Below are 144,179 nucleotides of genomic sequence, written 5' to 3' on the forward strand. Positions count from 1 at the left end.
CCCACACCTTTGAAAAATTCGCCGTTTTTGCTGTCTCCAAACCAATACACACTCCCCATAGCTCAGCTATGAAGGCTGTGCAGAAGCCAATATTTTTAGAAAAACCTATTATCCATTGGCCGTCACTATTTCTAATCACTCCACCACATCCTGCCTTACCTGGGTTGTTTTTTGCTGCTCCATCCGTATTCAATTTTACCCAACCATCAGGGGTCTGTCCCACTTAATACTCATGAGAGTATATTGCTTAGGGTTGGATCTATTTCGCCTAAAAATTTTCTGAATTTTCAAAACATTCTTCTTGAATAATCAAGTGTGTCATTGGAGATTTTTCTATAAGGATATTGGAAGATTTTCATGTTCCTCCAACTCCAGAGTTTGAAACAGGCCACCATGAAAGTGTTAACCCACTCCACTTGAACCGAGTTACCCCAATTGAAGTTTAAACTCCGCTGAATCCATTCCTTCCCATGGACGTTGAAGAAAAAAGGCAGGGCATCTGGTTTGACCAATCTCTTCCATACCTTCTTGGTTTCAATGCAATCTCTGAGAATATGAATTGTATCTTCGATCTGATTGTTGCAATTATGGCAATTAGGGGAACTTCCATGCCACTTTTGCCTCCTAGATTTCATTGGTAGCTTCCCATGAGCAGCTAACCACATAAAATTTTTTATCCTCTGAGGTCCTTTCCAATGCCAAATCTGATTTCACATACTGTTCTGACAAGTTGGTAGATTAGCCAAAGCTTTATAAGCTGACTTGACTGAAAATTTGCCATCCTCCGAATGTCTCCATGCTATATTGTCATGAGGGTCAGTTTCCTTTGGGGCAGGGATCGCGTTGATTCGAAGGATGAATTCTTCGAGCAAGTACTTTTTGAGCTCCTCTATATTCCATTTGCCATCTTGAGTAACTAAATCTGTTACCCATGCCTCTTCTTCAAAATTGGGGCCATTTGTATTTGCATGCTCAATCAAGCATCCATTCATGTTAAGCCAGTCCTCCTTCCAAAATCAAGTGTGTTTGCCATCTCCAACTCTGTGGATGGTACTTTTGGCTATAAAGGGCCAAATCTGTTGGAGAGCTTTCCATAGTCTCGAATAATTTGCTTTGGCATATGGATTGAGCATTTGATCTCCTGAATTGTATTTATGACATAACACTTTGGTCCACAATGAAGACGACTCTGTTATCATTCTCCAACACAACTTTGCTAGAAAAGTCGTATTCATAACATCTAATTTCCTCAAGCCTAACTCACCAGCCTCCTTGGGAAAACACAAAGTATTCCAATTTATGAGGTGTGCCTTTCTTCTCTTTTGATCGTCGCCCCAGATAAAGTGTCACTGTTCTTTCTCCACCTGATTGCAGATAGACTTTGGGATCTTGCTATGTTGCATCGAAAAAAAGGCTATAGGTGTGATGGCTGATTGAGCTAGAACCACTCTCCCTGCCATCGATAAGCTATCTCATTTCCATCCCTGCAAACGACCCTTCACCTTGTCAATAATATGACTGTAGCTTTGTTTGGTGCCTCTTCTTTCCAAGATGTATGCCCCCAAATATCTACCAACTTCCCTCGTCTCTTTGAAACCTGCAAGATCAACAATCTCCTGTCTCTTAGCCGGATTAACCTTCTTGGAGAAGAAAACTTGTGTTTTTTGGCCATTCACTATTTGTCCCGATATTTCACAAAATTTATCCAAACAGGATTTAATAACCTCCATTTGGATGCACGAAGCTTTTTCAAAGAGTACCAGGTCATCTGCAAACATTAAATATGAGATAGGCAGACCATGCTTATCAATTCTGAAAGGCCTCCATTCGCCCTCGACAACCTTACCCTCAATCAAATGTGCTAATATGTCCATGCAAATAACAAAATTATAGAGAGACAAAGGGTCCCCTTGCCTAATATCACAGGATAGTGCAAATTTCTCTGAAAGCTCCCCATTCCATAAAACCTGGAAACTAGTTGTTCGAATACATTGCATAATAATGTGAATCATTTCTGGAGGCAGGCTGAATTCTATAAGGCATCTTTCAATAAAATTCCAATTAAGATGGTCATGAGCCTTCTCTAGATCTATCTTTATAGCCATGGACCCTTTTCTTGCATTGGATCTTCTCATACTGTGAATAATCTCTTGGGCAATCACTATATTATCTTGTATTCTTCTACCTGGAATGAAGCTCGATTGAGTGAGACAAATTCTTTTATCAAGGGCATATTTAAGCCTATTAGCAATTACCTTTGTAATCATTCTGTAAGAAACGTTACATAAGAAAATAGGCCTGAACTGAGTAACAAATTCTGGTTGATCATTCTTGGGGATCAAAGCAAGGAAAGTGTTATTGACCTCCTTAATATTATTAGGGTTGGACCAGCAATTCATGACGAAACTCTTTAAACTGCTACCCACCAGTTCCCAATTAGCTTTATAGAATCCCGCTGGTAATCCATCTTCACCAGGGGCCTTGAGAGACCCCATGACAAATATGGCTTGTTCTATTTCATCTGCCTCTACAACTTTTTTCATCTTGAGCATGTAACCTGGTTCCATCTTTGGATAGATAGTCTGTGTGTGAAGATTACAATCTCTATTGGGATTGGTTTCCTGGAACAGATGCTTGAAATAGGAACAGACATGAACTTTAAGATTGTCCAGGTTATCTATCCAGCTACCACTAGAATCTCTTAGCTTGAAAATCTTGTTTCTTCTTCGGCAAATAATGGCTTTAGTGTGGTAATATCTTGTATTACGATCTCCTTTAACCATCCAAGTCTCTCTAGATTTTTGTATCCAGAACATTTGTTCTCTATCCAAGATCACCTATAGTTCTTTGTTAAGATCTTCCTCCAGATTGTCCAGGAACTCGCTTCTCCCATATCTAGGAGAATTCTGAATCCCCTTCATCCTGCTGAGTAATATCCTCTTCTGATTGAAGATATTTCCAAAAGTTTTGTGGTTCCACTGCTTTACTTTCTCCACAAACCCTTTATAGATTGATCAAGGGCCAAATCTCTGTTCCAGTTATCTTGAGAAAGGGTTGAAACTCTTTGTGCTGCATCCACATATATTCGAACCGAAATGGTTTGTTTTTCAGAACATGACTGTTACCTGTACACTTAATCAAAATAGAATGGTGATCGGATTTTATCCGCGGTAGAGTCTCTACACAGGCCTCATGAAAACATATCCTCCAATCAGGATTGGATATGACCCTATCCAAACGCTTGAAGACTCTTTCTCTGCCCTGCCAAATTAGACCTCTCCAGATAAAGCGCGTACCTTGGAAACCCAAATCCAGGAATCCGCACGAGTCCATCTAGTCCCTAAAACGTCTTATCTGAGCTAAGTTGGGAGGTATTCCTCCTTTCTTTTCACTTATGTCACTGATATCGTTGAAGTCCCTACAGAGCACCCAAAGACAGTTCATCGTAGGGACCAGATTAGCAATATAATTTCTCAACTCCCTTTTTCTTTCTTCATTTGGATTAGCATAGACAATTGTTAATAATGATAATTATGGTGATGGATTTTTTTGTTGTCCATACATGTTTTGCTCTTTGACATACATATTTTTGACTTGGGTTATTATTTTTGTGGATGTTAGTTATGGATATAACTCTCATTTTTTGTTTTGTGAAAATAACAAAAAAAATTCATATTCTTTATTACCATAAAGAAAAATATTTTTTTATTATTTTGTAGAATTTGACATAGCAATGTCCAATTTATAAAAGAGATTTTAATTCTAAATTTAATTTTTGAAGAATGAAGATGTTTAAAAGATCTAATAGTATTAAACTCTATCATCATGTTATGTTTAAATAATAACAATAAATGCAGTTCATGATAAATATAATAATATTAATAATTTAACCTATGATGAAAGCTTAGGTTGATTTAGATGTGATTTAGTAAAATTTTTATTTTTTGAAATTAACTTATAAAAGTTAATTATTAAAAAATATCTTTTTAAAAATAATAGTATCTATATTTGATCATTCAAATTAAAAATAAGTTTTATTAAATACAAGTAATAATAATTGTTTTTAGTAAAATAATTTTTAAAATTTAAAATTATTATAATAAATATAAATGTGAGTTAAATTTGAAAATTAATTAGTGTATGAGATTATACTAAATTTTTTATTTCGATCTGATAAGTAAAAGCTAGTTTTAAAAAATTGAATAAATTGAGAAAGTTGTAAAAAATAATTTGTGAATGTTTTAGATTTATTAAAACACAAGAATAAAAATGTAATAATCTAAAAATCTTTAATTGAATAAATGAGCTATTTTTTATAGTAAAGAAAGAAAAAAATCAGTGTGCTAGAGTTTACATTGTAGGCTTTAGATTTTAGAATTTACAATTTAGGGTATACGACGCCAAAACTCATATAAATAAAGATTTTTCGCCAAAATGAGGGTTAAATTATCATTCATCAAGTGTTCTTTATTTTATTGAAATTATATTTAGTCCCAAAATCTACGTAGGTCATTATTGACTAAAACAAGATGTTATAAGTCTCGAAACACACTCATCTTTTTCTGGAGATTGTATCATACACTAAAACTTATGTAAATATAATTTTTTTGTCAAAACAAAAATTAAAATATCGTTCATCACGTGCTCCTCGCTCGATTGAAATTATATTTAGCTTCGAATTTTTGTAGCTGTATGTGTTGAATTTGATTTTTAGTGATTTTCTAAAAGAAGACATGGAAAACTATTTTATTGTCAGAAATTTTTGTGGTTGGATGTGTTGAATTGTTTTAATAGTAAAGAGTTTATAATAGGAAAAAAAAATCCTGGCACCAATATTTTTATTATTTAACTGCATTTATTATTTTAATAATGAACAATACAATATACTCTTCACAATTTCTTCTCTATTATTTTTTTTCTCTTCAACATCAACTTCTTCTTAAGATCTTAATTAATTAATTTTAAAACCCTAAACATCCATAAGAACTTCTTTCCTATTATTTTAATGGCATAAAACTATAAATTTAGAAACTTAAAAATTGTATCATAAAATTTAAAATTTTAACAGATAATAACATTAACTATATTATTTTGACTTTAAGAATGAATATACCAATAAATAAAATCGTTAGAATAAATTTTAACAAAGACAAGTTTTCATAAGTATTGCTATCAATACAAAATTATTCTATTTTAAAGATAAATACTATTTTTTTCATAGTATTTTTTATCTCGGTAGACTGAATATTAATCCATTGATTGAAGCTCCATTTATTAAGAGTATCTTATTAGCCAATGAGATACTACATACACAATATGAAATTCAAATTCTTAATATTCACTTAAGTGAATAAACTCAACCAATTCAAATTAGTTAAGATAAATACTAATTATTTTTAATTTAATATCTTTAATATTAAAACTTATTAAACTTAATTTTAATTATAATTTTGTAAAATATTTATAATCATAATTATTATATATATTTTTGTTTAATTTAAAAAAAATATATTTTTATATATATTGCACAGAAACACACATTAATCTATTCTATTATATAAAAATCGGATGTTTGCACTTAATGATGGAGCTGACGTGGCATGCTCTGGAGAGTATTTCTCGATTTAATTATTTTAACTCATTCAATACAATTTATTACTATGACTTAATTATATCAGCTAATTGATTTGATTAGATATTTAAATATTAATATAATTTATTATAATATATATTACTTAATTAATTTTACTACATTAATTATAATTTGTTATATTAGTTAATTAATTTATTCATTTATAAAATCTGAAATAAAATAAATAATTTATTGTTTATTCTAATTGAATTCATTAAATTTAATTATACATTATATACTAATTAATAATAATTTATAAATCACTTTATATTATATATGTATTAACAAAATATTATATATGTCTTAATGTGTTAATTAAATATTATATACGCACAGAAAAATAAATACAAAGATGATTTATATAATATTAATAATATTATATTAGCACGGTAATTTTTTTTTGTTTTGATATCATATAGTATTAATAATGATAATATTATTATATAGTATTATATAAACTTTCTAATATTAGTATAGAAAATTGAAAAATGATTTCTTATGGCAATCATTCTTAGTAGAATAGTGTGTCCTTTATATAGTAGTGATAATTGTTGCTTAATTTAAAGTGATTGTATGTTAGTATCTTAAATTTATTTTCAATAATGACCTAAATAGATAAATCTAATTAAATTAAATGATTATATAAAATATTTTATATTATTAATATACTAAAATTAAATTTATTTTTTTGTACAGAATTTTTTAGGTAAATTTTATACAAGATTAAGTAATTTTTTATTTTTTTATTTGTTTTATCTATGTTACTTTATTTAATTTAAAGTAGCGTCATATTTATAATTACCGCTAGTATGATATTTTATAAAATATAAAAATTATTTTTTTTATAATTTAAATATCAATGTTTGAATAGAAGAACTTAACAGACTCACAATGAGAGAGAGAGAGAGAAATTTACCTAGAGAAAAGAAACTCGGCATGAGAATGGTGGCGACGGGCTCAACAACGACGGTAACGGGATGAGCAGCGATGATGACATAAGCTTGAACAGTGACGGACCCAGAAAAATTTAGTAATAGAAACAAAATATAATAAAATTTAGGTATAGATATTTTTTTTTGCTTCCCACGATATTCAACAAGTTAAGGACTAATCCGTCATGAATTTGAATTCCATTTAAGAATCTACAATTGGCCAGCAACGAGTTGCTATACATACGAGACAGAATTCGAATCCTCAATACTTATTTAAGCGGACGACTAAGTTGATCACTTGATCAATCTAAATTGGTTTAGATATATTCAAAATTTAAAATTAGAACTATCTAATACATATTGATAAGAACTATAAATATACACACAATCATTATTATAATATTTAAAATAATAAAAATATAATTTCATACACATAGTATAATATTTAAAACAAAAAAATATTTATAAGGACTTTTTTTATTTTTAACATGATTAAATATTATTTTATATATATATTTTTAAACAATTATTTTACTTAATTGTCAGATCTACTTATTATAATTTTTATAGTATAAATAAAATTTTTAACTAAAATAATTACAGTATATTAATACATAGATAATATATTTTTTTTATCTTAAACAATTTTTAAAAAATCACTAATAATTTAAGTTGTATTTAATTAGAAAACTAAATTTTAATTTAATTATTAATTAATTAACTAATATAATATAATTAATTATCACTAATTTTGGAGTGTATTTATTTATTTTTCATATTAAATCAAATTTAACAATATAATTATTATTATGTGTTAAGTTTAACAAAATAGTTTTTAATATAAAATACAAAAGAACTATTTATATTTTATTTTGAGACAAATATAATATAATAAGTAGTATATATGTATATAAGTATTAATTTTTTTTCAAAAAAATTTGTGGGGGCAAATGCTCCCTCTATATTAAACGTGGGTTTGTCTCTGGCTGTGAAAGAAGATGGGAGTTGTGAATAGGTAAGCGGCGATGGACTCAGCAACAACATGACAGGAGCTATGCGATTTTTTTGTGAAGAAGTTGAGAAGAAGAAGATTTTATGTGAGGATGATTGAGTTTATCTTGCATGGCTATAGAATATAGACTGAAGCTATGAATCATGTGTGATGTGAGGCAAATCCTAATTACTAAAAAGTGTTTATATGTATATATTCGGGGCGGGTACACCCTAAACCCTACAATACCTGTCTTAAACAAAATCTGTCCCGACTCGAGTCAAGTTTTTACCTTTTTCATCCGGGTATAGATGGGTCGGGTACCTATATATTCGAAAACTCCTGCCAAGTCTAACCACGTATTGATACTTCTTTTATTAAGGGTTTATCGCTAGCTAATGGATTGCTATATACACAAGGCGAGATTCTAACTCCTAATAGTTGTTTAAGCGGACGAGTAAGATGATCACTTAACAAATTCAAATTAATTAAAATAAATACTAGTTATTTTAATATTTTAATATTAAAAATTTTAAGAGTTTGATTTTAATTATAATTTTATAAAATATTTATAATAATAATTATTATATATATTATTTAATTTTTTAATAAAATTTTTAATATAATTTTATGTATTATCCCATACAAGGTACGAGAACATACACTAGTACATCATAAAAATAAAACTTATTTGCATAAAACAAAAAAATAAAAAACGCCAGGGGGATCACACTTTTTTTTCAAAAATAAATAATTATGTTATTTATGCAAAAAAAAAACAAAAACAAAACACTATATCTCAAAAATAAGGATGTCCATTATCCTAATTAAGAGTTAAGTTATACTCTGATTTTTGAGATTGACAAGTTACATTGATTTCATCTCTGACTTTCTAATCGTTACAATTTGGTCTCTTAAATTTAAAAAATGTACCAATTTAATCTTTTGTATATTTTTTGTTGTCATAACTCAACGCCGTTAGTAACGTAACTCAAGCCTTTTTACGCTGGACATATTAAAACGATATCGTAAGTATTTTGGCACTAAAAAATGTACTAAACGGCGTCATTTGAGGATTTGAACAATTAGTATTGGGAGAAGTGTAATGTAAGATCCGGTTAATTAACGGCTAATTAACCCATAAATGAGAATTTATTCTAGAAAGTAAAAAATGTGATTTTTATGGCTTAATATGATAGAGGAGATTGAGACGAGAATTTCGGTACCAATTTTATAAAAATCGAACCAAAATTGGATCGAACGGGCTAAACCGGGCCAACCGGACCCAAAGTGAGCCCTTGGCCCAACTAAACTAAACCAAAACCCTAGTTTTCAGCACTCTCTCTCCTCACAAAACTTTCTTTTGCCGGAGACTTCTGGATTAGCGAAGATCCTTTGTTCTTGAGACTCTGTTTTGTTTTTATGATTTCTCTTAGATACTTTATCTACATCTAATAATACAAACTGTGATGACTCCTCTTATAGGAGATTTTGGAGAATAGGTTCTCAGTTTTGTGTCCCTTTGGATTTTTCTTGGGGTTTCCTATTTTATTTACTTGTATATATATATATATATATATGTTGCTATGCTCGGACCGGTTATTTTCGCAACCGGCTTTTGAGTTTTGATATTCCTATTTTTGACACTCTTTTGTATACATATAATCTCGCGTTGGTTTATCCTTGTTCGTTACGTTATCGATCGGAGTGTCGCGCTTTTGAGTTACGATTTTTGTTTATCCATTTTTCTTAAAAAGGCTCCTAGTTATAATCATTTTTCACAATACTATTCGTACTAAATTTTAATTTTAGAGGTCCTAATACATTGCCATCTCTGAATTATGACTTAAGCATAAGATTCTGTATGATAGGGTGTTACATATAACGTTTTAGTATTATTTACACCCTAAAACGATATCGTTTTAATATATTCAGCATAGCAAATCTTGAGCCACGTCACTAACAGAATTAAATTCCTTGACGATAAAAAATACACAAAAATTACATTGGTCTACTTTTTGAATATGAGGAACCAAATTATATCAATTAAAAAATTAATTACTAAATTAATATAATTTGCCAATCTTAATAACTAAATAACTAAAGTAAGACTTAACTCTCCTAATTAATCGGACAGCATGAAGTATAAATTTTTTATGAAAACGAAAGATAATCTACATATACTCTAAAAAAATCCAACAACTTAATCAATATCATTAATCATATGTTAATCTAACATGTTTAATTTAAAGTTGTGTCGACACAACCTGCATCTTCTTCTACGCCCACAAACTTTAAATTTGGAATAGTGTTTACGTGTGTACTGACAAAATAAACACGTGTCGCAAAAAGACTACTCCATATCTCTTCATCGTATGCGAAAAAAAAAGTCTTCAACATTGTAACATTGACTTTAATTAAGTTAAACTCTGAGTTGTTATGTATACAAATATAAATATATGTACGATTTATTTTTGCTGTCGTAAATTAAATATATATCCGTCACCAAAAAAAAAATTAAATATATATCCATAGTTCGTATATTTTAAATTATATATGAATTATGAAAAATGGTTATTCTTGTATTTAGAATATGCGGCCTAAAAATGCTGATGAATATTTTGATCCCGTAAGAGAGATAATTGAGAAATAACGGTTTAAGTTTAAAAGAGATAAATATTTAACTAAGATGTGTGGTATCAATACATATTAAAATTATTATTAGTAGTTAATTTTTTTAAATAATTTACTTTAATAAATACATAATAAATATATTAAAAACTTAAATACAAAAAATAAATTTTAAAAATGTGTGTATTCACAAGGATAAGAATATTACATTAACTCATACCTCATTTATTAAATTATTAATTATTGGATAGGATGCATGGCTAGTAATAAGTGAGCTGCTCATCCAATTGCCAATTCGCCACACAACACCTAAGTGAAATAGAAATACTTATACCATGCTGCCAGCTGCCAAAGTGCCAAGTGCCAAGTAATTATAAATGGTGCTTATTTAGATCTAGTTGATTAGCATAGCACAGGTGCATGTGATCCATTGTGCTCGGTCAAAGATAGTCAAACATCATTGTTGGAGAGCCCTATTGAATGAGACAAACCCAAAAAATTTCCAACTTAATTTATTTAGGTTTAACTAAAAACACATATTAATATTATTGTTAGTGAATGTTTTTTAATTTTTAAATAAATGTATACTAAATATATTAAAATTTAAACTTTATACATTTTTTATAATTGTTTTTTCAATTAATAATCTTAACAAATAATTATTGACAACTATATATGTATTTATCATTTTGGGATAAAATTTGAATTATCTTAATATTCCATATAGCAAAACGTTGACATTTTCAGATGATTAAAGACGTGCCTTATGCCTTAACTCCAAGAGTTTCTAATTTAGGATTTAAAATGGGAAAAAAAAAAGAAAGAAAAAAACTGCATATTCTGCTGGCCATATCTATGCTTATGATATTATGCTGCTGTATATATATATGGACCCTCATTTACAGTAACTTATGTCTTTACTCTTGACTACTGTTTTGCAACAGTCTAAGCATATATTATATGAAAAATGTGAGAAGAGTGGTGCGATGCATAGCATGTTGATGTTATTAGTTATTAGGAAGTAGCAAGCTATGTTCCCCGTCTGGATATAGTAATAATTTTCTATAGGTTCCTCAATGTCATGGAATATAATATATATGTAATTAAAGTGGGACCAATAAAATAGCATAAGTTCAGCCTTTTGGATCACTAGTTGTTTGTTCAGCAAAGGCTATGGAGTATGGACCCACACCCACCGGTCCCATAAGAATGCACCTTCTAGCCCCGGCAACGCGTGCTTCCATTCCATGTCCTTCTCTGTCTCTCTCTCTTTTCTTTTCCTCTCACTTTAATTTCTATTATCTAATCTCTATTTCTTCTCTTTGGGTAGATCTCAAATGTATCTAACCTTCACTACATGTTCTCGTATCGTATAGTATATGGTAAGAATATGAAAGTCCTTTTTATATAATGGACATTCAGTAGTGTATTGATTAGCACATTCACGTTAACTTAATCCCACACATGGCCAATTAATGTCGACAATCATTGCGCAAGTCTCTTTAGACATAATAATTTGAATGGGTTTTGTTAGGGGTAATTATTAATTTAAATGTAATAAAATTTTTATTGGAAAAGATTCTAAGATTGTAGTACAACAATTATTGTATAAATAAGAATAAATAACATTTAGCCAAACTCATTTGATAATATACAAGAAATCATGTTATGATTTTGTTGGTTTAAATAATTTGGCAAGAATGTTAGAAGATTATTAGAATTTATTATTTTTAATTAATAATTAATTATTAATATTTAAAAATATGAGTTAAAATATGTTATAAAATTATTATACTAAAATAATTAAGTTGATGACTGAAAATTATAGTTAAAAATAATAAATTCTAATGACCCTCTACTATTTTTTTAATTTGACATATAACTAATTTACTCGTTAAATGATGAGTTTATTGGTCTGCTTAAATAAGTATTGGACTTTCGAATTCGTCTTGTATATCTAGCAATCTATTGATCAATAAAGCTTAGATTCACGATTAGTTAGTCTTTATCCTACCAAATTAAGGAATACTATCGAAAAAAATTGACATGTTAAATTTTGTTTAGAGATTATTAATTCTTTTTTTTATAAGTATCAACTTGTAAAAAGCAAGTACAAAAGCATCGATATCATTGATGATTCTGTATTTTGCCATGAATGTGATGTTGGTAAAACAGAGAAAAGAATGGATTAATGATGCGATAACCTATGACTTTCTGTCCCTTCAAAAATGTATATATTTAAGATCATGCGCCAGTTCCTAGTTTGGACAGTTATGCTATGGGTACCAACTTATCGTACGGTCAGGATCTACTTCTTGGAGGCAAAGATGCCACTTCATCAAGCTTAGCTTAGCTTCAGTTACAACTTACAACTATTTATTATATTACAGAGGTGATACATATACACAACACAGAAACTTTGGTGCATGTGATTCAATTCACCTAGCTAGCTAGCTAATTAAATAAAAGCATGCTATGCTGTGTTGTTCTGTTGATGATTTGTCTTGAGCAGACCAATGCCTTGCATTGTGATCCTCAACAACTATATAATATATTAACTATAGTGTAATGAATTATTTATTTCTTTCTTTATTATCAGTGTGAATTTAATATATGTGCATTGCTGGTGAAACAATGCTGTCTCATGAGGCATCTCCTCCACAAAACTTGAATCACATTGGTCAAAGCACTGGGATTTCAGATTTGTTTGGCATGCCTAAAACCTCATGCAATAGCACTCTTGGTTCCCGTGTGAGATGAGAGAATAATCTCAAAACTCTTCAAATAATAGTTTCATTGCATCATTCTATCTATATGCACTGAGGATCTAGCAGTCTACTAGCAAGTAGTGTGTTTAATTTTCTCAAATAAAACAAGGTTGTTGCTGAACTTTATGTGGCCATATATATATAGTTGAAGGAGCTTGTTTTCTTTCCTTGAGAGAGTTACGTTCCTTTTCTTGGATTGTCTTCTTCAATGAAATCTCACAGGTCAGAACCTGCACTTTTTATTTGATTATTCACAACCTTTTGAGCTTGGAATTCAGGTAATTGGTTTCTGTTAATAGCTTTGCTTTGTTCTGAGAAGCTTATCATGAACTTAATCCACTGTTTCATAACAATGTTTTAGAATTTTACTATATAGTTTGGTTTTGGGCCACTTTTTCACCTTCCCATCAGGTTTTACTTTGATTTTAGAATTTTGCTATATAGCATAGGTTCCATATAAAGCATTGAAAATGATCTATCATCATATATCTATGTTTAGAAATCATTACTTGCAAAGTGGTGCACTAATAAGCACTATTAATGGTTCTCTGTATGGCCCTAATATTAATGACATTATACCAAGAATATATGTATTCTTTTTGGTTTAAATATCTAAGAGAGATAGTATATGAAAAGAAGAGAAAGTACATACTTGGTTGGTTATGTATTATTCTCTCTCTATCTGTACGTTTATATATCTGTGGTAAAAGAAATTATTTATGGTGAGAAAATTTCAGCAAATAACTTTAGGGAATGGAAGATATTTTTTTGTTATTCAAGTTTGTGGTCCAAATTTTTGGAATGAGGGAAGCATGGGACTAAGAAACAGACAACTTATGCATAAAGGGAAGTTGATGTCATCATTTTGTAGTATTAGGGCTCAATGCCATTATTATAGTTTAGCAGTACATATATACACACATTCTCCCACACCAACATAGCTATTTTCAGCATAAACAATATGATGTTTCCATTGATCATTTCAGGTAACATCAAATTGATAACTGATATATGAAGGTTGAATGATAAACATACATGAACATCTGAACACAAGTTTCCACCAAAGTATAGTTATTAGTTAATACTGCAGAAGCTTAATTAGCAGTTAGATATCCAATAATGGAGAAGAAGCTCATTAGGCCATGTGACAGAGAATACATGAGGATGGCCATGCTAAAACATGAACAAACTTTCAAACAACAGGTACTTCTTCTTCTTCCTTTTCTGTTTATATAAAAATAATAATTTGTCCTAATAATAACTAGATTGGAATGTTGAATTTCAACAGGTGTATGAACTTCACCGTTTGTATAGGATTCAGCAGGCACTGATGAAAAACATGGAAGGCAGCAGCAGCAGAATCAGTGAAATTGAAGAGTCAGAGATTGAGTTGACTCTAGGGCCTTCAAGTCACTACAACCGTAAGAAAGTTGTTGAGGCATCACCTCTAACTTCAGATTCAGGTCAAAGCTTTTCTTCTTCTTCTGGTTCTGGTTCTGGATCCTGTTTCATACACAACAACACAAGTTTCAAGACCCATCAATATCATAGCAGCCATAGAGAAGAATTAGGTGGAGGCATTATAGGCCTTGTCCAAGTGCCACATTCAAGTAGTGGTGTTAGAAACGGTTACCATATTATTGAAGAACAATCAAGACTAGAGAGATCAAAACAGCCACCTTCACTTCTTCAAGTATTGAGCCTTAGCATTACATGAGAATTTCTATGGTCAATGTGATACATATATATATCTGCTTAATTTACTACTGTTTTGACTATTATCAAGTGCAGTTTTATGATGTCTTGTGTATAAAGTACTAAGTTTTATGGTTTAACCGGTTATGGTGGCTAATATTTCTTTGATTTTGTGACTAAAAGTTACATGATATTCTTTTTCTGTCATCAACGTTTATCATGAAAACGTTCCTTTCATGCCAACCAACCATGTCTATTTTAGGCTTTGTGGAGGCCTGAAAATAGAACAAGAAATTCAATCCTTCAAAGAAAGCATCTTTTGAATATGACAAAATTCATATATATCTTTTGTCCTATCACCCAGCCATAGCAAACATTGAGACGTTTCTCCAAAGCAATCAACCCAGCCAGCTAATTGGTTGATTAAGTTAAATATTGAAATAATCTCAAATCATGTTAATTAGGAGACAAATATCTAATGATGAGTGCTGCTTCTGTCAATTTAGTGTTAGTGTTATTAGTGGTGTCACTGAAAAATGGGAGAGGAGGGTGAGTGATCACTGCTTTACTGCAAATGCAGACATGCATGATTTTATTTATTGCTCTAAAAAATAACAAGTATAGTTGCAATGTTCTAAGATCACCTTTTAGGATTATTGATTTTTTTTTTTATAGAAAACTTATAAAATTTAAGTTTTAATATATTTGTTATAAAATAAAAAATTTAAAACTTTTATTATTACTAATAATCTTTTTTGTTATGTCCTTCTTAATTAATTTATCTTTTGCTAGCTATACAGAATTTAGTTTCAATCAATAATTCATGAACTTACAAATCAACAAGAATTTGGCAATCTAGTTGTTGTCTAGCATCACATGGACAGAGGATTCTCTTGCGTGTACACTAAAAAACATTTGTAACTTACTACATTTAATGCCTTTGGAATATTCATACAATTGAGAAACCAAATCATAGTCTCTTACTTTTATTTGATGATTGGGTTTTAGACCATCAACACCGACACTGCAAGGCTGTCACTTCTAGTATTATTACCCTTTCTCAAAAGCTTTTTTCTATCGCAAAGGACTAATTATTTTGCAAATAAGACCCCACCAATCTCTCTTCTCAGATTTTATATTCTAGGGTGCGGTGATCTTTTGGTCCAGTTATTTTTGAGAAGACAAAATGTCACTGTGAAAACTGAGAAGTCAGAAGGAGCTTGATTCACCTCATTTTTACAATCGCCGTATGTAAATGGCTAAATGCTCTGTCCTTTCTATACCTTGATTCATGACTTTTTTTTTTTTTTTGGTTAATGATCACGATCCATTTTAAGATCGTTCAAATTTCAAAATGCATATTACTTTTGTTCTCAATAACATGACTTTTTAGATATGTTATAACTTATAAGAGAGATTTTTTGTTTGAGTTAGATTTTAGAGTTAAATTCTAATATCATATTCGAATATTTTCTATTTAATATTATTAGGATACTCATCTATAAATATCACATTACAAATACACTACAAACAATTATTCTTTATTGTAAGAAAAGGATATATTATAAGTTCTATATAATTTTTAAATAATTTATAAATGTGAGATATTACTTGAACTAATTTTTGAAGTAAAATTAGACCAAACTCAATTTTAATAATTTTTATATTTCTACTTATCACAGTAAACGAATTTTATATTGCTGTTATTACTATAATTATTAGTGGTTAAGATTTTGTTTCTATTAGTTTTTGGAAGAAAAAGAAAAAAAATATATTTATTAAAAATACTGAGAATATCTATCCAAATATTTCCTTTTTTTCTTTAAAATAAAAAACTACCTAAAAAAGATAAATAAAAGAGCACCTTTCAGCAAGATGTAATGACCCATGGCACCCCATCCATGTCCTTATTATGTCCAATCTATGGCTTCATTTGTTGTTAGAAATGATGCTGGTATCCTAGATTATTAATCAATCATGCTAGATAATTAATTAGGGTACTTGTCAATAACAGCTAATTATTAGTTGGGTTACAAACAAGTCTAAAAGAAATAATCTAAAACCTAATGAAAATTTTCTAAAATCTAAAAAAAAAATCCAAAATTAAATAAAAAGAAATCACCAAAATCTAATAAAAAAATATTTAAAACAAAATAAAAAAATCTAAAATTATTGTAAAAATAATATCCAAAACTTAACAAAAAAACAACTGAAATATAACAAAAAATATCTAAAATTATTATAAAAAAAAAACCTAAAACTTAAAAAAAATCTAAAATTTAAACAAAATAAAAACTCTTTTAATTATAATACAAAAATAACGCATCATTTTCAAATGTTTCTTATACTTGAATTTCGAATGTTTCTTATATATTCTTGGAATTCAAATATTTAAATTTTAGAAGTTTTAGTTATTTTTTTTTAAATGTATAATTAAAAGTAAATGAAAGCAAACCAATAAAATGGAGGCATTATTTCATCTGTTTTTTATACCTAAGTTTTATATGTTTACATTTTAGAGGTTTTAGATATTACTTTGAAAATAGATCGATACGCGCAACGCTTAGTATTCATCGTTTACGGCTAGGATTACTGGTTTATCTAATTCCATTCGCTTCTCTAGCTTTCGTTTCTTAGTGTCAGTGTCGGCCCAACAAAGTATTTTTGCTGTTTGTGTTCTTTCCGATCTCTACGCATTTCACTACTCCACCAGAAATTTCCTTTGCCCCTGCCATACTCCAGCTTGATAGTTTTCACTAGGGGTACACATGGACCGGGTGAAACCGGATTTGATGAGACCCAGACCTGATCCGAAATATACTCCGGATCTATTTATTAGACCCGAACCCGACCCTAGACCCGATGAAACCAATACACTTTCGGGCCACAATTAATTATACCGGGTGAAAACCGGGCCGTTAACATTACATTACGTTGATATCTTTTTGTAAGATAGCATATAAAAATATCCAAATTTCCAAGACTCTAACCATTATTTAACATGGTAAAATTCACTTAGAAAAATATAACAAGAACCAACCATTCTTTAAAATTAAAGCATAACCACAATCAATACTAAAGCAAAACCACAATCAATACTAATATTGTCTAATAATACCAAATATTTAAATCAATACAAATAACACAATATTATGCATTAGTCTAAAGTCTTATGCATTCTAAACATAAAACATTAACTTATAGTCTTATAATGACTAATAACACAAAATATTAAGGTTTACAATACTTAAATTCCACATAAGAATAGTCATGATCCATCACTAATAACACAAAATATTAATTGTGTATGATGATTGGGCCATCGGGCCAACTTCGGGTGACTCGAGCTATGGCCTGGACCCGACCCGAAATAATGACCGGGTCTATTTTTGAGACCCTTATCCGACCCTAAACACAATGAAATCACATCAAATTAGCCCCTAAAGTGTTTGAGACCGGGTCGGGCCTTCGGGCCGGGCCGGGTCTGTGCACCCCTAGTTTCCACCGCTTGTTCAGGGTTGAGCCCTAGAATTTGACAGCGAACTTGAAAAACCACGACCTGTTCAAGCTAAAGTTCCATTAAAGAGCGTTTCCACGTGGTAATCTTTAAAAAATAAATGAAAACAAATAATACCTCTAGATTTTGGGTGTTTAAATTTTAGATATTTTGGAATGTTTATTTTCTATGATTTTGGATATTTTATTTTATTAGGTTTTAGATATTCTATTTTAATGATTTTGAATGTTTTTTTTATTAGGTTTTGATTTTTTTTATATTTTAAATATTTTTCAATTAAGATTTAGAAATTCTTTTTTAATAATTTAAAATATATTTTTATATTTTATTATGAAATTGGTTAATTTATTAAAATATTGTCTAAAGATTAAAGAAGATGTTGGTTATCTAGAATTTTGCATTATTAATTAACTGGCTTAATCTGATTGGAAGAATGATTCTTCATTTCTTCCAATGAATAGCAATGTTGAATTCAGTTTGCATTGTTGCCAGTCACCAGCTAGCTAGACAGCAATTCAACCAAGGAATTATATATTTAATTTTTCAACACCCTTTACAATATATTTCTCACTTGATCATGATCAAAACATATAATCTACAACGGCATCACACAATTTAGTAGTAAACAAAAAAGAAAAGAAAAGAAAAACAAGGAAGGAAGAGTAGTCCTGTATTTTCAAGCCTCATGATATGGAGTGGCGGCGATTCTTATTTGGTTTTGTGCGACCTTTGGAGAAAGGTGCGATGCCATCAGCACGTAGAAAAGGAGAGAGTTTTCCAAGTTTCTTGGACACAGAACTTATGAACGATTTTCGAGGCAGAGGAGGCTTATCAGCGGCAGAAGAAGGCGAGGCACTTATCATAGGGCTGCTAATTCCTGATTTGATCAGTGTGGAATTCTCGATCTCTTTTAGCTTCATTTTCAGTTTCACAAGCTCTAATTTCAGGTCTTGATTTTCTCTGCGTAATGTGGAGAGTTCATTTGAAACCGGATGGTGAAATACACTGGTCTTGGATTGACCTGAAGAAGGAGATTCTCCACTCGCACTGCTTCCATTATTCATGGCGTCACGTAGTCTTTGCTGTTCGTAGTAGAGAACTTGAACCACGGTTTGGACCGGAAGACGGTCGTTTTGAGCCGCATGCGCGCACGCCTCTCGCGATAGCTTCTGGCAATCCATCACGCCACATACTTTCTTTCTCTCCATGTCACTCAGATTAGGATGAGCCTACGAGTTTATGCACAAGAATAAATATAAAATACATAATTAAACATAAATTATTTTTAAGGTGTTATAATGTTTTAGAGAAAGGGAATGCACCTTGAGATAGATGTCAATGGCTCTATACATGCCATCTTCTGTTGGCTTTGATTGTTCAGGAATCAATTCAGCCAGATTGGTGAACTTTGCGATCGTTAAATTTCGATCCGTGGCTATTTCAGATAGGTAGTTCTCCATCAGCTTTCCAACCCGTTCGACATCAGTTTGTGGAGGCGAAAAGTATTCAACATCTTGATTATAGACTAAATGGTTCCCAAGATGAGATTCAAGGTAATTGGTCATGATCCTCTGCACCGTATCCACATCAAACAATGTGTCTCCAGTAAATGAATAAGAAGGAATAAGAAGATCATCTAGGACAGCGTGTCCTAACTGCATGGCCATCCTCTTCTCCAAATCAAGCCTGCAAGCAACCGTCGTCTCCAGATATATCGCCGAGCGAAGCAGCATAGACAGAAAGCTTACAGACATTGCATTCTTCTCCCTTGGCAACAGGCTCACTATTGTCTCCAAAACAACCCTCTTTTCGTGCTCTTGTCGCGGCTCAATCTTCTTCCTTCCCTTTGCAAATATATCCTAAACAAGAAGGAGAAAAAAAAAAGATGTTCAAGACTGACTGAATCTATAAGACTGCATTTGGATACACTGTTAAAATCAGGTGAAGTCGACTTCATGCGAAATTGATAATTGAGAGTCGTTAGATAATTTGACTGATTTGACAAAATTTTCATCTGATGACTTTCAATTATTTTCACGTAAAGTCGAATGCACCTGAGTTTCCACCCTCTGAAAAAGAGCTACATAAATTCATTTGAGGTGCCAACACACTTGCAGTTGTGTAAAGTTGATAAACTGAAAATTGTTAGATAGTAATTTAGTTAAACATATTAGATTATCTAACGATTCTCAACTACAACTTTAAATGCAATCTAAAAAGCATATCCACTTTGAACAGTTACAATCATTTTAGCCTGGGGTCTCACCAAACCTCGTAGAGATTTCTGTGCATAGAGCATTAGAATGGGACCAATAGCATATTGTTTAAACCCTCTAGCCATCATTGCAGTTAGAACTCTCTGGAAGATGTCGATTCGGAGAACCGTTAAGTCTTCAGACCACCAATCAACCACCGGCCTCTGATGATGAGACACAACTCCATCAGAGCCACTGTCGCTTCTTGCAGAAGAAGTGCAAAACTGGCTTTCCTTGCAGGCTATGTATGCAATGGCATCGATGCATTTACTCACCAATTTCGCTTTCTCTGCCACTGGAAGGAGCTTCTCTGACATGTGCAATATAGACACAGCCCCTGATATTGTCTTGAGTGCCACTTCGTTCAAGTAAGCATCAGTTCTTCCAACTAAGTTTCCAACTGCATAATCCTCTGTCATCTCGAGATACTCCGCCATGCAGCGAAGCATGGCGATGTTTTCGACAGTTATCTCGAAGTTTATTCCGTAACAGAATTTGGCTGCCAGTTCGAATCCTTCTGCTCCTCCAGGAACATCAGAGAGTTCAATCAAGGACACATCAGCATCGTGGGATTCTGAGACCAGTTTCCTAATATATCCACACTTGGAGACTAATGGAAACTGCAATTACAGTATGTAATATATGTTAAAGAATGATTCAACCTTAATTGATGATCAAAATAACAATTCTATGCATAGTATTGCTTCCTAATTTAAGTTCTATAATTCTATTATTAGACATGAAGCACAAAAGTTGAATATGAAATTGTTATTATTCTAATATGTTTGAATCGGTTCACTACCTTATGTAAGGAAAATGAAGCTTCTCCAACTTGAACAATAACATCACTTGGAATCTCCTGAGAAAAAATCCTGTAATTTAAGTACTAAGTAATTAATCTCATTGGTTTTTGGTTCTTGTATCAAAGAAAGAAAACGTAAGCATATCGATATGAAAGAATACCATTCACTCGTTCTCTTCATGGCACTGGAAAGAAGCTCCTTCTTCTTCAGGGACAAGTCAGGAGTAGTAGCAGCAGTATTATTCTCTTGACCACGATCCACCATGGCAGTTACAGATTCCTAGCTCACAATAGTTTCATCAATCTTAAGAAGAAAAGAAAAGGATTGAATCAGTGGTTGTATTATAGGCTCAAAGCTCATCTTTATATTTATAGATTCCCTCTACATTTTCTTCATGGCAAGGGGAATAGAAGTACTTTTTATCCCTTCAAAATTGGAATTTGAAACTCTTTTTTTATATATACTAATTTTCTTTTTTCTTCTTGCTTTTGAAATAAGAAGCTGAAGCTGAAATGAACCAACATGCGGGAAAATAAAGACCAACGAGGATAGAGTTGGAACCTGAACCTCAAATGGGTTTCCGAGCAACGGTAATCAAACAAATCATCGGCCATGTGAATTTACCAAAACAAAGGTTTTAATGTCAAGAAGAAACACAGCTGAGTGCCTGAATTAGAGGGTATAAGAAGGAATATATGAGTGGCATTATCGAAATTTTAAGATGTGAGGAGGGGCAAAATGGAAGCAGAAATGGTGTGTGGTGTGTGGAAAGGATGAGATGGTTGCATGTTGATTGGCGTCTCTGGCGTTTGTATCAACGTGAGAAGTTTGAAATTCTTTTCTCATGTTCCCATCCACAACTATAGAAGAGAGTGTTCCTGGCCCATTTTTGGTAATTTGTTCCGCACCATACATACATTGAATAATAATTTGAATTTTTATTTTAATTTATTTTAACTTTTTTTCCCCGGGTTTAACTTAGTGACCATTAAATTCATATTTTGGAAATGAGAAATTAATAACGTTAAGTTAAACGATTGAAAACTGAAAAGTTGCCACTGGGTTCAGGTTGGTTAAAAATTATGCATTATTGATCTAACAGACTAACATGTGAATTGGACCACAGGAAAATTCATATATAGGGGGCAATAATGAATGGATTTGATGACTACTCAGGTAATTTTTATTTGAAGACGATAAATAAAAATTATTAAATAATTTAATATATTTAATTAAATTATTATTTAATAATTTTTAATTATTATTTTTACATAATAATTTCATGTAAGTAGTCACTATGGATATTATACTTAGCAAAGACTAGAAGCTCAAAATATGTTAATTGGATACCACTAGCTAGCTATAAGACTATAACATTTGTTATTGGACAAAGGTAGACGATACTATAGCATTCGTGATTGATTTAAATAGATCGTTATTTATATTCTTTAAGCAAAATTTCAAGTTGAAATTTTATTTCAGAATAAGAAAAAAATTATCCCTGACTTAGCTCGATTTAAACAATTCGCTATTAATATGTAATCATGGCAACCAAAAATAGATTCAGACAAGTGGTTTTAATCAAAATAATGGGATAAGTTTGCTGTTTTTACTATTATTTTCATGGGGAGCATAGTAGTAAGCATAACTCACTAATTTTATTGTAAGCTATGAAATACAGATATTTGCTGAATTATTGTCTCTGATATATTTTGGCTATTACATTTATCGATGTTTATTGAGATGTATATTTTGTTGTATTCAATAGTATTTTAATAAAAAATAAAAAAAATTTGTCGAACATATTTAAATACATTTAAATATTATCACTTGCCAATATATTTAACTTTATTTTTAATATATATTTTTAAAATAAATTTAAAAATAATATATATTAGTATTTATTAAAATAAAAAATTATTTTAAATACTTTATGTAATTAAAAAAAATTTAATTTTGATGCTATTTTACATGTGTATCCAATTATGTAACGTTACATCAGTAAATATAAATACTTTTTATATTAATCGCGTGAATTGTTATTCAAACAAATTTTTAAGCTGTTAAAAAAATATTAAATATAATTAAAAATTAATTTATATTTTAATATTAATAAAATATCATATATATATATATATACTCTGTTTTTGTGTCTTATAAAAATTTAAAGTTCGTACGTTCAAGTTATCCATGTATTATAGATTGTAAGAAATTATCTAAAATATTAAATGAATAAATGTACGACTTAGTTTGGTAAAACTTTTACTTTTTAAAAATAGCTTATAAAAGTTAATTTTTAAAATATAGCTTTTTAAAAGTTGTAACATTTATGTTTGGTAAATCAAATCAACAATTGCTTTTAATAAACATAAGCAGTATCAATTATATTTGATAAAATAACTTTTAAAATTTAAAAATACTATAATAGACATAAATGTAAGCATTAAATTTAAAAATTAATTAACATATGAGGTTATATTAGACTTTTAAATTTTGAAAAGTACAAGCTAATTTTGAAAAGTTCTATTTTAAGTGCTTTCAAAAGTATCCGATCTTTTAAAAACTGCAATGATCTTTTTGATTTACGAAACACAAAATGACCTCTTTAAAAAACTTTACCAAACCAAGTCGGACATATACTAAGCACAAGGGAAAAAAAATTATTACTCTACTTTATCTTGCGTTGTGTTCACGTAGGAAGTTTGTGAATTGGCATATAGGTCATAACGGCATCAGCAATGGAAGATTACTATTCAATCCCCCATAATCACTACTCTGCATGATAGAAGCAGGACAGCTTCTTTAATTGATGAGCTCATCACCGTGGTATGTATGTAGTACAGCAGCAGATAGTCTATGCAATAATTTGTGCACCCAGCAGTGTATTAATGATAGATTAGCACCCGTACAAATCAGATACAGTTTTTAGTTTGGTGTTTTCACATCATGCCACCCTATAAAGGGTCCCCTTCATATAATGCATATCGACTAATCATCATCAAAATAATGATTCAAATCAATTTGCATAAGATTGTTGGTTTCTCCAAGTGAGATATGTTACTCTGGATTATTGGATTTAGACCCCAAATAATGCAGAGCACATACATTAGTCTTATATGGGTCATGGCCACTTGGCCATTCATCAATATTTGAGGCTGATCTAGTATGTAGTTTTCATTTTCAATCAACTATTTCCCCAACATAATCAGAACCAAAGCATTTATGATCAAAATGCACGGCCTAAAGGTGATCATGTATATATGTTGAATTGCTTACATGTTATGAATAGATTCAAACTCACTTCTCATACACACATATCCAAATTAAAAAATTATGGTTTTGTTGCCGATCAGTCATTGCCTAAGAAACTGTAGCGATAATATGTAAAGAGAAATATTAGGGATAAATTTTTTTATCAATATTAGCTAACATTTTTAGCCAACATCTTACTTTTATATTATTATTAGGAGTTAGGATTAGTGTTGATGATTTTAAATTGGATACTTAGAGTGTAGAATATTAGTCAAGTATTTTCAAAAAATTATCAATTTTATTGGTCATGTAGCATTGTTTACATGTAAATATCGTTTAACCTTACTATTTAGAATATTAAAAAAATGTATACATTGATTCATCGGTAAAAACTTTTACTTTATTTATTTTTACTCCAAACTTAACATGCATATCTTTGGTGATATGAATAATTCTGCATATAATAAGGGAGAGAACTTTCATAGATAAGGACCCGTGAGCAGGAATAGTCTTGTGGAATTATATGCGTGCAATGCTTGAAGTTGGGATGCATGCTTACCCTAGCTAGCTAGCTGAGATTAGATAGATCACTTCCTTCAATAACGCTCTTTAATCTGTCCGAGTGTGAAGCTGGGGATATTACAAGACAAAAGAAAAAAAAAAGGTCAATGGGACAATGATGTAGCCTGTCACCTCCAATTTGCCTTTAATTTGTTAGTTATTAATCACTTTTTTCAGGGCAAATTGCTTGAAAATCTCTCCCCAAGGAATGTAAGAAAATGTTCACGGGGCCATGACAAGATGAAATAGCTCTAGGCACATGGTATATGTTGACTGTTGAGCAAATTGTTTAACTTGTACCGCTAAATCAGAATACAGATCACAGAAGAGAAATTGTATTCTTGAAATGACATATGTTATATCATTCAATAATTAGGTTTATTTGATTTTCTTTGTTGAAGATCATACATTCTTTAGACCAAGCGCAATAATGAAGTGCCTGCATAAAAACAAGGGAGGACATTTCACCCCAAAATGAAAATTAGGAATTTCCATTAGCCTATACAAGTTCTTCATGTATATGGTGAATTTATTATAAATATGAAAGAAACGACGTCGTGCAATTGGTGTAACCACTTTTATGTAATATAATATAAAAATAAGAGAAAATGATAGTACTCCTCTCTATAAGATGTCTAAACAATATTTCTTTCTATTTATAAAATGGAGTGTTACAATTTTTGGTTTGAGTTAAATTTTTTAGATCATGAATATATATTTTTTTATATTAATTTTTAGAGCACTACTACGATTTTTTCTGTAAGTAAATAGTGCAATTTAGCTTTGGATTACAGTTCAAAATAGTTGATTTTTAGAGTGAAGGTTAGTTAAGAGTTATAGTAGTTGTTAAAGAGGGGCTATAGGTCACCATGCAAGCGCCAAGCTAGCTTGAGAGTTGAGAGGCAGAGAGATCCATGCATTAGCATTGCCCTTTGGCGTGACCATCATCAACCATCAAGGCAAGCATTATTAGTTATGTGTATTATGGCTGCCATGCATGCATGGGCGAACATGATATACACATCGACGACAAAGATCTCATGTGAAAATGATAAGGATCGGGTTTGGCTTTGCTGGCCAATGTGTGATTCGTGAAGGAGATTAGATTACGCTGGAGCCTCTTCTAGATTGGTGTCTTGTGTTTGGCACTCTCCTCGTCCTGACTTATAGAAGATCACATCGTGTTTTTTTAATTATTCTAAATAGTTTAATTGATCTACACGAATTTCATCCTTCTTTTATACCACAAAGAAACTCATTCCACCCATTTGAGTATTAGTAAACTTTTAATTTAATAAACATATCTATCATATATTACATGTACAAAAAAAATTAGTTATTATTTATATAAAATATATAAATTAAAATAAAAAATACATATATATTAAAAATAATTTTAATAACATATGTATTTATTGAATACATAGTAATTAATTTAAAGATTAATTTTTTTTGTGCACATAATATTTTTATAAACAGAATTTTAAGTAAGTGAAATACCAATCAACTTATTAAAATTAGAATTTATTTAACATGTACTTGCACTCTAATAAGGACACGTATGAAAGTTATGATTAATATTTTTTTTACGAAGGACACGTATTTATTTAAGTATATTTTTTATTTTTAAAATTTATCAAAAATTTTAAAAATATCTATAAATTTTATTTTAATTTATTTTAATTTTATTCTTAAAATTTTTTATTTGCGTTAAATATGTACTTGAGAGCTAATTTTTATAGACTAATCTAATAATAAATGTAAGACAATTATATCTGATTTAGTTATATTGAAATTAAGATTGTTTCTATAAAATTGTTGCTAAATTATTGGTCTTAAATTTTTTAAAAGATTAATTTTTAGGAGTATATTTAATACAAATTAAAATTTTTTTATTCAAAATAAAATTTAATAATATTCTTAAAACTTTTAACAAATTTTAAAAATAAAAAATATTTTTTATCCTTTAATTAATAACATTAAGATTAAAGGTATTCAAGATTGGCATAACTCAATTCAAAACATATATATTTTTGTCAAATTTAAATTTGTCATTTTAACCCAGTATTATTTTCGGATCATCAAGTTTAGTAATGCTTCGAATAGGTCCGATCCAAAATTGTATTTTATAATTAAAAAATATATTTTAATTGATATTTTTTATATTATATATTATTATTTTTATTTAAAATAATTTGTTTTACTATCAATAAGATATAATCTTTATTAAATTTAATTTTTAAAATATTTTTTAAAAATTTATTATATAAAATTTACAAAATTATATATACTAATCTTATATCAAGTCAATTCAATTTGAATAAGTTAATTTTTCAAATTAATTTAAGATCAAATTAAAATTTTTAAAATAATTCTATTAAAATATTAGAGTATAGTCGATCCAATTCTATCCATATACAATCCTAATTAACACAGTAATATATATTAGCTAAACTCTTAATCTTAATATAAGTGTTTATATAAGAATACTCAACAAATTATTTACTAAATAGCGACTAAGTAAGTCATAACAACAAAGAAATTAAGCCAACGCATTTAGACTTATGGAATACATTACTATTTTCATGTGTGCTAAGCTTATGTTCATAGAGTTCAAAGTTCAAATTTCAAACTCAAGTCTCGACATCATTCCAAGAGTCTAAAAATCCAACGGATCATTGAATTAGTAAAATTATTACAGAGTTATAGATCCAATTAAAATTTAATTAGAGTTGAATCAAATATAACAAATAATATGTTTATATATAAAATAATTATTTTAACTAAAAAAATATTTTATTTTATTATTTTAAACTGATTAATTATTAAAAAATTAAATTAATTTAATCGATTTATTACTTTTCCTAACTCTTTTTTTTAACGGTTTCATTAACAATTAACTTTTATGTTAAATCAAATTGGTCTAATAATTAATTTTCACTTAATCTAATCGAATCGGCCAATTCAAACTTATTGTTGGAACTATAGTTCATTTCATGCAATGATACTCCTAATTCCTAAACACCATGGAGGAAGGGTATATCTATCATTCAGACCTCAGAAGGTCTAGAAGGGTGCTGCTTGACTGCGAACTGAAATATCCATTATTATTAATTTATTATTATTAAGTACTTTTTATCTCACGCAAATAAATAAAAGTAAGCAATCAAAATATAGTTCCTTAAATTTTGACAATTTACACAATTAAATAAATCACAATTTAATATTATTCAAATACAATAAATAAAAATAATTATATTCGAGTTCTATTTTTATTTTATATAAATCATTATAGAGTATAAAATTTTATACAAATCTCACCATTTATGTAAAAAATAAATCAAGTATAAACTATTATAGAGTGTAACGATTTATGAACAAAAATTAAATAAAAAAATTGTTATATATAACACCTTTATTATCAGAATGTCATGCTTTCGATTGCGTCATTCTGATAATAAAAAGTATTACGATTACTTCATATATTTAATAATAAAATAGGAGCCTTTGACTCGAAACGTATTGCTAATTTTTTTGAAAACTGAAAAACTACTTTATCTTAAAAACAAACAAACATATATTTATATACAAGACTTCTTATATAAGTAGCTTATAAATATACATACATGCATTTTATTACAAGGCATAATTCCTATCTCTCTTACAATAAGATAGTGTTAATAGCGAGAGAAAAATAAACATCTAAACTAATACATCGTATAAGCAAAACGCAATAAAACTCTTCGTAAGCTTCTTCTTCCGTTTTCTGAAAAGATAAAGTTGTAGGGAGTGAAAACCTAACCACACGGTCTCACCGTGGAGTTTTTAGAATTGTCATAAAAAGATATTTAATAAGAAAACTATTTTCAAGTCAGTGATTATTGTTGTCTTATGAATAGTTTGAAAACTAACGGTTTAATCACCCAAAAAGTCAAAACCCTTTTTAAAAAAATCTGTTAATTATCCAGGAGTCTAAAACTTTTCTTTAAAAGTTTCTTAAACTGTATGAATGACCAAACTGTTCCAAACATAGGTTCATTAAATCTATGCTGAACTAGTTTGATATTTCATACTTTACTAAATCTTAAATCAGGAACCAATCACGACCTCCGCCCCAAGCAATTCAATCAACACTATCATCAATTTAGCATTAAAACTCAATCTCAAAAGTGCCACACCAAAACAAACACAGGCAAAATAGACAAGAAAAATACAGGTATAGATAGCAATTACAGCAAGTAGCTCAAATAACGGTTAATAACAGTTAAGCAGTTAGGCAAACCAAAACAAATTTAAACCAAATCAAAGCATGCAAATGCATATGATGCATGTCTGCCCTATGACTAATGAGCTCATTTGTCGGTTATATAGCCAAACCCGACATGTCCGGTAGCTAATCTGGACACTGTCTCTCTGGTATGCATTAATATCATTAGAGGGAATACGTGCCCTGTCACCATTAGAGGGATTATGTGCCATGTCACTATTAGAGGGAATACGTGCCCTATCACCTTTACAACTAGAAAGAAAACAAAGACATACTTGCCATCAATCAACCACAATCATATATCGTTTATATTCATTCAATTTCATAATTCAAACTTAGTTTTTATCATTCTTCTTCCTCATCTCTTTCCCAGAGTAAGTGAACAACGCCATTGCCTCTTACCCGGAGTCGCATATCTCATTCACTTACAAATTTATTTTCAAACCCATTCTCATTCAATCATTATCATTTCTCTTATTCCGTTCATTAATAATTCAAATTTAAAACATAACTCATTCTTTTCTATATAAATCAAACTCAAACGTAATATTTTTTTTAATGACTCAAAATCAAGTCATATAATCCTTAAAATAAATCTTCTAAATAACCACTTTTCAAACGAAAGTTTCAATTTTGTTAAATATTTCGACAGCATTTTCTCTAAAATTCGGACTTTGCCAGTATTCACAGGTCCCAACCAAACCATTTTCAAATCTCAATTATCTTCCAAAATCCAACCAATTCTAGTACCAAATCATTTTTAAAATCGAACTAATTCCATTAATAAATATTTTTTAAAATTAAACCAGCTCTAATATTAAATCATTTATAAAATCAAATCACTTTCAAAATCAAATCATTTTCAATGCCGATCCTTTTTTATTATCAACTAAGAGAAACCACTTTTTATAATATTCAACCAAATAACTTTACAAATCAACTGCTTATCAATAACCGTACACCATTCAAGCAATCAGTAATTCAATTCGGCAAACAACCACATCCATAAGACAAACATAATCACAGAAATATATTTTTCACGTCAATATCTATTTATAACAATTCTATAATATAAAATTGATTTTTATGAAAAATCCCTATCTCAACTCGTCGAAACTTGAAAGCTATACAGCGCGTCAAAACCCCCTTCTTCTCAGCCTGTAGCCTCGGCAGCCGCAACCTCAATTCCAAACCACTTCCACAGCAACTCTAATCGCAACATATAATAACCGAAACTCAATCTTATAGCAATCAATGCAGCCAAAACCTCAGCTAAGATAATAGAACAGCGACAAAAGGACTTTTTGGAACGAAAAACTTACCGCAACTATTTAAGAAATTGAACCAAGTAGCGGCAAAGCGGCTCAACGGTGACAGAGCACAGCTCCTAGAACGGCAGGAGAAGAGGCTTACAGTGGCAGAGGACGACATCAGCGACGATGAAGGCAGTGGAGACGGTGACAGATCTGTGGCAGTGGAGGCACGACTGCACGAACAGAAACCCCACCGTCGATCTCTCTCTCTCCTTGAGCTTATCTCTCTTCGAAGCTTGCCGGCGGTGGCCATGGAGATCGGCGACGGCAACCCAGCGACGACGACTCTCTCTCTCTCTCTCTCTCTCTCTCTCTCTCTCTCTCTCTCTCTCTCTCTCTCTCTCTCTCTCTCTCTCTCTCTCTCTCTCTCTCTCTCTCTCTCTGTGTGTGTGTGTGTGTGTGTGTGTGTGTGTGTGTTTTTGACGGCGCTCAACAGCGATGACGAGTTTGACGGTGGTAAGTTGGATGCGACGCGGCACAGCGATGACGAGTTTGACGGTGGTAAGTTGGATGCGACGCGGCAGTGATGGCACGTAGTGGATGCACAATCTCCCCTCCTTTCTTCTCCATTCCCCGTCACAGCCTCACTCTCGGATCTCCCTTTCTCTCTTTCCTTTTCTTTCCTTTTGTTTTTTTGCCGATGTTGTTGTGTTAGTGTGTATATGGGGGGAAAGGAGATGGCGGTGGGTGAGTGGCGGTGGAGATTATAGTTTTGTATGTGTGTTTAAGGGATTTAGGATATTGATTTGGAAATTAGTGTTTATGCAGAGTATTAATTAAAAATTAAATTTAATCTAATAATAATATCTATAAAAATACTATTTAATTATTAACCTAAAATTTATTTCCAAATAAATATTCTAATTCCACAATTAAAGATAATAAAAATTAATTTTCTTTATAATCATAAAATAAAATTAAAAATCTAATTATTCAACTTAAAGCATATAAATTTCTTATTATTATTTAATTACTAAAGTTTTAAATTGTAAATAAAAATTGCTTAATTTATATATAAAATTTCTTAAAATATAATCTTAATTAAATATAATAAATTATAAATAAATTTATTATTAAATTGTTTTAAAAATCCAGAGTCTTACATTACAAATTATAAAAAAAAATCATAGACAAAATCTATTAGTATATATCGCGGTTTAGGAAAGAATGAGAATATGCAAAAATCGCAAAAAAAAAGAGATTTATCTGGGAGGTGCTATAAAAAATGCGATAATTGGCCACAGATTATTCATTTAGGTCATTTTCAAAGTTTGATTTGAAGAGTTTTTCAAGAATCACGCACGAGTGTGATCATAAAAGAAGAATATCGTATCTACTGACTAGATGATGTGCAGTGCACGAGTGTTATTGTTTGTTAAACATGCTACTTTTATTGTCTATTGGTTTAATTCATATAATTTAAAGCAGGATAGTGATGTTATTGATGTATTTATTAGTTGATTATATTATTGTTACTAGAATTTTTATTAAAGTATGACTAAGTTTAGTTTTTAATTTTGTGATGCAGTTAACTTGGTGTATATAAAGTATTACGAGGCAACAAAATATGCCTCTCCAAACTCTGGTCATCTCATACTTGAAAACCGTCAGGTTATACCACCTAACGAGATTGAATAAACCTTTTATCAGTGCATTCATTGAGCGGTGGCATCTTGAAACGTACACCTCCTTTTGGAAAATACAGATCACACTACAGGACGTTGTGTACCAATTGGTGTTTTCTATTGATGGCGAGGTGGTTAGCGGGTGTCTCACTAATTTCTCACAGTTTATTCCTGATGAGAAGCCAGCGTGAAAATGGTTTGACAAGCTATTGGGTGAGCTTCCGCCCCATAAGATGTATAGCAAATGATAGTCTACTTCATGTGGTTTCATGGCCGATTTAAAGTGCTCTCAGCCGATGCGAATAAGGAGACAATGCGTATCTATGTTTGAGCTTATATTAAGATGTTGTTCTCCACTCAATTATTCAGTGACAAGAATGAAAATTGAATTCACCTTTAGTAGTTATCGTTTGTGGCAAAGTTAGATGAATTGAGAAGTATAAATGAGGTTGAATTGCTCTGAAATAGTTGTATAGATGCACGTGTCGAATAGCCAATAAAAATATAACAAACCTGGCTCAGCTGCTTTAGCTACTACAGTTGTAAATTTCTAGTAACTCTTCACACTAAGACCATATAGCTTCATTACATTTTATATTTCGTTGACATCCAAAAATGATTCAGTATTTTTTATGTCGAAGATATTTATATAAATAACTTAGTGTATCTATATGTTGAATTATAGCAGTTTATGCTTTCATTCATTCTTCACATAAATTGTTAGACCTAATACTAATATTAATTTATTTTACATATACACATAGTTTAAGTTATAGTTCAAATGACACAATTTTTTATCTTTGTCTCGAGTTCGAACTCACTCCTAACTTTAGGAAAAAAAATTTAAACCCTCTCATAAATTCAAATAAAACCTAAGTGAAAACAACCGAGTTTGAGTAAAAAGTTGAATAGAGACGAATTTAATGAATGTTGAAAAATTTGAGAGAATAATTTAACGGCTAATTTTTTTTATATGGAAAAAATATTGGTGTTTTTGTTGAAAATGAAATTATTTTGTGTAATTACAGGTGGGTGAATTTTGTTGGTGGAAAGTCAACATCGTGAGGGGCGTGTTGCAACACGTGGAGGCGTGTTGAACACGTGACATTTGGTCAACACATGGGAGGCGTGTTGAATAATTTCACAATAATGTAATACACTTCAAATATCAATATTCAACTAAAATAATCTCAATTTTCATGAGTTAATACTCAAAATGACCCCCGAAATTTGATCACCAACTCAATTTGACTCTCTAATTTTCAATTCCGTCACTGGAGTGATGATGTGGCATCCAAACCTCACCACATGCCTCTCCTTTTTCCTCTTACCATTGCCATCACCACCTCCCTTCTACCAACACTCTCTCTCCCCCAACAAACAACAACATTCACAACCCACCAACACCCACACATTTTCATCGCTATAGTTTTGAAGAGCATAACACCTACACTCATCATTCTTTCATGACTGCAAGCAGACAGCAAACCAATAAATGTGACATCGTTAGGGGGCAACACCATGAACCACCATTTGTGAAAAGAGCTGCAATGCTTGCTTACTGTAACCATTCATCGCCATGCTGCAAATAACGACACCTTAAGAAATAACATCCTTATGCACAATTATGTTGAAAATCTTGAACCCCATTTTCATATAACCACACTTAGCATACATGTTGAACAATGCATTCCCAATGTTACCATCAATTACAAGGTCACATCACCCATTACCCCAAGTTTGAAGCACTCTCACCCATTGCGCCCATCTTTGTGTTCCTATTAAGAGGGATCTAAAGTGTGGTGTTGTGTTTCTTTTTTTTTTTCTATTTCTCTTTAATTTGTTAGGTAGCGTTTGGTGGAGAGACAAAGACGGAAAGACTGAGAGACAAAGACTAAGAGATATAGATTGAAATAAATTTCAGTATTCTGTTTGGTGCAAAGTGGGAGACAAAAATTGAAATAAGAATGAAACTCTAATTTAATTTGTACAAATGGTAAAATTAGAATTAATTAATTGAAATAAGGATATTTTAGGTATAAAATGTTATTAAAGTTTCAGTCTCCATTTCTAAAAATTTTAGTCTCCTGTGTCCCTATTTTTTAGAGGTACTGAAATACTGAAATTTTAGGGACAGAGACAGAAATTTTAGTACCAGTCTCTGAACCAACAAACATGATACTGAATCTGAGTCTCTCTGTCTCTGTCTCAATACCTCAAAACAAACGCTACTTTAATGTTAGTGATTGTTAATGTTGTTTGCTGGGGAGGGAAGACGTCGGTAGAGGAAAGATGGTGATGGTAATGGTGAGAAAGAGAATGATCAAATAATAGAAAGGCCCTTCATAAATGGCGGTAAAAATGTGTGGGTGTTGATGGGTTGTGAATGTTATTGTTTGTTGGGGGAGAGAGGGTATTGGTAGAGGGGAAGTGGTGATGGCGATGGTAAAAAGAAGGAGAGGCATGTGGTGAGGTTTGGGTGCCATGTCATCATTCCGGTGACGGAGTTAGATGGAAGGGCCAATTTGAACCACGTCTTAAAATTTTAGGATATAAATTGGGTCAATAAAAATTAGATAATCGGTAGTCAAATTTAGAGGGTTATTTTGAATATTAACTCCCATTTTCATATTAAAAATAATTTTCGTAATTTAACTACTATTTTGATTATTATTTATTAGAGTAATTACCAAATCAGTCCAAGGATTTTAAAATCGAACATTTTAGTTCAAAAAAAAATTAATACACAGATCAATCCCCAAGGTTTTACTCCGGCAGACTGACAAACCCCAATTTGACGGTTTATCTTGTATTGATTTTAGGGGATTTTATAACCTTTTACCCACATTTATTCAATGAAATAGCATGGTTTTATAACTTCTCCTTTAATTGTGCTTAAGAGTGAAAACATGCTTTTTAGGTCTTAAAATGAATAAATTTAATTCACCTTGATTCCATTAGATGCCTTGATATGTTTGCTAAGTGATTTCAGATTTAGGAGGCAAAGATTGGATCAAGGGAATGAAGAAAGAAGCATGAAAAGTTGGAGAACTCATAAAGAAATGAAAGAACCGGAAAGCTGTCAAGCCGACCTCTTCGCACTTAAACGACCATAACTTGAGCTACAGAGGTCCAAATGATGCGGTTCTAGTTGGGTTGGAAAGCTAACATCCGGGGCTTCAAAACGATATAAGATTTGCCATAGTTTCTACAAGTATGGTGGCGCGCACGCGCATAGTACGCGCACGCGCCGTTGCTGCCACCTAGTCCACTTGAAGCAAAACGTGGCCAGCGATTTTAGAAGCCTTGTGGGCCCAATCCAACTCATTTCTGATGCTATTTAACCCAAGGAGTGAAGAGGGAAACACATGTTAGTTACCATTAGTTTAGTTTAGTAGTTAGAATTAGTTTCTAGAGAGAGAAGCTCTCACTTCTCTCTAGAATTAGGATTAGGATTAGGATTAGTTCTTAGATCTAGGTTTTAATCTTTGCTTTCTTCTACTTCTACCTTTCAATTCTTTGTTGTTACATTCATCTTCTTCTATTCTTTTATTGTAATTTCCTTTATGGTTGTTCTTATACTTTGTTGTAGATCTACTATTGTTCCTTCCATTTTCTTTCAATTCAATAAGAGGTAATTCATAATAATTGTTCTTCTTTGCTTTTCTATTGTTGATCTCTTGCTTTTGTAGTTAGATCTCTCTTTAATTCTTGCATTTAATAATGTTTACTTCCATTGCACTTTATGTGTTTGTTGAAATGTCTCTTTTAGTTTTAGTGTAGATTTTGTCCCTCTTGGCCTAGGTAGAGTAATTAGTGACACTTGAGTTATCTAATTCCTTTATTGATTGATAATTGGAGAGATTGCTAATTGGTTTGGAGTGCACTAAAGCTAGTCTTTCCTTGGGAGTTGGCTAGGACTTGTGGCTCAAGTCAATTCATCCACTTGACTTTCCTTTATTAGCAAGGGTTAACTAAGTGGTAGCAATGAACAATTCTCATCACAATTGAGAAGGATAACTAGGATAGAACTTCTAGTTCTCATACCTTACCAAGAGCCTTTTATAGTTGTTAGTTTATTTTCATTGCCATTTACTTTCATGTCTCTTATCCAAAACCCCAAAATAACTCAACCCAATAACAAGACACTTTATTGCAATTCCTAGGGAGAACGACCCGAGGTTTGAATACTTCGGTTTATAAATTTAGGGGTTTGTTTTAGTGACAAACAACTTTTTGTATGAAAGGATTAATGATTGGTTTAGAAACTATACTTGCAACGAGAATTCATTTGTGAATTCTAAACCATCAAAAATCCAATCGTCAAAATGGCGCCGTTGCCGGGGAATTGCAATGGTGTTATGTTATTGGTTATTGTATATATGTGAATATTGTGAATAGCTTGATTTTTGTTTGGATTGCTTGCTAGTTAGGACTTTGTTTCATTATTTCTTAGTAGTTTTCGTTTTTATTTTCTCTTTTCACTATGAATTCTCACCTTGGCTATGAGTGTGATTACAACTATGTTGTAGGTGATGAGAGTTACAATGAAGAGATGTATCAAGGATGGAACAATCAAAGGTGGGAGGAGCCATATGCATATGATCAATCTTCATGGCAACAACCTCCTCCACCAATGCACTATGAAGAAGAGCCATTCTATGATGCATACCAATCCAATGGCTATGGTGAATCTACTTGTGATTTTCAAGAACCACCACCATATGCCTATGATCCATACCCTCAACATAATTCTCAACCATACTCACAAGCCTTTTCCTACCAACCACCTTCATATGACCCTAATCCATATCCATCACACCAACCAACTTTTGAGCCATATGAGCCATATATGGAACCACCACAATATCAACCCTTTCAAGAGCCACCCCCTCCATATTATTACCAAGATGAACCACCCTCAATAAATGAAAATTTTCAACCACAAGATGAATTCTACCTCCCACCACAACCCCACATGGAAGAATATTCATGTCCATCGATCCAAGACCCATATGATCCCTATCATGATATCCAAGTGGAACAAGAGTCAAGGGATCGTCTCAAGGAAGCATTGGATCAATTTCAAGCAACCATGGAGTGTGTTGTGCAACAAGTGGAAAGAGTAGAAAACATAGAACCACCACAACTCTACCAAGAAGAACCACCTTCCTACTATGAACCCTTCCCCCAAAATGAGGAATCCTTCCATCCACCCCAATCTCCAATGGATGAAACCCTTGGTGTTCTTGTTCAAGGGCAAGAAGAGATGACAAGGGATGTGCAAAATTTTATGGCCGCCTTGGATGCGGTAACAAATCAACTAGCCTCCCAATGCTTGAACACTCAAGGAACTCCCACGGCTACATGTGGAGAATCAAATGAAGAACATAGCATGAAGGAGAGATTGGAAACTCTGGTGGAAAATGAAAGAAGTTGCTTTGTATTGGAACAATTGGAGGAAGCTTTAATTGTTGAAGACAAGGAAGAAGTGGTAGAAGACTTAGGAGATGCGGAGCCTCCATGGGAACATAAAGTTGAAGAAAACCCCTACAAGATGATTGAAATTGATGCTAGGGAGGAAAGTGCACACCTTCCAAGGCATATTCCATATGAAGACTTGGATGGGATTAAGAAAGAATTGAGTTCCCTTGGAAATGAAGATCAAGCATCAAGTCTTAGTGATGAAGAATTCTTTGAGCATGAAGAACCTTCTCCGGTTGGATTTGAAAACGTTGAGGAGGTAAATCTTTCTCACCCTCCCTATTATGATTTGAGTAAAGGAAAAGGTTTAGATAAAATTGTTGAACAAGGGATTGAGATCAAGAGATCTTGTGAAGAGGTGGAAGTCCCTAGAAATAGAAGAACGAGGGTTGGCTATGCTTTGTCAAGATCTTTGGAAGCATCTTTGCCTAGGTTGCCATCTATACCTTCATTTAAGTGGGTGAAATTCATTTCTATTAGCTTTATTATCCCACTTGAATATGGTTTGCTTGAAACGGATGGCCAACTTAGGGAAGTTTGCGGGATGAAGCGCAAGCGAAAAAGGTTTTGTGGTGGGCGTTGCAAATCAAGGCTCATTATGGTTGATGCATCAAACGTGAGATATAAAGGTTGGAGTAGTGCTCAAATAGATGGGTCTAAGAGGATTGTTGGCCACTTCATAGAGAATTCACCTTACTCACCACCCGGTTGGACTAATAATGATGATCAACCTCAAGACGGGTGTGAAAACAAAGTGTGGGACCCCGGATCACAAGAAGAGGATCAACTTTGGGAGCCCAAAGCTTGTGAAGAACTCCATCAACACTTGGCTCTATCCATAAGAAATCTTGGGGCACAATGGAGAACCAAGCATTGGTGGGAGTTCCAAGATGAGTACAAGCACAAACCTTGATGAGGAGCTCCCCATACGTCCAACTTAAGGACAATAAACAAAAGTGCTAGGTGGGAGACACCCCACCATGGTAACATCTTTTCATTTTCTTTCTTTGTACATATTGGTAGAATTAGTTTAATTTCATGTTTTTATTGGTTTGTTAAGTTTAGTTAGAAGTATAATCTGATAAATAAGGTTTTAGGGTGTTTTGGTAGTTGTTTGGAGGATTGAAAGGCTTGGATTGGTGCAAGAACTTAGAAAAATTTTGAAAAACAGAACACCATCCACGCGTGCGCGCACCTAACGCGTACGCGCACCTGAGCATTTTTTGACCATCCACGCAGACGCGCACTGTACGCGTACGCGTGGATGCAAAATTTCACCTCTAGCCAAAAACCCGAGAGTTAGGCCTGCACTGTGCGAACATTGGGCCTAAGGCACAAGTCTATGCACGCGTGCGCGCACCTGGCGCGTACGCGCACATAGTCTTAAATTCGCAATGCGCTCGCACGCACACTGTGCGCGCGCGCGTCGATTGCACAATCTGCACCCCCGGTACTTTTACCCGAGAGTTGTGCCAGACTTGGGCCGACATTATGCCTCCGGCTTAACTCGATGCACGCGTGCGCGCACCTGGCGCGTACGCGTCCTTCAACCAATATGCACATCGACGCGTAAGCACGCATGACGCGCACGCGTCGGTAAAAAAAAAAAGAGTTTTTTTCTCCCCTTCCATTTTCTTTTGCTTATCACATTCGCATACTTCTACTCTTCCCATTTTCATTTAGTTTTTGTAGTATGTTTTCGTTTTTTTTTTTAGTCATTTCAATAATGGTGTTGGATTCTTACACTCAATTGTTGAGAAATTCTTGCATTATTTTGGTGCCTCTTGACTTGTTTGATATTGTTGGGTGATGAAACTTTTAAATCAGTGCTTCATCTTGTATAACTCTTATGTCTTTGTGCATTGATATGACCTCATATTGTCTTTCATGACCCACTTCTTCTTATGTGAACTTGATGTGCCATATGCTCTTCACGCTTTGCTTTTACTCTTGCATCAAGTATTAGTTAATATACCATTAGCTTATATTGTTTTCTCACTTACATGCGTAGCTAACATGTAGTGAGAACCTTACTCTTATTTGGCATTATCCCCGCCTATGTTCTATTTGCTTCGATATCTTTGTTATAGGCTTAACTTTCTTTCTTTTTCTTCCCTTTTTGGTTGGCCACCAAGAAGGGAGATATGAATAGCTTTAAATGGGGCAACAAACAAGTCATCCGCACAACCTTTTGAAGGAGCTCATCAATTGTAGCAACCCGTCCACCTAGCTCTCCTTTGCGTGCACCGAGGACGGTGCAAACTTTTAAGTGTGGGGAGGTCGTCCGACCGTTCGGCGATTTTGGGTGACAAGTTTCTAATCCCAACACTTTTGCATTTCATTCTAGGATTTTAGGATTCTTACTTGCATTTTCCTATTTTTGCATATATATACACAATAAGCTTAGTCAAAATAATGGAATTTTTCAAGATTTCTATATATAGGGCACCTCAATCGATTTGAGTAAAAACTTTTCATAGAACTTGCTTGAATTATATATATTGTGGATCATGTTTTTGAGCTAAGAACACAAGCAAGTGAGATTTGAGCCTAATGGTGTGGTTACATCTTATAACCACTTATTTTTCCTTCTTGTGTGCATTATTCTCTTTCTATGATTGTAATCTTTGATTTGTTTGATTCTTTATGTCCATTATTTTGTGTATTCATGCATTTATATGATTGAGGCCATCATTTCATTAGCTCACTTACCCAAATAGCCTTACCTTTTATCTTCCATTGTTAGCCAATTTGAGCCTACGATTAACCCACTTGGTTCTTTAATTTAGCACATTACAAGCCTTAAAGCGAAAAACAATAAATGTCCTTATTTGGATCTTTGATTAGCTTAGGCTAGTATGTGTGAGTATCATTCAAGTGTGGGAACCTTGGGACATTGGGTGAATAAAAGGGTAGTTTTGTACTATTATTGGAAATATTGGGAATTGGGTACATACTCATGTATTGATCAAATGTAAAACCTTATGCATTGAAGTTCTTGTATATAGAAAGAAAAAAATGAGAAAAACAAAAGAAAAAGAAAAGAAAAATAATATGGAAAAGAAAAAAAGAAAAAAATAGAAAAAGAAAGAAAAAGAAGAAAAAGAAAGAAATAAAAAGGGGACAAAATGCCCCAAATCAAAGTATAGTCCAATAAAATCAATGCATAGGGTTGTGAAATTAAAAAGGAATACATGAGTATGTGAAAAAGTGAGGAATGGGTAGTTAGATTAGAACTTAATTGTATAGGATGTCATAGGCTAGGTGGGAAGTTTAAGCTTATCAAAGATTCAAATTTCAAACTCACTTAATCAAATATGCATCCCACCTTGACCCTAGCCCCATTACAACCTATGAAAAGACCTCATGATATATGTATGCATGCATGAAATATTTGTTGATTGTTAGAAGAAAAACAAATCTTAGAAAGCATGATTAGGAGAGAATTGAGAGAATCAACCCTAAACACTTGAGCGAATAGAGTGCAAATACATCCGGTGAGGGTTTGATGCTCAATTACATGTTTCCACCTATGATCATCTCTTCTCATGCAAGTTTGTAAAAATATTTAATAACTCAATTCAATTTTGGATTAGACTTGCTAATCCTTAGCCCTTGTGCATATATGCTTCTTGGGAATTGATTTATTTTGACCAAGCAATTGCATTCATGTAGATAGTTGCATATAGGTAGATTGCATTTAGTTAGTTTTCATTGAATAAATGTTGATCCCTTTGCTTTCTCTTGGTTTAAGCATGAGGACATGCTTGGTTTAAGTGTGGGGAGGTTGACAAACCCCAATTTGACGGTTTATCTTGTATTGATTTTAGGGGATTTTATAACCTTTTACCCACATTTATTCAATGAAATAGCATGGTTTTATAACTTCTCCTTTAATTGTGCTTAAGAGTGAAAACATGCTTTTTAGGTCTTAAAATGAATAAATTTAATTCACCTTGATTCCATTAGATGCCTTGATATGTTTGCTAAGTGATTTCAGATTTAGGAGGCAAAGATTGGATCAAGGGAATGAAGAAAGAAGCATGAAAAGTTGGAGAACTCATAAAGAAATGAAAGAACCGGAAAGCTGTCAAGCCGACCTCTTCGCACTTAAACGACCATAACTTGAGCTACAGAGGTCCAAATGATGCGGTTCCAGTTGGGTTGGAAAGCTAACATCCGGGGCTTCAAAACGATATAAGATTTGCCATAGTTTCTACAAGTATGGTGGCGCGCACGCGCATAGTACGCGCACGCGCCGTTGCTGCCACCTAGTCCACTTGAAGCAAAACGTGGCCAGCGATTTTAGAAGCCTTGTGGGCCCAATCCAACTCATTTCTGATGCTATTTAACCCAAGGAGTGAAGAGGGAAACACATGTTAGTTACCATTAGTTTAGTTTAGTAGTTAGAATTAGTTTCTAGAGAGAGAAGCTCTCACTTCTCTCTAGAATTAGGATTAGGATTAGGATTAGTTCTTAGATCTAGGTTTTAATCTTTGCTTTCTTCTACTTCTACCTTTCAATTCTTTGTTGTTACATTCATCTTCTTCTATTCTTTTATTGTAATTTCCTTTATGGTTGTTCTTATACTTTGTTGTAGATCTACTATTGTTCCTTCCATTTTCTTTCAATTCAATAAGAGGTAATTCATAATAATTGTTCTTCTTTGCTTTTCTATTGTTGATCTCTTGCTTTTGTAGTTAGATCTCTCTTTAATTCTTGCATTTAATAATGTTTACTTCCATTGCACTTTATGTGTTTGTTGAAATGTCTCTTTTAGTTTTAGTGTAGATTTTGTCCCTCTTGGCCTAGGTAGAGTAATTAGTGACACTTGAGTTATCTAATTCCTTTGTTGATTGATAATTGGAGAGATTGCTAATTGGTTTGGAGTGCACTAAAACTAGTCTTTCCTTGGGAGTTGGCTAGGACTTGTGGCTCAAGTCAATTCATCCACTTGACTTTCCTTTATTAGCAAGGGTTAACTAAGTGGTAGCAATGAACAATTCTCATCACAATTGAGAAGGATAACTAGGATAGAACTTCTAGTTCTCATACCTTACCAAGAGCCTTTTATAGTTGTTAGTTTATTTTCATTGCCATTTACTTTCATGTCTCTTATCCAAAACCCCAAAATAACTCAACCCAATAACAAGACACTTTATTGCAATTCCTAGGGAGAATGACCCGAGGTTTGAATACTTCGGTTTATAAATTTAGGGGTTTGTTTTAGTGACAAACAACTTTTTGTATGAAAGGATTAATGATTGGTTTAGAAACTATACTTGCAACGAGAATTCATTTGTGAATTCTAAACCATCAAAAATCCAATCGTCACAGACAAATCAGTCCCCAGTTTATTTTTCGGCAAAGTAATTACCCAGATCAGTCCCAAAGATTTTAAAAATGGACATTTTAGTCTCCAAAAAAATTAATGTACAAATCAATCCCCAATATTTCTCTCTGTTAGACATAACAATCCTCCATCCAAAAACAAAATAATAATAATAATAATAATAATAATATTATTATTATTATTATTATTATTATTATTATTAATTGTACAATAATACTGTACTATATTTTTTTTGTATTTTTTGGATAAAAATAATGATAAATTTTTTCATTAGATTCTTTTATATATATAGTCACTCAACAACAACAACAACAACAACAACAACAACAACAACAACAATAATAATAATAATAATTCTATAAGAAATTCAAGATTAAAATTATTTGATATTTTTGTATTTAATATAATTAAAAGATGTGCTATGTAAAAAAAATATGTTTGTATTAAAAAATATGTATTAAAAGAAAATATTTTAATTTGGATTTATATTAAATACATATTTTTTTAATACAAACATAATTTTTAAAATAGTACATCTTTTGATTATATTAAATACAAAAATATCAAATAATTCTAACCTTAAATTTGTTGTAAAATAATTTCTAATAATTTTATTGATTATTATTATTATTATTATTATTATTATTATTATTGAGTCACTATATATATATAAGAATTTAATGAATAAATTTATTATTATTTTTATTTAAAAAATATAAAAAATATATTACAATGTTATTGTGTAATTAATAATAATAATAATAATTTTATTTTATTTTTTTAGATGGATGACTATTATGTCTAATCGAGAGAAACGTTGAGAATTGATTTGTACATTAGTTTTTTTGAAGATTAAAATATCTATTTTTAAAATTTTTGGAGACTGATCTGAATAATTACTTTGTTGAAAAATAAAGTGATGACTGATTTATCTACTAAAATAAAACCTTAAAAATTAATCTGTGTATTAATTTTCTTAAAAAACTAAAATATCTGATTTTAAAATTTTGGAAAGTAATTTAGGTAATTACTCTGTTTATTATTTATTCTAATAGATAAAAAATCAAATATCTTTTATCTAGTCTGCGTCACATCGTCATCGACGAGCTGCTTCAGCTTCACCTTATCTTACCTTCGCAGGTCCAACTCCTAAACCCTGCAACTAAACCCCTCGTCTATGGCGTCAAACCCATTCACACAAGCTAGCATAACCCAGTGATCAATCCTCCTAATGTTCAAACCCTACTTTCTCCCATTTCCCCACAATTAGCTTCCTCCAAATGGAACTCTCTTCTTCCTCCTCCTTACTCTCCCCGAAACCATGTTCACCCGCGCTTTCCAGCTACTCCTTCTCCTCTTCATTCTCCCCCTTCCCAATCAAAAACCACAATTCCAGAAACCGGAATCCACAGAGCTTTCGCATTCTCGCCGTAGCCTTGGAACCGCCGCAGCAGGAACTCCCCAACACCAGCCCCCATCCTCTCCTCAAGGAGCTCGCCGAACGCAAGAAGATAACTTCTCCTAAGAAGAAAGGTCCCACAAGAAGGTTCCTCTTGAAGCCCCCATTAGACGACAACAAACTCGCTGACAGGTTAGTTACCACTTACCAGTTAGTTATCAGATTTCTGCACTCACCTCTAGGCACATTATCCAGTGTAACTAACTAACTAACTATATAGGTTCCTCAAGAGCCCACAAATGTCCCTAAAATCGTTCCCCTTGTTGAGTTCGTGCTTGCCTTCTTCGCGGCTCAACAGTGCCGACAAGGCATGGATTGAGGACTACTTGCTGGAAGCCAAGCAGGCTCTGGGGTACCCTCTCGAGCCCTCCGAGGCGCTGGGGGACGACAACCCTGCCAAACAGTTCGATGATTTGTTGTATCTGGCATTTCAGCATCCGTCCTGCGAGAGGACCAAGGCGCGCCACGTGAGGTCAGGGCATTCTAGGCTGTTCTTTATTGGGCAGTACGTGCTGCAATTGGTCATGGCAGAGTTCTGCTTGCAGAGGTATCCGATGGAGTCGCCAGGTCCGATGAGGGAGAGAGTGTTTGGTTTGATTGGGAAGAGGAACTTGCCTCGGTGGATCAAGGCTGCAAGCTTGCAGAATTTGGTTTTTCCCTATGATGATATTGATCGGATGTTGAGGAAGGATAGGGAGGGACCTGTAAAGTAAGTTCTCAATTAGGCCCCGATTGGGGAGGGAACTCTTGTTTCTATGACTTGTCAAATTGAATTTGATTTGTTAGGTTTGGTGTTAGCATATGCATTGCTATCTTCTTTAAACTTTAAAGTTTCTTAGTATCGTATTTCTCTTATTCCTATGTTGATATTCTTGAAATATATTGAAATTACTGTGTTTTGTGTGCTTGAGATGCTGAAGAGTAGATAATTTGTAATGAAAGTTCTGTTGATGTTGTTTTGCCTTTGAACAAGATAACTGACTGAAATTGGGATGCAGTGGATGCTTGTGCACATAAGATACCTCTGTCTCTGGATTTTGTTTCGCATGTGGACTAGCATCTTTAATTTGATGCACTGGTTTGTGACATGAAGTACAGATTTATGTTGACAGCAATAACCTATCTATTTAGTATTGTCTATTTTTCAAGTCGAAAATTGTCAAATGATTAATGAATTCAAAATATCAAGATGCTAGACTGGCTCACTGTCTAAAGAAGATCTAGGAAATAAAAGAAAAATATTTTGGATTCCTCGTAATCTGTTTCTGAATGAGATTTTCACTCCTTTTTTCACCCTTGTTATTCTTTGGCAGGTCAGTATTTGGAGCTTTGTTTGGTGCAATCTATCTTTGTCATGGTATTCCAGAAGTATATCGTGTTCTTTTTGAAGTATTTGGAATGGATCCAGATGCTGAAGATTGCCAACCCAAACTGCGCAGACAACTTGAAGACATAGATCATGTGTCTAACGAACTTGAAGGCAAGATAAGCTGGCAAGATATTGTCTCATATAGAGTAAGTTTTCCATATCTTCTGCTAAAATATTATTTGAAAAAATAGTTAGCTCATAAAGATCTGTTAACTATGTCCACAGCTCAAATGCAGCCTTGTTCCATACAGATTTGAGTACATTTTTCTTCAGTACTGCCAAATTTCAATCGTCAATTGTTGCCCTGCAACAGAAATACATGCCTATTATTAAATGGAAACACATTAATGATGTTTACTGTTCTTCACTCAGCCTCCTGCAGATGCTCTGGTTGCACATCCAAGGCTGTTCCGAGCTTGTGTTCCTCCAGGCATGCATAGATTCAGAGGAAATTTATGGGATTATGATAGCAGACCCAAGGTTATGAAGACACTTGGATATCCGTTAGAAATGACTGATAGTATTCCAGAAATTACAGAAGCCAGGAACATAGAGCTTGGACTTGGATTGCAGGTAGCTCTACTATTGCCTGCTGTTTTATTTTTCCTTATCTTTCCATCAAAATCATATATCTGTCTTCGATTGTTCGGTTGAGATTAGGTGTACCTTTGATATATCTCTGAACAAAACAATGCATTTTATTATGAGAACAACTTTTTAGGATCTTCAAGACCTTTCGATGGAAGATATAATGTTAGAAATTAAAAGTTTGAAGGTTCTCTTGCTTCTGTTATAAGTTCTAATGTTGAATGTTTTATGTAATTGCAGCTCTGTTTCATGCATCCATCAAAGTACAAATTTGAGCATCCTCGATTTTGCTTTGAGAGATTAGAATACATCGGCCAAAAGATACAGGTAAATTATTTCCGCTGTCTTTGGGATAATTTGACTGCATAGGTCCAATGACTCTAGTTTTGTTAAGAAATATATCATGCATTTACTACACAGCTTCTAATCAGATTCTAAAGATATTTCTACTCCGTCTTATATTTTTGTATTAATATATATTTTTTGATCTTTGAAAAAATTGTTGTATTAAGGATTTGGTGATGGCCGAAAGATTGTTGATGAAGCATTTAGACGCTCCAGGATTATGGCTTCAAGAGAGGCACCGACGCCTTCTTCTGAACAAGTATTGTGGTAGATATTTGAGGGAGAAACATCTTCATGGTTTTGCTATATATGCTGACGATAAACAAGACTCTTTCGAGCGCAACCGGAGGAACAGAAACCCTGCCACAGCATCTATTCAACAAGCGATTCACGGGCTTTCATATCTTGTTTATGGGAAACGCGATGTGAGACGTCTAATGTTTGAGGTTTTTGACTTTGAGCAGGTTCAGCCTAAAGAAGTCTAAATTGGAGAAACAAGAGTGACATAGCTGTATAAGCATTGCATAAGCACTGCTATTTTTCTGATATCATTCAATTCCCTTTCGGTATATTTCTTTTACATTTTTTTCCTTCTCTTCATTTAGGCTTTCCATATCACGATTCGATCCATTCACTTGTAGTTGATTTGTAAGTTCTTATTTGGAAGATGCTCATGTAAATAATTGTATTTTATTAGTTCATGGAGATGATGATACAGACTGACCAATTGTACTAACACTCCATGGCTCTGACAATGAGGCATATCCATGATGACGAAATCGTAATTTTGGTTGCTATACCGGTGGAATGTCGCATACTCACAAGTCACACTCACTACAAGGATATATTTTGAGTTAAAACATTTATTTATTTTTTGAAAAAAGGAAAAAAGGTCATCTTTTGTCTTTCGGATATTTTTGTCCCTAACCATTAAAAAATACTTTTAGTCTTTGACTTTCACAAAATTTGGACGGATCAGTCTCTGACGGAGGCATTTGGACGGATAAGTCCCTGACGGAGGCATTTGGACAGAGGGATTGATCTGTCCAAGTTTTGACGGAGGCATTTGGACAGAGGGATTGATCTGTCCAAGTTTTGACGGAGGCATTTGGACAGAGGGATTAATCCGTCCAAGTTTTGTGAAGGCCATGGACTTAAAAGTATTTTTCAATGATAAAAATGTCTACAGGATAAAAAATCAGGATCTATTTGTCCTTTTCTCTTAATTTTTTTTGGTATTTGAGTTAAAAAAAATTTTATTCCCTAAAAGGTGTTTGAGTTGAAAGTTCTTTTGGGTCGGCGTGCCCTAACTTTTATAGTGAAGTACAAGGTATCAATAATTGGGCTTTCATCATCACTCACTCTTACAAGACGCAATCAAACCGAAAGGGAAAATTCGTTCAACTTGATGAGGTTATCCCCAATTCGCAATTCCCCATAGTCCTTTGGCATGATTGCTACTTATTTTGTTGCCATATATTTCAGAGTTTGGTTCGCAAGTACCTCTCATTAAATAAAAGTATTTATTTCAACTCTTTATCGTCCCAAAGATCTAAAATCATAAATATCATTCAACTCTTTATTAATCATGTGATTAGGCTTACAATAGCAGCAGGTAACTCCGACCTCAGCCCTCTTGGAAATGGTAAGTTTTTTTTTTCCTGAATACAGAAAGTAAGAATCTCTCAAATTGGGTCAGCTCTAGATATTTATGAAGGCAAGTCAGTAATTTACACGTCAACAGATTCTTCACGTTAGATGGACCCACAGGTTTGGTCCAAGCATGAAGCATCACACACAAGAAGAACCCCCCATCCCGCTTAGGATATTTCTCTTTTCTCTAACCCACCAAAGCCAAACGCAGCTTTAATTTCCTTTCCCTTTGTTGCGAAGCGCCAGAGAAGGATGGCATAGGAAGAAACGGTGATGGAGTGCACATGAGTGCTAACATGCGCGCCAACCAATCATCATCTCGTCAACATCACATTACTACGACTATTCTCCCTCCTTCGCCTTTTACTACTGTGCAACCCTGTTCCCTTCCATGCGCCGGTTGCGCATCCTCCCTACCCTGCGCATCGTAACTAACTAAAACCACCATCACTATCTCTCCGAGCACAAATCAATCATCACAAATTCGAGATCTCTTCTTTTCAGATTCGGAGCGCCCCGCTATGTCGAAGGCGCGCGTCTACACTGATATAAATGTTCTTCGCCCCAAAGAGTACTGGGATTATGAGTCTCTCAACGTTCAATGGGGGTAACGTTGCACCGAACCCTAATCTCTCTCTTTTTGCTATTTGCTATGTTATTCGTTCTGAATACCGAAGAGTATAATTCAACAAATCACAAAGTGAAGGGGAATTTCTTGCTATCAATATAAGCAGGCGTGTGTATGCGCGCATAGTTTCTTAGCTGCTGGTGTTAATGTTTTACTTTTGAATTCCAATAGGTTTAACGGTTTTTTGTAGCAGCTAGCTAAGGGATGGGGAATTCTGCCTTTTCGCTTCAAGTTATACCTGTTTGGTTTGGATCTCATGCTTTTTTACTTAGCTTATGTGTCGTAGGAAATCACCTTGTAATACGATCATATTTGACAATTTCTTCAAGTTATGAGCATTTTATTTGGTTGTTTATTTATTTAACTAAAGTGATTGTTGTTTGTGTGAACTCTATAATTAGCTCGTGGTTTACTTGTGCTGAAAGGGAAATGTGGTTTGGGACCTTCTGACGATTTCATCTTGATATTTATCTCTGTGATTATGCCCATGCCTTAAGACCTTTTGGGATCTAAATCCTGTTCGTTTTACAGTTTTTGTTCTAGCAGTATTGTTTGTTTTGTTAACTACTGTATGCTTTTTCCAGTGATCAAGATGATTATGAGGTTGTGCGGAAAGTGGGAAGGGGGAAATATAGCGAGGTTTTTGAAGGCATAAATGTTAATAGCAATGAGCGCTGTATAATCAAGATTCTCAAGCCTGTCAAGAAAAAAAAGGTAATCTTCTTTTCATTAGAGTTGCTTTCTACACTAATTGTGAATCTGCAGGCTATGAATTAAGCCAGCTACAGGTGCTTTATCAGAACAATTCTTCTAAGATATGCTGCCCCATGGATTATGTTATGAGTGCCTATGTACCATGCCATTTTAGTTATTCTCGGCAATAGTTTTCTTATGAGATCTTCAACGTCATTTTGTAGATTAAAAGGGAGATTAAAATACTTCAGAACCTCTGTGGAGGCCCTAATATTGTCAAACTTCTTGATATTGTCAGAGATCAACATTCGAAAACTCCTAGCTTGATATTTGAGTATGTCAACAGTACAGATTTTAAAGTTTTGTATCCAACCTTGACTGATTATGACATACGCTATTACATATATGAGCTCCTCAAGGTAACAAGATCCTACAATCTCTTCTAGTTTTTTGTAACTGTCATTATACGTATTTTTCCTTTCCTTAGTTGATGTTTTGCCGTTAATTAAAAAATTGAGTGCATTTGATGTGGATTAGGATCCTTACATGTATTCTCTGTTTGGCTCATAATTATAGGGCTTATATAGTGTTGCTTATGTAGACAATAGACATGTGGTTATATATCATGAAATTATTACTTAGTTTTCAGTAAATACATTGGTAATTTTTTTCCTTGCCACTAACTGCTTTAGTTTTGATTTGCAGGCATTGGATTACTGCCACTCTCAAGGCATAATGCATAGAGATGTCAAGCCTCATAATGTTATGATTGATCATGAATTAAGAAAACTTCGCTTAATAGATTGGGGTCTTGCTGAATTTTATCATCCTGGAAAGGAATATAATGTTCGTGTGGCTTCAAGGTAACATTTTCTGACCTGCTGAACATGGTCTCAACTTTGTTCCCAAGAGCAGAGATAAGCGGAAAAGAAAACCTAAATAAATTTATTGATGTGATATAGAACCACTGAACCATTAAGGCAGTGTCAATTTGGAATTAGCAAATTTGACAGATTACTCAAAAAATGTCTAAGCATTTTGTGTGTCATGTTTGTTGTTCCCCCTAAGGAAATTCTGAAGTTGTGGTTATGTGAAGCAACAGTACATCATTCTTATAAGCCCAAACACCACTACTATTCTGGAAGTTTTTTGGGTTTATTGAGTGCAACATTTCTTGTTGCTGAACATTGTGACAATTAAGAACTGCAAAAAGACTATAGAGAACTTTAACAATTAATGCATCTTTTACAAATGAAAATGTTGATTCCCCTCTTCGATCTGAGTTTAGTCTGGCTCAACTCTTCAAGCTGCTCTCCCTCTCTTCTTTTTTAGCTGAACAAATTTCTGCCCTTTTTCTCTGGTTACCTAAACCCAGGTCCTATAACATGGATTCCTATCAACACTCTTTAGTATCATGTTGTAAGCTCATAGTCTCCAATTTTATATATTGTCATGTGCTGTGCTTTGGATTTTCAGATACTTCAAGGGGCCTGAACTTCTAGTTGATTTGCAAGACTATGACTATTCATTAGATATGTGGAGCCTTGGCTGCATGTTTGCTGGAATGGTGAGAATTATACTTACAGGTTATTGGATATTTATGGCCTACCCTTGGCATTAGCTATGCTGATAGTATAAAAGTGAATGTACTTTTAACATTCATTGTTTTGATATAGATATTTCGCAAGGAGCCTTTCTTCTATGGTCATGACAACCATGATCAGCTTGTCAAAATAGCTAAGGTAAGATTCATGTTGCTCTGAAATAGTGTATAAATGTTTGAGTGAATGAGTATCATGATCATGTTGCAAAATTAAATTAAATGTTTAGTTCCAGATTATGCCTATGGTATCATTTCCCTTATTACTGACCATCATTTCATTTACTAACATATTCATCTCTAAAAAGGAGTTACACCATTGCTAATGTTTGATTGACAAACATACTGAAATATTTATTTCTAAAAAGGAGTTATTATTAATTATTTGTGACATGCAGGTGCTTGGGACTGATGAACTGAATGCGTATCTGAATAAGTATCATCTAGAGCTTGATCCTCAACTTGATGCTCTTGTTGGAAGGTAAGTATTGTCTTTAATTAATTTTCCACATATTTCATCAGTTTTAATTTAGTTAATTTCATTTACAACTTATCATTTCAGGGCAAGGCAGGTATCCTTGTCCAAGCAATCTCATCAGAAGTTTGCTCTGCTTATTTTGACTGAATATCCTCCTGCTATGTATAGAAAGAAAGATCACTTTTTTAACACATCTTTTATTATCTCTTTCTTGTGCAGACACAGTCGCAAACCATGGTCTAAGTTTATCAATGCAGATAATCAGCATCTTGTGTCTCCAGAGGTCATTTAAGCAGTTTTTCAATTTTGCATTGGCCTTGCATTTAGTGTACCCTGCAATGCAGTCTATCATTCTTGCATGTATATTGTATAGATACATATCTCATTCTTTCCACATGACTGACATGCAGGCAATTGATTTTCTTGATAAGCTCCTTCGGTATGATCACCAAGACAGGCTAACAGCCAGAGAAGCAATGGTAATGATAGTTTTTTCAATTTGACATAACATGGTTCTGAGGTTGCATATATAGTTTGTAATATTTTCGTTTAGCGCACGCGCGCGCACATATATGTCAGTTGTGTACTAACTTTTTGATGCCACCTTTGCGTATATCCTTCAGGCACATCCATATTTCTCTCAAGTTAGGGCTGCAGAAAGTAGCAGAATGAGGACACAGTAAATCATTTGTGTATCCATAAACCCGACTCTATATAATTCGGGATTGTTTTAAAGTACTCCCAATTGAACCTTGATTATATTCTGTTTATCATAGTTAATTTTCTTGTGGAGTGAAACTAGTATGTTTCGGTTGAAGAATAAATGTTATATCTTGAAACTTGAGGTTGTGCCTGTTAAGTTGTGATTATGTACGAGATCTTAGAGCCTAGGCAACGTTATTCTACTATAGAATGCGGTGGATGGGATATCGTGGCCTGCATTTGCGATTGCTCGTTTGAACATTATTTACCCCATCCAGCATAGCCATCAACGTCAACACTCGACAGTTTCCAGCATCGATTTCAAGAGGTAGTAATGGCCATCAATCGCCACGAAAAAATATTTGAGAGTATGTCATAATGAAAATTTCATATTAAATCTTACATATCATCATGAAACTAAATTCAAAGCTGGTTTAAAACATGTCAGTAAAGGTCTGATACAAACAACTACTAATCATTTTTTCCGGTATTAACAGCCATTATAGCCAAATTCAATCTTTAGCAGCAAAGAGACAACACGTATATATATAGTTATATACCAAAGTAGAATTGATTTCGAACAGATTGGAGAATACAAAAAAATTCCATTTTTGGTTTGGTGACTTTAGTGTCATATAAGCCATAACTTGTGATGATTTCATGATAAGACAGCAATCTATGTTTCTGCAAGAGAGACTTAATATTAACAATAATTATCGTTAAACATTACAGTGACAGAAAAGAGAGAGCATCACAAGTTTCTTTCCCAAAATTTGGGAAAATCATATTAAATGTTCTCCCTCCCCTTCTTGTCTCTCCACACAACACACAGACACAGCCAACATAAATTTGAGGAGGATCTCTGTGAATGGATTAATGGAAAGAGGCCATGATGATATTAAGTTCTCTCCACTTGTGCTCCCCAATATGTTCACTTTTTAGTTTTTAAGGTGAGGAAAACAAACATAAACATCAGATTTAGGGTGTTTGGCTTCGGCATGCTCCCTGCACTTCACTTCTGATGTGGTGCACATAAATGTCTGCATGCATACCTTGCACTGCAATCATCAATCACAGCATTATTTTATCAGTCAAGTACAATTCCGCTTCAATCACTTTAGCAATAAACCTTGTGAATAAACAGTCAGGTTCACCTTTTGTTCTTTTATCTCTCCTAGTGCATTCATATATTCCTTACACATACTGGATTCAAATCTAAGTGAATTTGGGTATTAAACCATCAATAATCTTAATATATTAGTAAACACATTGCATAACTTTTACATGATAGTCTTTTTAAGAACATATCTTCGGACTTGTTAGATCATACAGTTAAAAGGTATAGCAATATGGTAAAGATCCCCCAACCGAACAAGAACAATAACCAAGAAGTCAAGACCAAACCAAAAATAAAAATAAAAAAAGGAACAATTTCCCAAGGTTTTGATGCAGATGAAATATTCTTCTTTGAAGAAAAAAAATTGATCAATTACTTTACAGCTCTTTATTTATTTATTATTATTATGTTACCTTTTCCACCAGAGAACCATTCATTAATATTTTCGTTGAAAACAGGACAAAGCAGACACGAATGAAATTGAAGTACTATGAGACTATAATCACCAAATTACCTGGATCGACATAGCTTTCTTGTTTGAATCCAGCTGGCTTCCTGACACGTATAAAGAAAACAATTAGAATCAACAACTACACCGGATCTAACACATCTCAATTTTCTAGATTTCTTTTTAACCAAATCAGAATTCAAAAATTTTTCGCCTCCAAAGTGTGGTTTCTAAATCTAATTGCGATTCTTGTTTCTAGCTACACATAGGATGCACGAACAGAAATCGACAGGTTAGAGATAATTATATATATAGAGAGAGAAAGAAGGTAGAAAATTTTACCTTTTGCGGCCTTCTGCTTCTCGAGGTTCTTCTCACGAGCCATCTTTGCCTTTTGCCCATTGCCTCCTCCCATGACTGGGTGCGCGAGCTGAGAACCACGAAACCCTAATTATTCTTCTTATTATTATTATTTCCCAAAAGGGGAGCGAGCTTAGTCGCGGAAGCACCAAGCAAAGAACCACAGGGAAATATGAATGGCGACGATATATGCCTCAAGCAGTCAAGCCTTATATTATTAAATTATTATTATTTTACTTTATTTCTTTTTGTTTTTGGTAAAGTTTTACTTTCTTTCTATTTTCTAACAAAGGGCGGGCTTAAGCCTATTAGCCCAAGCCCAAAGAATTTCATTTCTTTATTTATTGTGCCTGTAATTTTGTTTTTAATAATTTAATAACAACAAGTTTTTATATAAACTTATTTATCACTACTTCTCTTATGTGTTTTTGGAGTATTAAGTTTAGAGTTATTATTTAATTTAATTTGGTTTCTAGATTTGTAAGTAAATCTTAATTTAGCCTATAAAATTTTAATGGTTTTTATTTAATTTTCAAATTTTATAATGACAAATTAACATGGACATGAAATAGCATTCTGAAATCTATTAACGTTTAAATAGTACAAAAGTGATACCGTATTATTTGTTTTGGGAAGAAAAATTTTAATAAATACAACTTATGATGTTGTTCTGAAATTATTTGAGTGTTGAAACTAAAATGATGTTGTTTTAGACTTTAGAGAGTTCAGTGTCGCATTCGCTGTTCATATCAATAGTCTGTTAATGTTAAGAGAGATTGGGACTAAGAGACAAAGGTTTGATTTGGTAAATTTTTTCGAAAAAGTGCTTGTACTCTTTAAAAACTCAAGTTTCTCATTTTGTGTTTGGTAAATAAAAAAGACTATGTGCTTATACTTGCAATTTTTAAAAGATCGGAGTACTTTTAAAAGCATCTAAGATAGAGCTTTTTAAAGTTGGCTTGTGCTTTTCAAAATTTAAATGTCTAATATAATCTCATATGTTAACTAATTTTCAAATTTAATGCTCGCATTTATGTCTATTATAGTATTTTTAAATTTTAAAATATATTTTACCAAACGCAATTGTTGTTGCTTGTGTTTATTGAAAGCTATTTTTAATTTGATTTATCAAATATAAATACTACAATTTTTAAAAAGTTATATATTAAAAATTAACTTTTACAAGCTATTTTGAAAAGTAAAAACTTTATCAAATTAAGCAAAAGACTAAATTAAGTCTTTGTATTATGTTTGGTATAAAGTGTACATGACTAAGTTATGTCTTAGTGTCCTATTTTGTTTAAGATAAATATAGGAATGAAATAAGAATATTTATTAAAATATCTTTAATTATAAAAAGAAAATGTTATTAAAATTTTTTGTTTTTATTTTTAAAAATTTCAATTTTTTGTGTTTCCAATTTTTATTTTTTAAAAGTATTGAAGGGACTGAAATTTTGTATTCCAATATTAAATTTTTAGTTTTGGTCTCTAGCCATTAAATACAATATTAAGTCTGACTTCTCGGTCTCTAAAAATAAATATTATTTTAAAGACTAAATTGAGACTTATTTATAAATTTTCATACTAAATTGAATATTTATTAAATTCTACTAAATTCTTTTCACCTAGCACTTAAATAGTTATGAATATGATTGGTTGGTAGTATATTCAATGCATTCTAATTAAACTTTTACAAATGGTATATTCAATAATAATTTTATAATATTAGTTGTTGATAGAATATATATATAATCATTGATACTTATAGATTTTGTTGTTATTATATACTTGATCATGTCATCATTGATCCCAAATTCAATATAAATGTTGCAGTACAACGATAAAACGTGTTAATCTGGAATAATAATAGTCTAACTCACTACCTTGGCGAGTCTGGACAACTTTGCTTAGACAACACACAAAAACAAGTGAGGGAAAAAAAACAAAAAAATGTAAAAATAATAGAGAAGAAAGAAATAGAGACATACATATATAAAGATATGATTTCACTAGAATTTACATACCAAATGTTTCTCGTTAAAGTTTCTAGAAGAAAAGAAAAGGCTAGCAAAAGAAGGTATGCTATTTCTTAAGAAATTAGATTTGACTATGAGGAAAAAGTTGATTTGGTATGGCAAAAACTACATAGAAAACTAAGTGAATACCTGTCTGATAAACCTCTGGTGCTTTGACAGCTTTCAGCATCAACAAGAAAAAATGTCCTAATACGATTTTTTTTTTCTTTTCAGTTACAACCAGTCAACCCAACAAATAGTATATTGTGTGTTGTTGATGAAAAAAAAAAAAAAACAGAAAGAATAAAAGAGTAGGTACAGTTTATAAAAACAATTGAACTCAAATAACTTGACTGTGATCTCATTATAAATGTGACGAATTTTTTAATAGATATGCTTATGCTTATACTAGTAAATATTAATTCCTTAGAGATAATGACTTGAAAATCTTGACCTTTGTTTACCTTTAAGGTTAACAATACTACAATATTTTTATAAAAAAATAATAATTAAAATATAAATATTTATTATGTTAAGTTAAATATATTAAAATATCAATTCTTATAAATAATCACCTAACAAATAAGGGTGTTATTAACAAACTACAAAATGACCGATGATTTCAGCCTAAAAAACCTAGCTAGGAACCTGTTTTGAATCCCAGTGGAAATTGACTGATCCGATAATATTATTCTTAGAGAAAAGAAAATCATTTGAAATTATGTGATGAGCGGGTAAGGTTCCTGGCTCTTTGTTGCAGTGCCACCGATGTAGTATGGTGGTGGTGGAAGGGTCATTTTCTTACACCGACTGGCATATATACATGGCTTGAGTAAAACGTAACATGTATATAAATCCTAAAACAGAAGTGCATCATAAAAATATATTATACTACTTTTATACACTTATTTTGTATATTTTTTATGATACAAAAAATAAATATTTTGTTTCCTTATTTCTTATCTTTTTTTAATATAAAAAACAAAAAAAATATAAAAATAGTATACACAAGACTAGTAATTAGTAAACATAAATATTTTTGCATAATCACACCTCACATCAGCAAAATTAGAATGAAAAAGTATAAGTAACTAATAATATTTTTAAATAATGTGTAAATAATGTGAATTAATAAGGTTAAAAGAGTAAATTTAATAAATAATATTAAATTAGAGTGTAATATACTTATATTTAATTAGTAGTTGTTTATGTTGTTCATGATAATCATTGTTCCCCTAACACTCCCCAATTAGAATATACCTTGCTCTCTTTTTGATGCAAATGAAGCCGACTTTTATTTTCTCCCTTCTCCCTTCTCCCTGTCGGTTATGTTATCATCACAAATAACACACTCAATTCTCTCTCTCTGTCTCTCACAACACAAACACATAAGCCATAAATTCTTTTTCTTTATCCTCTATCAAGTCATTGATGGAGCTTTTATGGGATCTTGCCTCCACCATAGCTCTCTCTCTTCTGCTTCCTCTGATTTTCATCAAGGTCTTGTCCGTGACGCCGAACTTGGATGCAAATGAGGAAGTGTCCGTTATTGCAAGTGATCATCATGATGATGATCATGATCATGGAGTCAAATCTGAAGAAGTTGTTCAGGTTGTGGCGAAATTTGATGAATCTAGAGACAAATCAGTATTGGATAAGCTTGCAGTTCCAGAAATATTGCATGTGAGTTGTGGATCGCCAAAGATTCGCAATTCAGGTGATGTTGATGGCGAGGAAAGAGTTTACAATGAAATCGAAGTCGTGGATTTGGCAGACAATAATTCTGCTAAAGAGGTTGAATCAGATGTGGTAGAGTTTGAGATCTCGCAGTGTGATGAAAATTGCAATAATAATAATAATGATTATGAGATTGCTGAGCAGGATGATGATGATGATGATGATTGGGAGGGAATAGAGAGAACAGAGTTGGAGAGGCGTTTTGGTGAAGCAGTTTTATTTGTTGGGTCAAAGGTCAATGCTGAAGCAGTTGCGAGTCTTGGTAATGCTCTGAAGATGAAGTTATACGGTTATCACAGAATAGCAACTGAGGGTCCTTGTAGGCAACCACAGCCAATGGCACTCAAGTTCTCTGCTCGAGCAAAGTGGTATTTAATTCATATTTTCTCAAAAAATCTCTTGTTTGAGTTGCTTAGGGTTATAGCTCTTATATTAGAATATTAGATCTTTTGATGTGCTAAACGGATTATTATTTGTTTTATTAAAGGAATGCGTGGCAGCAACTTGGGAATATGAATCCAGAGATGGCCATGGAGCGATATATCAGCCTTCTTTCAGAAAACATTCCTGGTTGGGGGATAGATTCTCCTTATGTAAGTGACTATAAATATGATTTGATATACCTCTATGTAGTTTTATATTAATTGCTTGCCCTTTACTAAAAGAAGTAAAGATGAAGATAGGATTTTATGTACAATTTGAATAATAATGTACCCGGTACCTACCCTAGTTAATTCCCTTCAACTACCCCAGATTGTGATGGTAGACTCAATGGGATGTTTATTACTTACTATTGGGTTTCTCATTTAAGTATTAAGTCTTAGTTGATGTGTTTTTTTATCATACCATGATTGAAATTTTTCATGTCTTTTTTAAATGACAGGAAAACGCTAAATCGGTTCCTGCAGATATACACAGATCTTCGGATTTGAAGGCATAGGTATGTACAAAAAGCTAAAAGATGGTGGACATAATAAGGTCAATGCACACTCAATTGGACCTACATATATACATATGGTAATGGAGTTGCGTTTCCCACAAGTAGTTGCAGCATTCTTTCTTCATGTGCAAAACGATAGTTTCTTTGAGAATGATGCAGATCCCTGCGATTGAGGAAGTACATGAGGGTACAATATTAAGTAGTTAAATTAGTAATTAGTGAGTTGTAGTTTAGGTCACATTATTAAATAATAATTCTGTATTTTCCCTAGGTTCACGAATTTGTCTATACGTATATGATTCAATCAATATAATGTCTGTTTCTTTTTTTTTTTTTTCTGGGACTTCCATTGAGGCATTTGACATGGGAAAGAGTTGTGTTTATGTGCGCTTGTGAAGCTCTGGCCCAAGAAAAGAAAGAAAAAAAATCATTTACACGAACAAGTATGAAACTAAAAGATGGAATTCGAATGCGTCAAAGTATGGGAGAAGATCTCGAGCGGTGGTCAATTATACATGAATAATGCTAATTAACTGCAAAGTGCCAACGCAAGTGTCTGTCTCTGAAATGATCTGACAGGTGATCTCACGAACTGGGTGGAGAGTTATTGTCCATTATTTAATACGGCACTAAAGTTTTCCCTTTCACTTGTGAAAACAGAAAATTACAACCCCTCACTCACTTCGTGTGACTATAATCTTTTCGTGATGTGAAGTCATACTATATTCCTTCCATGGCGTAATGTACAAATTGTCAAAGCAAATGATAGTTTGTTAATAAATAATTCATTTCACAATTTCAACAATGATTATAATGAGTTAATGACTTGCGCAATTCTAATAAAACAAAAACTAATGCATGAACCGCCATACAGACTTCTTATTTCATATTTTAATGATAATTAATTTCTATATTTGATTAGTTTATGACTTTATGGTGGACACTATAACATATTGAACAAAATGACTTTCATAGCTATTTAGCAACGAAATTTAAACATAAAAATCTCATAGCTACTTACTGGAGTAATATTTCTTTTTTGAACATTAGTTTATATGGAATAAAATTTCCTACTATTGCCATGTTTGGTTCTCTGACTTCTTATTTTTTTTGGTACTAGGTGCTCTGACTTTATTATAGAACTCTTCCAGATTTTTGTTTCCCTCAATTTAAAAAAAAAAATGCACCGAAAGGAACGATGTCGTTTATCTGAATTTCCGCATATAGGAGCCAACGCAATAGGCTCCATACTCCATAGTAACTGCATAACCGAAACATTTATTCTCTTGCTCCCTCACTCCGTCTCTCTGCGTCTCCATGTGCTCCATTTTCATATATCATCACCATTCACCACACAATCTTTAGGTTTTACTTTAGATCTGAATTCAAACGGGAATTCTTTTCGCTTGCATACTCTCGCAGTTGTGTATTCAAATCGACATTATAAATAGCCAATGGGAGTAGTTATTGAGAGCTCCGTTTGGGAACCGAATCCCTCCATATACATCTTCCTCTTCGTTTGTTGTTGCTTCTCGATCTTTCTTTTCCCTTACGCCTCTAACCACCACAGAACCTCCACAATTTTCGATCATGGAATCTCTTCCTCCTTTCTCCGTTTCCAACGCAACTTCCTCTTCGTTTATTCTCTCGCTTCAGGTTCGCTTTGCTTCATTTCATAGCTCGCTGCTACGCTGTTTAAATTCCTAGAAAATGTTCGAAAATCAGATTCAGGAACTTGAAATTTCTTTTGTCGATGGATGCTGAATTCGATCTATGAGTAGCTTTAGCTGAGAGTTCATTAGATTCTGTGTTCTCTTTTGTCAGATTTTGTTAATCTATTTTTTGTGTTTTTTTTTTCAACTGCTCCGTTTTTCTGTTTTCCGTCTGTTGTAACGGGTGAGCTTTAGATCGGTGATGAGAAACTGTTAGTGCTGATTTCTTTTTCTCAATTTTCGTATTCGTTTTAGTGATGGAAGGTCTGTGGTCAGTGTTCGGGGAGTATGAGTTAGCTTCGTATGGACTCAGCCGAAAACAGATGATCGAGTCTCTGTATTATGGATACACAACGGCTCTCTTCGCTGCTCCTTTCCTTGGCGTGCTTTCAGATTTGATGTGAGCATCCAGTTTTAATAGCTGTGATTATTGAGTCACTTAAAAATTAATTAGGTCTTGGCATTTGTATTTGAAGATTTAGTACTAGAAATGCTGATTTATACAATTGTGATGGATGAATGCCTATTGTGTGATATTTATTGCAATGAATATGGTTTATTTGTTTATTGATTTGTGTCATGCAATGCGTATGCTCTAAATGTGGAATTTATTATTATTATTATTATTATTATAAAAATGTGGAAGAATATGATCACTGATGTTGCTCAGTTGACTACAGTGTTAATTTTAGTGGATAGTTGACATGTTAGTAGGAGTGGAAATTTTTTACAAAAATGCATCCGTCTATAACTTGTAAATTTCTAAACTGTTAAGAAGCTATCATGTTCAATTTTTTTACATGTATATATTTTGTGATGTCTGTCTCATACAGTCATTCTCATCGACCGTTGGATGTATTAGTTTTTAGTATTTGTATCCATTCCGTTATAATTCTATGCGTGATCCGAATTGTGAAGCACGGTTCACCTACATGGTGAAACTAACTTTCTACGTACTATAATTTTAGAGGTCACAAGAAAGTCTCCCTAATCTTTTGCATCCTACACCTGTTTGCTGGCATATGGAAGAGGTTTTCAGAGCAACCAAGCATTTTTATGACTAGCATATATCTCTCTCTGGCCAGTACTATATTTTTATTCAGTTTTGAGACTTGGATGGTCACTCAACATGAAAAGGTAATCAGGAATTTTGTTCTTAATTTATCTTTACTTCTTAAACCCCAATAGGAGCTTTTGCTCATCCTTATTTTTTTGGTATGGAAAATGTGTTTATTTGCCTGGGGAAGAACATAGGGATAATTAAAATATTAATCTAATATCAATCTGAAATTTGTTTGTCTTTCTGCAGCAAGGGCACAGGCAAGATTCACTTAATGACACATTTTGGTTAATGACTTTCTTTGAGTCTGCATGGTTAATTGCCAGCCAAATGTTTGCAAATTGGCTTATTGGTAATAGTACAGACAAAAACATTGCTCCTTCCTCTACTATTATCATCCTGGCAACCATATGCTTTACTTTTGTCACCAGAGGATGGACAGAAACCCCAGGAGCAGGGACTTTTAAAGACTATAGTAGGTCCTTCTATGCATATATTTTTGGTGGTGAGTTCACATGCTTTACTAGCTCTTGTTTATTCTTGTTTCTTTTATATTAACAATAATTCTATGTTAATATCTTTTAGAAAGAATAGAATAAAGGTCAAAATTATTATGAAAGTACTCGTATAGCAATCTAATAACTGGGTAATAAGTCTGGAAAAATTCTCCAAATAAGTTTGATTTATGTTTCCGTTAGAGGCTAGTTGCTGCATGACATTAGTGTATGTCAGTATGTGGTCTTCTACCATAGGCCATGACTTAATTGATTTATTCCTTAGAGTTTCTTTCTTTCTTTCCTTCTTTTCTAGCTGTATACCTAAAACATTGTTTTTATTTTTCCAGTTTTCAACTTTTCCAACTACCCTTTCATTTGCTTTTACCAAAACTAGGCATCTAAGCTGTTTTTTATAGAAGTTTTTACTTTTCTTTATATTTATATTTTTTCAATGAATAAATGATTCTCCATTTATTCTGTTCTTGTTGCAAGAGAAGCTCAGTAAGTATCAACTGAAAATTTAAGAAGACAAAAGTAAGTTAATTTTGAATTTGACATATTGAAGTGTGGGACTGGGCATTCATTATTGCATACATCATGCTCTATTGATTATTTTCCCTCCATGTCCAAATTATAATGAGTGAGCCCTATATCTCTGATTTTTTGGTATATAGTTTGAAGTGAGTATCAACAGTTTAATTTTGTTTTATGTTATTTTTTATTCACTCTAAAGCTGTATTAGGATTGCTTTATTCTTGCTAAACTCTGTCTCAATATTCAGATAGACACAAATATGATGTTTTCTTAGGCCATGTGGGAAGTAGTTTAGTATTCTACTAGATAAATGCATTATGCAACTTTTCAGCAATATGATGAAAAATTTACCAAAAGAAACATGTGGATTTTGATCTGGTAATCTGCAGATAAGAGGATATGGCTGTTAACCTGGGCACAAATGTGCCTTCACTTTTCAATTGGAATTTTTTGGATCCTCTGGGCGCCTACTGTGGTGGTATGATATCTAATTTTTAGGGAGCAATTTTGATATATTGAGAAATCGATATATCGTTATTTAACTTGTTATATTTCAATCTAACCATTTGAATGGTCGTGTGTATTCTTAATGTGCATGAGTTTAGGCTGATGGGCGAGAGGTGCAATTAGGATTGATATATCCTTCTTTTTTGGCATCAAGGATGATAGGAAGCACCATATTTCCTTGTCTTACAAGTGGTCCATCGTCACTTAGAACTGAGGACTGCCTAGTATATGCATACGTTGTATTGGCTCTTCTCCTGTCTTTTGTGGCTTATGACTATCAGGTACAATACTTTAGGAAGCCACTCAGATAAAGATGTTTAAAACGTCTTTTTTTAAAGATATTTTCTAGTAATTAAAATTTAACACATATAATCGATTAAACAGTGTGTTTTTTGTCAAAATTAGGTTAGACAAATTAATTTAATTGAAAAATAGTGAATCAAATCTTGAATTGGTCTAAATTAATATTTTTTTATAAAAATGACTACAATACCCTTATTATAGAAAATGACTAAAATACTCTTATTATATATATTAATTTTGAGAATCGTAAATTCTAGTCCTTTACTTCTTTGTTGTCATAGAGTTAAGATTTAGAACTTTTAAAATTAATATATATATATAAAATAAGAGTATTTTAGTCATTTTCTATAATAAGGATATTATAGTTATTTTTTATAAAAAAATAATATTAATTTAAACTGCCTCAAGATTTGATTTATCATTTTTTTGGTCAAATTAATTTGTCTAGCCTAATTTTGACAAAAAAAAAATACACAGTTTAATCGATTATATGTGTTAAATTTTAGTTATTAGAAAACATCTTTAAAAAAAGATGTTTTAGACGTCTTTATCTGAGTGGCTCCCTTATCTTTATTATATGACATGCTTTTGTTAGAATTTTTGGGCTGGAAGTCTGGGTTCTGACTCTCATACTTTATCATGTGCAGGAAATTGGATTTCTGATGACACTATTTAGCATGTTTCATGCTTGTGTCGGGTTCATTTTACCGTCACTTGCCAGATTGAGGACCATGTAAACTCATCAACAAGGCTTGTACTATAAGTTTGCTTAATCGTGGATCCAACAGTTCTAATAATCTTGTATATAGGTATGTGCCTAATGAATTGCGTGGAGGAATGATGGGCCTTTCTATTGCTCCTGCAAATGCAGCAATTCTTCTTTCTGTGGTACAGGTGTGTATTCATGAAGTTATGTGAAATCATAAGGAAATTGTTTAACCAACCAAGCACTAATAACGTGACTTAATATAAAATTATGAACCATGTAATGAAAGTAACATGTGAATACTAGGTTTTGAATTTAGAATACCATGATTGTGAAAGGTGGTGGCTTAAGAATCTGGATAGCTCTGCTGATTTTCATGGTTTGAATAGTCTTCCCTTATACTAGCACTCTAGCAGAAACAAGTCCAGGTTCTGGTCTAATGTCACCTGCCAACCAGTCTCAAATATGACAGTTTTCTGTTAGATGATTATTCAAGCTAGCTGCTGGGCTGCCTTAAACGTAACTTTTTGAATTTGTATGCACTTGTTAAAAGCATCGATTTTTCCATCTAGTTGGTAGCTATCTGTGGTGACGTTGCATGCTCATATAACAGATGTAGAATGTTTAAGTTCAAGATTACGACTTTTAGGTGCAAGGTGCAATATGTTGTTAATTTTTCTTTGCAGTAATTATATTCTCAATATGTTCATTTCAATCTGAATTTTTTTGTGAACGTTCTTTCGTGATATGTTTCTTGTGTCAACTTGTTCATGTTTGTATTTGCTGTCATATTAACTTTCGCATTACCTTGCAGGGTGGTTATTATCGGAATGTTGGAAATTCAGCATTAATGGCATTTGGTGTGCTTGGTTTATTGCTAGCAGCTGTTTGCATGCATGCCCTGAAGCAATTGGGAAAGCAACCGTATCACAATTGGCATAAACAGTGAATGGATATCCCTTTGGCAGGCTTTGTTTAGTGGTGGCTGTCTCTCTCTCCTGTTGACAGAAATGAGTAGTCAGGAGATCAAACTTTGATGAGGCAAATGCAGACGAAGAGCAATAAATTTCTGAAGTGTACGACACTCAACTCGTAATGACTGAAATTGGGGTACATGTGTAAAAAGTAAAAACTAAGAACTAAGAGAAAGACTGGCGGGCAACTTCACAGTTTACTTCTTTATTTTAAATCTTAATATCAAGATCGGGTTCTCTACTGATTTGAGTGATTTGAGTATGTCAGCCTTATAGGGCTATACATGACTAACGGGTTTCTAATCTTGTTTAATTATTGTAGCTTACACACTTTGCTGCTTGGGTTTGCTAATGGAATCTAGTCAACAACCGCACATGCTTTCGAAGGTGGTATCTGAATTTTTATGTGCTTACGCATGCCAGTTTTGTCCAGAAATGCATCTAAAGACGAGGAGGTGAAAACTAATTCTTGTTTTATTAATGTGATCACTGTATGGTAATTGACGTGTTTTACCTTGAGTTTATTAGTTAATACTTAATTCTAAATTATAAAACATATCACGCGACTAACCCCAACATGTTATGTTTATGACAAAAAAAAGAAGTTATTTTTCTTAAAGTTACAATGAAAACATTCCAAACTGTGGCCTGTCGTGATGTAGCGACGAACGGTAGGTAGAATGATACAATTCAGCTTGTAGCTTAACTTTTTAATCGTTTGTAATTTTTTTTTTCCAAAGAAAGTATCTTTTAACTTTAAATATAACTATTAGTAAAATTTTTCACTTACAACAACAACAACAAAGCCTTGTCCCACTAAGTGGGGTCGGCTACATGAATCAAACGACGCCATTGTGCTCTGTCATGTATCATGTCTACAGAGAGACCGTTTACATGTAGATCTCGTTTGACCACCTCATGGATGGTCTTCTTAGGTCTTCCTCTGCCTTTCGCCCTTTGTCCATCTTCCATCTCATCCACCCTCCTGACTGGATGTTCTATCGGTCTTCTTCTCACATGTCTAAACCACCTGAGACGCGATTCAACCATCTTTTCCACAATGGGTGCTACTCCAATTCTCTCCCTTATATCTTCATTCCTTATTTTATCCAATCGCGTGTGACCACTCATCCATCTCAACATCTTCATCTCTGCCACACTCAGCTTATGTTCGTGCTCTCCTTTAGCCGTCCAACACTCCGTACCATACAGCATAGCCGGTCTTATAGCGGTGCGATAGAATTTACCTTTAAGTTTTAAAGGCACTTTTTTGTCGCATATAAAACCAGATGCACTCCGCCATTTTGACCAACCTGCTTGGATCCTATGATTTACATCATGTTCAATCTCTCCATTATCCTGTATGATGCACCCAAGATACTTAAAACTTTTAACTTTTCGTAAGGTGTTCTCTCCAATTTTCACCTCTATATTGGAGTTTTCCCTTCTCAGACTGAACTTACATTCCATATATTCCGTCTTGCTACGGCTTATGCACAGACCATACACTTCTAGAGCTCCTCTCCATAACTCCAACTTCTTATTTAGGTCTTCCCTTGACTCTCCCATAAGGACGATATCATCGGCAAAAAGCATGCACCATGGCACAGGCTCTTGGATGTGCTCTGTGAGTACTTCCAAGACTAATGTGAAAAGGTATGGACTTAAGGATGATCCCTGGTGTAATCCTATACCAATAGGGAATTCCTCTGTCACACCACCTTGAGTCTTCACACTAGTTGTGGCCCCATCATACATGTCTTTAATTGCCCGAATATATGCGATTCTTACTCTCCTCTTTTCTAAAACCTTCCATAAGACCTCCCTTGGTACCCTATCATACGCTTTTTCCAAATCAATAAACACCATGTGTAGATCCCTTTTATTACTACGATACCTCTCCATCATCCTTCTTAATAGGTATATCGCTTCAGTGGTAGATCTGCCTGGCATAAATCCAAATTGGTTCTCTGTTACTTGTGTCTCTTTTCTCAACCTCCGTTCTATCACCCTTTCCCATAACTTCATAGTATGACTCATAAGCTTAATCCCTCTATAATTTCCGCAACTTTGTATATCCCCCTTATTCTTGTAGATAGGTACCAAGGTGCTCTTTCTCCACTCATCAGGCATCTTCTTTGACCTTAAAATCTCATTAAAAAGCTTGGTTAACCAGTTGATGCCTTTTCCTCCAAGACCCTTCCAAACCTCAATCGGGATATTATCAGGTCCTACTGCCCTGCCATTTTTCATCTGCTTTAGAGCCTCTTTTACCTCGAAGTCTCGAATCCTTCGATAGTAGTCAAAGTTTTGATCTTCTTCCCTTGTGCATAATCGACCAAGGCTCGGAAAAGTCTTCTGTCCCTCATTAAATAACTCGTAGAAGTAGCTCTTCCACCTTTCATTAATCTTCTCCTCTTGAGCCAACACCTCTCCATCCTTATCCTTTATGCACTTAACCTGATTCAAATCTCTCGTTCTTCTTTCCCGGCTCTTTGCAATTCTATATATACCTTTTTCTCCTTCTTTCGTGTCCAAAGACTGGTAGAGACCCTCATATGCTCTTGTTCTTGCTTCACTTACAGCCACTTTTGTCTCTTTCTTAGCCGCCTTATATTTTTCCCAGTTATCTGCATTGCGGCATAAAGACCACTCTTTAAAGCATTCTCTTTTTATCTTTATCTTTTCTTGTATACTCGCATTCCACCACCAGGACTCCTTGTCTCTTGGTCCTATTCCTTTAGATTCACCAAAACTTTCTTTTGCTGTTCTTCTAATAACTTCTGCCATCTCCCTCCACATCTCTTCCGCGCTTCCATTCCCATCCCACCTTGCCTCTTCTCCTACCCGTCTTAGGAAGCTTCTTTGTTCCTCACCTTTCATCCGCCACCACCTCGTCCTTGGGTTCTTCGTATGATGTCTTTTCCTCAACTTTTGCTCAACGCGAAAATCCATGACGAGCACCCTATGTTGTGTTGTCAAACTCTCTCCCGGGATAATTTTACAGTTAATGCAAAATTTCCGGTCGACTCTCCTCAACAAGAAGAAGTCGATTTGAGAGCTTGTCATGCCACTCTTATAGGTTATAAGATGTTCGTCTCTCTTTTTAAAACATGTATTTGCGATGAGAAGATCAAAAGTTGAGGAAAAGTCCAAAATAGTTTTACCCTCGGCATTGATCACCCCGAAACCATGGCCTCCGTGAATACTCCCATATCCAGTCACTTCTCTCCCAACATGGCCATTTAAATCTCCTCCTAAGAAAATCTTATCTCCCAAAGATATGCCTTGAACTAAACTCTCTAGATCCTCCCAAAACCTTATCTTGTGTTGTTCGTCCGAACCCACTTGCGGTGCATAGGCGCTAATCACATGAAAAGCACCTCCCTCCACCACAAGTTTGATAGAGATGATCCGATCTCCCACCCTCTTGACATCAACTACGTCCTTCTTCCACTGCTTATCCACAATTATTCCAACTCCATTCCTATTCTTCACCTTTCCTGTATACCAAAGTTTGAAACCAGAAGAATCCAACTCCCTAGCCTTTGCACCAACCCATTTCGTTTCTTGTAGGCACATAATGTTAATCTTCCTCCTTGTCATGGTATCCACCACCTCCATGGACTTTCCTGTTAGAGTGCCTATGTTCCATGTCCCAAATTTCAACCTTTTGTCGCTTCGACCTTTACCTTTTCCTTTGTGAACTAGCTTATTTACCCTCGTCCGTTCACGAAAACGCGAGAACCCTTGCTCATTTAACACTACATCCGGGCACCGATGCAGCGGCTCTTGCTTTGACACCGTACTCGAGCCATACGGCGCGTTACTTCCGGGTAACGACATAGCTTTAGCGCAATAACGACCTTTTTTCACTTAATTACTTTTTTTTATCAAAGATAGAAAGACTCAAATCCGTGACCTCTTAAATGAGTATGAAGAGACTATGTCATTTGAGTTATAATTTATTGGCTACTTAATTACTTATTATCTTAACATTTTTACCATTTTAAAAATTGATTGAGTTGAATGTATGTAATTCTCGTAAAATTGAATTAATTTAAATTTGAAGCGGTATTGTGGTAGTGCAATTTTTTGTGTTTTACAAATAGCATAGTATAATTATTTTTTTAATATTACAAAATATATCAAATATATCACATAATAACTGTTGGCCAACCGTTGGAGCTCTCGACCACACCGGAGAGATAACGGAGGGGAATCAAGTGAGATAACATAAGATGAGAAGACACTACATCAAACTCAAAACCTTAAGGTAGTAAGTTAATGAGTTTTTCATCTTATAAACTCTTCACTCTTTCATATTTTTTTTGATGTGAGACTAACTTCAACATTCCTCACACTTATAATCAAGCATCAACTCCCCACCACATCCGGACTACCTTTGTCGGGAAGACTTTCAATGCTTTACCTTGAATACTCCTTAAACCAGACCGATTAACCATCGGCTCTGATACCACTTGTTGGGCCAACCGTGGGGAGCTCTCGACCATCGGGGAGATTTTGGGAAGAAATCAAGTGAGATAACATAAGATTAGAAGATTAAACAAAAAAAAATATAAGATTAGAAGACACTACATCTAACTCAATACCTTAAGGTAGTAAGTTAACGAGTCTTTCATCTTATAAACTCTTCACTCTTCCATGCTTTATTTGATGTGAGACTAACTTCAACACTCCTTACACTTGTAACATTAACAATAACTATGTCCGGAAAAAGGTATAATTTATATAAGAAAAAGTATTACAAAATATTATAACTATATCCGGAATATTACCCAAAAAAAACTTTAAATGAATTTATATAAGAAAAAGTATAATTACAGAACAATTATTGAGTGTACTAAATAAAAATATCATATGTCTTAGACTGAGTTTATACTTTGAACAATTATAATAAAAATATTATAAATAAAAAAATTTAATTTTGATGTATTAACAGTGTAAAATAGTTTTGCACGGATATTTAATTATGTAATACATCATTAGTAAAAATGTATAAAGCACAAAATATATAAAACACTTTACCCTGTTAATATATCAAAATTAAATTCAAATAAAAATTATAATTTGTAATAAATTTTCATATAGAATCACGATTTGTTTTCGCCTAAAATTATTCTTTCTTAATAAGAACTCTCGTATAGTTTAAGTTGTTTTTATATATATATATATATATATATATATATATATATATATATATATATATATATATATATATATATATCTAAAGTGGTTAGCCTAGGGCAGATTCCAGGCAAGGTATGCTTAAAAGCTCTCCGAGTTCATAGGTGTCCTAGCTTATGCCCTTTTTAAATCACTCTCCTCTGGTCAGCTGGCGCCTTTACATCAGTTCCAAGGCAAGCAGGTGATGATGGAATCAGAACTTGAAGATCCTATTTCAGTCTCTGGGTAAGATTTCTCTATAATAGCAATTTCTGTCCCGTATTATAAAATGACTCTTTCGTCCCTTTCAGTTCTCGTGCCCCCTCTCTTCCATAGTCATTCCAGGAGAGTTAGTTGAAGCATCGCTACCAAAAGCATAAATTAAGGTCCCAAGGATAATAGCCTTAGCTAATGCTTTCCTATCTTAAGACCTTAACTTATTCTTTTATTTGTCATTAAGTAGTTATTACTATATGCGACATGATAAAGTTCACAATGAATACCTAAAAATCAAATCTTAAAATTATCTTATCACTACAAAACAATTGTCTATCGCGGATGAATACATTACATTATCCATATACTTGTTCCCTCATCCACTTTGTCGCCACCCACTTCTCCCCTTTTATTACGGGGCAGCTTCCGTGGAGTGATGTCTGTCAAAGTATCAAGTGTCAAGAGGTTGTTAGAACTTAGAACGGCTAAATTAATTTAAAATGATGTATAATTTAATTTTATAAAAGACGTACGATTTTACTTTAGTTTCTTAAAAATTTTTAAAATATTGTGTTGTTGAAAAGATTATGAAGATATATATACAAAGTAAGGTTTATGAAATTCAGAACAGAATTAATTTTTGATTGAATATTTAAGCTAACAAAATTAATTGTTTTAAACAACAAAAATTGTATAAAAGCTAATAAATACTATTACAATTCTTAACTAAAAAAATAAAAAAAAGTTGCAATATTATTCAATAAACTATATCCAACATTTTGCTCGTGTATTTAAAAAGAATAATTTATTATATAATATATAATAATAATTTTTTGGAGTGAACCTCTTTATATGTGTTTGCTTATATAATTAACATTATTTTTTTGGAATAAATATCTTTATGTGTGTTTGCTTCGCTGTGTATATTAATTATTTAATACCGAAAAAATTTAAAAATTAATAATATATGTTTTTCTAGTTTTAATTTAAAAACAACAAATAATATTTTTTTTGTTACCCACGATATTCCCTAACCTGACAGGCTAACTGGCTAAGGACCAATGAGTTGCAGCAACGTTTGCTTAAACGGACTAGTGAGCTAACTACTAGACTAACCTAACAAATAATGTAATATTGGATATACATATTGAATATTATAATATTTTAGAGTATACTTTAATTCTAATCTATTTTTAATTAATTGTTAAAATATTATATAGATATATTTATTTAAAAATTTGAAATAATAATTTTAAATTTAAATTTTCTATATTAATTAGAACACATGTTAATTTAATTAGTAAAGTTGACTTCACAACAATAACAATGTTATAATCATAGCTAGTAAAAAACAAATGTTATAATCATAAATCATAAAACTATATGGTAGATAATTGATTCTTTTAATTTTTCATTTATGTAGGAAATTAGAAAAAAATAAAAGCTATAAAACATGGACACAGATTACCAAACAACAAAGATATGCTAACACAGTAAAATTAATTTTTTGTAAGATAAAGAGACACAACATATATAATAAAATATTTTTTAAATAAATTAAAATAATATCTTAATATTTTTAATTTTTTAATTATATAAAATATTTAAAATATTTTTTATTTTGATAAATAATAATATAAATTATTTTTAAATTCATTTTAAGAATATAAGTTAAAAATAAAAATTGAATATCCTAGCACATGAGTGAAATACGTGTCTGGATGTAGTAGAGAAGTATTTTTTATATTTTATTAAAATATAATTGAATAAATATCATATTTGAGATGTGTCTAACACCTGAATATCTACTCAATAAAATATCTGTATTTCATAAAAAAAACATAAAAAAATTAAATGAGTCTCCCTTGCAAATTAGTTGTCAACTTAAAATTATTTTTTATTAATTTTAAGAATTTAATTGTAATACACGATCAAATAAAAAATTCTCGTAAAATTACTTAAGTCGATAATTCATCGTGGAATATAAAAATTAGTTAACATTACACGCCATTGTAGTATTTTTATTAAAAAATATTTCCCTTAACTTTATAAATTAACTGTGTACTTTATTTCTAATTTCATATGCATGATCTCTAAAATATAGCAAACATAATTTTAATTCATTATCTTTCAAGATATTGTAGTGCGTCCATTTAAATATAAACCACCAAATATATCAGTTATTATGTAGGTGAAGGATCAAAGGACGACATGCATCATTATCAACTAAAAAATTATGGTCACAGGGAGGATAGGGAAGAATACTAACCGGATCAATTGAACCATTAAGGAACAACGAGTAAAATAGAAGTCCATCCCCCTTGCGTGGTTTTACTTTTAAGCCAACACAATCCTTGTAGTTGTAGCTACCGTCCATGTTCATGCCATTCTGCATAATAATAGAGACCTTCCTAAGCACCATAATAGATAATGTAAAATACGTGAATCAAGATGCAGTGGCAACCTTAATTTTACCTCAAATGGAAATATCGTCTCCCCACCTTCTGGAACTTCCGTTAAATACAGCAAAAATGTAGCAACCTGCACGGTTAACGGAAACCGATTCTTAAGAATTGAAGTATTGATGAATCAATTAGTAACAGTTTGTGCAAGTAAACCGTACCACGCCAGCTCAAGAGCTAAAAATTTAAAGAAGGCTCTCGTAGAAAAACAAAACAAAAATATGTGACTGAGATAGGGAATTTAACTAGAGTTGAATTTTGGAATTGACAAATATATAGTATACGGCCATATTTTCCAAAAATGTTATGTACTTGCCAAAATCAATTACTATATATTTCTGTATAAATATATATGTTATTTAATTTATTTTTAATATATATTTTATATTTTAATATTAATTTTATATTAATAATTAATTTTAGTATATATCTAATATGATTGTATTTTTTTTATCTATCTAAAAAGCTTCAGACGAATTAAAAAGTGGCACTTCAACATAACACAAACTAGAATTGTTAACAAAGTCTTATAAAAAGAAACAAATTGTTAATAAGTACGCCCAAATCCGACCGCCACTACGCCTTGGATAACTTGGTAAATTGGTTATTGGCACTGCTTGAGTTTCAATTTTGTCATTTACCCAGTTAAATATATCAAAAGAAGTTAATGACAATTATTATGCAACAGAGAGATCAAAATGCAAGGTAGGTATATATATATTATTTATTAATATATATTTTATATTTTAATATATATTTTATATAAATGAATAATTTACCGATTTAATTTTGGAACACATGTAGCATAATTTATTTGTTTTATTAAACAACTTCAAGATTAGTTGTACACCTGTACTAACTATGTTACATGTAAATAAAAAAGTAACCATCAATATTAAAAATAAATAAAATAATATATTATACACATTGAAAATAAATATATATATAAATTTGATGATTGATGTGTTATAGCATTTTGATAAAACAAATTGTAAATTCAATTATACAAGTTTCACTTTGGACATACCCTCGGGTTCTCTTGTAGACCGAATTCCACAGAATTGAAAGCGTCATAATGAGAAGCATATCTCTGTCCAATCTCATAGCGGAGTACATTAAAGTCCTAAACCAAAAGAAAATCATGACTTATAGAAAAGAAACCCTGAAAGAAAAAGAAACCCTAAAAAATCATGACTTACCAAATAGCAACTTATAGAATCACCCTGAAGGTAAGAGGTTTTCTAACTCAACAAAATCAAGAAGCACTTGACTTGTAGAAAATAAAAATATAAAACTCAGGAAGGGAAGCAAAATATTCGTTTCTATAAAGCCCTAAGCGCCTCTAAAAGAACATTGATATTAATGCAAAGGTGAATAGAGTTGCGCTCACCTATTTCCTGCAAAAAAAATTTTATGCTTATTTAAAAGTGCAGCAATGCAGACAACAGCTAAACACATTATTCCTCTGCATTGGTGACCCTATTATTTTTCTAGAACGGATATGTCAATGATAGTTCAATGTAGAAAATTTAGACAGGCTAACATGATGTTGCTAATTAGGGTAGGAAAGAATGCAGTGGAAGCAGTTCAGGTCAGTGTCTAAGTGACAATGCAAACATCGAGTCTAACATATAAGGGGAAATACAGAGACATATAATCTAGGCTTACAACCTCTCCTATGCTCCCTTGAGCGAACAAAAATAACATTTATCTTCCCCTAGAGTAAGAACACTGCAGAAGTAAAGAACATGATGCAACTATTACGAGAAAAAAACAGCAAACTAACATTTTTAATTTTAGTTACTAGTTCATGACTTGTCACTTAAAAAAAAAAAAAACAATAAAGCACTAGCGAATTATCAGTAAATCAGCTTGAAATGCTTTTCCTTTATGTCAGAGGGTACCTCAAAATGACTCCGGGGAATTTTAGTTGCTCTGGCTATTTTCTCCTCAATAACATCTAAAATCCCTGTTTCATCCTCGTTAGCTTTAATAAACATACCAGAGCTGTTTAAAAAAAAAAAAGAAACATAAAGATGTGATATGAATTTATGATACCTTACGACATAATATGCATCTTAGAATTTTGGAATTCTCATAACTACAATATTAATCACCAATGAATGGCCGACAACATTAGTCTAATGTTGCATTTGCATCATGCATAAGCAAAATATATCAGCATATCACAAATGTCTCAGGAACGGAAACTCCACTTTATGAGGATACTGTTTTGAAGAAATTCAGTTTACAACACACTAAATTTGCAAAGCATATCTAAGGTCCAGTGTAGCAGTCTAGCAGATCGGGGTCAGGAAGGCGACAACACAATATGTGTTGGTATCTCGCTCAAAATATAATGCCAAGTGTCAAAGTCAGACAGTTAATTATTCTGCAGCACATACTGACTCGTGCATAATACCTTGTTCTAATTCCCTCTGTACTCGCTCTCGTTTCTCCCTTCCGTAATGCCACAGTTGATGGTTCGAGTCTTTCCCTTGCCATTTCAATTATACTGTCACATTGTTCTGAACTCGCAAAATTAGGAAAATAGAGAGCGCGAGGCATCCAACTCAAAACCTAATTAAGGATAACAAGCCAAACATACACATACTTGAGATTCAACACTGAAGTCAACGAAACAATTGATTTAAGGTTTTTTAAATTCGAAATTTCTAATCCTTCTCGTATACGTCTATGATATCAAATATCAACCCAAATATACCGAAATTAATAATGATTCTGCGTCTGTATAAAATAATTTCATAAAAATTACGAGACTATTTCAAACTGGACATGAATAGTAAAATATCGCCATGGCCTCAAAGGTTCAAACACAAATCAAAATAAACCTAGCAGAACAATTTCAGCAAAGAGATCGCGAAATGCGAATGCAAGGAAAGAAGAAATTGCGAACCTGGAAAGGAATCAACGTGATGGAATTGTCACCTGACTCTCCCGCGCGCAACAAATTGTACTCCGTTTTCTCCGTCGTCGATCTAAGCAACCTCGACTCACTCCTTCTCAGTCTCAAGCCTTCATTCGTATCTTCCTGCAAATTCTCATCGATTGTAAATGAACAAATAAAACGCGCTCAAATTTGAAAAGGAAAAGTGATTATGATTCAGAAGGAACCTGAGAGTGAAACAAAATGCTAGAACCGAATAATCCAGCGACAAAGAAGAAAATGCATATGAGTATGGAAGGCTTGCTGAACTTCCTTGTGTTCCAGATCAAGTGTCCTTTAACCGCTTTGCCTTTCATTTCAATTATGCGGAGAGCGCGCTTCTATTTATATGTTTATTTTTTCTCTTCTTTTTTCAGAGGAAAATGCTAAATGTGAAGTAGGCAAGTAGCTCGCGTTGCTTCTGAAACAGTGAAACTTGTGCAAGTATGGTTGGTTATGCGGTATTCTCAGTGCAGTGGAAATGATCGTTTTTCTAACTGACTTTCCAGGCGGTGATTCTTGTCTGAGTGCGCGCTTATTTAAACAAGCTGATCAATGATTAGTCAAGTCAACATTTTGCTAATTAATACTATAGATATACCTTATGACTGCCATTTTTATATCTGATGGTCAATTTGCTTAAATACTTGCTATTACGGGCTAGTATTTTTATATTTAAAAATATTATTTATATATTAAAATTAATTATTAAAATCAGTTATCAATATATTTATATATAATATATATAATTTAATTTATTTTTAATATATATTTATATTTTAATATATATTTTATATTAATAATTAATTTTAATGCATATATAACATAATTATTTTATATTTATAATGAAATATGATTATAATTTGTAAACCAACAGAAAAGTAATAAATTGAGTGTTATTTTTAATTAGTTAAAGTTTGTCAAATATTATTCTATCATCTATTGATAAAAAAATAACACTGAAAAATTAATTTTAATTAATATTAATTATTTTAAATTTTATAATCTCAGTAATAAATTTTTAAATAATTTATATTTTAAATTATAAATTCTAAACTTTAAAATTAACTTGTGTTGCAATGGTTTTTTACTATACTATTTTATTATATGGTAAAGTATATTTTTTGTCTTTTAAATTTGGTAAAAATTTTAAAAATATTTCTAAGTTTTATTTTGTTTCAATTTTATCTCAAAAATTTTCGATTTACATCAAATATATCATCGATGGCTAAATTTTCAAAAAATTTAAGACCAATCTAACAATAATGTATAAAAATTATACTTGATTTGCTTGTGTTAAAGGTTGTTCTTATAAAATTGTTATCGAATTAATCTTAAATTTTTTAAAAAATTAGTCGTTAAAAGTATATTTAATACAAATAAAAAACTTCTAAAATAAAATTAAAACAAAATAAAATTTAAAAATATTTTTTAAATTTTTATCAAATTTTAAAGATAAAAATATATTTTATCCTTTATTATAAAATAATACCTTCTCATGTCGGAATCCACGGTGTGATTAACATATTAGTACTTATGACATGAGACGCTTTTAAAAAGTTTCAATTGCGTTTTTACTTATAGGACTGAAAGTGAGTCAAGTCAGCTTATGAATCAGTTTAAATTTGACTCATTAATAGTTTGACAAACTGAACTTATGAACTGGTAAACCGAGATTGAGCTTGAAATTGAGCTTATAAATTAAATGAGTCGAGTTTAAATTTAGATAAACTTAACTCATTAACTCGTGAGCAGACTCGATTATATATATAATATTAAAAATATAGATTAAATACATATAACTTATGCGTATTAATAATTTAATATATATAATAGTAATATATATATATATATATTAATATCCTTAATTATTTAAAATTTTATAATTATTTTTTATATATAATTTTGATATTAAGATATAAATAAAAAAATTTATAATTGATAGATAGATAATATATAAAATTTATCATTTTTTAATATATATATAAATTATAATTTATTGATATAGATTTATAAATTATATTCCTATTATTTGAGCCAACTTGTGAACTTTCGTTAAACCAAACTTAAACTTATAAAATAGACTCGATTTAATAAGTCGAGCTGTGCCAAGTTTAATTTTCATAAATCAAATTTAAATTTAGTCTAACTAGACTCATTTCTAACCATACTTATGTAAAATTTGGGAGATTGTTAGACCCATGCAAACCTTTATGACAAAATAGCATTATTTTTTGTTTACACGTTTTGGGATGGCGGACGGCAGGGATTTGCTATAATGTTGCATTTAATATATATATATATATATATATATATAAAAGTTAACTACTAATTTGGGAATTTTTTGTATTATATATATATATAAAAGTTAACTACTAATTTGGGAATTTTTTGTATATTGTATTATTAGGTATAAAATCTTCCGTGATAAATCAAATTATGTGTAATTGCTATAGTTATTTATAAAACGTTATTGACGTTTTGTTTTTTATTATAAAATGTCAATGATATTTTGTGCATCACAATCGTATAAAATATTAAAATAATTAAATATTTTTATATTTCACGTTAAAATTATTCATATATAAAAATTTTAGCCCCAATTTGAAAGGTATACAAAAAATCCTTAAAAAATATATAAACAAAACAATATTTGAATAATTTGAAAATAAGATAGAAATAATTAATAAATAATATACTTATTAATTATTTCTAAATGAAAAAACTTTTATATTAAATAAATAATTTATCTATCTGATCTGAATTTTGATAATAATATTTGAATAAATATTTAAAATATGCAAAAAAATTCAAAATTTTTTTTATCTTTAAATTTTTGTTTTTGTTTTTTAAAATAATATGATCATTCATGATATTCAAAAAAAAATTTTACCTAACATAAAATTACAAAAATTTAAAAATGATTTTTCAATGATATTTATAAAAATTTATATCAAAATTTAATTTTTAGAGTAATTACCCAAATCAGTTTCCAAGAATTTTAAAATCAGACATTTTAGTCTTCAAGAAAAATTAATATACAGATCAATCTCCAAGGTTTTACTCCGGCAGACAAATCAGTTCCCAGTTTATTTTCCAGCAGAGTGATTACCCAAATCAGTCCCCAAAGATTTTAAAAACAGACATTTTATTCCCCAAGAAAAATTAATGTACAAATCAATCTCCAACGTTTGTCTCCGTTAGATATAACATTTCTCTGTCCAAAAATAAAATAAAATAAAATAATAATTATTATTGTTAATTACATAATAATATTGTACTATAATTTTTTATATTTTTTGGACAAAATAATGATAAATTTATTCATTAAATTCTTTTATATATATATATATATATATATATATATATAGTCACTCAATAATAATAATAATAATTAGAGATTATTTTACAAGAAATTCAAAGTTAAAATTATTTGATATTTTTGTATTTAATATAATCAAAAGATGTTCTATTTTAAAAAATATGTTTGTATTAAAGAAACATGTATTTAATATAAATTCAAATTAAAATATTTTTTTATATATGTTTTTTAATACAAACATATTTTTTTTTAAATAAAACATCTTTTAATTATATTAATACAAAATACTTTAAATTTATTATATAATAATCTCTAATAATTTTATTGATTATTATTATTATTATTATTATTATTAATAAGTGACTATATATATATATATAAGCATTTCGTACTCGTAACAGATCCTTTCCTAGCGAAAGGCGTGCTCCAATCTCCAATGGCAAAAAGAAAGAAAAGATAGGCCAGCCCATCAAGAGATTAGCCCCTTCTCAAAAATTTGATGGAATGACCCAGCCTTTTGGGAGGCCTACGCTCCATAGAAACTGTCTATCTGAGACTTTTTTAAATAGGGGTCACATCTATCGGAAATTCCAGTTTATTTCAATAGTAAGCCCGATCTATGGCCTATTTGATTGAAGCTGAAGGCCTGTTCAAAAGATCAGATAGGCGGATGGGAGCAAGAAAACGGAGCGATAAAATCTTGAAAGTCATGAATAACCACTATGCCGTTGTTGAAGAGATCAGGTTGCGTGATCTCCACTCCTCCGAAAAAGACCTTGGGATAGGTATTTGATCTTTATTAGTATAAAATAAGAATAGACAAGTAAACCAATAAATAACGTACTCTTATATATATATATATATATATATATATATATATATATATATATATATATATATATATATATATATTATTTTTGTCTAAAAAATACAAAAAAATTATAGTACAATATTATTGTGCAATTAATAATAATAATAATTATTTTATTCATTTTATTTTTGAATGGAAGACAGATATGTCTAATGGAGAGAAACATTAATGATTGATTTGTGCATTAATTTTTCTTGTGGATTAAAATGTCTGTTTTCAAAATCTTGGGGACTGATTTGGATAATTACTCTGCCAAAAAATAAACAAAAGACTGATTTGTCTACCGGAATAAAACTTTAAAGATTGATCTATGTATTAATTTTTTTTAGGGACTAAAATATTCAGTTTTAAAATCCTTAAAAACTGATTTGAGTAATTACTCTAATTTTTAAAGTTATTTTTTATAATAGATATTTAATATCTAATTTTTTGGTCACATTCTAATGATGTGAGGCAGGAAAAAATAGACTTGTATTATTAATACAAAAAAAGTTAGAGGTGTATTATACAAAGACAAATTATTTTTAAATTACAAAAACTAATATTATTTATATACTAAAATCAGTTATAAATATATATTATTTAATTAATTTTTAATATATATTTTATATTAATAATTAATTTAATAGCTAATTTTAGTATAAAGTATGATTTTTAACCCTTCATTATCCTCTCTTCCATATTTATTTGTAGTCTCACTTATAAAATTAATAGTAAAAAATTACACTGTTAAAAAAAATTGAGAAAATCCATTTCTATACCAAATATAATCTCTTTTCGAACGAGCACTGGATTTACTAGGGTATTTGGTTGCAAAATGTTCAACCATTCATGATTTCATGCATCCATAGTATTTCACCATTTCTATATAACGGACGGGGACGGGCTTAACACTACTTATAAGTTATAAGTTATAACCAAGGCTTGTTCCCTCTGCGTGCAGGTAACAGGAACTGCGTTCCAATTTGCGTGCAAAGGAACGCCCAACACATGGCTAAGGCACACAGTTCCCTTCGCCTTTCCCAAACCACAAAAATAGTTAAAATACAAAAGTGCATACAAATTTAGTTTCGGATAATCTGAGCGCTAAAGACCTTCACCACATCAGATGAACGGCTCATAGAACACCACGTGGACAATAATCCTGTCCACATAGCGAACCGGGAAAGGACCCTATGAAAATCTGGAAAATTCACAAAACTTGCAGCCCTCCTCCACGTAAATAACATGTGGTCCCTCGTACAAAAACCATGCTATTAATCAACAAGCTATCAGCTATGGTACCATCTCACTATTCTTTCATAGCTTGAATTCAACAAGTAAATAGATGCTTAGACTAAATCTTCACTGCTCTCTACTTCCAATTCCAAATGCAAGACAAGTCAGACCAGGAAGCAGCTATGGCTCGTTGATTATTCATAATCACAAAATTTCAAGCTTTTCTCGTCGGGTTTCCATCAAGGTCAAGGCCATAAAAGATGAGATGGATGGGGAAGCAAGTGGCTCTTCTGGACGTAGCTGGGATCCTGGCTTGGAAATTGAGGTCCCTTTTGAGCAGAGACCGGTACGTTTAAGACACTTGTGATATTATGGGAATAAATGCTTTCTTTGGGTATTACTCAGTCTTCAACATGATATTCCAGTGTAAGGTTAATATCATTGCTGAACCTATTAAATAATAGGTGAATGAGTACTCTTCTCTGAAGGATGGAATCCTGTATTCATGGGGTGAACTGGGTCCAGGATCCTTCTTTCTTCGCCTTGGAGGCCTCTGGTTGGTAGTATTCACAGTTCTTGGAGTGCCAGTTGCAGCTGCAAGCTTTAATCCTTCAAGAGTAAGGAAGTCAAATTTATGTGTGCAAAAGTTTTGGGACATTTAGTAATCAAAGTAGTCAACAGAAATGTTGATACATTCTCACAAGAGTACATGTGACTGTCAGCTGCACACTAGCACAAAAATATTTTTCTTATATAAAATTTCCTTCAGCCGGTGTTAATGTGTCACTACCTTGCAGGAGCCTCTAAGATTCATACTTGCTGCTGGAACAGGATCACTTTTCATTGTATCTTTGATTGTCTTGAGGATTTACCTGGTGCGTTTGAACTTTGAATTCTTCTTTCTGTTCTGCATACCATAATAATTTCATTATTGGGGACTGGTTAAGTAAGGCAAAGAATTCAAAAAAAAAATGTCAATTGTAAGACAGAATGGATTCAAAACCACATTGCATTTGCAGAACAAGGATTCCAAGTTTAGCTTGGTTGGAGCTCCCTCTTGTAGTCATGCATGACCTTTATGTTGTTTGCCTCAGATGCAATAGAACAAATTTTAAACTACTATGCCAATGATTAAGTTCCTGAGCCATTTCTGCACATTCAAACTTAAATCACTGCTGCAGTCAAATAATTTGAATTACAATGCAGGGATGGAGTTATGTTGGAGATAGACTTCTATCTGCGGTCATTCCGTATGAAGAAAGCGGATGGTATGATGGACAGATGTGGGCCAAGCCACCTGAGGTTTGCCTCTATTTTTATGTGAAGAATGCTTGCATAAATGCTAATCCAACATAAATCTAACACTTAACGTACACTCATAATACAGTAATGGAACCCAAAATAAAATGCATGTGCCATGAGTAAAACTCGCGATGTATAAATTTATTTTGAGATGTTATATACATCATATCCATCCAAAAATCTCCTCTTTTATGCAAGCTTCCTTTGCCTGGTAGTGAGAAGAGTAGTTCAAAGGAATCTATACCATATTCAATACAATATACGCGACCAAAAAATTAGCCTTAAATGAATACAAGGAAGCCAATTTTAGAGGTGGATTGCAATTTGGAACTTTGTTACCTAAGATACACTCAAGCAGTATGTTCAAAGTAAAAGAATATGAAGGATATGGAAGCTGTGACATGCTTCATTTCTCTCATTTCAGGCACTTATAACTGAAAAGTTAGCTTTATTTGCAGATCCTAGCTCGTGATAGATTGTTGGGCTCTTACAAGGTACTAGACACATACATCAATTCATTATGCAGGAAAATCTTGGATGCAGGCTAGAAAACATTATATTGATTTCTTGCAGCATGATTCACATATAATCGATGTTTTCAGGTTAAACCAGTTGTTCAACTGCTCAAGCAAACTCTAGTTGGAACAGGAGCATTACTTGTTACTGGAGTTATGCTATTTATCTTTGCTACACCAGTGCAGGACTTCTTCCAAACTACCTTTACCACGGTAGGAAAGAAATCAACCGCACAAGCTCCCAAAGTTAACACAAAGTATAACTTGAGGTAAGGAAAGACACAGAAACAGAGAAACATATGCATTATCTTCAATTTTTTCCCCCTTGTCTAATTGCAATATTATAATGTATGTTGTAGAAAGGAGGAGTTGCTTAAATTGCCTGTAGAGGTGATGGCTGATGATGATCTCGCAGCAGCTGCTGCAGAGGCTGCTGATGGAAGACCAGTCTATTGCAGGGATAGATATTACCGAGCATTAGCAGGAGGCCAGTATTGCAAATGGGAGGATCTGCTCAAGGATTAAGAAAGATGAATGTGTAACTAAATTCATTTAGTTAGAGTACTGTTTGTAGTGACTCTTTGGCCAAAGTTTTATGCTATTTAGTAAGAAACCATTTGAAAAGATGTTCAAAGCGATGAGAGCAAACAAACCCAGAAATATATTGAAGAAATATTAAATCATACCGAGGTATAATGTGATCTCATATGAAATTACAGGTCATATTTCTAATTGCATATAATGAATATTAATTTAAGAATAAAAAATGTGAACCAGAAAACATACTTGAAAATATACAGATACACAAGTACAAGCCCCGCATGAATTGTGAATATTTGGACAATTCTGCAAGCATGAGAAGATTGTTCTTGATATGCCATGAGTTATGGTAGCTAAGTCGATCTGAGGAGAGTGCTGCTCTATGACAATTGATTCCAGTGCAGGGGACAAATTCATTGCAAAGCAAAACTATTTGCTTCCAATTTCCATTATACTGATCTAACCAACTAGAAACATTGAGTGATATTCATTTGCAAAGATTCCGATTGCAGCTCATTTTTGAGGAAAAAGAAAAACAGATGACATGTTTTTCACGTTCAATGTCAAGCAAAATGGCTCAAGCATGATATGAATTCCTCAAATATTGAAAGAGCACCCATCAACCAGTCCTTGATCCAATGATTTCACGAACTAGAGATCAGTGAAGCTCTGTTGCTTTGTCCCAAATTGGTGTATCAATAGAGTGTAATAAAATGATTGATTGTGCGATAGGCCCAATATACCATATTAAACAAGTTTCCTACACCAATGAAGAATTTTGAACATTTGTGCTCCAACAACATGCCTGAAGGTCTTCTTGTTTGCTTTGGCATATTCAATATCGAGTGTCCGATATGCAAGAGCAAACAAATACATAGCTGGATGAAGTCTTCTGCATATTGCATATTGCATAATCAACAATCAATACACTCCATTGGCAAGTACTTGGTTAGGACATAATTCTGAAAACTCAAAAAGTGTGGTTAACAAAGATGAGACGATATACTTGATTTCCATCAACCGGCATATTTGACTCCCAGGAAAATAACAAACGATTCCCCCAAGATAGTACTACTATTTGTATATCATTAATAGCCATTCCGTAATCAACACCACACATTTTTTAAAGCAATACAATTGATACAGTTAAATAATTCTCCCAAAAGTTAAAAGAAGACAAGAAATATCAGTTAACTTACCTGTCAGCTTGCTCGCCATTGTCCAAGCCATCCCACAACCTTTGTGATGGTATTGTATGACCCTTCTTATCTTTACCATATGTTTCAACATACCAACCCCCTATGTCATGGAAGCCAGAGCGAGGTTCAAATAGCCAAAACCTGTATAACTAAAGACTTAAAATTAGTAAAAACGTATTACAAGCAGGAATGAGAGAGCAGCAGATAATTATGCATAAGAAGTTGCCAAATTTCACACAGAATTAGAATATTACAGTATATTTTTCAGTTAGAAGCACTACAGAGTACAGAAGAAATTTTTTCTCAGCAAAATATCTACATAATATAGCATCATCAGAAAATTTTACATATGCTCATGGTTCTTTCAACTTAAAATGTACAATAATAACATTTTAGAAAAAATTGAAAGTTGAAAATGACATGGGTTAGTTCAACTGTTCTAAACTGTTTAACCTTTCAATAAATTGTATGAATGTTGACAGCGTTATAGAACAATCTAATAGCAATACGATCAACATTGAAAACAAAATAAAATAAAGATCAGTAATCTAGCCACGGGAAGATTGGTAGGCATGATAAAGTCACATGTTCTGACAAAGAAAGTGATCAACACAGCATATGTTATGATGTTCACCAGCAAATATTACAGAAAGATGCCAGAGCTTTACTTGCTTGGTGGTAAACGTGCCCTAGTGCATCTACACTCACAAAGTGAAACTCTGTCACCGATTTCATACCAGTGCATATGCTTCACCTGAAAATTGTCATAAACAACATTTGTTGATTTATAGCATCCTGCTATACCAAGTTATTCATAATAAGACATTTGAAGCAGTAACCTGAAACCTAGACGATTCTTATCATATTAAGACTATAAGCAAAGAGGACTTGGTCCTTATGACAAGTAAAATCCCCTTTTAAGTTCTAACCGTTTAACCAACAAGTGCATGGAATAGCAAATTTACATACCAGCAATGTTCTATGTTTCATGATTGCATGGGTCTTGTCACCATTGCTGTTGTAGACATAACAACAACCTTCATCTGGAGTGCTCCCAATTCCAGATATGGTTCCCAAATGAATTCTGCTTCCAACTGCACCATTGGCCAAGTAATGTTCTGGAAAGTCGCCACTGATATATTTTGGATCTTCATCCGAATTAAGGAAAACGTGAATGTGATCTTCAACATCTTTCTGCAACCCACCAGAATAACATCTAGGTAGGTCCCGGGTTGCTGTAGCAATCACTCTGCCGGAGACATGCAATTCTAGATCTCTATATGCATCCGATACACTATTTGAAATGTTAGAAGTTTGAATTCGATGTGTCCCAAAATCCTCTTGCCTTTCTGCATTGATGTGAAATTTCTTCATCGTAGATTGGCACAGGTCAGAATCTAAGGATCTGAAAGAAATTAACTTCTCATTTTTCGTAGATGATATCTCCGGAATCTTCTCAGCTAGGCAAACCATCCCGAAAAGATCCCGACCGGAAACCAAGTGCAAAACCTCAGGAGTTTCATGAGAGGACCTTTCCTCAGCCTCAAAGCAGTCAGGAAAAAGCTCCATAGGCATAGAATCAATTTCAGGACCATAATATGCTGCATGAATAGCTGAATAGAAATCTCTCTCAAGCACATCAAAGTAGCCTGTTCCAACAGCCACCTTCTTCTCTGACAAAATATCATTTATAGTTAATCTGTACCACTTCAACCATTCAACAACTTCCATCTCCTTGAAAGTATTAGCATGGGATTTGTAAATGTGCAATTTTGAACCCTGTTGGGAATGCCTCTGCATGAGCCTTCTCTGGGACAACAAATACATGTCATAATGGGTTCTCTTCCGAGAATCTGAAAGAATCTGCCAAGAATCACAGATTATTCAGTTAATTAAAATTCCCTCCAAACCAGAGAAAAAAAAAATCCCATGGTAGAAACCCATTGAGACTCTATATTATGATCTGCAAACAGTTCAAGCTATGCAGTAGGTGTTGCTAAACACCAAGTATAAGAGCATGCGCAGCATATCCAATACCAATGCGAGCAGGAGAAAACATTAACGCAGTAACTTGAATATCAGAATGGAAAAAGCAAATCAATGAGAACAGAGTTATACATTCAAACTTTGGACATTAAAAGCTATCAAAGTTAAAATATATAGTCAGGCTTCGCAACATCCTTCAAAGGAAGTAGTATTACAATATCACTATTCAGGTAAGCTTCTCCGAGCTCATTGTTCCATTTTGACAGTCTCTCTTGTAACTTAGAACTGGTTAATCACGTTATCCAACCATAGTCTATGAAAATTTGAATGATTATTATGCCAACTTATTCCAATTTTACAGTCGCTAATCGTTAACGATATCAACTAACTTCTATAATGGATCTTTATTCTTAATATTTCCTTTTCCTCTTCACTACAAATAATTGAGACTTCAGCACAATTTCACACATTTCAGAACCTAAAAATAATTATTTCATGAACCAAATTTTATTTCTCTGTCTCCATCTAAGTCCAAATTCAAGCTATCTAAACGAAAACAATGATAGTCCTGAGTAGGATTCGCACCCACCTCATATGCAGCCAGGATTTGCACGAATCGGCGAGACTCAGCGGAATCGTTCCTTGACTCAGCAAGGTCCGGGTGAGTCTCTTTCGCTAATTTGTGAAACGACGCTTTGATCTCGGCGAAGGAGCTGGTCTCCGACACTCCTAGCAGCTCGTACGCGTTCTCCACGGGGAATTCTTCCCAAGAAGATTCAGATGCACTACTGAACCGATGGTATCTGCAACAACGACACAGAAATACGACGTCGTAGGGCGTTATAGTGGCGCCGTTTTGTGTTATCGATATCGAAGAAATTGGGCTCCGGTGATGGAATCCTATGACCGTGCGGTACCCGGCGAGATACACCATAGTTTCTATCGTTTTATTGTAGTGTAACGAGAGAGAGAATAGAACACGGGGAGCACTGAGGGAAGTGGATGATGGAGAATATAGTCCTAACTCCTAACGAAGTTTTCTCAACACTCCCCCTCACCCATGCTGAATGCTTAACGGAGCGTTTACGTGTCGTGTCCTTATCGAGTTAAATTTTTCAAACCAATACACGTGGTTGCCATTTGCCAATTGAGAATCCAGTTTTTTTCTATCTTTTTTTTTATTTTTTTTTATGAAACTCTTACAGAGATTTGAGAATTGAGATTGTGGCCGGGTTTTTCATTTTTTCACAATTTAATTTACTGACTTAAAGATTATTAGCAAAAAATGTATTTAGTTCGATAATTATGCAATTTATTTAAATTAAATTGCACTTTCATTTATCTATATCCGATTCTAATTTGAGTTGCTGAGCTAAAAATTGTGGAATTGAACCATGAATTTCATTCTTTTTCGTTCCACTGAAAACACAACTTATCAAACTTGTCCCATCATCCTAGATGAGCTTGGTTTTCACCTGGACGGCTGGACATGCAATTTTGAAATTCTCTTGCACTTCTTAAAACTCCATGCATAAATAATTTTTCTTTATCACGTTAATGCTGTTGCACTTCTTCCAACTATCTCGCCTTTTAACTGATGTTATAATGTTGAATCATATATATGTAGCGAACACGAGACACACAAAACCACATTAATCTTAAGCACTTAAGCCCAACACGACTGAAGTAATCACTGTTGAGAATGAAAACTATATCTCTTAGTAATTGTATAAAGAAAATTTATAGATACTGCTTTTAAGGCACTCCCTGGCGATTTACGGCTTCAGTGGCTGAGAGCTCGGCCTCGGAAGAAACAGCAGCACCTGAGGGAGTGGGTGCATCAGTGGCGCCAGCTCCACGACCTGGCTTGGGTTCTTGATGGCCTTCAGTGCCATAACCCTTACGCTTATAGTCTTCCAAATCCTTATATTTCACGTAGGGACTGTCCATTGGAAGAAGCTCTTCCGTACTGCTGCTCTCCTTAGCTGATTCGCTATTTTGAGTCTTTTTCTCTCTGTTTTCTTCCTTCTTCTCCATGTTCGTTTTACTACTTGCTGAGCCTTTTCTGCTCGGTTGTTGCATTATATATTGTAAGGCTTTGTTTTTCCTTTGGCGATGCTTTTGGCACCTGGAACACACGTGGTGCTCCAATAGAGATTTCCGGAAGCGTGGCTACTTTCTCTTTGGAAGAAGCTAGAATTTAGAAGCTTAATATTAATATTAATATTAATTAATTAATAAGAGGTGCAAGGAAAGGCACCAATACCAATCAACGGGTAAAGAGAATTATAATAGACCGCCATTGCCCACTTGACAACGCTGCACCACTAAGGGTCTCATCATCGCTTTTGAGATAGGAGAGTTGGGCACTTTGCCAAGAGACTGGCGTCAAAGGCAACTCCATTACTCCACCACCGGTTGGACCAAATATATATGGGTTAGTGTCAACGGCACCCACCCTTTCCTTGACTCGTTCACTGTTTGTCTCTGCCCATGAGCATGGCCAAATAACAAAATAGAAGGAACGCGCCCCAAAAATGAAAGAAAGGCACGTATAGACTACAGCCCAAAGCAAGACCCAGAAAAAAAAAGATTGCAATGCAAAGAAGAGAGGGACGCACGCTTCTTCATGGTCAATAAAGAGGAGCCAAATAAAAAATGAATTAGGAGTGTGAAACGGACCGGTCGGATTTATTTAGGCCCAACCAATTATTTTGGGTTAAAGGAGCTGGACTAGTTTTTGTTTGAAATAGCAGTTCAGTTCATCTAAAGAAGCCTGTTTATTCTTTTTTTTTTTCTAAATAGTATTTTATTCGTAGTGAATTAATCTTGATATTGGGAGAAAGAAAAAACGGAGACATTTTAATTTTAAAATAAAATAATAAATTCTAAAAAAAAATCAATTTTTTGCCAGCTTTCTTGCTTTTTTAATATATTATTAGTTTAGAATTAGAGATATTTGAATCGGATTGTCAAAGAAGATATCAATTTTTTTCCTTTATATATTGAGCTAACTTATTTCTGCGGCCAAAAGAAATATGTGTCGATTGGATTATTTTATTTTTAAAAAATTTTAAAAAAAAATTAAGAAGATCTTAATGAATTGTCTACTAATTAAATATTTCTTAAATTTCCATCTAAATACAATTATTTTTCTAAATAGAAAAATCCCCCAAAAAAAAAATTTACAAGTACTTCTATTCAAAAGGCAATCTAAAATTTACCCATTTACTTCTTTAAAAACAAAAGCAGAAATTGAAATGAACGTTGAAAAATATTTTTTATTCAGGTATATATGTATAAGTTTCTTTGCAAGTTTTGGAAGGATAGGCATGCTGTCTACCCTTTTATTTTGGCACTTTGAGATAATGAAAAAATTTTGATAAAGTTTGTCCATATTGTTTGGAATAGGTTTTTATGTAAAACTATATTTTTCAAACAAGCAAGAAAACATAAGTATTGTGATGATATAAAAAGGACAGAAGCTTTGTCTACCACCTTTATGACAAGGTTTGGGAACATAACCATGTGTCATGTGTGGTTGTGTACTATAGATTCAGATTTCAACCCAATCCTCAAATTTACCTCGGTATATAGATACTATTTCGGTCACAAATTTGCTTAAGTACGTTTCAGTCAGATCTTCAAACAGATGTGATGATGTAACGTATAACTAGAACCTATCACCGTTTAAGTAATTTGTTGCTTTCTTTTAATGATTCATTCTCTCCTTGTCAATGGACTTTGATTTGGAAAGATAGAGAAGTGTTGTTTGAAGCTGTTGTATATAGTAATTTTGATATGGTTTTTACTCTTAACTTTTGGCGTGCAATCTCTGTTTTTCAATTTCAATAGCTGAAATTGTCCCCACCACCCTGGTTGTGAAGCATGCAAGGCAATTGATCGAGAAGAATGGCATAAAAAGCGACCTTAGATGCGTATTGGTTCTAGTAGTGGCCGGCCAGAAAAGTTCTCTGTTCCTTTCTTCACCCATCAAACAAGGAAAAGATCAAAACACATTATTTTTTGGTTTCCTCCTATGCAATGCACCGAATGATCACTTCACTTCACTTCTCTGTTTTAATTTCTCGCTTTAGTGTTTGTCACTACTTCACTTTTATATATGCTCTTCACATTCCATATTTCTCTGTTACAACTACTCCACCATCTTTTTCGAAAAATATTAGCTGATCAACACTTTTTTCTTAATTTTATCTTATATTTAAATTAACATTAACTAACTTCGCTGTCTTTCTACACTAAAAATATTGGCCCCTTAATATTATTTTGCTTCACGGATATCTTTATATTTATATCTTCATTTCACATTCTCATCATAAGATCATATTCTTACAAGAAACTTATCGCTTAATTCCCACCTTCCTTTCTCATCCGAATTCTTTTGAGTTTGAAATGGCCACAAACATTTGGCATGCGAAATGGAAACAAGTGGAAGAAAACGATCAGGACGAAGATGAAGATGAAGAACTGGAAGCATTGTCACTTTGTGATCTTCCGGTGAATTCAATCGAACAAGAAGATCTGCCAAGAAAACCACCAGCTTCTCAGATCAGCGAAACTAGAGAAGCGGAATTCGATTTCTGCTCATGGGGTGGCCCGGTAGAAATGTGTTCAGCAGATGAAGTTTTCTTCCAAGGCCAAATGCTCCCATTGTGTGTCTCATCAAAATCCACCTCCCAGCGTTATGGCCAGAAACATGAGTGGCTATTTGAATCAAGGTCAGAATCCATGGACCATTTTTCTTCAAGCGAGTTTCATAGCAGTAGCAGTAGAAGCAGCAGTTTAAGAAGTCAAAACTCATGTAGTAGCACCAGCTCCACCACCATCACCACAAGAACAACAAGAACTTCTAATGCTAGAAGAGAAGTTCGTGGTCATCAATTTTACACGCATCATCCAAGTCCCAAACCTCAGTTGAAAGCAAATATTACAAGACAAGGAAGCTTTGGTAATAATCATGGTAGAAAATCATCATCAGCATGGGATATTTTCCGTCTAGGTGTGGTTCCTGCACCTGAGATAGGTTTACAAGATATTAAGGTTCGTAGTACCAACAATGTTAATAGCAAAAATTATAGTAACTTCAATTTCAATTTCAACGCTAGTGTCGCCACTACCAATAATAGTGTTGAAATGAGTAACAACATTAGCGGAAAGAGCAAGAACGTTTTGAAGCAGTTTATGAACAAAGGTAGTGGTTTATTCAGTGGTTGTAAGTGCTCATCAATTGAAACGGTTGAGGCGGACATTGCTATGATTGGTGGTCACACAAAAAAGTCAAATGAGACAGAGGGCACAGTGCACGCCATGAAAGAAAAAGTGGTGGAACAAAAGAGGCAGAACAGTAAGGTAAAGCAGGGAAAGAAGGGTGTGCCACGTCATCAGCAAAGCTTTGAATGGATGAAGGGGCTTTTAAATAATACGAAGTATCACGATGAGGAGGCTTTGTTATCATCAAGCTCATGAATTGTTGTGTCATTGTGTGATTATTGGTCGCACTTTGTGTTTAATAGATAGATTAGAATTAGATTGCCTTTCTTTATTAGATTTGGAATTATGATATTGGAGTAGAGGATCTGTGAAATCATAGTCAGAATTTTTTACATTGCTCGTGAGAAATGAGGCTGTAAAACGAATTATATCAGTATCATTCCTTTAAGAGATTGAATTGCTTTTGTTAAGATATATTTATGCATGGGGTTTATGGTGATTTTAGATTGATTTAAAATTTTTGTTCACATGATTAGGCAGAGTTTGGGTTGCCCCTTGTGACGTCTCTTTCAAATACTCAATTTATCCTAAATCAGAGACTATTTCTACCTTAACAGCTAAATTTTTAAACATGTTAAATATCTATATGATGCATATACGCTGAAACGGACACAGGATATTATATGACACAGAACATACGGATACCCAAATTTAAAATTTATAAGACACAAAAACACGACATATATATAAAATATAAAGTATTTTTTGATAAATTGACATGATATTTTAGTATTTTATTGATATTAAAATATAAATTAATTTTTTAATTAATTTTAATATATTTGTTTTAATTATATAAAATATTTAAAATATATTTGGTTTTAATAATTAATAATATATACTATTTGTAAACTCATTTCAAGAATACATTTTAAGAATAAAACTAGACACTGACACGGGATGGTATTTAAGTTTGTCAAAGCATGTTTGGAGAAGAATTTTTATTTTTTATTAAGACAATGTTGGACGCAGAAGACACATGTATCAGACGAGTGTCGATGTGTGTCGTGTCCGAAAACTAGAAACCTGTGAAGAAAAGACATAAACGAAATCGCATCGCACTCAAAAACCGACGATATACATAAGCAAAAACAACAGAAGTATAATATATATATATATATATATATATATATATATATATATATATATATATATATATATGATTCAAGAAGTTATACATAACAATATTAGTCTTGACCTATGAAGATAAGGAAGACTAATTAATATAATACAACCCAAAAATATGACAGAATCATAAACATAAATTCTGTTTTACTAGAATCAACCTCTAAGAGGAATATACAATTTATAATATATAGCAGTGGGGAGAATATATATATATATATATATATATATATATATATATATATATATATATATATATATATATATATATATATATATATAAGTAAAAGTAAAATTTCCAAAAGACAATCTTCACTTCGCGGAGAGAAATCGACACATCCAACGAGGGCATCACGTCCGGTACTTATAAGATGGAAAATTCCCAAAACGGATGAGAACGTCATCCCTTTCAGAGTTCTCAGCAGGGATAATAGTTCCAAAGCAGAGGCGATATAAAGATTATATGAATTCTCTAAGCAATCCTAACACTCCAACAAACAGAAATTTAAACCTAGCAATATACTAAACCAGAAAACAGTAAGGTATGCTAGACTAACTAACTACACTCTACACTCATGCACCTTTGAACCTCAAATTCTTAAACTATCTCTTATTAGTTTTCTTACCTTTCACTTATCATGTTTCTTTCAGTCTCAAATGTGTCCGATACGGAGGACACAAAAAATAAAAAAGTGTCCATGCTTCATAATTAAATATACATTAAAATTAACCAGTAATACAGAATATTCACATATTAAATATATATTAGAAATAAATTAAGAAAAATAATAGAAAACAATAAAATTTATTATTTTTTATCATTAATTAGCCATCAATATTAGGATAAAATAGTTATTGAATTACGAAGCTAAAAAATTAGACTAAAAAAATTAAATTAATAAATAAATGATAGCCAAAAACAATAAATTTTAATAATTTTTTAATATTTTTTATAAATTAAATTAAATATATATTTATATATAAATATATAATAATTAATTAAAAAGTTATTTTTTATGTGTACATAATATTTTTAATTTTTAAATATTATTATTAAATAAAAATAAAAAATATTATTTATATACTAAAAATAAAATTGAGATTAAGTATCAACAAACATCTCTTTTGAAGTGCATACAACAGTACAATATTTTGTGGAACTGGTCTAACTGTATATCACTGAAGTCCGCACTTCAGCCTAGTGATTCCCGCAACAAGTCTTGAGGATAATTCATTAACCTAATCTGATAATTACAGGACGGGTTAATGCAGAAGAATACTTCTCAATTCTCATAATACGTACAAGGTTACAACTATCGTTGTCTTAACTCTCGAGAAACATTCAACTGTTAATAAATTTCCAAGAAAACAAGATAAACGATAGCTGAATATAACAAGAAATAAGGCAGGCAATCGAGTCAATGGTCATAAATAATTTTGAAAGTAAGCCTCCATTGGTTGACCATTAAAGTCATCGTCAATTCGTCATTTCCTATTGTTTCATTTAAAAAAGCCATAAAATCCATTGTCCCACAAATGTGAAAAAGTGATGTATAAAATCTTATATATTTAGTTTTTTATTAGTAAACTACTAATAACGTATATAAAAATAAAAAAAATTAAGTGATTAATATTTTTTTAATATTTATTTTATATATGAATCAATATTAATTAATTTTTTTACTTTTCTTATTAACAGTATTTTATCATTTTCTATAAAAAAGATGAATTTAAATAATTACATCTTTTATCAATAATTAAAATAAAATATTAAATTGTATAGCATTTTTAAATAATCAAATTTTTTAATCAAGACATTTTTTAGGGTTTGTTTGGATAAATTTTTTAAAAATTATTTTTTTAAAATATCTTTTAAAAAATAAAAGTAATTTTATATTTTGATATTTTATGTAAAAAATCTTTTTTTTATCAATTATGTTTGTGTATAATATTTTTTGTTTATTTATTATGTTAAAAATATTTTTTTAAAAATATATTTTTAAAAAATATAAATTATAATTTCTTAAAAAAATTTATGTTTTTAATATTTTTATTTTTATTATTAAAAATTTGTTAAATACATTAAAAAATAAAAAAATATTTTTTATTATTTTTTTATCAATTTAATAACACTCAAATAAACAATAAACAATAAATTTTGTGTTCTAGCCTCTAGAAATAGAAAATAATAAATATAATTTTAATGTGATGAAGAAAAGTAATTTACACTTAGAACTAAATAAGAATTTTCCTAATCTTAATCATTTAATACAACGTATATATACATTTCTTGTATATCCGTTTCATTTGAATTTTTTGATCTCATCACAAACACTAACCGCAAGCAATGCACTAATAAATGCAGCAAATTGTTTTCACTTATCAGCCCATATTATTTCTCTTCACTTGTTAACTTAAACAGCTAATTGTTGTCAAATCCTCCGTGGCACCATGTAACCCATTTCTTGCACCACAAGATTTTCTTCTCTATTAAGTGACGAATAACTTTTTTGAACAAAATAGGCGATAAATTTTAAAATTAACCTAATTTAAATAATATTCTAAATTTTTCATTTAAATTTTAATATTAAAATATATATACTTAATATTAAACATCTAATATATCTATTATTTATTATTTAATATTTTTATTATTTATCTATATTTTTTTCTTTCTTTTTCTATTTATTGGTGCACCCCTCTCCTCTACCGTCTCCTTTACTCCCTTTTCTACGATCCAAAAGACAAAAATTCTACATTTTAACGCGGAATTCACACGTTAGTCAACATTTTCATTCACCAACAAACCTTTCTTTCGTCTTTATTCAGGCACCGTGGACCAGACACCACACACACACATACAGTGTGAAACATAAGAGGAAAACGAAAATTAAGGATGTTGGAGCTCTGTCGAAAACCGTTGATGTGCTTCTTCTCATGTGGACTAGGAGGAGGCAACTATGACGATGAGCTTCTATGGGACTTAGAGTTGAAGCCACACACCGCAGGTGAATATTCAATTGCTGTTGTTCAAGCCAATTCTTCTTTGGAAGACCAAGCACAGGTGTTTACTTCTCCCTTTGCAACTCTTGTTGGTGTTTATGACGGCCATGGTGGACCTGAAGCTTCTCGTTTCATCACCAACCATCTCTTCTCCTTCATTCACAGTAAGACACTAATTCAAGTATTCAATAGTATATTTATATGATTTCATTGACTAATAGTTATCAAATGAATTGAAATTACAATTGACAGAGTAACACTCTATATATATATAAATGACTATGCTTTGTGGTATTTATGATACAATGAAACTCCATATATCAAAGACTATCCAACGTTTGATTTTTTTTTTAATTGAGTTGGTACGGAACTATGGAAATGAAATGACGATTATTGTTCTTGTTCGTGGCAGTGTTCTCTGCAGAGGATGGTGGGTTATCGGAGCAAGTGATAAAGAAAGCTTTCAGTGCAACTGAAGAGGAGTTCTTGCGTATGGTGAAGCAATCATGGATTTCGCAGCCACACATTGCTTCGGTGGGATCGTGTTGTATTCTTGGAGCAATTTCAAACGATGTTCTCTATGTCGCTAACCTTGGAGACTCGAGGGCAGTTCTCGGTCGCAAAGCATTCGGAGGAAACGAGGTTAGTTGCGGTCATAATGTGGTGGCAGAGCGTTTGTCCACGGATCATAATGTTGGAGTGGAGGAGGTGAGAAAGGAGGTTGAGGCTCTTCACCCTGATGATGATTATGTTGTGGTTAATGCTAATGGAGTTTGGAGAATCAAGGGGATTATTCAGGTACTTATATATTCTCTTCAATTTCATCCATCAATTGTTCAGCACGTTAAATTTGATTTTTCTTCCTTGGCTGCTCTGTTTCCCAATTGATTGCAAATGTATTAGTTTCAACTGATATCATAATTTGTGTTCTGCTTTGCTTCGTAATCCTAAATGAGTGACTTGATCACTTAAATTGTTGTCTTTTAGCATCTGAGCTACAACTACAATAGATCCTAAGAGCTAACAACCTATAAGATTCAACTGCACTATTTAAGTGACTTAGATTAACATATCACTATATCAGCATAACTCTCCTTTTTTTAAAAAAAGAAAATGTTTCTTGGTACATTTGAGTATAAATGATCTTCTATGAATTATGTCTGTCTGTTCTATTCTGGCATCAGACAATTTTGTTCTTTATTCATTGTGATTTTTGTATGAATTTCATATAGATATAAGGAATGCGTTCATTGTTTGCTTCTCTTAAATCGCCAAAGAATAAAATTTTCCAGAAAAGGTGACTATATATCGTGCGTTTGTGCCCAACATTTGGCTCCACTTTCCATGTTTTTGGGCCACGTCAAACACCTTAGCACCCTGTTGCTTGTGGTAGCCCAGTGTGGTGGTGACACGGATCAATTATGTGATTCTATGGTGGACTCATGCTTATGAATGATCTTTGATATCAGATTTGTCTGCATTTTTGGACAACTCTTAGTGGAGTGCATAATTGGTTCCATGGAAGTTTCATTATCTGAATCTCTAGCCATAAGCCAGGCAATTTTTGCATGTGATAAAATTCAGAAGAAAAAAAAAAAAAACCTCTTGTGCGAAAAATTACGTCACTTCTTCGAAATATACCCTTCTGGAATATGTGTTAAAATTTGAATTAGTTGCATAATTTCAGTATAAGAACAACCATGCTACACAAAATACACGTTAAAACTGTGAGAAACAACACATTTTTGTTAATTACTGCTTCAATCTGAATAGGTCTCAAGATCAATTGGAGATGTTTATCTAAAGAAGCCAGAGTTCGACAACAAGTCTATAATGTTCCAGCAATGTGTGTCCCCGGTACCTTTAAAGAGAGCCGTGATGACGGCGGAGCCATCAATATTAACTCGAAAGTTGAAGGCGGAGGATTTGTTTCTGATCTTCGCATCGGACGGACTTTGGGAGCAATTAACGGACAAAGAAGCCGTTGAAATCGTGTCTAGAAGTCCAAGAAAAGTAAGCACTCTGATAACTAACAAAGTCCCTTCCTTACTCCTTTAGTTTCTTTTTCTTTGTTAAAAGCATTTGAAATTGCATATGCATTTGTAGGGGATAGCAAAAAGATTGGTGAGAGCTGCACTAGAAGCTGTTGCAAAGAAAAAAGAAATGAGATATGAGGATTTAAAGAAAATTGAGAAAGGTGTAAGGCGCCATTTCCATGATGATATTACAGTGATTGTTATATACCTTGATCATTCACAAAATTCTGTGAATGGTAGTAGGCCAAGACATCAAGGAATCTATGATTCTGTTAATGCTCCTGTAGATATCTACTCTATTAATGCAGATAGGTAATCTTGTAAAATTAATAAGCTAGAACTATAGTCTTATATATTGGCTAAATTGTGCCCAAAAATTTATCTTACATAAAATCTTGGGGTATCATTGGTTGGATTAATTATTGAGAAATTAGTGTAATTATGGAATGAGGTTGTGAGAAGTGGCAATCGGATATTTTTTAAGATGCTGATTACAAGTGGATCATCTCGAAGCATGATCATACAATTTTATTATATGTATTTTACAAAAAGAAAAAGGAATTAGTAAATGAAACCATTATTAAAAATCAACCCCAGAAAATTGCAAAATAACTGCAGATCAGATCAGCGAGCAATTTTTTGTATGTTCTCGATCTTTTATTGCCTAGAATTTATTAAACTACGAAGATAAAAAAATCTGGCATTTATATTAAATATGTTGATTTATTTTAATTAAAATTAAAAGATAACTTCTAATAAACGAATAACTCGTATAAGTAATACACATAATTTCTTTTGGGTAAAAAATAAATATGAATTCAAATTTAATATAGATAAAATACTTGTATATGGGCCTTTTCCTTTTTTGTAACTTGAAGAAAATGAATAATGATACTCGACACAATATGCTTTTGCGAGAAGAAAATATTTGTTTTTTTTGAGCTTTAATTTCTTCAATGAAAAAAGTATTTTCAAGACTTTTATGGTCTAAGATTCTCCATAAATTATGGCCATTGAATTTTTGAATTAATTAGTGTATGTTCCTGTACCTTGTACGGGATAATACATAAAATTATATTAAATATTTTATTAAAAAATTAAATAATATATATAATAATTATTATTATAAATATTTATAAAGTTATAATTAAAATTAAACTCTCAAAATTTTTAATATTAAAATATTAAAAATAATTAGTATTTGTCTTAATCAATTTGAGTTTATTAAGTGATCATCTCACTCGTCCGCCTAAACAACTATTAGAAGTTAGAATCTCGCCTTGTGTATATAGCAATCCATTAGTTAGCGATAAACTCTTGATAAATGGAGTATCAATACGTGGTTAGACTTGGCAGGAGTTTTCAAATATGCAGGTACCCGACCCGTCCATACCCAGATGAAAAGGGTAATAACTTGACCCAAGTGGGGGCAGATTTTGCTCAAGACGGGGTTTGGTCGGATTTAGGATATTCCCGCCCCGAATATATGCATATAAATACTTTTTAGGAATTAGGATTTGCCTCACATCACACATGATTTATAGTTTCAGTCTATACTCTATAGCCATGCAAGATAAATTCAATCATCCTCACCTAAAATCTTCTTCTTCTCGACTTCTTCACAAAAAAATCGGATAGCTCCTGTCATGTTGTTGCTGAGTTCATCGCCGCTTACCTATTCACAACTCCCATCTTCCTTCACAGCTAGAGACGGACCCACGTTTAATATAGAGGGGGCATTTGCCCTCACACATTTTTTTAAAAAAAGTAATACTTATATACATATATACCACTTATTATATTATATTTGTCTCAAAATAAAATATAAATAGTTCTTTTGTATTTTATGTTAAAAAATATTTTGTTAAACTTAACACATAATAATAATTATATTGTTAAATTTGATTTAGTATGAAAAATAAATAAATACACTAAAAAATTAGTGATATTTAATTATATTATATTAGTTAATTAATTAATAATTAAATTAAAACTTAATTTTTTAATTAAATACAACTTAAATTATTAGTGATTTTTTAAAAATTGTTTAAGATAAAAAATATATTATCTATGTATTAATATACTGTAATTATTTTGGTTAAAAAATTTATTTATACTATAAAAATTATAATAAGTAGATTTGACAATTAAGTAAAATAATTGTTTAAAAATATATATAAAAAATAATATTTAATCATGTTAAAAATAAAAAAGGTCCTTATAAATATTTTTTTGTTATTTTAAATATTATACTATGTGTATGAAATTATATTTTTATTATTTTAAATATTATAAAAATGATTATGTGTATATTTCTAGTTCTTATCAATATGTATTAGATAGTTTTAATTTTAAATTTTGAATATATCTAAACCTATTTAGATTGATCAAGTGATCAACTTAGTCGTCCGCTTAAATAAGTATTGAGGGTTCAAATTCTGTCTCGTATATATAGCAACTCGTTGCCGGCCAATTGTAGATTCTTAAATGAAATTCAAATTCATGACGGATTAGTCCTTAACTTGTTGAATATCATGGGAAGCAAAAAAAATATCTATACCTAAATTTTATTATATTTTTGTCCCCATTGCTAAATTTTTCTGGGTCCGTCACTGTTCACAGCTTATGTCATCATCGCTGCTCATCCCGTTACCGTCGTTGTTGAGCCCGTCGCCACCATTCTCCTGCCGAGTTTCTTTTCTCTAGGTAAATTTCCCTTTCTCTCTCTCTCTTTCTCTCTCTCATTGTGAGTCTGTTAAGTTTTTCTCTTCTTCTTTCACAGACTCATCACTTAGTCCCCTTCATTATGAGCCCGGACGTTGCCGTTGCAGTTTCATCTGAGTCTGTCACCGAATAAAATAGAATTTTTATTCAAGTTAAAAATAGACATGCATGAGATCATTTTTGCATGTAATTTCTGAATTTTCTCATCCAAATTTGATCTATGTGGTTGAGTATTTTAGTATGGGATCATCGTAGTTGAAAGTATAAAGAGTAAGTAGTAGTCAAAAGCGTTAAGCTAGAGTTAGTTAGGAAAATTAGAAGTCTGTTAGTGAAGTCAAGTCTGTTGTATATAAACCAAATTCTGGTGTAAAATTCAGTGTTCATTCAATCACAAAGATCTTCTCTTCTCTTCTCAATACTCTCTCTCTCTCTTTCTCTCTCTCTCTCTCTCTCTCTCTCTCTCTCTCTCTCTCTCTCTCTCTCTCTCTCTCTTCTCTCGCTCTCTCTCACAAGAACCTACTAGATCCTTTTACATGGTATCAGAGCCTAGGGCGCAGAAATGGCGGAACCAGAAACAAATAGAAACAGCACAGAAGTGATACACAGCTTTTCAAATCCGATTGCAATCAAGTTAGATGAAGAAAACTTCTTGCCATGGAGGGAGCAAGCTGAAGCAACGATTGAAGGTCATGATCTCATCAATCACATCAAAGGAGACAACATACCAAAACAATTCAACTCGATTGAAGATGAAAAAAGAGGAAAGAGCACAGCAGAATTTAGGGCTTGGAAAAGGCAAGATGCTTTATTGAAATCTTGGCTTTTAGCTTCAATGAATTCATCATTCACTGCACGAATGGTAGGCTGCACATATTCACATCAGATTTGGAAGAGATTGGAGATGTTCTTTGCTTCGCAAACTAAAGCCAAGATTAGACAACTCAGAAGCAAGCTGAGTGATACAAAGAAGGAAGGTTCCATGAATGATTATCTTCTTGAAATCAAGAAAACTGTTGATTCATTGATCTCTGTTGGGGATCTTATGGATGAAGCTGCTCATGTTGAAGCTATTCTGGCTGGATTAACAGAAGAGTATTGTTCGTTCATCACCTCAATAAATGCTAGAGACAATCCAATCTCAGTAGGAGCGCTGGAAGCGTTGTTACTCACACAAGAGGAATGGTTTGAGAAATTCAAGAAAGGCTCAATTCAAGCAAATCTGACTCATACAGCAACTCAAAGAAGAACTGACAATTACACAAGACCTGACAACTATAATGGAAGAGGATATGGAAGAGAAAATGGAAGAGGTTTCCAGTCAAGAGGTAGCTATGCTCCACGAGGCAGAGGCAGAAAAAGTGGATTCAACCAAAGCTCTGGAAGAGGAAGAGGCCAATTCTTCAGATTAGTATGTCAAGTGTGTGAAAGACCAGGGCATTCAGCACGGGAATGTTGGCACAGGTTCAATAAAGAGTATGTAAGCCAGAACAGTGGACACAATGCTCAAGCAAATGTTGCAATGGCAACTGCTCCATCAACAGTTTATGATTCAAATTGGTACCTCGACTCAGGAGCAACACACCACATGACTCCAGATCCATCAAATGTGTCTGAATACAACAACTACAATGAAAGTGAACAGGTTATTGTAGGTAATGAAAATTCTTTGCCAATTACTAAAGTTGGAAGCTCATTAATCAAACCATTTTCTTCTAATTACACCTTTAAATTGCAAAAACTACTGCATGTACCAAATATCAAAAAGAATTTGTTGAGTGTACATAAATTTGTATGTGATAATAATGTCTGGGTTGAGTTTCACCCTCACACGTGTCTAGTGAAATCTCAGGATTCCAAGGAGATACTTCTCCAAGGAACAGTTAAAGCTGGAATGTACTCTTTTGGACCTGCCGTCACAAATAAAGCATACTCACCAGCTGCTTATGCTGCAACAGTGGCTGGACTGTCAAATTTCAAGCTTTGGCACCTTAGACTAGGACACCCCTCTTCTGATGTTCTTACTCGAATTCTTAAAAGTTACCAAATTCCTTTCACAGCTTCAAACTCATTGTGTAATGCTTGTTGTATGGGAAAAGCACAACAGCTTCCCTTTCCTAAGTTAGAAACAATAATCCATTCCCCTTTAGAACTTTTGTATACAGACATTTGCGGTCCAGCACCCATTTCTGAAATAAAAGGAGCCCGATATTATGTTCATTTTATAGATGCCTATTCTAAATTTACATGGATTTATTTGTTGCACAATAGATCACAATTGCAGTCAGTTTTTGTTGAATTTAAGAAAATGGTTGAGCTCCAACTTAATGCAAAGATTAAATGTATACAATCGGATAACGCAAAGGAGTATATTGCTTTGTCTAACTACCTCAAACAAGAAGGTATCTTGCATCGTTTTTCTTGTCCACATATTCATCAACAGAATGGTGCTGCCGAAAGGAAACATAAACACATCGCTACAATGGGTTTATCATTACTGGCTGAAGCTAGTGTGCCTATCAAGTATTGGGGAGATGCTTTCACCACAGCTACTCAGCTCATAAATTTGATTCCCACACCAGTTTTGCAGTTCAGGTCTCCTTTTGAAAAACTATTTAGAAAGAACCCCTCTTTGTCCATGCTCAAAGTATTCAGTTGCCTCTGCTATCCCCACACCAGACCCTACAACACTAATAAGTTACAGTTTAGATCTGAACCTTGTGTGTATCTTGGTCCAACAATTTATTATAAAGGATTCAAATGCGTAACAAAAACAGGAAAGGTTCTTGTTACAAGAAATGTACAGTTCCAAGAAGATTTATTCCCTTTCAAAGACGGATCCCATGGGTTCACTACCATCTCCACCACTAAAGGAGAAATCTCCTACCCACACCTATTGCCTTCCATTACTGTTCTCCCAAACCAGCCACCACCTTCCAGTGTTTCCCAACCAGCAAACCTTGCTCCCAACTCTCTTATTACCCACCCTACTCCCTCACCGTCACCATCACTTAACACTAACCCCTCACCCTTACATCAACCAGAACCTCCATCAAGTAACCATCACATGATTACGAGATCAAAAAATGGCATCAGAAAACCGAAGGCCTTTCAAGCAAACACTCAAAAGAGCCTTGAACCAAAATCAGCAAGAGAAGCATTGAGTGACCCCAAGTGGAGACAAGCAATGACAGAAGAGTATACAGCACTAATGAGAAACAATACATGGAGACTTGAAGAATTGCCACAGAACCGAAATGCTATTGGTAGCAAATGGGTATTTCGTGCAGATGGCTCAATCAACAAATATAAAGCAAGGCTGGTTGCTTTAGGGTGCAGTCAAAGGGATGGAATTGATTTCAAAGAAACCTTTAGCCCAGTGATTAAACCGGCAACAATAAGACTGGTTTTGACACTTACACTATCAAAAGGCTGGAGCATTAGGCAGCTTGATGTCAACAATGCGTTCCTAAATGGCGACCTTCATGAAGAAGTTTACATGAGGCAGCCTCAAGGATTTGAAATTGGAGGCTCAAATGTGGTTTGTAGACTCACCAGATCACTATATGGGCTCAAACAAGCGCCAAGAGCTTGGTTCACTAAACTCTCTAGTACACTGCATGGGTTGGGATTCATCCCCACCAAGTCTGATGTATCGCTATTTGTTAGGCACTCCTTTGATTCCACTACCTTTTTACTGGTGTACATTGACGATATTATCATCACTGGAATCTCTTCGGTAATAATTCGGGACATCACAGCGAATCTTAATAGCAAATTTTCTCTTAAAGACATGGGTGAACTATCTTACTTCTTGGGAATCAAGGTCACCAAGACTACCACTGGTGGTCTTGTTCTTTCCCAGACAAAGTACATCAATGATTTGTTGAAGAGGGTGAAAATGGATGGATGCAAACCTTCTCCTACTCCCATGACATCTAACCTGAAATTGACCTCGGGAGATGGCAACTTGTTTGAGGACGCTGGCTTGTACCGCTTTATAGTGGGGAGTCTGCAATATGTCACTATCACCAGACCCAAATTGGCTTTCTCGGTGCATAAGGTGTGTCAGTTTATGCATTCACCAAGGGAATCACATTGGAAGGCAGTGAAACGAATATTGAGGTATTTACAAGGAACCACTTCCTTGGGCCTGCATTTGCAAAGGTGCTCTGACATGTCTTTAACTGGGTACACTGATTCAGACTGGGCTTCGGATATTGAAGATAGGAAGTCTACTGCTGGTTATTGTGTGTATATGGGGAGGAATCTTGTCTCTTGGTCCTCTAAGAAACAGCACTGTATCTCTAGATCAAGCACAGAGGCGGAGTATAGAGGTATTGCGGCTGTTGTAGCAGAATTGCTTTGGCTGACAAAGCTTATGCGTGAAATTCACATCATAGGTCCAACTCTAAAAGTGTATTGTGACAACTCTGGCGCTGTGCTCCTGTTTGCCAACCCAGTTTGGCATTCTAGATCAAAGCACTTTGAAGTTGACTTGGCATTTGTTCGTGATCATGTTGCAGCTGTCAGAATTGCAGTGAAACACATCCCTAGTGATGTTCAAATTGCAGACATAATGACTAAAGCAGTTTCCCCCACAAAGTTCCTTGACTTTCGAAACAAACTCAGGATTGAAGATGTTTAATGCCTTCGTTTGAGGGGGGATGAAAGTATAAAGAGTAAGTAGTAGTCAAAAGCGTTAAGCTAGAGTTAGTTAGGAAAATTAGAAGTCTGTTAGTGAAGTCAAGTCTGTTGTATATAAACCAAATTCTGGTGTAAAATTCAGTGTGCATTCAATCACAAAGATCTTCTCTTCTCTTCTCTTCTCAATACTCTCTCTCTCTCTCTCTCTCTTCTCTCGCTCTCTCTCACAAGAACCTACCAGATCCTTTTACAGTAGTTTTGTTGTGACACTAATGTGATAAAAGTTTCGGTAATTTCATAACTAATATATGAGATAGACCAGATTATTAAAGTAATAAGAGAAATAACATTCAGATTTATGCATAACATTTATAAGAAGTTATCTCAGGAAAATATATATTTATAAGCCAAATAGAAGATTGTTAGGAAATTATTATTTCTTAATATATTTATAGATAATACATATATTAATTATAATCGTAAATTAAGTAATTTCACATTAAATGACTTATATAACGGTGATATCATTTATTGTCATAAATGTTAAATTAAATAAGTCATTATTGCTTTTGATTTGGATAAATAAGATTAAAATCATAGATACTATTTTATTTGAGTTTTAGGGTTTAATGAGTGTCACACTCAAATATAAATAACGACTTTAGAATTTTGGTCTCCAACACATCAAACTCGCATTCGTAGCTCTTTTCCCACAGTAAATTTGTGATTCAGCCCTATAAAAAATACAGAAGGTTTTGGTTGACGAAGATCAAAGAACCACAAGAGTCAAGCTCTCTGATCTCAATCATACTCTCGAATGAAGAGACGCTTCCACGCTCTTAATTATATTTTTTTCAGCTAAAATAAAAATTTTATTCAATCAAATGATAATAAATAATTTTTTTGAATTAAATTATATTAATGTGATCATTGAATGATAAAGAATGCTAGAAAAATAAATAAATAATATTTTAAGAGTATAGAAATATTAAATTGTCATTTCAATTTACCTTTTTAATAAACGATAATAAATATCTTAAATTAATTAAATTTTTACAAAATTTATACACCTAAAACTATTTCATTTTTCAAAAAACTTTTGAAAATACAATGGTTCAACGAGAGGTTGACTATTGAGAATTGAATATAATATTTTTAAATTTGTATTTTCAATAAAAAGATGTACTTAGTTCTATCCATCCTAAATAATTTTATATTCACTATTACTTATCCATCTAAATAATTCTAACATGGATAGAATATTATTTTTAGATGCAAAAAATTTAAAATATATTTATTCTATTTCAAAAATTAATATTCATATTTAACTTTGAATTCTAACAAATATGACAAAATATTATATTTTTTAGTTAAAAAATTAAAGTAAAATATCTATAAATATATTTTTGTGCTTTAGCTTTAGAATTTTCAAAAAATTTTGGCAAGTTAATGGAATCAAATATATTTCTATAACATACTTAAGAATGTATATTACACATAAATAAAAAAATTAGGTATAGTAAGAACAAATACATAAATTAAAATAAAATTTAGAAAAATAAGAACCAATAAAATATTGAAGGAAAGAAATATAAATGGAAGAGAAACAAAATTATTAGATGGAAGAGAAAAAATTTATTAGACCAAAAAAATATCCAATCAAAAAATTATTATAAGGAGATTTATAATTAGAGAAGAAAAGAATAAACGTATTAATAATAATTAAGAAAAAGAAACGAAGCTTGTATTAAAGAATGTTAGAAAAAAAATAATAAAGTTCATATTAATAATAATAATGTTGGGGAATGATGTTGCTGCTTTAGGTTTCTAACCTTCGTCTTTGGTCATCTTTTTTTCTGTTCTTTGCTCTTTTTTTTTTAAATTATCAAGTCATAAAAAAATAAAGAACAATTCAAGAAAACAAAAGCAGCAAGATCGAAAACAGTAAGATCAATAGTAACTATACAAATCAAAATACATAGGAGAAAAACAAACTACTATATGATAGAATTAACATGAGTATATTTCATCATTAAATAAACAAAGTTAATGCACAACAAAATTACATGTAAAGAGAAAAAAAAAAGAAAAAAGAGTTAAAATATCCAAAGTGATAAAAAGATTATTCTATAGAAGACTATAAAATAATGAACTTCTAACTAAATTAAACTGTACTTATTATTATTAGAAACGGTAAGAGAGAGCAGTAGAAAAAAGGTTTGTGTGTATTCAAGTTGTGTAAAATGATATAATATAGAAGGATATTTATAGGTGCTAAGAGAATCGAAATAATAAAGACGTAATATCCTATAATAAATATTTAGATATGTTAAATAATGCTAATTGATCCTAATTATACTCTAACAATTATATTCAATTAATTGATATACATAATATTAAATTGTGTGATACTTAAATATCTCAATTAGTTGATATAATTAATCCACCGTAATGAATTGTATTTAATGAGTTAGAAGAAATGAATCAGGAAACATTCTAAGAAACATGTCACGTCAACTTTATCATTAAGTGCGAAAATTCAATTTTTATATAATAGAATAAATAGAATAGATAGATATCTCATTATTCGTTATTTTAACTTATCTATTAACTATATATATTTTTTTATATTTACCACTCAATATATTAAAATACAATTTATATATCTAGATAAGAATTACATAGATATTTAATTAAAAGAGCATTTAATTTTTTAAAATATAATAACAATTTTAATTTCTTTGATTTTTCTTTTTACATTTTTTGTGCGTTTTTTTAAATAAAAGACAAGCCTATAGCAAAAATAGGAAGAGATTGTAGTATTTATTGAAGAGGAAAAAAATAAATATAATTAAAATTTATACATTTAAAATGTGTTTGAACTTTGAAAAATGAGATGAGACATGAGAACCCACAGACACTTGGCTTCAATGAATCTGTTTACACCATTCAACTCAGTGTTCTTTAGCTTTTTGTTTTCTTCTCTTCTATTTCATATGAATTTATCAGTACCAAACATGCATCACATATAATATTTTTTAACTCCATCCTAATCCATATATTATCTTTGCTAAACAAAATATAAAAGAAAAAAAAGACAGTAAATAAATTAAAGTTATTATTATTTAAAGAGATAGTAAATATATTAGTATTTTTGTATTTTAAATTAATTAAGATCTAAATAAAAGATAATATTAATTTAAAAAAGTTAAATTAAAATTAACTCAAATATTTATATTTAAATTATAAAAAAAATTAATTTTCATATTTTATAAAATATCATACTGGCGATAATTGTAAATATGACGCTATTTAAAATTAAATAAAATAACACAGATAAAATAAATAAAAAAATAAAAAAATAAAAAATAAATTAATCTTGTATAAAATTTACCTATAAAATTCTGTACCAAAAAATGAATTTAATTTTAGTATATTAATAATATAAAATATTTTATATAATCATTCAATTCAATTAGATTTATCTATTTAGGTCATTATTGAAAAATAAATTTAAGATACCAACATACAATTATTTTAAATTAAGCAACAATTATCAATACTATATAAGGGACACACTATTCCATTGAGAGTGATTACCATAAGGAATAATTTTCTAATTTTCTATGCTAATATTAGAAAGTTTATATAATACTATATAATAATATTATCATTATCAATACTATATGATATCAAAACAAAACAAAAAAATCACCGTGCTAATATAATATTATCAATATTATATAAATCATCTTTGTATTTATTTTTTTGTGCATATATAATATTTAATTAACACATTAAGACATATAATATTTTTTTAATATATATATAATATAAAGTGATTTACAAATTATTATTAATTCGTATATAATGTATAATTAAATTTAATGAATTCAATTAGAATAAACAATAAATTATTTATTTTTTTCAGATTTTATAAATGAATAAATTAATTAACTAATATAACAAATTACAATTAATGTAGTAAAATTAATTAAGTAATATATATTATAATAAATTATATTAATTTTTAAATATCTAATCAAATCAATTAGCTGATATAATTAAGTCATGGTAATAAATTGTATTGAATGAGTTAAAATATTAAATCGAGAAACACTCTCTGGAGTATGCCACGTCAGCTCCATCATTAAGTGCAAACATCCGATTTTTATATAATAGAATAGATGACTCATATTCAAAATTTTTATTAATAATATAATAATTATATATATGTTTAAATATTTTTACAATTATATTTTTGTTCTTTGTCTTCTCTTTTCATCTTTTCTCCATCACCCCCTCTCACCGTTAATGTTGCTAAAAGGAGGAGGACAGTCGCCACGAGGAGCTGCTGTCGTCGTCATCTTCTCGGGCTGCCTCTGTGTGCACCGCCTTCGCCGTCGTTCATTTGCGTCTTGCTGTCACTGAGCCACCGTTCATGGAGTCCACCAGCTTCTGTCAAAGAAAATGTAAGAAGAAGAAGAAAATGTGAAAAGAGGAAATAGATGAAGATATTTATGTCATTTACTATTTGATTTTATAATTTTTTTTCTAAACCATCAAAAACGTGAATATACTTTTTCTACCTGAGACAAAGCCTTATTTTTTTAAGTCGTTTTGCTGATTGCGAAAAACTTCCAATAATCTTTTATGCTTTTTGCAAGTCGCAAATAGCTGCAGCTACCATGACACGCAAATTTTAGCAATGGTCAATATTAGTATATCACACTAAATTATTTTCCATATAAAAATTAATTTATTAATTATTACTTGGTCCCAAAAAAATTTATTATTTCTTTAACCATGAAATAAATCATATATTTTAGAGAAATGAAAATAAACTATAATTAAAAAAGAATTATAATAGTCACTTAAAAATACTTTTTGGGCTTTGCCTGATTGTATCATCAGTAAGAATATTTTTTTGGATTTAAAAATTTATTTTTTTAAAAAAATATATTGAAAAGGATCAAACTAAATTATTTTATTTTTGTTGTTTTCATTCATTCTTATCTGACTTTCATTATTTGCTTTAATGACTCATGAAAAGATTAAATTAAAATTATGTCCCTTTTTTTTTGTTTTTGTGGGTTGAAATCCAACACGAACACATTTAGCTAATAGATGCAACTTCAGAAGTCAGATCATCTGGTCTTCTTCTCAGCCTCTATAGAAACTCAGTAATCGATGCCACCAAAACTGCAACTCCACTGGACGCTGCGGGTCATGCTGTCGAGGTCCGCTTCTTGAAGCATCAACAATCTTTTCCTCTTAAACGAAAAATCTACTTTGTCGTCGCTCCATGTTATTTTTTTGTCACCGTTCTAAAATTCGAACCCCAATTAATTTAAACACTACACAAGTATTTCTTCCCTATGTTCCAAACATACTTCTCTTAAAACATTTTTTGGATGTCTTTCTCGGCAGAAGCGAAGAAGCTCTAACTTTGTTGGGATGTTTTGTGCCGTTGATGAAGGACGGTGAGAATCGATCTCTATTGACTCTCTTTTTTTATTTATAATTTTCAAAAACTTCTCAATGTATTTAGATTATTATTATTGTTATTATTGAAGAGTTTCAAAAAGAATCCAATGAAATCTGTTGAGGAAATTTCAAATTTAAAATTGATGATTAGAAATTTGTTAATTTAGTTTTCATTCAAACTCAAAATTAATTTGCTTTCTCTCCATCTGAGGTAGGACTAAATCCCCAAAGTGGTCTCACAGATTCGACCCGTGCACCAATATTATCCCTTAATTTTTGAATGCACTAAATGTACCCTCCATTTGAGCTCCAGGCTACATACAGATCCCTCTACCCAATTCCAGCATGAGTCAACAGGTGGAGCACTGACTTGGCACTGCCACTTCCACAAAGGACGTCTGAAATGATTAGTTGATGTGAAATACCTTTCAAAAATTTTCAATGTAGTCCTTGACACTAATCATAAACCCTAAACATAGTTCTTGCTTCTTCTTTTCTGAATATGTTCTTCTTCTTGCCATTGCTATTGCGCCCATGAGTGACAATCACGTTTTAGAAAGGTCAAATCACTCCTCTGTGATGGAAAATTGGACAAGGAACAATGTGCGAAGTAAGCATGGACCAGTTCCTGAGTGGTGCGGATGTGGGTGTCGGCCGGTCCTTATGTGGTCAGGGACAGAGACACATCCTAATAAGTCGTTCTTCAGGTGTTCAAATTATAATGTGAGTGCATTAACTTTCTGAAATTTTAAGTATTGTTGATTTGAGGTAGATGTTTGCTAAGCTTGATGTATATTTGCAGACTAATGAAAGAATTGATGTGGGTTATCTGTCTAGGTAGATTCTGTACAAGATGAGGTGCCGATGAAATCTGATGAAGAAAATAAGAAGGGTGAGATGAAGATGAACATTGCATGGAGGGTAGGTAAACTAAAAGCAGATGTAAAAAATATAAAAGTGATGATCCAAGTACTTGGTTTAGGAATTTTCATAGTATTTGTGTTTGTGTTAATGTTGGTGTTGAAGGTTTGAACAGAATTAGTCCTACAATGCAGAACCATAATGTTAATGTAATCCATTTTATAAACATTGTAATTGATATAAGTTAGATTTTGATGCATGAAATGATTGTGTTCTTTGGTAGCTTGTTTCCCTAGTTTAGTTTTTGTAAATGTAAATGAACACACAATTATTAAATGGATAAGTAACAATAACAATAACTAACATAAAATATCATTCATAACTAATCCACAATAATATTAGTTCATCTAAAGTTCTGCAATAATGCAGTGATGACAATAACAATAAAAAAACTTAGCATTGTCTTAGCTATTTTTCGGTAACCTGAATACCATAACATAGTTGCAGAGAAGTCTATAAATCATCATGAACAAACCAAAAACAAGAAGAACATTGCCATAATTGTTTCACAAAACAACACATACTTTTAGACTAACATCCTAAACCTATGGACATTAATAACTTCTTTCTTGGGGTTTTGAATCCTAGGGTGGACACAAACTTGAAGAAACCCGCCAACTGTGCTGCAGTGGCTCCACTAGGTCCCTGCATTGGATTCAAGATTGTAGACCCTGTTGGAGGAGGTGACTTTCTTCTAGGTGGCAGCTTTGCAGGTCTGGTTGGTGTCTTCTTCTACAGTGCAAACAAATGGGTACATAAACAGACATAGAAATTAGAATATTCCAAATATTTAAAATACATAATATGAAACCTTATGAGACAATACTTTTTGGGAGTCTTTTGCTTTAGAATATGATGACTGAGATAGATCAATCTCAACTTGCTAGACATCCACTTCCACAAGAGGGGTAGAATTAGCAGTTGCAGCAATAGCAGATGTTGTTGTAGTACCAGTTGCTATAACAGAAGCAGTTGCAGTGGCAGTTATTGTGGCAGTTACAATAGTACTAGTTGTTGTAGCATTTACAGATGCAGTTGCAGTGGCATTTTGAGCAGCATTATTAGGGTCCTTTGCAGCAGTTTCAGCAGCTTTGGCGGCAGCAGCAGCTTCTGCAACATCGGCAGCTCTCTTTTTTTCTGACATCCTCTTTTGGCGTGACCCTTCTGCAGACAATACTTGCAAGTAAATGGTCATAGTTACCTCTTCAAAGTGGTAGTTGTCTTTGATTTCTTGTTAGAGCATCCTCTTTCATCCACATCCTTTCTCCTCTTGGTTTGGAGCTTTTTCGGTTTTCTCTTAACTAATGGTGCCAAAGATCTATTGTATTCAGATCATTCCCATAATTGTTGGCCAGGTAGGGGTTGATGTGGTGGCTGTAAGTGGCTTTGTAGGACTCTATAGTTAATAGCATGTGACAGAAATCCTCTGGATGCTTTTTCACTCTAGCAATAGCAGCACAAGCATGTACACACAGAATTTTTGTGATAGTAGAAACAATAACCAAATAACTAATTAAGTAACTGACTAACTAACTGATTAATCAACCAAGCATATTGGTGACTGATTAATTATGAAGCTTATATCATAAATTTGGTGACTAAGTAATTAGGTAAATAAGTAGACTAATTAACTAATTAATCCGGTAACTAATTAACTAAGTAGTTTAAGTAACTAAGTAACCAAGTAACTAAATAACCAACCAAGCATGGAATAATCCAGTAACTAATTAACGTTTGATAAATTTGTGACAGAAAGTTAAAAGTATAACCAGTTAGCATCCAAAATTGGCAAGTACATAGCATTTTTCCCAAGTCAACTACATGGTTTGTAGGATGTCCATGCACCTCGAACTTCTCATGTGTCTCCTGCCCAAATTGAATGCCATTGTTTATATTCCTTCCTCACTTTCTCAAGTTTGCTCTTGATTACTGGGGGAAATATCTCCACATGATTATCTAGCTTCACCTTATTCTTGGCCATTGTCCTCATTATAAAACATCCTCACTTCTTCAAGCAATGTGATTATCGGCTTTTCCCTAACTTCCTTTATCTTTGAATCGAATACTTCACACGCGTTGTTACAAATAGAATCTAACTTTGGCTTGTGACTGAGCTGTGACCTTGTCTAAGAATGTCTCGGCCATTTTTCTAGGTACCCTCATGCATCCGCATTAAACCGCTTCATCTTTTCCATATGTTCCTTAAACTCTTCATAAGTAGTGGCACGTGCACAATCCCATAACCCTAAGCTCTAGATCTTTTCACTATTTATTGAAATTTCTCCAAAGATGCCATACACAAAATCAGTTATGCACGTTAGGCATCACCTCTTGCACAGCATGAAGCAGGCCCTACAACCCAGATTTAACGCATAAAATTAGCCATTCATATCCATAATTATTCAAAATTAGAGTCCCTAAGTGTTTAGTGTTGTGACCCATAACAGTCCCTCACATTGTTGTTCACTCACCATAAAAGTCCCTCATTTTTGTTATCGTGCACCTATACAAGTCCTTTAAACATAGCAAATAGCAACTAATATGACACTATGCAAGCATCATAACAATAATAAGTTAAATATTTACCAACTAAGAATAGAGCTCCATCCATATCAGTAATAAGTTAAATACCTTTTGCATGTTAGAAATAAAGCTCTATCCATGTGTCTTGTAATCTTCCAAATCTTAGTGCAACAGTTCTAGGAACCACTTCCAATTCACTGTCTTCTCAACTTCCACAGTTTCCCATGCAATGACATATATGTGATGGTTAGCATCATGTGCAACAGCTGAAAGAATTTAGCCTCCAAACACAGTCTTCAGGAAAGTTCCATCAGGTTCAATGAGTGGACGACAGCTAGCCCTGAAGCCATTCTTGCATCCACTTATACAGATATACATCTTCTAAAAAATTTCCTCACCATTTGGTTGCGAATTAGTGCAAATCTGAACAGCCGAACCCGAGTTGGTTTTCAACAAAGTCTATCCATAGTCCCTTACTAATGCATATTGTGTCTTTTCATCGCCATAGACATCGTTTCTAATATCAGACAATGCCCTTGAGATTGAATTCCTATTCAATGACAAATCATACTTAGTCTTGAAAAATGTATTAGCATCGCAATGTCTGAAGTTGGGATACTTTCTCACTTTTCTCACTAATTTACTGGCAACCCAATTTTTGTTAGCTGTCCTGTTCTTATCCTCTCTTGGACAGGTATGACATCTATGAACATCTTCACTTGCCAGCAAGTATCCTCATGTTCCTTTGAAGAAAAAATAAACCAGCTGCATTTCTTCAACTTGCATACAGCCTGTAACCTCTTCTTACCATTCTTCTTGAATCGAACACGCCTTCCCTCTTGGATGGTATACTCCCTAACAGCCTTTTTAAAATTCCACTTGGTATTAAACTTCATTCCAACTTCTAAATGTAACTCATCAAACCTAGCACCCTCCCTAAAAACTGGAAACACCTCATCAAATTCATCCTCTTCCTTTGGCTCATCTTTAGAATTTGGTGGAGTCTTCATCTCCAACGAATGTCAGGAGTTGGCACCATCAAAATCAGTCCCAGGATCATAGGCATCAGAATTTTCAAACCTCCCACGTCCCACGAATCCAAGATCTACTTCAAAATCAGAAACATCCTCTACAAAAGTGTCGTCATCAACACATATCTTCTCTTTTCCCTTGCCCTTACCATTACCCTTTTCAGCACTCTTATTTGTAGTTTTCTTTCTACTTTTTAGCTTACGTGAAGAAATAGGGTCCCCAACACATTACATAGCATAATGTATATAAGAGAAAAAGTGTGGTGCAAAGCAGAAGTTACAAGATAGGCTTGATGCAAAAAAGCTACATGGTTTTAACACTTTACCAAATCTTGAAGAAACATAATAAGGATAGGTGTTTGAAAAAAAATAATGTGGTTGACAGGCCAACACTCTTGTTTCCTTAACTAATCAAACACTAAGCGCTTTTCAACTTGCTTATTACTCCTCAAGAACACTCTTCCTCCATAATCTCCTATTTCTATTCTCTTGCACTCATCCGACATATCCGTGGTAATCACCAGTTTCACGTCAAGCCTTAAGGTTTCAACTTTTCAAGCTTCAGCGTAGCTCAACTTTACAAATCCCAACTTTATTTTATCACATTACTTATCCAAAAATTCTAAACCTCATCAATCACTTCGCAAACTTATTAATGGTCACAGCCTAACATCCATAAACTCTTTTGCGAGAATCAAAGCTACATAACTTTGTGTACTAAAGAACTAACGTATCAATGGCTATATCTATTAATCACACGTTACGTTGGAACAAGCTCAAGTTGATTCGAAGGATACAAAACTTAGGAACAAAAGAAAAAAAATCACGGAAGGTGTTTACAAGAATTTGAAAGAGTGGTCAAAATCATAAGAATATCGGAAAGATACGTAGAATCACAACAAAACAAAGATAGATACAAAAACATATGCCGAAAAGAAGAACAAATCACACCTTAACAAGGAAATCCGAACGAAAGTACTTTGACAGGAACAAAAAAAAGATGGTGTCTTATGTCGAAACTAGTTCAAACTGAATAAAATATGCACGAAGTCAACAAGGAGAAGATAACTGAAATCAAAGACATCATTTGCAACATTCAAAAGAATAAGTTGGAACGTAAACGAATGAAATATCCACAAAGAATGGAGGACTTAAGAGAAAATTATTTCGCATTCCAAAAAAAGGATACAAAACAAACATTTTTCAAAAGAGACAACAAAATCATGAATGCAGTATTATGTTAATACAAATTCGAGTTGAAATGGATTATGCAAGGCTTGTAAAAATAGGGATTGAATAGGAATAAGGGCAAATATATTTTCTTAAAAATCTTGAAAGATACTTAGTACATATTCAAATAAAAACGTGTATAAAAATTATGGAAGGTGTTTACAAGAATTTGAAAGAGTTGTCGAAATAACAAGAATATTGGAAAGATACACAAAATCACAACTAAACAGGGATAGATACAATAACGTATGCCAGGAAGAAGAACAAATCACACCTTAACAAGGAAATCCGAACCAAAGTACTTTGATAGGAACAAAAGAAAAGATGGTGTCTTAGGTCAAAACTAGTTCAAACTGGATAAAAGATGCACGAAGTCAACAAGGAAAATATAATTGAAATTAAAGACATCATCTGCAACATCCAAAAGAATAATTTGGAACGCAAATGAATGAAATATCCATAAAGAATGGAGGACTTAAGAGAAAATTATTTTACATTTCAAAAGAAAGTATACAAAACAAACATTTGTCAAAAGAGATAACAAAAGCATGAATGCGGTATTATGTTAATACAAATTCGAGTTGAAACAGATTATGCAAGGCTTGTAAAAATAGGGATTGAATATTGCTAAGGGCAAAGATATTTTCTTAAAAATCTTGAAAGATGCTTAGGTACATATTCAAATAAAAACGTGTAGAAAAAGTTGCAGCAAAGTTAGAAGAAAATCAAATTTTATTTAGAAAAGAAAAGTCTGAGATAAAGTTTTCTTATAAGTCAATAAAGAAAATAAGTGGTATGTTGGAAACAAACAAGTTTTTAGTTACATAAAGAAATTTTTAGAGCTTCATATAAAGGAGTACAGGCTAAATTCAAAACAACTTTATCGAAATTTAAAGAATGACTATGGACACAATCAAGCAAGAGAATAATTGAATCAAAATTTCTTCAAAGAGAATCCGAAATAAGAACTTTAGAAAGAAGTTACAAGAAATGATATATCGCATCAGACAAGTTCGGAGCTTTTCAAGGAATTGTATTGTTCACATAGAGGAATGCAAAATCAAGGACAACTTTGTATAAGAATCAATCAAAACTTCCTTAAAAGGTCAGAGACAAAAACTGCGAGAAGATACAGCAGATTAGGAGGTATCACAGCAAAGCACGTTTAGATCACAATAAGGGGTTACATAGTTCATGTAGAGGGATACAAAGTCAAGAGCTGTGATGTCCAAAATTTTAAAGGATATCTAAGAATACAATCAGATAGAGACATACATAAGAGGCAAGACATGAAGCCACCCGCATTTTAAGAAACGGTAGTGAAACATGGATTTTCAAAGATGAAGAATAGAAAGACAAACGATTCACAAGATTACATGGAACAATTAAAGTGCATTCGTCAGCACAACCCAAAAGAAGAAGAACATCTAAAGTCTCCAAACCCTGTGATTCACATAACCTATTGCTTCTATTTCGTCTATGATAATTTATTAGTGCTCCCATGTACATAAATTATTAGTGTTAAGTTGACCAAATTTAATACCATGAAGTATGCAATGATAGACTAACGACATTAATCAATAGACTGTCATATACCTAAAACTCTTACTCTTGTCATCTGGACAAGACCTACCACATGACAAACGCTTAGAGTATGTAATTGAAGCATAATCAGTCCATTCCTCAGGTTCTACAGGAAATACTGCTCTGATACCATAATTGTTGAGTTAAAAAATTAACTAAATTAAATTGATGATGACAAATATTATTTTTAGTGGGTTAAACACCCAATTAGTGTTTAATTGAATTTGATTAAGTGTTGCAGGCCAAAGAAAAACAAAACAGCAGCCCAATAGGATGAAAATAAACCAATGCTGAAGGGTTGTACAAACAAAGGAAGCCCAAAGAAAACAAGGCAAAAATTCAGTTGGGCTGAACCTGAAAAGAACCGATCCAAGCCCGATTGCATCTCTCAAGCAAATCCCTCCAATTTGCTTTTTCCAAAAGCAACATTCACCTTTTTCTCTCTTGGTCAGAAATCAGAGAAGTGAGAGAGAGCTTAGTTCCTAAGCTATTCACCGAAGAAGAAAGAAAGAGAAGGTTAAACAAGAAAGGTTGAGGTCTAATCACCCAAATCAAACCAAATCAAGCTAAGGCAGAGGTCAAAGGTAACACATTTCCTCTTGCATGCATATTGCTTTGTTCTCCTATTCCCCAACTCTCTGCCAGTCCAAATTGAGATACATGGGAAAGATGACCTCTGATCAATACTGCTGTGAATCTATGGTCAAAAGTGTGTCTTGGAGACCAAGTAGTATTTCAATGGCTCAGATTTGGTTTACCATTGAAAGATTGTTTCTCTTTGCTTCCCTGAGGCTTTCGGTCAAGCAAGAGAAAGTTAGACTCAAACTTCATTTTGGGGATTAACTTAAAAAAAAGTGATGTGATGAGTTGGTGAAGCACACAGCTCGAGGGTTGACCTATGAGAGAGCAACTCAGCAACATGCAAGGAGATACAAAAGAAGATTTCTCATCATTCTGAAGTCAAGGAAAGACAACTAGTGTTTTGAGGTTTATGTTATGAGAAGAGTTCTCTAAAGAAGTTCATCAACTTGGACAGTGCTTCCTAGTAAAAGGAGCATTCCGCCAGAATGAGAAACTAAATCAGAGGCAAGCCAATCTGGTTTATCACATAGCAAAGAGCTTGTTGAAGCATCAATCTTCTTCATATTTTACAGATTGTAATTTTGTTTTTAATGTTTATCTTTCTGTAATTTCTTGAGGTAAAAGGCTGAATGAGAGAGTCATTGAAAAAGCCTAAGAGTGAAAAGAGGCAAAGAAATACACATGAGTGAAAAGCCTAGAGTGATTTCAGATTTCTTTAGGTTGATTCTGTGTCTTGTATCTTATACCAGTGAGGTATCACTTTCTTAGTTGGGTTAGCACTAAGAGTGAAGAGTTAAGTATTAGCATAACCAAGTCAAGTTAGGTTAGAACTTGAGAGTGAAAGGATTGTGCCAATCCTGTGGAATTGGTGTATGTAATACTTTAACTATAGTGGAAATTCCATCACTGTTGTGGTGGAGACTGGATGTAGGTTGCATTGCACAAGGCAACTGAACTAGGATACATGATGGTGTCAGCTTCTCTCTTCCCTGCTTTGTTTTGTTTTCTGATATTCATGAGACAAAAATAAATTGTCTCATAAATTTCTGCTGCTGAGATTAAACTGATTCAAATTGAAAGTTTGTTTTTAAAGGGTTATTTCATTAAAGAAAAAGAAGGTCATAGATTCAACCCCCTTTCTCTAAGCCTTCTACAACATTCAATAATGTAACACTCTTACCACCAAAATGTCACGCTTTTGGCTGTGCCACTCTGATAGCGAGGAGTATTACGACGAATTTAAATATATCTTTACATAATAGGAGCCTTTAAAGTGAAAACTACATTTTCTTCGTGTGAAAAATCGGAAATACTTTTTCTTTAATCGCACTTACGAATTTCTCAAAAATCAATCTCATTACTTTAAATTCATTGAAGTCCTCAAATTGTATCTCTGTAATTAGAATCAATCAAATAAACTCATTTTTGGAGTTAAACAAGTTCTCAAAACCAATTTCAATCTCATTTTTAAGTTTAAAACATTCCCAAATGACTCGGAAATCATTCCGTTTCGCTAAATAAAAATTTGAATACTTTAAATTCTCTTTCAAGCTCTACAATTTTTTCTCGAAGACTCAAAAAATCCTTTATTCTTAAATACACCCTTGTATTACTTTATTTTTCATTAAAATCTTTAAAATACCACTCTTTAATTCATATCAATTCACTAAAATTCATTTTTAATTCAATTAAATACCCAAATCAAAATTATTTTTATAATTTGGCAAATCAAAGTAAGTTAAATCTCCAATTCACTTCTATTACGTTAATTTTCTCTAAAACTCCTAAAAAACATAATCTTTAAATCAAAATTAATCAAATAAAAACTCATTTCTTTAGTTCAAGACTCCACCCCTCCCCCCTCCCACCCCCCAAAGAGAGTTAAAGACCATTTCATTTCGCCAATCAATTCCAATGATTTAATTTCACTTAAATACTTATAAAATTTTCAGCAACATCTTCTCTGAAATTCGAACTTTGTCACCTTTACAGGTTTAAGCAATCAATTCAACAACAATCAACTCAACTAACTCAATCAACAAATCTGAATATTCAGCCTTCTTAATAAATCAATAGATCAATCAGATGACATTCACATCCATCCAAAACCATTCAGTTTAACCTATAAGACTCACATAACCACAAAAACATATTTTTCATTTCAAAATCAAGTTATAACAATTTATGGAAATAATATGGGTTTTAAGAAAGAGCCCTTATCTCGAATCCTCGAACCCAACGATTATTAAACATAACAAACCCTCTTTTCCTTTCAGTTCATAGGGGCGGCAACAATTCCAACCGCTACCGCAACAACAACAGCCATCAAATACCACATGCAGTCATAGTAACTCAACCCTGAGATATTAACGTCGCGTAAAACTCAATAACTTATAATAAAATAAAAATGGTAAGGGTTCCAGGACAAGAGTGACTTATTGTACTCAGAGAAGAACCAAAGACGAAGTAACAACAACTCCAGTAATGACGAAAAACCTCAGCGGCAACTGCAGCAACAACACAGTGACAACAACATCCCAAAAATCGAAAGAATGGAAACCAAAAATAATAATACCCTTACCAGCGACAGTAGCACTAACTCAGCCAATTCCAACAGTATTTTCTGACAACCACAGACCATTTTCCGACGACAGAGGTGCAATGGCGCGACTGGTTTCTCCTCTGGCAGCAACTACTTCCCCTCAACTTCGCGGGTGGTGATGGCGACGAGCCTGGATTCGACGGTGGCAAAAGCGGCAAGGTCAAGCTCCTCCTCACGCGTCAGCAATGGCAGTGATTGCTCTGACGGTGAGGGACCCAGCAGCGGCGGCAACGAAGCTGGTCGCGGCTATCTCCCTCGTGTGTATTCCTCTTTGGCGACCACAGCGGTAGCAATGCATTGGTGACAACTCCTCTCTCTCTCTCTCTCTTGCACCGTTGGCGACGACAGCGACGACGGCATCCAACCCCACCGGCACCGTCTTCGTTTCCTCCCTTCCCTCTCTCTTCCCTTTTCTTCTTCTTCCTCGATCCTCCTTCTCTTTTCTTTTCTGGCCGTTGGGTGTAGGAGGTAGCGACGTGTGTGTGAGAAAGGGAGTGAGAGTGTGAGTGTGTTATTAGGATTAGGGTTTGTGGTAGAAATTAGGGTTTGTTAGAGTAGGAATTTTAATAAAAATAAAAGGTAGAATAATAATTTAAAATCAAATTAAATACAAAATAATTTTATTTGATATACCACTTAATTATTAACTAGTAAATTATTTTTAATATTAATTCAATAAAATTGGAGATAATTAAATTAAATTTTTTTATTTATAAAATAAAGTTCAAAGTCAATATATTCAAATTAAAACATATAAAATTCTCATTATTTTTCAATTATTAAATCTTTAAATTATAGTTGAAAAATTGTCCGATTTATATATATAAATCTTTAAAAATATAATCTTAAATAAATACAATAAATGATAAATAATATATTATTTAATTTCTAAAAAATCAAAGGTCTTACGAGTACCATCCCGTCTTCATTCAAAGATCTTGGACGACTTCGCTTCTTTATCGATAGAAACATTAGATTTATCACTAAAAAAAGTTTAAAACTCACATTTAGGCCGAAATCATCAAGATAATTTCTGAGACACCTAGCTATATATTTATTTCAACTAACAACCTTCTTCAATCTAAAAAGTCATACTAATCTTACTAGCTAGTTAGGTTTGTATCTTAACCACATTCATAATTAAGATCATGAGTCAAAATAAGCACCGAATAATAATTTAGCGTCGCCGGACAAACTATTTCTTTGGTTTCTAGCTTAATTCGTTTCTCTAGAAAAGCAGTAACCTAAGGAGCAGGGCAACCATGTGTCGGGACCAAAATATCCAAGCTAGGAGTAATTCCAACCATAGACAAAAAGCCAATGTTACTGATGCTTTCATTTTCTTCTTCTTGTTGCAGTGCTCAAATGTTCACGTTACGTATTACGCATTATATATGGTCCCATCTCCATCCCCTGGACCCTGATAGCTATTTTATTAAGAAGCAGTTGGCCAGTTACTCTCTCGAGTCAGTGTGATTAATGCCGGTTATGCTTCATGGCAAGAATAATGCCAACTTGCCATTAATGTGGGAGGCCCGACGGGTGACCATGCATCGTGATTAATTGTGAAATCAAAGATATAGATATAGCCTCCTATGGAGGAAGATTTTCCATCCTATTTTTTTATTTTTTATTCATTCAAATTTACCCATACTTATCTTGTTATTGATCCCCCCCCCCCCCAAAAAAAAATTATTGTATATTATATTTTTTTTAATAGAACTCACACAAATATGTAAAGATAAATAAACATTACAATGTGAAGGAATAACTCTTTCAATTTTGTACTTATTATTAAGAACATCATAAGCTAACTATTTGATGAATAACGAAATATTTATTGATGCTCAATAATACAATATAAAAAAGAATTTGGATGTTAATATAACGCATTACACTAAAATTTTAGAACAATACAATAGACATCAATGTATAATAATGATCAGTAGAATAATTTTGATGTTAAAAAAATTCCTTTCAAAATTTGACTATCATGCTTTTTTTTTTTAATCTATCAAATTATCCATGCCAACAACAACAAAGCAAAAGCCGTTGGATTCGATGCATTATTCGATCCACACACACTACCTACCCTTTATCTTATGTTATATCTAAAATGCATTATATGAAAAAAAAATAACCATTATATATTTATATAAGGATTGATTTATATATTATTTTAAAAAATAATTAATTATTAAAATAATAAAATCTATCGTAATAAAATAATTAAATTTTTTAAAATTATAATAAATAAAAATTTTCAACAATACTAAATATATAATTAATATTTAGTATTCATATATAGCAAGATTCATCCTATAAGCTTTAGATTTAGAATTATTGGTTCCCGTAACTTAAAAAGTTAGCTTTTTTTTGGAGAGGGATAATTTATAAAAATCAGAATTTATTTTCTATTGTCCATATTTTGTTACATAAAAAATTAATTTCAGCACGATATCTATACACACGCGCACACAAAATTATTAATTAGTATAAAGCATGTAAATAAACCCTCTTTCACGCATTACTTGATTGAACAAGAATAAAGTTGTAAATACATATATAGCATTTTGCTAGCAAATACCTTTAAAATACTTACTCAAATTTAAGAAATTAAAATAAAATATAAAGTATTATTTTTGTTAATTATTTATTATATCAAAATTTTAATAAAACTGTTCACATATAATAATACTCTATTCTCTCAAGTTTAGGAGTAAACAAGCAGATAGGCCGATTCCACCAAAATCTACCAAAAAATAAGGCGATCGGCCACACCCGCCAAATAAAGTGGACTTAAAATGTTAGCCTAACCTTTTTTTTATGACGGGTTGATGGATTGACCGGATTAGCTCGTCTAACTTTTTTTAAAAAAACTAATCTAAAAAATGATAATTTAAAAATTAAATATAAATAAAAATAATTAAATTATAATACAATTTTTTATTATTTTTTTAATTTTAAATTTAATAAAATTATTTATAATAATAATATCCATAATAAAATTATTTTATTTTAAAAAACAAATCACATGATGTGAACACATATATGAGTATAAAATAAAATAAATAAAATTAATAAAAAATAAAAAAAACTTAAAAATTATATTTAAAATTCATATAATTATTAATTTTATAGTACTAATTATATTTTATTAAAAAAAATTAGTCCGGCAGGACGAGTGGTCCCATCCCACCAAAATCTGATGGCTTGGCGAAGTGGGTTTAGTAAATTTTAAATCTTAATTTAAATATTTTTTTTGTGAATTCAGGAGGTTGGTCTGGCAAATTCAGCCCGTTTTATCACTTATATTCATATTAAAATAGTATAAATTTTCATTGTCTAAAAATAAAAAGCTTAATAACCTTTAGAAGATAATTTTATTTCTTGAACTAATTTTTTAAAATGAGTTAGACTCATATCATTTTTAATAGTTATCATTTTATTTTTATATACTTAAACTCAAGGTGAAACTATGCATATAACACAGGAGGAAATGATACGATCCCAACTTTATTTTCAAAATTGAAATATTAGAACTACATCTTACTTAAAAAGGTAAATAAATTTCCTTTATTTTTCCTTTAATTTTTTATATAAGCTTAATGTCATTTAGCACCTTTCTTCATAAATGGATTTTTTCATTTTTTTTAAATTGTGATATTTTATTATATAATACTTTTTTTTACATTTTTTGTATTGTCTCTCTTAAAAAAATATACAATGGAAAATAACACATTATAATCTCAATTTAAGAAAAGAAAATTAAGAAGATTCATTTCTCTTCCTTTTCCATTAAAAATAATAGTAACTCTTTATATACAAGTTATTTTTTGATATAAGTTTATATAAATCATTTATATTCACATGCGCACATTTTTTTTGTATCGTTACTGCATGTTCTTCTTATTCTTCTTGCTGTACATTCCTCCTCCTCCTCCTCCTCCTCCTCCTCCTCCTTTTTTTCATTGGAATTTCTTCTTCCCCTTCCTTTTCCTTCTTCTCCTCCATTATTAGTTATCTAGCTGAAAATAATGAATATTCAAGTTCAGATTGTCAATTGAACCAGAAAGAATTTGATTATTGTTTTAAATCCAATCAAGTGGTTGAGGTGTGGTTCAATTCTAGTTAATTTTTTAGTTAGTAGTTTATGATTCTGTAAGTGAATAATGTTTCATCGTTGATTATTTGAATTGAATGTAATGCAAAAGTTTAGCATTAAAGAAAATATTTTTCTATATTTATAGCAAATTTGGGTGTAACATAAAAATATTTGGATGTAACATGAAGATATTTGAGTGTATTGTTTAAGAATTTTCAGTATATGTGTGCTGATAAATTCTGCATAATTCAAAACTCTTCTTCTCCTTCCTCCTAATCTTCTGCTGCTTCTCCTTCTTTTCATCATCATCATCTTCTTCTTCTTTTTTTATTCATATTTTTTTCTTATTTTATCTTCTCAAGTTTCTTCTTGTTTTACTCTTTTAACAAGAATAAAAACAAAAAAATCAAATAAAGAAGAAGAAGAAACATATAATACTACAAAATTACTTGAAAGAGGATGAACTTATATTCATTCAACTAAAAGAAAGAAAGAAATAAGGAAAAGAAGAAGAAGAAAAATGCAGCATTAAAGGAAATATTTTTCTGTATTTGCAGCAAATTCGGGTGTAGCACGAAGATATTTGAGTGTATAGTATTGTTTAAGAATTTTTTATGTATGTGTGCTAATAAATTCTGCATCATTCAAAACTCTTCCACTTCCTCCTCCTCATTTTCTGCTGTTTTTTCTTCTTTTTTTCATCATCATCACCATCTTCTCCTTCTTCTTTTTTATTCATCTTTTTTTTTTATTTTACCTTCTTAAGTTTCTTCTTGTTTTATTCTTTTAACAAGAATAAAAATAAAAAGAGTAAAGAATCATTTTTGTCCTCAACGTTTGGGTAAGTCTCAAAGTTGTCCCTAACGTTTCAATCGTCCTATTTAAGTCTTCAAAATTGACTCAATGTTGTCCTGCCGTTAGGGATCCGTTAACAGAATTGACGGCGAGACAAAATTGAGACGATTTTGAAACGTCAGGGACTTAAATAGAACAAAAATATTGGAGACAAAAATGATACATAGAAATAAATTTTAATTTTATCCTTCAATTATAATATTAATTTTTTTACTGTACATAATATTCAATTATTTTTTAGTTACATCTAAATAAATTATACTTAATCACATTATTTTTCTTCTAAATAATTTTTTTATATTTTTATATTAGGGTAAATTACTAAATTAGTCCCCTACGTTTGGGCGTAATCTTGTTTTGGTCCTTAAGGTTTAAAGTGTTCTATTTGAATCCAAAAAAGTTTCATTTAACTTCAATTTGGCCCCATCGTGAGGTCAAAGATAAATAATTAACGAAATATCCTACATGACAGCAGTATAAGAACAAGGTCGATAATTTGGAGAATAAGTACAAGCTCCAGAGGCACAAAATCAATCGTGGATGCATCAATATGTGTATTTAACATTTTTTTATTTTTATAGAAAATATTTCATTTTAATTATAAGAAAAATGATAAATAAATGTATTAATGCATCCACGGTTGATTTTGTGCCTCTGGAGCTTGTACTTATTCTCTATATTATCGACCTTGTTCTTATATTGCTGTCATGTAGGACATTTCGTTAATTATTTATCTTTGACCTCTGGTGGGACTAAATTATATTGGAGCTAAATAAAACTTTTTTGGATTCAAATAGAACACCTTAAACCTTAAAGACCAAAACAGGATTACGTCCAAACGTAGGGGGACCAATTTAGTACTTTACCCTTTATATTAACTTATAACTTTAAGTGTAAAATTATAAAAAAATAAATTTATTTAGAATGAAAGTGATGTGATTAAGTGTAATTTACTTAGATGTGATTAAAAAATAATTGAATACTATGTAAAGTAAAAAATTGATATTATTAAAGGATAAAACTAAAATTTATTTCTATGAATCGTTTTTGTCCCCAACATTTTCGTCCTATTTAAGTCCCTAACGTTTCAAAATCGTCTCAATTTTGTCCCGCCGTCAATTCTGCTAACGGATCCCTAACGGCACATTGAGTTAATTTTGAAACGTTATGGACTTAAATAGGACGATTGAAACGTTAGGGATAACTTTGGGACTTATCCCAAAATTTGGAGACAAAAACCATACTTTACTCAAACAAAAAAATCAAATAAAGAAGAAGAAGAAACACATAATACTGCAAGAAGAGGATGAACTTATATTCATTCAACTAAAAGAAAGAAAGAAATAAGGAAAAAAAGAAGAATAATACAAAATGCAATATTAGAGGAAACATTTTTTCTACTATAGCAAATTTGGGTGTAACACGAATATACACGAAAATATTCGAGTGTATTGTTTAAGAATTTTTGGTGTATGTGTGGTGATAAGATCTGCATAATTCAAAATTCTTCATCTTTCTCTTCCTCATCTTCTGCTGCTTCTTCTTCTTCATCTTTTTATTTTATATTTTCATAATTCTTCTTATGAGTAAAAAATCAAATAAAGAAAAAAATACATAATGTTGCAAAATTAATAAAAAGAGGAGGAGGAAAAAAATGCAACAACAACAATAGTAATAAAAAAACGACGATAAAGATAAAACACCGAAAAAAATGAGGAAAAACACAAAGAAGAAGGAGAAGGAAGAGGAAGAGAAGGAGGAAAATGAACACAAAATATAAAGAGAAATAATATAATTTTATACACACATTATATAAGTAACTTGTATAACTTGTATGTCAAAAAAACTTATACTTAGCAATATTCTAAAAATAAAAGGGCAAAGTATTCTAAAAATAAAAGGGCCTGGATATTCATCCCTTCCGACTAATATAACATATATTATTGCTATATTATAGTCAAAATTTTTGTATGATCCCTTTGATTTGCATTTTTTGGCAATTAATTTTTGTCTCTACTATTTGAATAATAATATATTTTTTTTTTAAATTCCTTATCTAAAGATAAAAATTTAACTAAAAGTATAAATGACCTTATAAATTTATTATTGTAAGCGGGTAAATAATATACAAATGATTTTTTTTTCTTTGAAATTTATTGATTTCTCTTAAAACACTGTATTCCAATTTAGTATTTCATATTTCATATTTACAAAGGCTGGTTTATGCATAAGTAACAACGATTTATTCATTCAATTCAAAGAATAAATCAAGGTTTCATATTGGGTACCATGCTTTTCAAGTATCACAAGTAAAACTCACATGCCAACAACTATTTATGCCTAAGAAAATATACCACCATTCATACTGAAAGGAGCTTAAACCCATATATTTAAATATACTTAAAATTTTAATATACTTAAAAAATTAATATCAATAACTCTAAATAATTAACCATAAAAACTACAAATAATTAAATAAGTAATATCAATAATTCCAAATAAATAAAATTAAAAAATACAAAAACTAAAGCATATTAAATCTACACTAATTTCTCTAATAATTTAATTTATACTAACTTTTGTTATACCCTTATTTAAATAATTAAAAAAACATCTCTAATATTTAATACTAATTTCTAAATAATAATATCTATATTTCTAAATAATTACCTCTAACTTTTACAAAATAACTGCTTTAAACTTAAACAAATAATATTAAGTAAATGATATACTAAGAAAGTAACTTACATACAAGAGACATGTAGTCTTCATGTAAAAATTAGATTTTAAGTACAAAAATATTATATTTTAAGTACTCTAAATAATTGGATATAAATAATATTTAATAATAATTAGATTTTAAATAATTAAACCTAATATTAAGTACTCTAATTAGATTTTAACAATAATGTTTAACAATATTAAGTACTCTAATTATAAAAATTAGATTTTATTAAAATAACCATAATTTTTACATGAAAAAGACTACATGTCTTTTACGTTAAGTTACTTGATATTATTTGTTTAAGTATTAGAGATCTTTTTAATTATTTAAATTAGTGTATTAAAAAAGTTAGTGTAAATTAAATTATTAGATAAATTAATGTATTTTTAATACACCTTAATTTTGTATTTTTTAATTTTTAATTATTTAGAGTTTTTGATATTTTTATTTAATTATTTGTAGTAAATTTTATTATTCTTATTGTTAATTAGTTAGAGTTATTGACGTTAATTTTTTAAAAATATTAAATTTTTAAATATATGGGTTTAATGCACTATATTTATCTATAAATAGTTGTGGGCCTGTAGGTTTTATTTGTAATACTTTGAAAAACATAAATATGAAATCATTTATTTTTGAATTGAATATATAAATCGAAGTTATTTTATAGGTTTTTTTTTTGCTAAAAATTAGAGGTAATGCCACAGTTTATATAAAAGGTTAAAAAGATAAAATTATAGTGCATTCAGATTTAAACAATCTGATAATATCTATATTTAATATAGATAATTGTGGTGGTACTTGTTCCTCGTGTTCCTTATAAGTCCAAGCTCCAAACTCACGGCGTGACCAAAAATCTAAAATACTCAAAGTCAGCAGTCGGCTATCAACCAAAACAAAACAAAGAGTTATAAAAAAAATAAAAAAAAAGATGGGAATAGTAGAGGAAGCTCACAACGTGAAAGTGTTGGGTTCAGGAGACAAGTTCATAATCCTGGCTCATGGATTTGGCACCGATCAATCTGTGTGGAAACACTTCGTCACTCATCTGCTTGATGATTATCGCGTCATTCTCTACGATAACATGGGTGCAGGTACCACTAACCCTGATTACTTCGACTTTGAAAGACACTCCAGCTTGGAAGGCTATGCCTACGATTTGCTTGCGATTCTTGAAGAACTTTCTGTTCATTCTTGCATCTTTGTTGGCCACTCCGTTTCCGCTATGATTGGCGTTGTTGCTTCTATTGCTCGCCCCGATCTCTTCTCTAAGCTCATCATGGTCTCTGCTTCCCCTAGGTAAAGTAACCAAAATTGATGCCTTAGCTTTTATTTTGACTCAGTCAGTTCTTCTTTTAAATTATCAAGTAGAAAGAAAAATCTAATTTGACACAATTCAGTTTAAAAGACATTCAATTCAACCTTAAGTCTTAATTAAGGGCTAATAGTGGAAATGGAACAGGTACTTAAACGATGTGAATTACTACGGAGGATTTGAGCAGGAAGATCTAGACCAATTGTTCGACGCTATGTCGGCAAACTACAAAGCATGGTGCAACGGTTTTGCGCCGCTGGCAGTCGGCGGAGATATGGAGTCCGTGGCGGTGCAGGAGTTCAGCAGGACTTTGTTCAACATGAGACCGGACATAGCGCTTGTTGTGTCACGCACCATTTTCCAAAGCGATATGAGGCAGATCTTGGTACACGTCACCGTGCCGTGCCACATCTTGCAGAGCAAGAAGGACATGGCGGTTCCAGTAGTGGTCTCCGAATACCTCCACCAAAACCTTGGCGGCATCTCCGTGGTCGAGGTCATGGCCACTGATGGCCACTTGCCGCAATTGAGCTCGCCGGATATTGTTATTCCAGTGCTTCTCAAGCATATTCAACATGATATTGTGGTATGAATTATATTAAGGAATTGAAGAAAGTTAGTTGGCAGTGATGTCAATGTTTTTAGTTAAAAACAACGAAAATGTTAGAATCCATAATATGTCGCCATCTAGATTTAGATTGAGAAAATGTTAATGGGAGAATTAATTAATCTGTAGCTTTATTTTGGTTGTCTTGGTAGCGTGTTTGATTTCTTAAGGTTAATTCACCAAGAGCAATAATGGCTTATGGTGGTTGTGTATTTGTGCAAGTCATTATTCTCTCTCCGAGAAACAAAATCAGAGTATGTGTACTCTATCCCCTGTTCTCCTTTGTCTGTATTATTGTTTGTTGTCTCAATTTTTGATAAGTTCATACAAATGAATCTACTGATAAAGTAATGATGAAAGAAATTAATTATTTTTAAATAAAAATAATAAAATTTATTATTTAATAATAATTAATTTTTATTTTATTATTTTATTAATTTTTTATTTTAAAATATCTAAAATTTTCAATTTTATTATTATGGCTGAATTAGTGCTCACTTCTACCTGAGTTATTTGCCACAATAATTAATTTAACAAATTTATCAAAATTCAAATGTAGTCTTGGAGAAGAAAAGGACTAGAAAGTGGACATTGTTAATCCATTTGGCGGTTAAAGAATATATATCATAGACAATTAGTTAGGTATTTAATTGATGTCTTTAATATAATATTTTTATTTTATTATTTTATAATAGACGAGCTAATTCTCAAAATTTTAAAGTATTTTATTTAATTAAATATATTGAAATTAGATATTACCAAATTGTTCTAAACAAGGTTGCGAGAATCGAACCAGTCATCGAACTGGTCGAGTGACTGGTTCAATGGTTCAATCGGAGTTAAACTGATTTAATTAAATATAGAATAAAATTATAAAAAATTCAATACATAATTTAAAAAAAATTTAAATTTAATCATTTTTTAACTAATAAAATTCAAAATTTAACAATTTTACAAAATAAATTATTCATAATTTATCATTAAAAGTCACCACCACTTCACGAAATTAAAACATTCTGTCTATGAAATCACCTAAATTGCAAGAAGTTTGAGCATTCCACTCATTTAGGTGTTTTCATGACAAAAAATAACATTAAGGACAAGCATGAAGAGCTACCATGAGCAATGGATAAATATGAGTTTCATAACTTAAACGAGCATCAAGAGACAACCCAAAGTGCATTATTCTTGAACAATTTGTCTAAACAAAGAGCGGTTCAAACTATATGGTAACTACAATATATAATTCAAACTCAAACCATCACAGAGGTATTTAATCGAACACCTAGCACGCAATGTACAAATTCAGTATAAACAAACAAACTTCAACTACAATGCTTACCCATTCAACAACTTTCACACTTAATACAGCCAAACACAATAATAACTAGAAGTAACTAAGCTTATATAAGCAAGCAAAGCATCAGCCAATCGAAAAATTTCTAATTCTCAAAACTTGCAACAAACTTAGAATCTACAAACTGAACTACCTTATTCCAACAACCTAGAATCCACTAACAGAAATAAAAAATCCAACTAAACTAATGTAAAACAAACTATATAATTAAAGCTAAACAAAACAGCAAGAGAAAATAGAGCAAAAATCTGAAGTACTAGTCAAAGATGGAAATGAAGAAGGGAGGAAAGCGTTGCTGTCGTACAATGATGCTGCCACGACCAGAGACGGTAATGAGAGGTCACCGCACACCAAGAAACTCTACGAAAAGAGGATGGAACAGAGGCTCAACTTCGACTCAGAGAGAGAAAGTCGCAGATTGAGAAAATTGAACCTACATCAACAGAGCATAATTGAAAAAATTGAACCTACATCAAATGCTTTTAAAATAACAGAATGATTAATCATATAATTAACAACATACAAAAATAAAAAAATAGAACAAGATGTCAAGAGAAGAACTCTGCATCTGAAGAACATCAACCTACTTCAAATCTGCTCTAAATTCTTCGCTGAATAAAAAATAAAAAATTTAATTGAAGAACAGAAGAACAAAAGAACAGAAACAAAAGGCTAGAGCACAGAAGAACAAAAACAAAAACTCAAAAAAGATGGAAGAACAGAAAAACTCAGTAGTCACTAGTTAGTACTCACCGACGGCGAAGGAGGAAGGTGAGCAACGGCGACGACAGAGGAGGCGACACCGGCGAACACAAAAAAGGCGAGTTCGGCGATGACAAGACGCGGTCTTCAAACTCGTCGCTGCGGAATGCGGTAGCTGCGGGATGTAGTGGTGGCGGGCTGCGGTGGCTGACTGGCTGCTCGATTGGTGGCTTGTTGTGGCTTCTATGGTTCCCAGTGAAAGAGAAAAGAGATGAGTTTGTGAAAAGTGAAGACCGAATATGGGTTAATGGAAAAATCTAGGGCTTCGTTCGTTTAGCTTTTTTTTTAAAGAACAAAACGACGCCGTTTAGAGGGGTTATTTTTGAACCGAAAACCCTTTAAAAAATCGGATGGTTCTGCCGGTTCACGGTTAATCACCGGTTCGACCGGTTTTTTCATCGATTTTTTGTCAGGCAGTTTAAAGACTTACCCAAATCGATTAGGAGACTAGTTTCCGGTTAATCCAGTTGAACTGGTCAGTCCGATTCGATTTTCAGAATAATAATTCTAAATATAAGTGTACTACAATTTTGTCCTACAACTTTTTATATAAATCATTACCCTTGCCATTAAATCATTGTTAAAAGGAGCTTAAATCCATATATTTAAATATATTTAAAATTAAATATATTTAAAAATTAATATTGATAACGCTAAATAATTAACAAAAAAACTACAAAAATTATTATAAATAATTAAATAAATAATATCAATAATTTCAAATAATTAAAATTAAAAAATACAAACACTAAAACATATTAAATTTATACTAACTTTTTTTAAAACACTAATTTAAATAATTAATAAAATATATCTAATATTTAAATAAATAATATTAAACAACTTACATATAAAAGACATATAGTCTTCATATAAAAATTCTCATAGTTATTTTTACATAAAATCTAATTTTTATAATTAAAGTATTTAATATTGTTAAATATTACTGTTAAAATCTAATTAGAATATCTGTTACAACTTAGAATATTAATTGTTACTAATTTTATGATTTGAAGATAATTGAAACCCATATAAAGTTATTGGTAAATCACATGCATATACCAAATACATCTTAATATTACATAAATTTTTTAAAACAAAAAATATTACGTGAATATTTTCATATATATTTTTATATAAATCGAATTCATTGAATTCGAATTAGTAGGATCTAGGATAAATTGGAGTACGTAGGTTTGATTTAGTAAAAAATGAAATGCAAAATGTCCATGGTATTAACCCATTTATAATAATTTAATATCGCTTTATTCGATTTAGTTTATGGTACTGTGACACATAGTAAATCAAATTGAATAAATTTAAATTACACTAATAATAATTCGAATGAAGTAAATTCGAATTATGAGTGGTCGTGTTCTAATATAAAACGACACATATAAATTTGTTTTAACATATATATCACTATATAAGGAATTTAAATTCATTTATTTCGAATTATATTTTATTGTACCAAATTCATCCAAAACGAAAATTCTAGAGTAATTACGGAAATCTATATTAGGAGATTGAAACTGTAGAAATAGAAGACGACTCAAGTTGAATCTATCAGTTGGACGGAGTCGCCCATATTGCTAGTAGCGTCCATGAAGAGTTTAATGAATGAAATTTAATTTAGTTTATTTTCTTTAAGAAATAAAGAATTGTTAGTGATATTAAATTATTTAGAACTTGATTATTAGAATTTTTAAACTTTAAATAGTAGTTAGAGTATTGATTTAGGGGTAGTAATTTGTAAGAACATTAAAAGCACAAATGCATGTTAGACGAGGGATAACTAAGTATGTTAACGAGTAGTAATAACAGATTTCGTTAGAATTTGTAAGTTTTTAATTTTAGACGCTTAACGAGGTTAGTAATTTTGTTGGAGTTTAATTTAATTTAATTTAGGTTTCAAGTCTTGAATTAATTAGACAATAGAAGACTAGTAAGAGTTTGATATTATTTAATTTATTTAAAGAATTAAATTATTAAATGTTAAGACGCTACAAGTTTAATTATGGTTTAAGGTTTAATTTTCCGTCATAAATATTAAATTAAGTATGTTCCGTTAAAATTTAATTCAATATAATTCAACAATATTAGGTTATTTGTGTCAAAGTTTACAATATTTGTTACATGAATATATTTTTTTATTATAATTATCCATTTTAAGCGATTTCTGCTTTATAAATTGTTATGGTTTTTAGAGAATTTTTTCATCGTTATGCAGTTTCACTGATGTATCACGAGCATGAGGAGGCAGCATGGTATGTCTCTAGACGAGAGAATCATTTTATATCTGCAGATATATTGCTGGTAGCGTCCATGAAGAGGTTAGTGAATAAAATTTAATTTAGTTTATTTTTTTAAAGAAATAAAGAATTATTAGTGATATTAAATTACTTAGAACTTGATTATTAAAATTTTTAAGCTTCAAATAATAATTAGAATATTAATATAGGAGTAGTAGCTCGTGAGAACACTAAAAGCACAAATGCATGTTAGACAAGGGATAACTAAGTATGTTGATGAGTAGTAATAACATGTTTGGTTAGTATTTGCAAGTTTTTAATGTTAGACGTTTAACAAGATTAATATCATAGGGTTATTATTATTAATGTATTAACAGAATTTTAATGTTTATTATTTATATATTTAAAAATTATATTTGAAAATTATTTATTTGGTTTCATGATAAATGATATTTTTAAATTTGAATAATTTATTAATTAGTTTGTACTTATTTATTAAAAAAAATAATATTAATATAATGAATAAAAAAATAATTAAAAAATATTGTTTAAAGAATAATAAGGATAAATAAACTCCTAACCAATTTAAATTTAGAGATAATTAGGTCCCTGTCCATTTTTGAACCTCACACGTCAGCAATTTCTGTCGAGTTTTCGCCGTGAAAGTGACAGAAGGACCGGGTTGACAGACGGAGTATATGGTCAAGGACCGTAATAGAACGTGTTTTTAGTTAAGGATCGCCTTGTCATTCGGAGAAATGGACAGAAACCGGGTTGGTACTTTACTTTTTATTTTATTTAAGAAATAAAGAATTATTAGTGATATTAAATTGTTTAGAACATGAATATTAAAACTTTAAACTTCAAATAGTAGTTAGAGTATTAATATAGAAGTAGAAATTTGTAAGAACATTGAAAGCATAAATACAGGTTAGATGATGGATAATTAAGTATGTTGATAAATACTGATAATATGTTTGGTTAAAATTTGTAAGTTTTTAATGTTAGACGCTTAACGAGGTTAATAATTATGTTGGAGTTTAATTTAATTTAATTTAGGTGTCAAGTGTTGGATTAACTAGATAATAGAAAACTAGTAAGTGTATAATATTATTTAATTTAATTAAAAAATTGAATTATTAAATGTTAAATTAAGGAGGCACTACAAATTTAATTATAGTATAAGGTTTAACTTTTCGTCTTAAATATTGGATTAACTATATTCTGTTAGAATTTAATTTAATTTGGCTTTATTTGATTTAATTTAATTTAATGAAATTCAACAATATTAGATTATCTATATCCAAGTTTGCAATATTTGTTACATGAATGTATTTTTTTATTACAATTGATTTTAAGCGATTTTGTTTTATAAATTATTATGGTTCTTATAGAAATTTTCATCGTGTTGCAGCTAGGGGTGGCAAGCGGAGAACCCGCCCCGCCCTGCTAAAAGCCCGTCTTTTGGGGGCTGGTTCGTCCCGCCCTACCTAACAGCGGGCTGGCGGGCCAATTCTGCCAAATCTCTTTTTTTATTATTAAGTATTAAATAAAATAATGAAATTAACATTGTCCAAAGTAAAATAAATATTGTCCAAAATATATAATTAAACATTTACAAGTTTAGAACATAATCAATCAAATATAAAATATAATCCAAAAGATTAAATTAGAACATCTTCAAAAAAATTCTAAGTCCGACGGAAAAGCTCGCCCTGCCCTGCCAAAGCCCACGGTATAAGCGGTGCGGATTAGGCGAATTTTTGATGTGTGGCGGTTTCAATTTTTCAGTCCAGTCCGCCTTTTTCAGCAGGTTGCGCGGGTTGGTCCGGTGGGTTTAGGCCCCGTTTGCCACTAATGTATCACGAACATGAGGAGGCAAATGATATGTTCCTAGATGAGAGGATCATTCTGGACGCGCAGATGTATTGTTAGCAGTGTCCATGAAGAAGTAAGTGAATAAAATTTAATTTAGTTTATTTTTTTTAAGAAATAAAGAATTGTTAGTGATATTAAATTACTTAGAACATGATTATTAGAATTTTTAAACTTCAAATAGTATTTAGAGTATTGGTATAAGGGTGTAGTTCGTGAGAACATTGAAAGCATAAATACATGTTAAATGATGGATAATTAAGTATGTTGATAAATAGTGATAATAGGTTTGGTTAGAATTTATAAGTTTTTAATGTTAGACACTTAACGAGGTTAGTAATTCTATTGGAGTTTAATTTAATTTAAGTTTCAAATATTGGATTAACTAAGCAATAGAATACTAGTAAGGATATGACATTATTTAATTTATTTAAAAAATTAAATTATTAAATATTAGATTAACGAGGCACTACAAGTTTAATTATAGTTTAAGGTTTAGCTTTTCCTCTTAAATATTAGATTAACTATATCCTATTAGAATTTAATTTAATTTGGCTTAATTTGATTTAATTTTAATTAATATAATTCAACAATATTAGGTTATCTATGTCCAGGTTTATAATATTTGTTACATGAATGTATTTTTTTGTTAGAATTATTCGTTTAAGCAATTTTTGTTTTATAAATTGTTATAGTTCTTACAGAATTTTTTCATTCTGATGCGCTCTCACCGATGTATCACGAGCATGAGTAGGCAATATGATATACCCCTACATGAGAGGATCATCCCGTATATGTAGATATATTATTGGTAGCACATAAAGATGTTAGGGAATGAAATTTAATTTAGTTTTCTTTAAAAAATAAATAATTGTTAGTGATATTAAATTGTTTAGAACTTGATTATTAGCATTTTTAAACTTCAAATAGTAGTTAGAGTATTGATAGTAGTTCCTGAAAATATTGAAAGTACAAATACATGTTAGATGAGGGATAACTAAATATGTTGATGAGTAGTAATAATAGGTTTGGGTTAGAATTTGTAAGTTTTTAATGTTAGTCGCTTAACGAGATTAGTAATTTTGTTGTTTTTAAGGTTTAAAGTGTTGGATCAACTAGGCAATAGAAGACTAATAAGGATCTGACATTATTTAGTTTATTTAAAAAAATTGAATTATTAAATGTTAGATTAACGAGAAACTGCAAGTTTAATTATAGTTTAAGATTTAGCTTTTCGTCATAAACATTAGATTAACTATGTTCCGTTAGAATTTAATTTAATTTGAGTTTATTTGGTTTAATTTAATTTAATACAATTCAACAATATTAGGTTATCTATGTGCAGGTTTAAACTATTTATTACATGAATGTATTTTTTATTACAATTATTCGTTTTAACCAATTTTGTTTTATAAATTGTTATGGTTCTTAGAGAATTTTTTCATCGTGATGCAGTCCACCAATGTATCACGAGCATGAGGAGACAGTATAGTATGTTCTTAGATGAGAGGATCATTCTGTATATACAGATATATGCAGGTAGCGTCCATAAAAAAATTAGTGAATGAAATTTAATTTAGTTTTTTTTTTAAGAAATAAAAATTTTTTAGTGATATTAAATTTCATAAAACTTTATTATTAGAATTTTTAAATTTCAAATAGTAATTAGAGTATTGATATAAGGTTAGTAGTTTGTGAAAACATTAAAGCACAAATGTATGTTAGATGAGGGATAACTAAATATGTTAATGAGTAGTGATAACATGTTTGGTTAGAATTTGTAAGTTTTTAATGTTAGATGCTTAACGAGGTTAGTAATTTTGGTGGAGTTTAATTTAATTTAATTTATATCTCAAGTGTTGGATTAACTAGGTAATAGAAGACTAATAAGTGTCTGATATTATTTATTTTTTTTAAAGAATTAAATTATTAAATGTTAGATTAACGAGGCACTACAAATTTAATTATAGTATAAGGTTTAAATTTTTGTCCTAAATATTAGATTAATTATGTTTTGTTAGAATTTAATTTAATTTGACTTTTTTTGTTTAATTAATTTAATAGAATTCAACAATATTAGATTATCTATGTCCAGATTTGAAATATTTGTTACATGAATGTATTTTTTATTACAATTATTCGTTTTAAGGGATTTTTGTTTTATAAATTATTATGGTTTTTAAAAAATTTTTTCATCGTGTTGCAGTCTACCGGTGTATGACGAGTATAAGGAGGTAAATGGTATGTTCTTAGATGAGAGAATCATCTCAAACCTGTAGATATATTGCTAGTAGCGTCTATGAAGAAGTTGGTGAACAAAATTTAATTTAATATATTTTCTTTAAGAAATAAAGAATTGTGTGATATTAAATTGTTTAGAATTTGATTATTTGAATTCTTAAACTTCAATTAGTAGTTAGAGTATTGATATAAAAGAAATACTTTGTGAGAATATTAAAAGCACAAATGCATAGTAGTTAGATTATTGATATAGAAGAAGTACTTCGTGAGAATATTGAAAGTATAAATGCATGTTAGAGGAGGGATAATTAGGTATGTTGATAAATAGTGATAATAAATTTGGTTAGAATTTATAAGTTTTTAATGTTAGACGCTTAACGAAGTTAGTAATTCTGTTGGAGTTTAATTTAATTTAATTTAAGTTTCAAGTGTTGAATTAACTAAGTAATAGAAGACTAGTAAGGATATGATATTATTTAATTTATTTAAAGAATTAAATTATCAAATGGTAGAATAATGAGACACTACAAGTTTAATTATAGTTTAAGGTTTAGATTTTTGCCTTAAATATTAGATTAAGTATGTTCTGTTAGAATTTAATTTAATTTGGATTAATTTAGTTTAATTTTAATTAATATAATTCAACAATATTAAGTTATCTATGTCCAGGATCATCTCATACCTACAGATGTATTGCTGGTAGCGTCCATGAAGAAATTAGTGAATGAAATTTAATTTAGTTTATTTTCTTGAAGAAATAAAGAATTATTAGTTATATTAAATTGCTTAGAAATTGATTATTAGAATTTTTAAATTTCGAATAGTAATTAGAGTATTGATATAGGGGTAGTAGATCGTGAGAACATTGAAAACATAAATACATGTTAGATGAGGGATAACTAAGTATGTTGATGAGTAGTGATAATAAGTTTGGTTAAAATTTATAAGTTTTTAATGTTAAACACTTAAGGAAGTTAGTAATTTTGTTGGAGTTAAGGTTTTAAGTGTTGGATTAATTAGGCAATAGAAGACTAATAAGGATCTAGCATTATTTAATTTATTTAAAAAATTGAATTATTAAATGTTAGATTAATAACGCACTACATGTTTAATTATAGTTTAAGGTTTATCTTTCTATCCTAAATATTAGATTAATTATATTCCGTTAGAATTTAATTTAATTTGGGTTAATTTGATTTAATTTAATTTAATAAAAGTCAAGAATATTAGTTTTTTTTCCAGAATTGCATAATATTTGTTACATGAATATTTGTTTATTATAATTAACCGTTTTAAGCATTTTTGTTTTATAAATTATTATAGTTCATAGAAATTTTTTTTATCGTGATGCAGTACTACCGATGTATTACGAATATGAAGAAGCAGCATGGTATGTCCCTAAATGAAGGGATCACCCTGTATCTGTAAATGTATTGTTGGTAGTCTCCATAAAGATGTGAGTGAATAAAATTTAATTTAATTTATTTGCTTTAAGAAATAAAAAATTGTTAGTGATATTAAATTGCTTAAAACTTGATTATTAGAATTTTTAAACTTTAAATAGTAATTAGAGCATTGATATAGGGGTAGTAGTTTGTGAGAACATTAAAAGCATAAATGCATGTTAGATAAGGAATAACTAAGTATGTTGATGAGTAATGTGATAATAGGTTTGGTTAGAACTTATAAGTTTTGAATGTTAGACGCTTAACGAAGTTAGTAATTTTGTTGGAGTTGAGGTTTCAAGTGTTGGATTAACTAGGCAATAGAAGACTAGTAAGGATATGATATTATTTAATTTATTTAAAGAATTAAATTATTAAATGTTAGATTAACAAGGTATTATAAATTTAATTATAGTTTAAGATTTAGCTTTCCGTCCTAAATATTGGATTAACTATATTCCATTAGAATTTAATTTAATTTAGGTTAATTTGGTTTAATTTAATTTAATAAAAGTCAACAATATTAGGTTATTTATGTCCATATTTGCAATATTTGTTACTTGAATATTTTTTTATTATAATTAACCGTTTTAAGCGATTTTTATTTTATAAATTGTTATAGTTCTTAGAGAATTTTTTTTATTGTAATGTAGCCCCATCTATTTATCACGAGCATGAGGAGGCAGTATGGTATATCCCTAGACGAGAAGATCACCCCGTATTTGCAGATGTATTGCTAGTAGTGTCCATGAAGATGTTAGTGAATGAAATTTAATTTAACTTCTTTTCTTTAAGAAATAAAGAATTGTTAGTGATATTAAATTTCTTAGAACTTGATTATTAGAATTTTTAAACTTCAAATAATAGTTAGAGTATTGATACAGGGATAGTAGTTCGTGAGAACATTGAAAGGATAAATGCATGTTAGATGATGGATAATAATTTTGTTGGAGTTTAATTTAATTTAATTTATGTTTCAAGTATTGGATTTACTAGACAATAGAAGATTAGTAAGGATCTGACATTATTTAATTTATATAAAGAATTAAATTATTAAATGTTAGATTAATGAAACACTACAAGTTTAATTATAGTTTAAGGTTTAGCTTTTCGTCCTAAATATTAGATTAACTATGTTTCGTTAGAATTTAATTTAATTTGGATTAATTTGGTTTAATTTAATTTAATATAATTCAACAATATTAGATTATCTATGTGTAGGTTTACAATATTTATTACTTAAAAATATTTTTTTATTACATTATCTGTTTTAAGAGATTTTTGTTTAATAAATTGTTATAGTTTTTAGAGAATTTTTTCATCGTGATGCAACCCAGCAATGTATCACGAGTATGAAGAGGTAGCATGATATGCCCCTAGATGAGAGGATAATCCCGTACCTATAGATAGCGGACTTAGCTAATCTCGTGAGACTCAACGACCACTGGTTTAGGTTGGATGAGTCATTAGTTAGTGCATTTGTTGAGAGATGGCGTCTGGAGAGCCATACTTTTCATATGCGATTCGGGAAGTGCACTTTACACTACAAGATGTAGCGCACCAGCTGAGTCTCCCGATCGATGAACAATACGTTAGTAAATGTCTGACAGACTTCGAGCGTTACATTGACAGCGGCTGTCCAGCATGGGCTTGGTTCAAGAGTTATTCGGTATGTTGCTGCCAGGAGACTGAATCAACAAGTTCAATATAAAGTGCACTTGGATGCAGGAGACATTTAGTTACCTTCCCCATAGCGTAGTCGATGAGACAAGTAGGAAGTACGCGAAAGCATACATCATGATCTTATTATCTACGCAGTTCTTCGGTGACAAGTCCGGTACATGCATGCATGTTACTATGTTAGGTGGCAGTCGTGTGGCCAACAAGTGCATGGTTAAGTTGGCTGGTCCATTGCAGCTCCTCCAGTCATGGATCTTCTGGTGGTTTCTGGGTTTTAGACCCAATGGATTTGACGCCTTTCACTAGCCTTTGACAACGAGGTACTCATTGTTAATAGTTGTTTTGTGTGTTACTATTTTTACAGTTTATGACAGTTGTTGATAACATGTCTTGGTATGCAGGCGGTCAGGTTATCAGTCGACATTTAGCGAGAAGGAACCTCGAGTCGCGCACTGTAGACTAAAAATAGATTTACTTTGGGCTGGGGATGTGAGTATTAAACGTTTTTTCAAGCATTTATTGTTCAGTTATTTTGTCTTCTTACTGGTTATGATGCCTTTTTTGGAACCATTTTTCATTATAGTTTGCGTAGATGCCATACAGCTTGCCAGATGTCGTACAGGTAATGCATCCTGAGATACTAGAGTCACAGAACACGGTGTTATGGAGGTATGGGGCAGCACTAATCTACTTTGCTGTCATAGAGTGGCATCAGGTGGATAGGGTGCTATCATAGCTTAGAAGAGTACAGCATCGCTGCTACCCGCACTCAACATTGATTTCTTGAAGTTGAAAGATTACAGAGGCGGCGATCGGTGGTTTCCCTCTACCTTACAGTGTTGGCACATTCATTGGACTAACTGGGCATAGCATGTGTTACGATTTGATGTTTTTACAGATCTAGG

General features: G+C 31.8%; 13 protein-coding genes and 2 long non-coding RNA genes across 31 annotated transcripts; 8 read left to right on the plus strand and 7 right to left on the minus strand.

Annotated features, from left to right (window-relative positions):
• Positions 1–13,898: 13,898 nt before the first annotated feature.
• Positions 13,899–14,726, minus strand: LOC140173308 (uncharacterized). Its single transcript, XR_011861883.1, has 2 exons — positions 14,588–14,726; positions 13,899–14,457 (listed from the first exon to the last, which is right to left on the minus strand). It is a non-coding gene; the product is annotated as an uncharacterized lncRNA (long non-coding RNA).
• Positions 13,992–14,817, plus strand: LOC112800510 (uncharacterized). Its single transcript, XM_025842828.2, has 2 exons — positions 13,992–14,157; positions 14,243–14,817. The coding sequence occupies exons 1-2, from the start codon at positions 14,074–14,076 to the stop codon at positions 14,669–14,671; spliced, it is 513 nt and encodes a 170-aa protein (XP_025698613.1). The 5' UTR covers positions 13,992–14,073; the 3' UTR covers positions 14,672–14,817.
• Positions 14,818–18,680: 3,863 nt separating this feature from the next.
• On the minus strand, positions 18,681–22,174 carry LOC112800511 (BTB/POZ domain-containing protein SR1IP1). Of its 3 annotated transcripts, none has more exons than XM_025842829.3 (6): positions 21,792–22,174; positions 21,385–21,527; positions 21,224–21,293; positions 20,433–21,041; positions 19,489–20,025; positions 18,681–19,395 (listed from the first exon to the last, which is right to left on the minus strand). In XM_025842829.3, exons 2-6 carry the CDS (start codon positions 21,486–21,488, stop codon positions 18,850–18,852), a joined length of 1,866 nt encoding a protein of 621 aa, XP_025698614.1. In that variant the 5' UTR covers positions 21,489–21,527; positions 21,792–22,174; the 3' UTR covers positions 18,681–18,849. The 3 variants fall into 3 exon arrangements, with proteins under 3 accessions (XP_025698614.1, XP_025698615.1, XP_025698616.1); XM_025842830.3 differs by having other exon boundaries at positions 21,786–22,118; XM_025842831.3 differs by lacking the exon at positions 21,792–22,174 and having other exon boundaries at positions 21,385–21,768.
• A 21,970-nt stretch (positions 22,175–44,144) lies between these two features.
• LOC112800512 (ribonuclease III domain-containing protein RNC1, chloroplastic) lies at positions 44,145–47,637 on the plus strand. The gene is made up of 6 exons (XM_025842832.3): positions 44,145–44,670; positions 44,759–45,247; positions 45,852–46,053; positions 46,280–46,480; positions 46,736–46,822; positions 47,008–47,637. The coding sequence occupies exons 1-6, from the start codon at positions 44,360–44,362 to the stop codon at positions 47,323–47,325; spliced, it is 1,608 nt and encodes a 535-aa protein (XP_025698617.1). The 5' UTR covers positions 44,145–44,359; the 3' UTR covers positions 47,326–47,637.
• A 655-nt stretch (positions 47,638–48,292) lies between these two features.
• LOC112800513 (casein kinase II subunit alpha-2) lies at positions 48,293–52,733 on the plus strand. 2 transcript variants are annotated; one of them, XM_072196351.1, is made up of 11 exons: positions 48,293–48,485; positions 48,998–49,100; positions 49,706–49,835; positions 50,039–50,233; positions 50,520–50,677; positions 51,291–51,381; positions 51,491–51,556; positions 51,813–51,895; positions 52,112–52,175; positions 52,303–52,371; positions 52,516–52,733. In XM_072196351.1, the coding sequence occupies exons 2-11, from the start codon at positions 49,015–49,017 to the stop codon at positions 52,573–52,575; spliced, it is 1,002 nt and encodes a 333-aa protein (XP_072052452.1). In that variant the 5' UTR covers positions 48,293–48,485; positions 48,998–49,014; the 3' UTR covers positions 52,576–52,733. The 2 variants fall into 2 exon arrangements, with proteins under 2 accessions (XP_072052452.1, XP_029154056.1); XM_029298223.2 differs by having other exon boundaries at positions 48,436–48,485; positions 48,585–49,100.
• Positions 52,734–53,273: 540 nt separating this feature from the next.
• Positions 53,274–54,838, minus strand: LOC112800514 (uncharacterized protein At2g23090). Its single transcript, XM_025842836.2, has 3 exons — positions 54,502–54,838; positions 54,226–54,266; positions 53,274–53,652 (listed from the first exon to the last, which is right to left on the minus strand). Exons 1-3 carry the CDS (start codon positions 54,572–54,574, stop codon positions 53,533–53,535), a joined length of 234 nt encoding a protein of 77 aa, XP_025698621.1. The 5' UTR covers positions 54,575–54,838; the 3' UTR covers positions 53,274–53,532.
• Positions 54,839–57,504: 2,666 nt separating this feature from the next.
• On the plus strand, positions 57,505–59,543 carry LOC112800516 (uncharacterized). The gene is made up of 3 exons (XM_025842839.2): positions 57,505–58,641; positions 58,761–58,866; positions 59,157–59,543. Exons 1-3 carry the CDS (start codon positions 57,968–57,970, stop codon positions 59,211–59,213), a joined length of 837 nt encoding a protein of 278 aa, XP_025698624.1. The 5' UTR covers positions 57,505–57,967; the 3' UTR covers positions 59,214–59,543.
• Positions 59,544–60,379: 836 nt separating this feature from the next.
• Positions 60,380–66,062, plus strand: LOC112800515 (uncharacterized). 2 transcript variants are annotated; one of them, XR_003201405.3, is made up of 10 exons: positions 60,380–60,869; positions 61,181–61,325; positions 61,894–62,062; positions 62,235–62,490; positions 63,406–63,494; positions 63,622–63,804; positions 64,474–64,559; positions 64,636–64,720; positions 65,347–65,608; positions 65,829–66,062. XR_003201405.3 is itself a non-coding variant. In XM_025842837.3 (9 exons), exons 1-9 carry the CDS (start codon positions 60,668–60,670, stop codon positions 65,479–65,481), a joined length of 1,350 nt encoding a protein of 449 aa, XP_025698622.1. In that variant the 5' UTR covers positions 60,380–60,667; the 3' UTR covers positions 65,482–66,062. The 2 variants fall into 2 exon arrangements, 1 of the variants encoding a protein (XP_025698622.1); XM_025842837.3 differs by having other exon boundaries at positions 65,347–66,062.
• A 4,703-nt stretch (positions 66,063–70,765) lies between these two features.
• On the minus strand, positions 70,766–76,735 carry LOC112800517 (probable prolyl 4-hydroxylase 9). Its single transcript, XM_025842840.3, has 8 exons — positions 76,507–76,735; positions 76,289–76,423; positions 75,794–75,951; positions 75,276–75,378; positions 74,399–74,494; positions 73,385–73,450; positions 73,179–73,298; positions 70,766–71,349 (listed from the first exon to the last, which is right to left on the minus strand). Exons 1-8 carry the CDS (start codon positions 76,633–76,635, stop codon positions 71,266–71,268), a joined length of 891 nt encoding a protein of 296 aa, XP_025698625.1. The 5' UTR covers positions 76,636–76,735; the 3' UTR covers positions 70,766–71,265.
• Positions 76,736–81,285: 4,550 nt separating this feature from the next.
• Positions 81,286–88,533, minus strand: LOC112800518 (uncharacterized). 13 transcript variants are annotated; one of them, XM_072196353.1, is made up of 8 exons: positions 87,861–88,533; positions 86,255–87,148; positions 85,954–86,039; positions 85,286–85,426; positions 84,333–84,978; positions 82,736–84,056; positions 82,520–82,636; positions 81,286–82,338 (listed from the first exon to the last, which is right to left on the minus strand). In XM_072196353.1, the coding sequence occupies exons 1-5, from the start codon at positions 88,203–88,205 to the stop codon at positions 84,834–84,836; spliced, it is 1,611 nt and encodes a 536-aa protein (XP_072052454.1). In that variant the 5' UTR covers positions 88,206–88,533; the 3' UTR covers positions 81,286–82,338; positions 82,520–82,636; positions 82,736–84,056; positions 84,333–84,833. The 13 variants fall into 13 exon arrangements, with proteins under 13 accessions (XP_072052454.1, XP_072052458.1, XP_072052457.1 ...); XM_072196357.1 differs by having other exon boundaries at positions 85,286–85,434; positions 87,861–88,409; XM_072196356.1 differs by having other exon boundaries at positions 82,733–84,056; positions 85,286–85,434; positions 87,861–88,409.
• On the plus strand, positions 81,649–84,229 carry LOC112800519 (protein CONSERVED IN THE GREEN LINEAGE AND DIATOMS 27, chloroplastic). Its single transcript, XM_025842845.3, has 7 exons — positions 81,649–82,075; positions 82,194–82,346; positions 82,527–82,604; positions 82,936–83,031; positions 83,490–83,525; positions 83,634–83,815; positions 83,906–84,229. The coding sequence occupies exons 1-7, from the start codon at positions 81,839–81,841 to the stop codon at positions 84,069–84,071; spliced, it is 948 nt and encodes a 315-aa protein (XP_025698630.1). The 5' UTR covers positions 81,649–81,838; the 3' UTR covers positions 84,072–84,229.
• A 307-nt stretch (positions 88,534–88,840) lies between the features above and the next one.
• LOC112800520 (uncharacterized) lies at positions 88,841–89,444 on the minus strand. The gene has a single exon (XM_025842846.3). The coding sequence runs from the start codon at positions 89,351–89,353 to the stop codon at positions 89,027–89,029; it is 327 nt and encodes a 108-aa protein (XP_025698631.2). The 5' UTR covers positions 89,354–89,444; the 3' UTR covers positions 88,841–89,026.
• Positions 89,445–96,399: 6,955 nt separating this feature from the next.
• LOC112800522 (probable protein phosphatase 2C 63) lies at positions 96,400–99,146 on the plus strand. Its single transcript, XM_025842847.3, has 4 exons — positions 96,400–96,855; positions 97,104–97,489; positions 98,465–98,704; positions 98,798–99,146. The coding sequence occupies exons 1-4, from the start codon at positions 96,585–96,587 to the stop codon at positions 99,041–99,043; spliced, it is 1,143 nt and encodes a 380-aa protein (XP_025698632.1). The 5' UTR covers positions 96,400–96,584; the 3' UTR covers positions 99,044–99,146.
• Positions 99,147–130,338: 31,192 nt separating this feature from the next.
• On the plus strand, positions 130,339–131,993 carry LOC112800523 (karrikin insensitive 2 receptor CA). Its single transcript, XM_025842848.3, has 2 exons — positions 130,339–131,039; positions 131,203–131,993. Exons 1-2 carry the CDS (start codon positions 130,672–130,674, stop codon positions 131,645–131,647), a joined length of 813 nt encoding a protein of 270 aa, XP_025698633.1. The 5' UTR covers positions 130,339–130,671; the 3' UTR covers positions 131,648–131,993.
• A 795-nt stretch (positions 131,994–132,788) lies between these two features.
• Positions 132,789–134,040, minus strand: LOC112804099 (uncharacterized). Its single transcript, XR_003202729.3, has 2 exons — positions 133,773–134,040; positions 132,789–133,452 (listed from the first exon to the last, which is right to left on the minus strand). It is a non-coding gene; the product is annotated as an uncharacterized lncRNA (long non-coding RNA).
• Positions 134,041–144,179: the final 10,139 nt, after the last annotated feature.

The sequence above is a fragment of the Arachis hypogaea genome, chromosome 5 (genome assembly GCF_003086295.3).
Source record: "Arachis hypogaea cultivar Tifrunner chromosome 5, arahy.Tifrunner.gnm2.J5K5, whole genome shotgun sequence".
NCBI lineage: Eukaryota > Viridiplantae > Streptophyta > Magnoliopsida > Fabales > Fabaceae > Arachis > Arachis hypogaea.

Excerpts from the sequence above, each read along its gene's own strand:
- LOC112800520 (XM_025842846.3), bottom strand. The coding sequence starts at position 89,353 with ATGCAACAACCGAGCAGAAAAGGCTCAGCAAGTAGTAAAACGAACATG.
- LOC112800516 (XM_025842839.2), top strand. The coding sequence starts at position 57,968 with ATGGAGCTTTTATGGGATCTTGCCTCCACCATAGCTCTCTCTCTTCTG. Across the intron at positions 58,642-58,760 it reads TTCTCTGCTCGAGCAAAGTG|GAATGCGTGGCAGCAACTTG; the intron begins GTATTTAATTCA and ends GTTTTATTAAAG. Across the intron at positions 58,867-59,156 it reads GGGGGATAGATTCTCCTTAT|GAAAACGCTAAATCGGTTCC; the intron begins GTAAGTGACTAT and ends TTTAAATGACAG.
- LOC112800513 (XM_072196351.1), top strand. The coding sequence starts at position 49,015 with ATGTCGAAGGCGCGCGTCTACACTGATATAAATGTTCTTCGCCCCAAA. Across the intron at positions 50,678-51,290 it reads AATGTTCGTGTGGCTTCAAG|ATACTTCAAGGGGCCTGAAC; the intron begins GTAACATTTTCT and ends TTGGATTTTCAG. Across the intron at positions 51,382-51,490 it reads GCTGCATGTTTGCTGGAATG|ATATTTCGCAAGGAGCCTTT; the intron begins GTGAGAATTATA and ends GTTTTGATATAG.
- LOC112800512 (XM_025842832.3), top strand. The coding sequence starts at position 44,360 with ATGGAACTCTCTTCTTCCTCCTCCTTACTCTCCCCGAAACCATGTTCA. Across the intron at positions 45,248-45,851 it reads GATAGGGAGGGACCTGTAAA|GTCAGTATTTGGAGCTTTGT; the intron begins GTAAGTTCTCAA and ends ATTCTTTGGCAG. Across the intron at positions 46,481-46,735 it reads AGCTTGGACTTGGATTGCAG|CTCTGTTTCATGCATCCATC; the intron begins GTAGCTCTACTA and ends ATGTAATTGCAG.
- LOC112800510 (XM_025842828.2), top strand. The coding sequence starts at position 14,074 with ATGGAGAAGAAGCTCATTAGGCCATGTGACAGAGAATACATGAGGATG. Across the intron at positions 14,158-14,242 it reads AACAAACTTTCAAACAACAG|GTGTATGAACTTCACCGTTT; the intron begins GTACTTCTTCTT and ends GAATTTCAACAG.
- LOC112800523 (XM_025842848.3), top strand. The coding sequence starts at position 130,672 with ATGGGAATAGTAGAGGAAGCTCACAACGTGAAAGTGTTGGGTTCAGGA. Across the intron at positions 131,040-131,202 it reads ATGGTCTCTGCTTCCCCTAG|GTACTTAAACGATGTGAATT; the intron begins GTAAAGTAACCA and ends GAAATGGAACAG.
- LOC112800519 (XM_025842845.3), top strand. The coding sequence starts at position 81,839 with ATGCTTAGACTAAATCTTCACTGCTCTCTACTTCCAATTCCAAATGCA. Across the intron at positions 82,076-82,193 it reads TCCCTTTTGAGCAGAGACCG|GTGAATGAGTACTCTTCTCT; the intron begins GTACGTTTAAGA and ends ATTAAATAATAG. Across the intron at positions 83,032-83,489 it reads TGTGGGCCAAGCCACCTGAG|ATCCTAGCTCGTGATAGATT; the intron begins GTTTGCCTCTAT and ends CTTTATTTGCAG.
- LOC112800517 (XM_025842840.3), bottom strand. The coding sequence starts at position 76,635 with ATGAAAGGCAAAGCGGTTAAAGGACACTTGATCTGGAACACAAGGAAG. Across the intron at positions 75,952-76,288 it reads TCACGTTGATTCCTTTCCAG|GTTTTGAGTTGGATGCCTCG; the intron begins GTTCGCAATTTC and ends ATCCTTAATTAG. Across the intron at positions 74,495-75,275 it reads TTCCCCGGAGTCATTTTGAG|GACTTTAATGTACTCCGCTA; the intron begins GTACCCTCTGAC and ends CTTTTGGTTTAG.
- LOC112800518 (XM_072196353.1), bottom strand. The coding sequence starts at position 88,205 with ATGGTGTATCTCGCCGGGTACCGCACGGTCATAGGATTCCATCACCGG. Across the intron at positions 86,040-86,254 it reads TGAAACATAGAACATTGCTG|GTGAAGCATATGCACTGGTA; the intron begins GTATGTAAATTT and ends GACAATTTTCAG. Across the intron at positions 84,979-85,285 it reads AATGGCGAGCAAGCTGACAG|AAGACTTCATCCAGCTATGT; the intron begins GTAAGTTAACTG and ends TGCAATATGCAG.
- LOC112800514 (XM_025842836.2), bottom strand. The coding sequence starts at position 54,574 with ATGGGAGGAGGCAATGGGCAAAAGGCAAAGATGGCTCGTGAGAAGAAC. Across the intron at positions 54,267-54,501 it reads GAAGCAGAAGGCCGCAAAAG|GAAGCCAGCTGGATTCAAAC; the intron begins GTAAAATTTTCT and ends TATACGTGTCAG. Across the intron at positions 53,653-54,225 it reads AGAAAGCTATGTCGATCCAG|TGCAAGGTATGCATGCAGAC; the intron begins GTAATTTGGTGA and ends TGATGATTGCAG.
- LOC112800522 (XM_025842847.3), top strand. The coding sequence starts at position 96,585 with ATGTTGGAGCTCTGTCGAAAACCGTTGATGTGCTTCTTCTCATGTGGA. Across the intron at positions 97,490-98,464 it reads GAATCAAGGGGATTATTCAG|GTCTCAAGATCAATTGGAGA; the intron begins GTACTTATATAT and ends CAATCTGAATAG. Across the intron at positions 98,705-98,797 it reads TGTCTAGAAGTCCAAGAAAA|GGGATAGCAAAAAGATTGGT; the intron begins GTAAGCACTCTG and ends ATGCATTTGTAG.
- LOC112800511 (XM_025842829.3), bottom strand. The coding sequence starts at position 21,488 with ATGGTGGATCGTGGTCAAGAGAATAATACTGCTGCTACTACTCCTGAC. Across the intron at positions 21,294-21,384 it reads ATGAAGAGAACGAGTGAATG|GATTTTTTCTCAGGAGATTC; the intron begins GTATTCTTTCAT and ends CTTAAATTACAG. Across the intron at positions 21,042-21,223 it reads CTTCATTTTCCTTACATAAG|TTTCCATTAGTCTCCAAGTG; the intron begins GTAGTGAACCGA and ends CTGTAATTGCAG.
- LOC112800515 (XM_025842837.3), top strand. The coding sequence starts at position 60,668 with ATGGGAGTAGTTATTGAGAGCTCCGTTTGGGAACCGAATCCCTCCATA. Across the intron at positions 62,063-62,234 it reads TGGTCACTCAACATGAAAAG|CAAGGGCACAGGCAAGATTC; the intron begins GTAATCAGGAAT and ends GTCTTTCTGCAG. Across the intron at positions 64,560-64,635 it reads CTTGCCAGATTGAGGACCAT|GTATGTGCCTAATGAATTGC; the intron begins GTAAACTCATCA and ends TCTTGTATATAG.